This window comes from Nothobranchius furzeri, chromosome 7 (assembly GCF_043380555.1).
Source record: "Nothobranchius furzeri strain GRZ-AD chromosome 7, NfurGRZ-RIMD1, whole genome shotgun sequence".
Classification (NCBI taxonomy): Eukaryota; Metazoa; Chordata; class Actinopteri; order Cyprinodontiformes; family Nothobranchiidae; genus Nothobranchius; species Nothobranchius furzeri.
The window spans coordinates 38,654,474-38,798,652 of NC_091747.1; the positions used below are offsets into that span (position 1 = coordinate 38,654,474).

Sequence of the window (144,179 nt, forward strand, 5' to 3'; positions counted from 1 at the left end):
TAAACCTATAGATGTGAGGTGTCACAATTATGGGAACATGTAACAGGAAACCGAGTTCTAATTTTCTGCATCAACGTGAATGGGAATTGCACTACCTAGGCTGTACGCTAGGTGGATTTGTGAAAGGTGCACAGTAGAGGGGTAGCAGCTGTCAAGCTAACTTTGAGCAGGTCCAGTGGTACCAAGTACGGGGAAATACGACTTTCAACCAAGCTGTCCAGCGTGGAACTTACTTCCCTGAGCAGGTCCTACATCAAATCTCTCACCACTCGTGTGTACACAATATCCTGAGGTATGGTTTCAGACAAAGTCTTGATTGCACGTAGAGATTCATTAATCAGAGCCTAGTGTAGGTACCAGAGTACTCTGTAAGGTTTTAGTAGGTACATCCTGTTAGCGGTCTAGGAAGGAGTTTCTCTTGGTTAATGAAAGTGATGGCCGGGGGGGGGGGGGGGGGGGGGGGGGGGCTGGTTCTTTGTCGGTTAGTACATGTTAGTGGGTTAAACGTGCACTTTCCCCCCTTTCCATTTCCATGCATAGAACTATGTAGCGACTACGTCTACCTCCTGCGGGGAGTCTGGTCTCTGTACCCGCGGGGATGGTTTGACGTAGGGTTTGATTTGGTTTGCATGCACCCATTTGTAGACAGGCTCCTGTCTCGCTTTGGTGATGCGTAACCTGTATGCAACTGGAGAGAGTTTTGCCACGATCTCAAATGGTCCTGACCAGCAGGGCAGGAACTTCTTAGCTTTGCGTGCCGGTTGGGCGAACCGAAAGTAGAATACTTTGTCACCCACCTCGTATTCGCGGCTGGTTGTCTTTTGGTCGTAGTAGGCCTTAGTGCCTTCTACGTTGGTCTCCAGTTTTTTCTGAGCGTGCGCGAACGTAGCTCTGAGGTGTGTTTTCAAGTCTGCCACATACTGATGAGCGGTATAGGCAGTGGCAACACTGACATCCTCTGGGTGATACAGGAGGTGCAGTGGTAGAGTCATCAGTCTGCCGGTCATCATCTCAAAGGGCGTAACCCCCGTGGATCGCTGTGGAGTGGACCGTATGGCCATCAGGACCAGAGGGAGCTTGACGTCCCAGTCCTTCCCAGTGGAGCAGACGTACTTTGTGAGCATAGAGACGACCGTGCGGTTCATCCGTTCGACCTGTCCGGATGACTGTGGGTGATAGGGGAGGTGGAATCTCACTTCCACTCCCAAAAGTTCAAACAGGGACGTCATTACACTGGATGTGAAATGAGTTCCTCGGTCAGAGTCAATGCAGAGTGGAAGTCCCCATCGACTGAAAACGTGGTTAATCAGCAGTACAGCGGTTGTGACGGCTGTATCGTTTGGCGCTGGAAGGCACTCAACCCACTTTGTGAAACTGCAAGTTACAGTTAGCATATATTTGTTTCCTCTTGCCGATTTGGGAACCGGTCCAACCCAGTCGATCTGCAGGTGGGACCAAGGGAAGGTTATTCCCCTGCGTTGCAGTGGTGCTCTAGCAAGCGGCTGGGAGGGTTGAAACTGGGCACAGATGAGGCAGCCTTGGACATAGCTGTGTACGTCCTTGGACATCGACGGCCAATATGCTACTTCTGTCAGTGACGCGAGGGTAGCTTTTGCTCCGCGGTGACCTCCAACCGGAGTGTCGTGGGCGTAGGCAAGCATCACTCCTCTGTGGTCGAGTGGAACAACCCAGCGCGGCGGGCTGTGATCGTCACGCATGTAAACTAACAAATCGTTTTGTAGTTTCAGGTGCGTGAGTTGACGATGCAGGTTTACCAAATCTTGGCTTGCACCAATAGGTGGTGATGGTTGTTTAGACATCGGGCCCTTTTGGAGAAGCTCGCGGATGAGCTTCAGGTCAGGATCTTGTTCCTGCATGGTGACTAGGTCCACGTCCTGTGGTTGTCTGCCTAGAAACACTGGTACCTCAACGGTCCGAGGTTCATCTGCCTGTTTAGCATGGCGACGAGTAATCGCGCAGACCTTGTGAACGGCCTTGGGTGGAAGCCACTCGTCTTTGAATTCCCAGCAGGTTCCCTGGTCAGCACCGAGCTTAGCAAGGCGGTCAGCTTCGTCATTACCATCTTTCTCTGGACCTAGGGTCCTGGAGTGACCTTTGACCTTTTTCCAGTAGACCATTATGCCTTTCTCAGTGGTGAGCAGATCACACGCTAGGAATAACTCCGAGTGTTTCACGTCTCTGTTCCTGGCATTTTTCATGTTGTTCTCCTTCCACATGGGGAAGTGAGATATGAAGCTGTGTCTAGCGTAGTTTGAATCTGAGCAAAGGACGATTTGAGTGATGTCCAAGGCTGCTGCCTGCTGGAGGGTTATCAACACTGCAGCGATTTCGGCGTACTGACTAGACTTTTGGCCCAACCGGTAGTGAATTGGTTGCTTGGTGTCACAGTCCACCCAAACGACTCCAACCCCAGCACGGAGCTGGCCTTCGTGAAGGTAGGCGCATCCGTCAGTGTAAACTTTCGGAAGCCCTTGGCAAACATTCTCATCAACGTAGCGATGATTGGATGCGGTTGGGTAGACTGCGGCAGGTGTGTCCAGGGGGCCCCTGACGGAGTCAGAGTCACAGTGCTGGCAGCCTGCTAGCCCTTGTCCTAGTGCTAGCTTGGTGTTCTGACCATACTTGACCTCAATGTTGTATCCTTGGAGCACCATCATCCACGTCGCAATGCGGCTGTTTGACACTCTTCCTTCGCGCAGACGCTGGCTGTTTAGGAAGGTGACGGGCTGATGACACGTTTCAATGATCACTTTCTGTCCACCGATGTAACTACGAAAGTGTTCGACAGCCCAGACTGTAGAGAGGAGGGCTCTCTCACAGTCTGAGAACTGGAGTTCCACCTTGCTCAGAGGCTTGCTGGCGTATGCCACAACTCTCATGTCCTGGTCGTGTTTCTGCTTCAAAGCAGCGCTCAGGCAGTGAGAGGAGAAAGTCGCCTCTATGTAGAACTCTTTATCCTTGTCTGGGTAAGCCAGACAGGGTGCGGACGCCAACTTCTGTTTTAGGAACTGGAAGGAGAGTTCTTGGGGTCTGTCCCACACGAAAGGTGTGTCGTTCCGAAGCAGCTCAGTGAGGGGCCTCGCTGTTTCAGCGTACTCCTCAATGAACTGTCTGGAGTAGTTGCAGACTCCGAGGAAGCTCCTGAGTTCAGTCAGATTAGCTGGGGCTTTGATGTCCTGAATGGCTCTAATGCGTCCCGCTTGGGGCTCGACTCCATTAGGGCCAACCAGCAGTCCAACATACTCCACTTTGGTTCGACACCACTGTCCCTTGAGAATCGCCAATTTAGCTCCGGCGTCAGCGAGCTGTTGCAGCACGTGACGGAGTTCGGCCAGGTGCTCCTCGAAGGTTCGACTCCTCATCAAGATGTCATCGACATATATGAGGTTCCCTCTGGAAGCAGCATCTGACATGGCTTTGTGGAGGAAGATGTTGAACTCGGCAGGTGAGTTAGAGTAGCCAAAGGGGCAGCGGTTCCAAGTATATTGGCGATTTCCAAAGGAGAAAGCCAGTTTATACTGGTCCGCCGGCTCAACCTTCATGGTCCAGAAGCCGTTGGCTATGTCAACCGTAGAGAAGAAACGAGCATCTCTGACTCTGGCTAGCTCCTGATCTAAATGGATCATAGGCCACCTGGAGAGAGGTACTTGTTTGTTCAGTGCACGATAGTCTATGGTGAGACGCCATTTCCCAGTCGGTTTCAGAACCGGCCAGATGGGAGAGTTGTAAGTGGAGTTACACTCTCTGATGATGTTTTTCTCCTTCAGCTGATCGAGGATCTCCTGGATCGACTCATAAGCAGCGAGGGGAATCTTGTACTGACGTACAAAAGTAGGAGGGGCATTCGGGTTCGTTGGAATGCGAACCGTATGCAGGTTTGTGAGTCCACAGTCCAGGGAGTCCCTGGATAAGATGGACTGAAACTCATAGAACAGGCTTCTAAGCGCTGCTCTCTGCTCCTCTGACTCCAGCGCATCCGCTTTGTCAAGCTGCTGGCTGACTTCGGCCTCGAAGCCGTCATAAGGTTCAGAGGAGGAGGGTCTCTGGTGTTCCGGGCTTTCAACCGGTGACTCAGAGGGTTGAGTATTTATTGCAAAAACCGTTAGACACTGACCGCTGTCAGTATCTAAGGTTGCACTGCAAATGGGTTCCTCAGGAAGGGCTTCATGCCGCTTGATGGTAATCATTTGTGAAGGGAAAGTACTGAATGTGTCTGCACCAACCTGTCTGTCGTTCAAGAACAACGGAAGTTGTCCGATCACGGGGACTGAAAGTTCGAAGTCATGGAATGAGCTATCTATCAGCATGCCCAAGGGCTTTCCTGCCGGCATGTGGATAGGACTCTGGGTCGGATTTTCGACCAACAAGTACGCAGAACGATTGTTCAGCTCCAAGAGTGGCGTGCCACAGACGGCTAAGTTGAGCTCCAAGAAGTGTGGTGATGGCTGGAAGAAGGCCTGGGTGCCTGGCAGCTTCTGATGCTTCATCAGGGTCAGACGAACAGGCACTCCTTTGACCTGTGGGGGCAGAACCGTGCTGGCCTCAACCACTGCACGGCAGGCCTGTGGAATGGTCTGACCGGACAGCAAGTGTTCAGGGCCTTCTGAGCGAGGCTCAGAGGAAGGTGTGGCCCGGGCCCAAAGGACTTGATTGCAAGTGTCCAGCTGGGCACCTAGTCGAACCAGCAGATCTGCTCCAATGAGTGCAGGTGGATCAAGCTGTGGTATGATGCTGAATGTATGTGTGAGCTGTCTTGCTCCAAGTTGGATAGTCAGAGAGCAGACCTCTGGCGCTTTCAGGAGCCTCTGCGGCCAAGTAGGTGACAAGAGCCGATGGCTACGTGTCACACTGACCAGAAGGGGGTCCTTCTGACGCAGGTGTTCAAACGTCTGCTGGCTGATGGCTGACTTTTCAGACCAAAGAGCAAGGCGAGCATCTGAGATGTGGGTGCAGTTGATGGTAAGACCACCAACTATGTGTGGTGCATATGGCTGCAGGCTGACGTTCTTCAGCGAGCAGAGAAAAGATGAATGTGTGCGGAACGGAGTTCCAGGAGCGGTTTCATGCCTTTGCAGGCGGACATCGTCTGTGGGAGCTGTAGGGAGGGGCATGACCTTGGAACAAGGGTTTTGCTGCTCACTTATGCTGACTTCAAGAATGGAGGATGGTCGGCTGCTATCCGGGTTCCAGGGCTTAGGTGTGTCCACCTGGGCCCACAGTTGACCCTTCTGGCAGTCGATGAGGGGAGCTAGACGTTCAAGCAGGTCCTGACCAACGAGAAATGGTTCAGTGTCTAGCTGGCAGACATAAAACGGGTGAACCAGAGTCATGTCTTGGAAGGTGATATCCAGCCACGCCCGGTGAGTGATACACTCCCGGGTCTGGGTGTAGCTGGTGATTTTCAGGTCACAGGGTTCTACCTGGACTGGTTTCCCGAGCGACCGCATGGTGTCAGACACGCGATGGAACAGTGTGGAGCACATCAGGGTGATTTCTGAGCCGGTATCCAGCAGAGCATCAACCTGTATGCATCCACCTACGTTGGTGCTACAGTACAAACGGCGAGCATGATCATGGTTTGTTAAGTCACCAAGGAACTTCAGAAATTTAGTATCAAGTTTCTCTGGGGGGTAGATTTCAGGAGACTCCTGTGATCTACCAGTAGTGTTCCCCCAGCTGATCAGGTAGGTCCTGGCCACGCTGGGGTTTTGAGCCACGCCTAGTCATGCGGACGTTGGCTCTGGGTCTGGCTTCTTAGAAGAAGACTTTGGTGCAGGGGTCTCTTCTGCAGATCTCAGCTGTTCCTCCTGTTTAGCTAGGAACTGCTGAAACATCTCCTGGAGGCCGGCTTTGGTCAAGTACTCACCTGCGGACTTGTGTTCGGGACCTACCTGTGGGCGGCGCTCCTTAAACCTTCCACTGTTCCGACCTGCTTGCCGTTGGTTTTGGTTGGGCCACTTCCTGTCTGATTGTCCAGACCTAGGCAGCCAATCAGCACCCCCCTTCCCCTGTTGAGGAGATTGGGACTGCTCTCGCGGTTTAACAGGTCTAGGTTTAGCAGATTTTGGCTTAGTGGGTGGAGCTTCTGTGCCTTCGAGCTCCAAACGCGGCTCGGCGTCAGGAGCTAGGTGCATGACGCGGTGATGTGCGTCAGGCTTTTGGGGCTTTCCGCCGGCTTCCCAAGCCTGTTGAGTGTATCTCCTAATCTCCTGAGTTGTCAGTTTCTTCATCCGACAATACATTGAGACTTCGGAGCGAACACACTCGTGCAGGTTGTGAATGAACAGGGATCTGAAGGCAGGGTCTTCCTCGAGCCCAGGGCCGTTTCGACCTTGGAAATAAGCACTTTTGAGTCTGCGATAATACTCTCTGGGGGGTTCGTTTCTCCAGTGTTTGATGGAGAAGGCCCCCATTGTAGCTGACGCAGAGTCTGCATACGTGGCGTATTCATCCCTCAACGCTCGGCAGAGCGAGGAGTACCGATCTCGAATGTCAGGTGGTAGAGTTTCCATGAAACCGTGCACCGTTCTAGATGTGGTTTTCCAAATTAGCTTGAGCTTTTCCCTTGAAGAGGGTGCTGGAAGATCAAGCAGACAACGTTCTATCTCCCTGAGATAATCGTCGACATTGGATTCATTGGTGTTAGGATCAAAACGTTCTACGTCTTTAGCTAGCGATTCAATTTGACGTACACGGAGCCCTGACTCACGGTACGGCGCGTCATCCTCTGACTCTGACCCACGGTCTGTCTCAGAGAGCGCTGGATATCGCTGGTGTGCTCTGGGCTCCCAATGTTGACTCCTGGGGCCCAAATCAGGGTCCGGCATGCTGTGGCGGGCTGCTGGCACGTCACGTGGGTGTCCTGGGAGGTCCACCTCCCGGGGCACGTCTGCGAAGTGCAGCCTGCGTCTTTCAACTGGGGCTTCTGCGTAATACGCTCTGTCCGGGTACAGACTGGCGTATGATGCTTGGTCATGCAGCTGGTTACTGGCATGCCGAATACCGGAGTAGCTAGGATGGGTAGATGGTTGAGGTGCAGCTTGGGGTGCATAACCCCAATCGGCACCTTGCACCCTTCGTGGACTGGGGGAGCGGTCTAAATAGAGGTGCCGCTCAGCTGGTCGACTTCTCACTGATTGAGAAGGCCGTGAAGATGAGGGTCCAACCTGGGATTCGAGGGTGAACTGCTCTCGGCCCCTAGGTGGTCCTGAATGCCCTATAGTGTGTGTAGGGAACGGGGCCGAAGGTTGGAACAGATGAGCTTCATCTCTCCCCTGCGGCGTGCGTCCGTCCAGAGAGTCCTGGTGTTTCCCCCCTTCCCACTGTCTGTTGTCATCAGCAGAGGGGGGCGGGGTCTCCTCCCCATCTTCCCCAGAATCGGTGCGGGTGTCGTCTTCCTCGATCAGCCTTCCATTTCGCTGTTTTTCAGCTAGCATACTCTGGAGGTTCATGATCTTCTGACCACGTTGGAGTCCTCTCTGATAGAGGATCAGGGCTAACTTAGCTAAGTGAACCTGGATTGGTTTTGTACCATCTGGGTTTTCTATTTGATCGATTACAGCGTCTAGCTCGTCGCTACGCTGTTCTTCAGTGAAATCCCTAGAAGGGTAGTCGGGTTCTCGAGCAACCGCGACCAGTTTGGACAATATTTGTCCAGAAAGTAGGCCAGGTTCATAGTCGTGGGCCGCAGCGCCACCTGGTTGCTGGGAGTTGGTTAGTTCACTACTCTGTCCCTCCATTTTTAACAACCGAACCAAAATAGCCTAGTAGAGCTTCTGCAGATAGCTCAAGCTGCACCTTTTGGGCAGCAACTGCTAGCTTTGTAGCAGAAAAACACTAAATTAACCTTTGTGCGCACAGGTTTTAGCGTTTTAAGATTGCACGGAATGCCGTGACTAACGCCTAAAATACTATTCCTTTCAGTATTTTAGCAAAAGCTGGTGCGTTGCCGTAGCAACGTCTTACAACACTTGCAGTGTTAAATATGCTAGTTATTCCTTCAGAATATTAGCAAACAAGGTGTTATCAGTCTTTGAGTGAAGGTTTCAGTTAGTTATAATAGCCACTGTGAGTTAAAGTCGCTAAATTAGCAGTTAATTTTAGCCTAAAAGGGTTAGTCAGAATTACTTACACGCTGCACCTTTAATGAGGAACTGAATTTTAACCTAAAAGGTTAGCCAGAATTAATTACACGTTGCACCTTTAAGGAAAAACTGAATTTTAACCTAAAAGGTTAGCCAGAATTAATTACACGATGCACCTTTAAGGAAAAACTGAATTTTAACCTAAAAGGTCAACCAGAATTAATTTACACGTTGCACCTTTAAAGAAGCACTGAGTTACTGGTGAGAGTTCGATGCAGCTTCCTGCTCAGCGAAATCAGCACCACTCTGTTGCTGGTTCAAGGCTGAACAACGGATTATTTTTAATTCAAGCTCTTTGGATTTATTTGTTTGTTTGTGCCGGATAGAAAGTCTCTGTGTATCCAAGCCTCACACGGGGCACCAATAAAATGTTGGGGTTATTAGGAGCGAACAATTCGTAAGCTTTAACTTACTTTTGGATTCTTCAATAAATTCTGTAAATATGGAACTATTTACTGATTTATTAATTAATTAAGATATTCTTAGATATCTTCGGGGCACCACCCTTTAATTAGAAAGGGAAATGAATCCAAAACTCTTATCAGTCTTTCTTGAAGTTCGTAGAATCCTCGGAGCAGAGACTTCTCTTCGACACAACAAAGCTACTGGACACAAAAATCTGAATTTTATAACATTTAATTAACAATTTGTCAAATGAATAAACAGTGGAATAGATGAATAATAACCGTGTGATATGATTGAAGATGGATGTGTTTGCATGTGATGGAGGATGTATGAATGGGGTCCTTTGATCTCACAAAGGAGTAGTGTGTGTGTGTGTGTGTGTGTGTGTGTGTGTGTGCGTGTGTATGGATTCAAAATGGAGTCTTGAATACAAGATGGCTGACCCCTTTGTCTGGCTAAAGTGTGGGTGGCAACTTGCACTTTAACTTCCAAAGCACTTAGAATCAGTAGTAACTTAACCTTAAATCACTCAAAACATTTCAAAAGATCATGAAACAACACAAAAGATTAATCACAAATTAATATCTTTTAGTTTCAGCCTGGCCATGACAGAAACCATTTTAAGATACCAAACAATGATCAATAAGCAGTTTATTCTTTCAAAATGACCCGACGGACGTGTTTGGGACGAAAGAGGAAAACACGAAGCTACTTTTTAAGCAATAGCGCGGTTTTATTGCTTATTCTGGACTATAGAGTTAACGGAAGAAGGAGAGAGAGAAAGAGATGAGTTGCTGATCACCAGAAGAGCGAGGCGTCCCTCCCTCTTTGATTTGACGGTTCTCCGTGTTTCTCCGCAGCTTTCGGCGTCGTCCGTCGGTTTGATGCTTTCTCCGTTGTTTGGCGTTCACGAGTGTTTCTCCACGGGCTGGACAGAGACAGCAAAGTTTCTTTCTGTGCTGAGTTATAACTTACAGCGTGCTTGATGGAGTTGTTGCTTTCCTCCGCAGTTCTGTGTCCTCAAACATCAGCTGGAGGGGAGCAGAAACGAGCAGATCTGATGGGCTTGCAGTTTAGTTTCCAGCAGTTCCGTGGGCTCAACTTGGGCAATTAGAGCTTCCGCGTGCTCAAGGGAGTCGGAGCGTTGACAAGCGTGTCCTTACCGCCAGGTATCCTGGGCAAAAGAACGAGGATTCTTTGTCTCTGCTGAAGATTTATGGTCTTAGTTCGCGGGAAAAGCTCCACGGCTTCCCGCACATGCGCAGAACGTGTTTCTGGTACTAGGCGGTGACGTCATCACAATGCTTCCGTGTGCAAAGCATCATGGGAAATGAAGTTTCTTGGCGCTGATGTGATTATTTGCTTTTCAGAGCAATTTAAGCACAGTCATTTTGGAGAAAATCACTGCATAGTAATTTCCTCATGAGGTCAGACCCTCAACAGCAAAATTGCTCAAGGTTAAAGAGGCTTCGCTCCGGACGGCCGTTCCGGATCTCTTTCTCTAGAACTGAATGCTGAGTGATGGAAGCTGGAAAGCGACTGCTGAATCACCGTCTGTGATTGTGTTTAAATAATCTCACATTATGGTTTACTTGGCCAGTCGGAGCGTGCCATGTTAAGGGATATTACCAAGACAACCTCAGAACACATGCCTTCTTGAGATATCGGGTGCTCTGATCTGGGGTAAAGAAATATCTATGTGTCATAAGTTTAACATAACTTTAATTTGTCCTTGTGTCTGGTGCTGGTGACGATTGCCTTGTCATATCAAACATTACTGATTACCATACATATAAATCATTCAGTGTAATACTTCATTTCATTTAAATGATTCAAGCACAGATCAATTAACCTTATTGATTTAAGCACAGAATAATCCAAACATTATTATTATCATCATCATCATTATTATACGAATGATTAACTCATAAGCTGAAAACAGCCACTCTTATAACAGTCCAGTCCAGCCTGGATAACGAGGCAGGCTTGGCACAGAAGGGCCTTGAGAAGGGAACATTATTGTTGACACTTTGTTATCATGTCTTCCGAGCTGTGGAGAGCCTGGGCTGATGGAATAGCAGGATCCAGCAGATTAAAAGCAACACACGCAGACTCCTGTCTCCATGTCGACCACATATTGAAGGGGTCAAACTACACGAAAACTGACCATGGGCATTACACCAACACAGTATTGTAGACCAGTGGTTCCCAACCTTTTTCCCAAGGGACCCCGTTTTTTACCAGTAAAATTTTTGACGACCCCCTCCCATTCTCTCTTCCAGTACAAACATTATTAAGAAATGATAAAATTGTTCAAGCACATTTTAATATGCTTTGATTCAATAGATAACAGTAATAGTAGGCTCCAGTACAGAACAGTCATTAACAATACCAAACAGAGCATAATGTGCTTGACAGTTTGTATTACTTTTCTGAACACATTGTTTCTTGTAAACACTGATAAATCAATCATTCCTTTCAATAAACGTTTGACACATAAAAAATACACTGAGCAAAATGTACTTAAATGTGTATATTACTGTTTATACTAGATTATTTACTGTAAAGGCTGTGATTAATCAACCAGTCCTATCTTTAATGAACTTTTGACACTTGAAAATAAAACAGTGAGCTGAGCAAAATGATCTTAAAAGTGTGTTACTTTTTCTGTACTAATTATTTCCTGTCTTAATATCAGTTTACTTTTCACTCATGAAAAAAATGTGAGCAAAATGTAGGCTATAAACAAGTAATAAATGAAGTTTTAGCCCCTTAAAGTGGAGAGGTCCTGGCGACCCACTGAGAGGCTTTGGTGCCCCCTTGTGGGGGTCGGGACCCCCAGGTTAGGAACCACTGTTGTAGACGACCCAACAGGATTCTGTGGCCGACTGTATCAAAAGCTGCTGAGAGATTTAATAGCAGCAGCTGTTCTCTTTCTAAATATTCTCTTACTTGTGGTGTTAAATGTCGAGAGACATAACTCGAGACCAATTGGTTATTGGTTGTAATAGAACAGCTCTTTATTTGAGACACGAGCAAGCAAAACCAGCAGCATGTTCAGTTCAAGAAGCTAACGGACAACAACACTTCCGGGTGTGTCAACCAAAAGAGTCCCCCACAAATGGTTCCACATGACATCTCCCCCTTCAACTTTTCAAAGCACTACAGAGGTGGGAGAACATAACTCATAACACACAATCATCTATCACTATTTCAAACAAGATTGCAAAATGTTGAATGGCTAACAGCACACTCCAGAAAATTACTTTATCTGTGTGTGCATAGCTGAGGGTGTGGTAAACTGCCACAACTCCTCGAGATGGGACGGGGATTGTTCTGCCCCGGATTTCCATCATCTCATCTAACTAGCATACCTGGGATTGGGCTTCACTATCCTCCCAAACTTAATGATGAGACAACGATGAGGTAAGGGAGAGCTTGGGGAGACAGTACTACTGTAGGTAGCCCCAGAGTCCGGCCCAAGTGACCCAGTCTGTTCCTGTTGATCCCCACAATGAGGGGAGTCCAGTTCAGGGTGTGGAGACAGTTCCTGGTTTGCCAGTCGGATATGTCGACGGTTCCTTCTAGGTGTCACTCCATGTTCTGTCTCGAGCGTGTAGGAGCGAGGAGTGGCTTCCTGGTGTAGCACCGTTGCGGTGGAATTGTAGGTCTTTGATTTTCACTCTGACTTTGTCACTAGCAGAAAGGGGTGCAAGGGGTCTAGCAGAGTATCTGCGGTCATAGTACTTTTCATAACTATGCTTTGCCTTAGCATCATGCAACTTAACAGCTTCCAAATTGGGCCACATTGGCTGTAAGCACTCTGTCAGCACCGGTAGTGTTGTCTCTGATCGGCTCGATTGGTGACGAGCGGTAGCTCAAAAGTGCCAGGTGAGAGCCATCTTGTTCCAAGATCAATTTTGCTGTCTTTACAGCTCATTCTGCCATGCCATTAGATTGAGGGAAATGAGGACTTGAGGTAATGTGCCGAAAATTGTACTCTGCAGCAAAGCATCGAAAATGATCCGTGGTGAACTGAGGACCATTATCCGTCATTAGCTCTTCAGGTACTCCGAAACGGGAAAATATACTTTTCAACTTCTGTAAAACTGTCTCACTCTCCGATTTAATCCTGGGCAAATTCAGAATCTCAAGCCATCTGGAAAAGTAGTCCGTCACAACTAGGTATTGATGACCTTTGTGTTCACACAGGTCTGCAGCAAGTTTCTGCAGGGCAATGGTGTAGTGAGAAGAGGTGGCTTGGTCTATAAAGATTGCAGTGTTTGCATGTTAGCACTAGCTTCTTCACATGACTTGCAATCCCATGCCACCAAACTGCACCGTTGTATCACTCCCTGCATTTGGGAAGGCCTCTATGTCCCTGGTGAATCCTCTGGAGCATGTTCTCTCTCATACATCTGGGAATCACTATCTGTTTCAGTGGCGGCTGGTGAAAAATATTTTTGGTGGGGCTGTGCTATTTTTTTTAAACAAACTTGTGCTTTCTGAGCTTTGTGCACAACTTCACTATTTCCTGAATTAAGCACAGCTCTTTTATTTCCTGTCTTACATCAATGGACAAACTGATTAATCCAGGTGTGTCTGACTATTGGCACGCTGCCTTGCGGACCAAGGTTGAAAAATACTGCATTAAATTGCACATAAAATAACATGACCATAAATGGTAAATAGGCAATGCAAGAGGCAAGTAACAAAAACATTTTGTTTAATTTCAACATTTGAGTGAACACGAAAAATTACGAGGAGGTCACTGTTACAGTAATGGTAGTAAACACTACTTAGACAAAATGCCAGAAATTTACACTGTTAGGACTTATGGAAAGTGGAAACAAATTCATAGGAAATTATGTCATCAGTATCCTCTTACAAATGTCATATTTCCCACTTTTTGGGACAATAAAACATATCTGGTTCTCAATGAGATGTTTTTACTTCAAATGTAAAAACATCTCATTGAGAATCAGAAATGTTTTATTGTCCCAAAAGTTCGGAAATTTGTTTGCTGCAGCAGAAGTGTAACAAAATAACGCATTAGCGTGATTGCATCCAGCTAGCCACTGCTTCCTGGTGTACCAATTTTGGGAGAAGCGTCATGTGTACAGTTTACCCTTCTCCTTGTCCTGCTGGCTTATCTTTACGCCGGGCTGATCTGGTCCAAGCTCTTTGACATAACGTTTTTCCACCATAGTTCTCTTCTCGAACGGATACTGGAGAAGAGACCGAACTGAATTCAGTGGCTGCTGAGATCCGGTATCCATGTTGTAGGCGCACTGGCGTCCAAGTCTACGTCTGCGTCATGACCGTTACGAGTCACGACCAAAAACGTGCTGGAGTCGAGACTCTCCGAGTTCTACCGAATACCAACGAAAGCCTTGGCGGTAGCTCTATCGCCCATCATGCTTCTGAAACGTTCTGAAACAACGTCGACGCTGATTGGATACATTCCCATTCCTACCCTTTGATTTTCTTGTCAGCAATTGGACAACTGGTCCCGTCTTGTTTGGGCGACTGAAAAACAGCACACAGCCTCCACCGCTCGGCAGAGATCGGCAGAGACAGGCAGAGGCCGATATATGTATATATATATATATATATATGATTTATTTTTGTTACAAAACACACAATTAACTTAGAATATGTGATTATTGTTCGTTTTATTTATTTATTTTTTTAAATAAAAATTAAAAACACTGGGGAAACTGGGAGGGCGGCGCCCTATCGCCCTCTACTGGCCAGCCGCCACTGATCTGTTTGCCTCTTCACAGCAGGCCATCGGACTCGCTAAGCAAGCCACGCTCTCTGTAGAATGCACATGCTGGTACTGCTACACTCTTTGCATGATCTGGCCAACCATTGTGGATATACCGAAGGACGTGTTTTAGCTCCTTGTCTGTACTTGTTTTGTCCTTTATTTGCTCAGTGGTCAACTTTCTCAACTGTACGTCTTCCTCCACACAATCCACATAGGCTGTGACCTCTAGTTCCAGATCATCAGTAGGAAGTTCCGTCATAGGCTCTCTGGATAGAGCATCCACGTCTACCAGATGTTTACCTGGGACATATTCGGCAACCGGATTGAATTTCATTAGCCGAATAAGTAAGTAAGTAAGTAAGTAAGTAAGTAAGTAAAAGTTTATTTATATAGCGCCTTTCACAGATATAAATCGCAAAGCGCTGTACAACATGATAAAGATCAGGGCAAATACCTCTAACCAATAAAAACATCCGAAAAACAATAGCAGTGATAAAGTAGAAAATCAAATCATGAGTATAAACAAAGTGAAGGTGTGAACCCAAACAAAGCCATCTGTTTGAAACATTTAGGGAGGGAACGCCTGGATGAAAATGTGAGTTTTTAGATGATTTTTAAAGACCTCTACAGTGTTAGAGAGACGGAGAGTTGAAGGTAGATTGTTCCAAAGTCTGGGTGCAATAGTCTGAAAGGCCCTGTCCCCTTTGGTTTTCAGTCTGGTTCAAGGAACAGCCAGGAGGTTTTCAGATGTGGATCTAAGGTTCCGAGAGGTGATGTGTGGGGATAAAAGCTCAGATAGGTAGCTTGGAGCCTGGTTGTTAAGAGCTCTATAGGTCAGGACGCTGACGCTAAAACTAAACTGATAAGCAATCGTTGTCAACAAAGGGCTGTAGTCTTGAGGTCTTTTGAGTTAATAAGTGTCACCAGTGGCTTGTGGTCAGTGAGCAGCTTGTACTTCTCCAAACCACACAGGTACTGGTTTAAACGCTCTGAGGTCCACACTCCTGTGAGGCACTCCTTTTCGACCTGAGCATATCTCTTCTCAGCCTCAGTCAACGTGCGAGAACAATAGGCAACTGGCCGAAGTTTCCCGTCATGAACCTGCATGAGTGTTCCCCCCAACCCATAACTGCTGGCATCTGCGCTGACGACCGTAGGCTTTGTAGGATCGAAGATCTCCAGGGTGGGTGTTGATGTAATCAACCGTTTTACTCCAGCAAAGGCTTGTTCTTGTTGAGGTCCCCAACACCAGTCATGCTCTGACTTAAGAAGGTTCTTGAGGGGTTGTATAACTGTGGAGAGGTTTGGTAAGTAACGTCCAACGTAGTTAACCATCCCTAGCTGCCGTCTCAGACTACTGACGTCTTAGGGAGGTTCTATATTTATAATGGCTTTGACCCTCTCAGAACTTGGGGAGATGCTGTCTTTAGTTACCCTCTGTCCCAAGAAGTTAAGTTCAGACTGGTTGAATCAGCACTTGTCTTTATTGAGCCTTAATCCCGAAGCACTTATAGTGTCCATAACTTTTTTGAGTCTTTGGTCATGTTCTTCTTGCATTTGTCCAAAAACCAAGATATCATCCATGTACACAACAGTTCCCTCGTGCCCCTGAAGCAATTCTGGCATCTTTCTTGGGAAGATTTTAGGTGCCGATGTGATGCCAAAGAGCAGCCTTTTAAAACAATATCTGCCCAACGGTGTGATGAATGTAGTCAGGCGGGCACTATTCTCCTCTAGGGAATTTGCCAAAACCCGCTCTCGGCATCCAAGCTGGAGAACACTGTGCTCTTAGCCAGTTTGGGAAGTATGTCATCTAAGGTGGGTAAAATGAACTTTTATCGTTTCACATTTTCATTGAGTCATTTCAAGTCCACACAAATCCTTATTTTTCCATCCTTTTTCATCACAAGTACCATGTGAATAGTACAGTCCCCACTGACCACCCCTCCCCCTCCATTGCCATCTCAGTGAAAGAAAAGGATGTGCTTAGGGTTTTCCATATGCAAAACCCTCGGAAATCCCCGGGCCCGGACGGTGTCTCCCCCGCAACCCTGAGACACTGCGCAGAGGGACTGTCTCCAATCTTCACGGACATCTTTACCATCTCCTTGGAGACCTGCCATGTTCCAGCCTGCTTTAAGCTGTCCACCATTGTTCCTGTGCCTAAGAAACCCCATGTCACTGAACGGAATGATTATAGGCCTGTGGCGCTGACGGCTGTAGTCATGAAGTCTTTTGAGCGCCTGGTCCTCCCTCATCTCAAGTCTTTCACCTCCCCCCTCCTGGACCCTCTGCAGTTCGCATACAGAGCTAATAGGTCTGTAGACGACACCTTCAACCTGGCCCTCCACTTCATCCTGCAGCAACTGGACTCCCCGGGAACCTACGCTAGGATCCTGTTTGTGGACTTCAGCTCTGCGTTCAATACCATCCTCCCTGCTCCAGGACAAGCTCTCCATGCTCAACGTACCCAATTCAACCTGCAGGTGGATCTCTGACTTCCTGACGGACCGAAGGCAGTGCGTGCGGCTGGGGAAGAATGTTTCCACCATTCAGACAATTAGCACAGGATCCCCACAGGGCTGTGTACTGTCTCCTCTGCTCTTCTCCCTGTACACAAACTGCTGCACCTCGAGCCATGACTTCGTTAAACTGATCAAGTTTGCGGACGACACCACCCTCATCGGGCTCATCTCTGACGGTGATGAGTCCGCCTACAGGAGGGAGGTGGAACGGTTGGTGTACTGGTGCAGTTGCAACAATCTGGAGCTCAATGCTCAGAAGACAGTGGAGATGATTGTGGACTTCAGGAAAGTCACAGCCCCATCTCTCCCCCTCGTCCTGACGGACACCCCCGTCACCACTGTGGACTCCTTCCGCTTCCTCGGAACCACCATCACACAGGACCTTAGGTGGGAGCCATCCATCAGCTCCCTGCTCAAAAAGGCCCAGCAGAGCATGTACTTTCTGCGGCAGTTGAAAAAGGCCAAGCTGCCGGCCCAGATGATGGTGCAGTTTTACACGGCCATCATTGAGTCCATCCTCACCTCCTCCATCACTGTGTGGTACGCTGGAGCCACAGTGAGGGACAAAAATAGACTGCAGCGCATTGTGCGCTCTGCTGAGAAGGTGATTGGCTGCAGCCTTCCATCTCTCCAGGACCTGTACGTCTCCAGAACTCGGGGGCATGCAGGCCGGATAGCAGCTGACCCTTCTCACCCGGGACACAGACTTTTCGAGCCACTTCCCTCAGGCAGGAGGTTACAGTCCATCCAGACCAGAACCTCCCGCCATAAGAACAGCTTCTTTCCATCTGCCGTTAGACTTGTGACCAGCTTATAAATACACAACCATGTTCGTCTGCTGTACTTGACATAACGTCACGTTATCGGCCATATTACCATTACCTGCCTTTTTTATAGCTGAATGTTTTATGCTAGTTTTATTATATTTTATTCTACTTATTCTATTTTTGACATTTATTATTCATGTTATATGTAGCACATTAGTACCGAAACAAGTTCCTAGTTTGTGAACTGCTTGTTCACTGACAATGGCAATAAACCTTTTCTGATTCTGATGGGCGAACACCATTCTGTCGGATCAGTCACTTTCTCTATAATGCCCATGAGCTCCATCCTTTGGAATTACTCCTCAACTTTTTGGAGTAAAGGAATGGGAACCCGCCTTGGGGTGGCGATGCTATATGGTTGAGCACTATCTTTCAGAGTGATTTTCACCAGCTCTCCATTCAGTGTGCCTACACTTTTAGTCGTGTTTATTTCTCCAATGTGTTTAATAAATCCAAGTTTTGTTGCTACTGTACGGCTCAGGAGATTCTGACCAATGGTTTCACCACTGCCACACAAAAACAACAATCTTGTAGTCATCCACTGACGTGGGCTTTTATTTTGGCTAAAAACTGCCCCCTTGTGGCCACAACACCTCCTGGGCTCCTGAGAGTAGGGATGGGTACCTTTGGCATTTGAATCGATTCGGTACTAAATCCCGGTACCTAGGAATCGATACCAGTACTTAACGGTACCAGTTTTTGATACTTTTGAGTGTTTATTATTTTAATTATCTTTTATAATTAAATATATATTTCTTTCAATTTTTTAACAATATTTGATAAATATCACGAATAATAACATTCAACTGTTTGTATTTTAACATTGTCCTTGTAGTTTTATAAGCTGATAAACTGAAGCAAACATCTTTACTGTGAACTAAATTTACTGTGTATCTTCATTCCTTTTGCCGTCTTTTTTCATTTGATTTTTCCTACTGGGAAGTTAGAATTTCCGAGGAGAAAGCAAACGCACCAGCTGATAATGGTGACAACTGAAGCTAACATATCAAGCTAACGTTATCTTAAACAGTTTATTTAACTGCTGGAGCAGATTAAAATGATGATGCCTCACACTTAGATCGTTGTCGCTGGTTTCATCTTCACCCAATCACCCGTCGCATTTAGTAAAGTGAAGCCAAACTTTAGAGCGTGTTCATGTTCTTCTAGTGGGACATTCGGAGTTCCGAGGAGAAAGCGAATGCACCATTAGCGAAACGGAAGCTAACATATCAAGCTAACGTTATCTTAAACATTTTATTTACCTACCAGAGCAGATGAGGATGTCTCACTTAGATCATTGTCGCTGGTTTCATCATCACCCAGTTACCCATCACATTTAGTGAAGTGGACCCAAGCGTTAGCGTGCGTTCTTTCTACCCATGCTGCTCTGTTTACAACTGGCTCGCAGCGAGCGACGACATATCGCTCTTGCGCATGCGCAGCTGTCTTGGCAAGTTCTCGTTATGAAGGACGGGTACAGAAACGAGGCACCGTTTGAAATGACGTGAATCGGTGCTCGGTCGGTACTATGGAATTCGGTCGGTACCTTAAAAAGTACCGAATTCGGTATCCATCCCTACATGAGAGTATTAGTCACTTCACTGAGTGTAGGCTTGTCCCGTGGGGTTTCAAACACCGCAAAGGAGGTTCTTCGTATGCCCTGACCGTGTAACTAAGAAACCCAACTTGAGACAAGCAGGGAGATCCACCACAACGAAAGTAATAAGCAGCGGAGTGGACCCACGTGCATTAAACCCCAGATGCCGAACAGCCACCACTATCACTATCACCTCTGACTCAGAAACCTCATTTGAAATGCTGCACATCACACCCTCAACCAAACAACCAGACCTCGACTGAGAAACCACCATATCCACCCCCAGAAATTTCTCAAGTCGCAACGTTTTCACATCTGTTACATGAACCCAGAGCGAACTTGCTTTCATCTCAGAATTGGTAAATAAAATGTGTTTATCGCACAGTTAAACTCAAACTTTAGCTTGGGACAAAAGTATCATCAACACCTCTGTCATGGATGTAACTTTCACTTTAGAAGTGGGGGAGACACGGGGGGGGGGGGGGGGGGGGCTTTACAGTATGCTCTAATGGGAAACAGGCTTCAACACAAACGGTTGTTTTCCGCTTGGTCCTAGAGCTCAACCAGTGTCAATTTAATATAGCGTAATATTGTTTATGGATGATAAAAAGTGCAGGGGTCAAAGCTAGACTTTGGAAAATGTGTGTGTGTGTGTGGGGGGGGGGGGGGGGGGACATGTCCCCCCTGTCCCCCCCAAAAATTACGTCCATGACCTCTGTTACCACATCCATCTGGCCACACTCAAACCCTCTTTTATGACACCAGAAACTCTGACTTCAGAGTCCATACGACAGCCTCTGGACTGAGGAGAGGCGGGACAGCCGGAGGAGAAACCAGATCTAGGTGGGAGAAGAACTGGTGTGGGAGTGAACTGATGAATGATGAACTGATGAAAAAAGCTGAAAAGGAAACATTATTAGAGGTCATGAGGAAGTTGGTTTGTCCATGATGTAATATCCTCTGACAAAAAAAAATACACTTCTCTTGACGTTTCCTTATATTTCTGGGTTGTGGCTGTGGGTTTAGTGTAAATTAGCCATCATTGTTGTTTTAATGTTTTCTGTGTCGTGCTCAGTTTATAAACTGGGATTCACTTTCTTATTTTCACCTTTTCTATTGTTGTTCATGTCAGAATTTTGAATTCTGGGGGTGAAACAGACATCCACACCCCGTTGAGCTGAAAGTATTTGTGAAGAAGACTTCCTCTTTCAAGAAAGAGGAAGAGTTGAAATGTTCTTAAAATACAAAGTCTGCATAATTTTACTTTAAACTGAGAAGTTCTTGCCTGGAGCTACTGCTGTTTGACTCAAACCTGAAAGAAGGTTGTTGTGGATTCATTTGGTAAGAGCAAATTTTACTTCACTGTTTTCCTTTGATTTTTATGGGAACTGTGGTCTTTTTTTTCAAAACCCTAAAATTCTGCAGTTTTCCATCAGCTTGTTTATCAGAGACGATGGGGTGCAGCAGGAGTCTGTTCGCAGCTCCGTCTGTGAACCTGCTGACAGTCATCATGCTGCTGAGTGTCGTATTGCTTCCAGGTCAGATGTTTGTTCCTTTCTGATCTGAAATAATTGATACTGATGCAGCAACAGGCAGCAGCTCAGATGTTTGTGTTTCATCGAGTTTCTTCAGGAGGATTTTGCTCCACATTGAGTTCTCTACATCTCTACTCTGGTCTTACAGATGTTCAGAGTCAGACTAAATGTGATAAGGCTCCACATCTCACCATTGAAGCCCCACAGAAGATTGAAGCTCTGGAAGGATCCTGTTTGCAAATCCCCTGTAGCTTTAAAAAGAAACCAGATAAAGAGGTGGACAACAGCAAAGAAATATTTGGAGTTTGGATTAAAAGTGACCCAGTGTTTGACAAAAATCCCAATAATGTGATTTTTAACAGCAGTGAAATACAAAACAGCTATAAAATGACACTTACTGGAGATCTGAGACAGAAGAACTGCACTACGGTCTTTTCTGATTTAATCAAACCTCAGTCAGACAAATACTTCTTCAGAATCGAGAACGAGTCGTTCAAGGCGACAGCTTCTTGTCATCCGGTTCAAATAACAGTTTCAGGTGAGAACTTTAGACTAAACCTGCCTTATTACTCTGGATGATGAGCTTTTTTCTTTTTCAGCTGTTTCGTGCTCCTGTCTGAAATCTTCTCCTGCTTCCACTTCTGGCTTAAAACACTAAATCTTTTGCCTGTTATGTGATGAAATCCCAGATTCTGCCCGGAAACCTAGGATACAAATCTCAGGAGATGGGCAGCAGCAGAACTCTGTGACTGTAACCTGCTCAGCTTTCACTCCCTGTCCACGCTCACCTCCTGAACTCACCTGGCATCTCCAACAAGTCTCTCACAGACTAGCAGAGAACCCAGATGGAACCTTTACAACTGAAATCCAGACGACCTTCCCTCTGTCAGACACACATGATGGACTCAACATCAGCTGTTGTGCCAGATATCCTGTTTATGACCCAGAACTCGGTAAGAGAGCAGAGACAGAAGAGGAGAGATCCTGTCAGAACATCCTAGTTCAGTTGTCACTTTGTGTGTGTCACATGTTTCTCAGATGCTTCTGAAGACACCTCAGCACCCACCAGCCCATCACGTTGGGTGTCAGCAGGTAGCTGGGTGAAGCTGAACTCAGAGGGAGTCATGACGGTAGCAGAAGGAAACATTTACAGATTCAACATCACAGAGGGCGGAGCTTATTACTGTGAGGCTGCTGAAAACAAAGGTACTCTGTTATTAGATTTTTCAGTTTCTCCCTTTAGTTTTGCAGCAGATTATCCATTCATTTGTCTCCATCCTCAAAACTTGTGATTCTTTTAAATTATTTTCGTTATCTGATAATCCGCCATCATCATTGAGTCATTTACTTTAAAATGTTACTACCTAACTTTAATCCAGTTTTTCAAATTATATTGAATATGAACAAATATCAGACATTCTGCCTTTTTTCCACATTTCTATTCATTTTTCATTTCCTTTCCCAGAAATCTCCACCCCAACCTATCAGAATGCACTAATCTCAGCGGCTGCTGTGCTCGTCTGCAGCTTCCTGGTCGTCTGTGTTTGGTGAGAGTCTGACATTAAACTCGTGTCTGAGATTAACGTTTTTGCAAGAATAAACTTGTCCTGTAAGTGCAGATAGAAGTTCCTGTTCTCTGCGTTACTTTCGTCAGGAGAAGCTGGATTTTAATCCGAAGTGATAATCCGTATCGTGTCATATGAATCATTTAGAATACTCTCAAATGTCTTGTAGGTTCCTCTGGAGCAGACGTCAGACTCGGGTGGGTAAACCTTTGAGTTTAGTTCTGCTCTCTGTTCCCATCATCACATTTAGTTCCTGGTTTTTGTGTTTCCTTCCCAAACAGGTGAGCCAAGCAGGTGAAGACCTTGTTCTTCAATCGTTGCCAGCCAGTCAAACAGAGGGAGATGTCCATTACGAGGAAGTGAATGTCCTCATGAAGAGACATGTAGCTTCCACTGTCTCCGAGGACAACAGCAGACAGCAGCAGGAGACGGTGTACTCACAAGTCAATGTGTCCAAGTCAGAAAGCAGCTCAACACAAAGTGCTGCTGGTCTAGAGGAGCTTTATGCTCAAGTGAAGAAAAACTAATCCCAACAGTGTAGAAGAGCAGAAGGACATGGAGGTGATTTATCTTCTCCTGCTGCAGACCAGTCCAACAGTGATGGTACATACTTCTGTCTTATCTCACTTTTGCTGAAAAGGAATGATTTAAACGTTATTTCATTTATGTTTAGCCAGGAAACAAAATGCCTATAAGTTTGTTTGTACTTAGTTACTGCAGCTTATTTATTACGTTGGTTCCTAAATCGTTACGATCCACTGGTCTTCGGTTCTGTTGATGGAGCTTTTCCCTCGGCCCTTCTGTTGTTCACTCTGCACATCTGCTTCCTACTCCTTCATCTGCACCTCTGGTCAACACCCAACATCAATGTTCCTAACAGGTTTGCACAAAGTCAAATGTTCAAAGAGGAGAATAGGATAGTTTTGATTAGATTTGCTCTAAATGTTAGATACATCTAGAATGTTTACCAGTGTTACAATGCACCTTAGTGCATTGCCTATTTACTCTGTATGGCAGACACTGGCAGACTATCACATACTAAGAAAGCTGTTTGAGGATGTTTATTGGTGATGGTTCACCTTCCAACACACTCATCCCTCATGCTGTGTAACAAGCTGCTTCCTCTGGGCCTCCCCGTGTCCTCCTGCTTTTGTAGTCTTGACTTCTTCACAAACAACTTGGTCCTGATCTCTACTAACATCACTCACGCCTTTTATCAAGCTTCCGCTGAAAGCATCTTGTCTCATGGCACCACAGGGTGACACGCAAACCTTTGCAGCGAGTTGTCAAGGCTGCACAAAAATGTCTTTTCCATCCCTCCATGGATGATGTCACCAGCTCATGTTGCCACAGCAGAGCTGCAAAACATCATCTAGACCTCCACACAAACTTCCTGTTAGAGCTGCCACAGTCAGGCAGATATTAGCTCCATGAAATCACACATATACAGAATCAGGATCCGTTTCTTCTCCACAGCCACTTTCATGAATTCAGTAGGTCAAATGTATTGCTGTTGTGCTTATTGCTGTATTATCACTTCCGGTTCCGGTTGAGTGAACGCTGGCGCATCTCGCTGCCGCTGCTCGCTGGCAAACAAACTTTTTGTATTTTTTTTTTCTTCTTTTCACCCTAGTCACATCCCTGTGTCGGTGAAAACTCATTTTCACCTACCTGCTCAGCTTGCGTTCTGGTTGCACATCACCACCTCCCTGCTCCACTCCATAATGTGGTCCAGCAGGATTTCTCTGTGCCTCTCACTGGCCTGGATCATCCTGTCGCTCATTCTTCTGTCCGTGGATGGCCTTCTCCAGTACTCGGCGGCGGAGCTCTTCAACCTCCGCTTTCACTACTCCGGATCTCCACCACCAGCTCTGTGCCTCTTCCCCGACATCACCTTCCAGCCTCGCCGTCGGTATATCCATCGGGGGTCCCGGCGGAACCTCCATCTCGACGGCTCCAAAGGAATACCCTCCTTCTGGTCCACGACTAGCCGGCGGCTACCCAGGAATGTCTGCCGAGCTGCCGACTCCAGCGTGTTAGCCCGGCTGGCTAGTCGGGCTAATGCTCCTGTCGCCAGGGACTTCCGCACTGCTAATTTTGGTCTTCTCAACATTCGCTCCCTCTCTGGTAAAGGACATCTCCTCCAAGATACCATCAGTGACCATAAGCTAGACTTTCTTTGTCTGAACGAAACATGGCAACAACCCAGCGATTTCTCACAACTCAATGACTGTACTCCTCCCGGATTTGTTTACCTCTCCAAACCCCATGGGTCGGGCCGCGGCGGTGGTCTCGCGAGACTTGGAAGGTCCTTCCCGTAAGCCTTCCTCCTCTCACCACTCTGGAATGCCTCGCCTGTCAACTCTCCGGCCCGACCCCCACAATAATTGTCACTGTTTATCGTCCCCCCAAGTTCAGCCCTGAGTTTTTAAATGAACTCTCTGCTCTTTTATCCCATCTGTCCGCCCTTTCCCCAAATGTAATTTTACTTGGTGATTTTAATATTCATATGGACAATATGGCCCTCCCCCTCAGCAAAGACTTCTCCTCATCTTTGGACAGCCTCAGTTTTCATCAATATGCCAATTTTCCCACTCACATAAAGGTCACACCCTGGATTTAATCTGCTGCTCTGGCCTGACCCCCTCCAACTGTACAGCTGACCCGCTCCCTTTCACAGACCACTTCCTCATCTCCTTTTCTGTTCCCCTCCGTCTCTCCATCATCAAGTCACCACGTATCATTTCTTTTCGTAATATTAAGGACATTGATCTAGCCTCCCTGTCCTCCAGTTTTGCCACCTTGACCCCTAATTTGTCCTCTACTCCCGATGATCTTGTCATTCAGTACAATAACGGTCTGGTTTCTATCCTTAATTCATTTGCTCCCATCAAATCCCGCTCTGTATATTTTACTCGGTCTGCTCCATGGTTCACCCCTGCCCTACGCTCCTTGAAAGCTACCAACCAGAGGCTTGAAAGACTCTACAAGAAAACCGGTCTCACCATCCATAAAGACTTATATTCTGCTCAGATTTCTCTCTACAAGGACTCCATCTCCCATGCCAAATCTCAGTATTACTCCGGTCTCATCTCGTCCAACTCCAGCAACACTAAGACATTATTTTCCATCATGAACAGCATTTTTCAGGCTCCCGACTCCCTACCCATCCATCTTTACTCTTCAGAAACCTGTAACTCTCTCCTTCAGTTTTTTAATGATAAGGTCAATAGAATCCATCTCTCTTTACCTCATTCCTCCCCTCCCTCTCCTGATTTATTTGAACCCACCATTCAGTTCTCCTCCTTTGAACATCCCCATCCCTCAGAACTAGTAGATTACATCACCAAATCCAAACCTTCCACCTGTCAACTGGACCCTATTCCAACAGTTTTAGTTAAATCGTGCCTCTCTTCTCTGCTCCCTTTTATAACAGCCATTATTCATTCCTCACTATCCTCTGGTACGGTCCCATCCCTATTCAAATCCGCTTCAGTCAGCCCTATTCTAAAAAAACCTGGTTTAGATCCCAATGATTTCAATAACCTCCGTCCCATTTCCCATCTTCCCTTCATTTCCAAAGTCCTTGAGAAAACTGTTTCATCTCAGCTCCATTCCTATCTCACCCGCAATAACCTTTATGAACAGTTTCAGTCTGGCTTCCGTCCCCACCACAGCACAGAAACAGCTCTCATCAAGATCACTAACGACCTACTCATTGCTGCTGATTCTGGTTTAATCTCTATTCTTATTCTCCTCGATCTGAGTGCGGCCTTTGACACCATTTCTCATCCCATCCTCCTTAATAGACTCTCTTCCTTAGGCATCACTCACACCCCCCTCCGCTGGTTTCAATCTTACCTTACTGGCCGCACTCAGTTCATCCAGTTAAAATCCTTTACCTCAGAACCGTCCCCAGTCAGGTCAGGTGTGCAGCAGGGCTCTGTCCTGGGGCCCCTCCTCTTCATAGTATATCTCCTCCCTATCGGCAAAATCTTCCGCAAATTCAATATCCAGTTTCACTGCTTTGAAGATGACACCCAGCTCTACATTTCCAGTAAGCCCAACACAACTCTCCCACCATCCTCCCTTACACTCTGCCTCTCTGAAATCAAATCATGGTTCACCTCTAATTTCCTCAAACTCAACGGCAATAAAACTGAACTTCTTCTAGTTGGCACTAACTCCACCCTCTCAACATCTGACAGCTTTTCTTTAACTATTGACAGCGCCATAGTCTCCCCCTCACCTCACGTCAAGAGTCTGGGTGTCATTCTCGACAGCTCACTTTCTTTTCAGGCTCACATTAATAACTTAATTCGGTCAGCATACTTCCATCTACGTTCCATAAACCGTCTCCGTCCCTCACTGACCCCTCACACTGCCGCCATTCTCGTCCACAGCCTCGTCACCTCCCGTATCGACTGTTGCAATTCACTTCTTTATGGTCTCCCCAACAAACTCATTCATAAACTGCAACTGGTCCAGAATTCAGCAGCCCGTATTATCACCAGAACCCCTTCCTTTCACCACATCACGCCGGTTCTCCAGCAGCTTCACTGGCTCCCAGTTAAATTCAGGTCCATCTTCAAAATTTTCCTTCATACCTTCAAAGCAATCCAGAACCTCTCTCCTCCATATATCTCAGACCTTATAAGTATTCACACCCCGTCCCGTTCACTCAGATCTTCTTCTTCCATCCATCTTGCAGTTCCTTCTGCCCGTCTCGCTACCATGGGGAGCAGAGCTTTCAGCCGCTCTGCTCCTCGACTCTGGAACTTACTTCCCCCAGACATCAGGAACGTCGACAGTTTTACCCTTTTCAAAACAAAACTCAAAACACATATGTTTAAATCTGCCTACAACCTCTGATTTTATTGAACTGTTTCTCTCTTTGTTTTTTCTTCTTTGGGTTTTATTATTGTTTTATTGTATTTCATTACGTGTTTTGTGTAAAGTGACCTTGGGTGTCCTGAAAGGCGCTTTTAAATAAAATGTATTATTATTATTATTATTATTATAAGTTGCACTTTTATTTCATTTGCATACAATGTCAATAAAGTTGAGTGTAGTACATTTATCTTTGTAAAACTATCACATGGTGTGAAAAAATATATATCATCAACAAGCTGATTTATTGATGTATTTTTTTAATCTATCATCCCGTCAAAATTGAAAACTTTGACTTCCTGTTGCCTCCAGCTGTTCTGAGATGCTAACGTGAGCATGACTGTAAATAGGAACCACAACTTACATAGTAAGTCGTCGTCTTCCTCCGCTTATCCGGGTCCGGGTCGTGGGGGCAGCATCCCAACTAGGGAGCTCCTGACCGTCCTCTCCCTGGCCTTCTCCACCAGCTCCTCCGGCAGGACCCCAAGGCGTTCCCGGACCAGATTGGAGATGTAACCTCTCCAACGTGTCCTGGGTCGACCCGGGGGCCTCCTGCCGGCAGGACAGGCCCAAAACACCTCCCCGGGGAGGCGTCCAGGAGGCATCCTGGCCAGATGCCCAAACCACCTCAACTGGCTCCTTTTGATCCAGAGGAGCAGCGGTTCTACTCCGAGTCCCTCCCGAATGTCCGAGCTCCTCACCCTATCTCTAAGGCTGAGCCCGGTCACCCTATGGAGGAGACTCATTTCGGCCGCTTGTATCCACAATCTTGTTCTTTCGGTCATTACCCAAAGCTCATGACCATAGGTGAGGATTGGGACGTAGATCGACCAGTAAATCGAGAGCCTGGCTTTCTGGCTCAGCTCCCTCTTCACCACGACAGATCGGCTCAGCGTCCGCATCACTGCAGATGCCGAACCAATCCACCTGTCGATCTCCCGATCCCTCCTACCCTCACTCGTGAACAAGACCCCGAGATACTTGAACTCCTCCACTTGAGGTAGGACCCCTCCCCCGAAAAGGAGTTGGCAAGCCACCCTTTTCCGGTCGAGAACCATGGTCTCAGATTTGGAGGTGCTGATCCTCATCCTAGCCGCTTCAAACTTGGCCGTGAACCTACCCAGCAAGAGCTGAAGGTCAGAGCTGGATGAAGCTAGGAGGACCACATCATCCACAAAAAGCAGAGACGAGATTCTCCTGCCTCCAAACTCGACAGACTCCACACCACGGCTGTGCCTAGAAATTCTATCCATAAAGGTAATGAACAGAACCAGTGACAAAGGGCAGCCCTGGCAGAGTCCAACCCTCACCGGGAACAGGTCCGACTTACTACCGGCTATGCGGACAAAACTCACACTCCTCTGGTAAAGGGACTGAATGGCCCTAAACAGAAAGCCACTCACCCCATACTCCTGGAGCGTCTCCCACAGGGTGCCCCTGGGGACACGGTCATAAGCCTTCTCCAAATCCACAAAATACATGTGAATTGGTTGGGCAAACTCCCATGCCCCCTCCATCACCCTTGCAAGGGTATAGAGCTGGTCCACTGTTCCATGGCCAGGACGAAAACCACATTGCTCCTCCTCGATCTGAGATTCAACTATCTATCGGACCCTCCTCTCCAGTACCTTGGAGTAGACCTTTCCAGGGAGGAGTGTGATCCCCCTATAGTTGGAACACACCCTCAGGTCACCCTTCTTAAAGATGGGGACCACCACCCCGGTCTGCCACTCCACAGGAACTGCCCCCGATGACCACGCAATGTTGCAGAGACGTGTCAACCATGACAGCCCTACAACATCCATAGCCTTGAGATACCCAGGACGAACCTCATCCGCCCCCCGGGCTCCGCCACTGTGTAGTTGTTTGACTACCTCAGCAACGTCTGCCCCTGAGATTGGACAGTCCATCCCCAGGTCTCCCGGCTCTGGTTCTTCCTCAGAATGCACGTAGGTGGGATTGAGGAGCTCCTCAAAGTATTCCTTCCACCGTCCGACTATAGCCCCAGTTGACGTGAGCAGCTCCCCATCCCCACTGTAAACAGTGTGAGCCCCAGCCAGGCTTCTCTTCCGACACTCGCGGAGTACAGACGCTTCTCCTTTTGCTCCCTTATCTTTTTTTCCCAAGGCTCTTTGTCCTGTCTGCCTTCAGAGCGCTTCTCTGCATTTCTTCGAAAATCCCTATTTTTTGGAAATGGACTTAATTAACTGGTCATTCAATGCGATTGATAAGATTTTTTTCTACGATGAGAACGGAGGAGGGGGCTCCCACTTGCCCTCAAGGGACACACGCAGTGGGATATGCACTCGATTCCTGGAAATAATGAAGGATTGTATGCCTCTCTCAGTTGTCCATTCAGGATGTCGAAGATATGTGGATATTTGGCCTGATAATCACTGGATTTCTTCTGATTGGAGCGGGAGGATATCTGGTTTTCCGGAAATTTGGGAAGACGGGAGCGATTGGAGGGCGACTCACACCCACGGAAAGCACCGCCCGGGCGGATGCCTCACAGACTGGGACGTTACTCGAGGTGAACCGTAAGCTGGACAATGTCCTAGCTGTGTTACCGGTATTAGTGCGCAAAATGGATGTCATCTCAGAGAGGGTCACTGGACGGTGTGGAGATGTTTAAAACCTAAATTGGCTTCACTGGAGGACTTGAATGATCGGTTACAGACTGAAGACAGAGAGGAAAATTATCTCTGCCTGACCCAAACAAAGTCTTGTTATCCAAATCTGACGCCAAGGCAGCCTTCAAGCTGCTAACAACAACCCCCACGAAGGAAGGAATGCAGACAGATGCTGTGAGAAACCCTCTGGTGTCCACCAGCGGGTACGGGGGTTGCCACCACGACTGGCACCGGCCACCTTGCGACCACAGCTAGCAACAGCCGCGTCAACAATCGCAGAGTGGAAGAAGGCCCACTCGGAGTCAATGTCCCCCACTGCTCTCGGGATGCGGTCAAAGCTCTGCCGGAGTTGAGATTTGAAGACTGTCTTGACAGGTTCTTCTGCCAGGCGTTCCCAGCAGACCCTCACTATGCGTTTGGGTCTGCCAGGTCTACGCGGCATCTTCCCCTGCCATCTGATCCAACTCACCACCAGGTGGTGATCAGTTGACAGCTCCGCTCCTCTCTTCACTCGGGTGTCCAAAACATACGGCCGCAGGTCAGATGATACGACTACAAAGTCTATCATCGACCTGCGACCTAGGCTGCCCTGGTACCAAGTGTCCCGATGGGCATCCTTATGTTCTAACATGGTGTTCGTTAGGGCCACACTGCGGCTTGCACAGAAGTCCAATAACGAAACACCACTCGAGTTCAGATCAGGCGGGCCATTCCTCCCAATCACACCCCTCCAGGTCATGCTGTCATTGCCCACAAGAGCATTAAAGTTCCCCAGCAGGACAATGGAGTCCCCTGATGGAGCACTATCTAGCACTCATCCCAGGGACTCCAAAAAGGGTGGGTACTCTGAACAGATTTTTGGCCCATAAGCACAAACAACAGTCAGGACCCGTTCCCCGATCCGAAGGCGCAGGGAAGCCTCCCTCTCGTCCCCCGGGGTAAACCCCAACACACAGGCAGAGAGTCTTGGGGCTAACAAAAAGCCAACCCCAGCCCTCCGTCTCTCACCCGGAGCAACTCCAGCAAAGGAGAGTGTCCAACCCCTCTCAAGGACTTGGGTTCCAGAGCCAATGCTATGTGTCGAGGTGAGTCCGACTATATCTAGCAGGTACCACTCAACCTCTGCCACAAGCTCCTGCTCCTTCCCCGCCAGCGAGGTGACGTTCCATGTCCCAAAAACCAGTTTTCTTGTCCGGGGATAGGACCGCCAAGGCTCCCGCCATGGTCTGCCACCCAATCCACATTGCACCGGACCCTTCATGTTCCTCCTGCGGTTGGTGGGTCCACAGTTGGATGAGCCCATGTATCCGGGTCGGGCTGGGCCCGGCCAGGCCCCATGGGCGAAAGCCCGGCCACCAGGCGCTCGCTCACGGGCCCCAACCCCAGGCCTGGCTCCAGGGTGGGACCCCGGTAACCCTCTGGGCCGGGTACTCCGACTCTTTCAATTTACATCCATGAAAGATCCTGTGAACCATTCTTTGTCTCACCCTTCACCTAAGATCAATTTGTCATGGGAGACCCTACCAGGGGCACAAAGTGCCCCAGACAACATAGCTCCTAGGATCATTAGGGCACTCAAACTCCTCCACCACGATAAGGTGACGGTTCAAGGAGTAAGTCTGTAAAATAAAAAGATATCATATAAGAGACACACACAGTGAGATCTGAGAAGTGCAACAAAGTTTATAGGATTCACAGAAAGTAAATTGGCTGAAAAAATGCAAAGTCACCCAAACATCCAGCTAATGTCATCCAGAACTTTCTTCACCATAAAAAAGAGCAAGACGTCCTGGAGGTGATGGTCTGGCCCACACAGAGACTCAATCTCAGTATCATGTAGCATGTCTGAGATTACATGAAGACACAGACGGATGGGGAGAAGCCTACATCCACAGGAGATCTGTGGTTAGTTCACCAACATGTTTGTAAGAAACATGGTTAAGTGTTGCCAGAAGAACTGATACTGTTTTCATATATATATATATATATATATATATATATATATATATATATATATATATATATATATATATATATATATACAGTGGGGCAAAAAAGTATTTAGTCAGCCACCGATTGTGCAAGTTCTCCCACTTAAAATGATGACAGAGGTCAGTAATTTACATCATAGGTACACTTCAACTGTGAGAGACTGAATGTGAAAAAAATCCATGAATTCACATGGCAGGATTTTTAAAGAATTTATTTGTAAATCAGAGTGGAAAATAAATATTTGGTCAATAACAAAAATTCAACTCAATACTTTGTAACATAACCTTTGTTGGCAATAACAGAGGTCAAACGATTACTATAGGTCTTTACCAGGTTTGCACACACAGTAGCTGGTATTTTGGCCCATTCCTCCATGCAGATCTTCTCGAGGGCAGTGATGTTTTGGGGCTTTCGCCGAGCAACACGGACTTTCAACTCCCTCCACAGATTTTCAATGGGGTTGAGGTCTGGAGACTGGCTAGGCCACTCCAGGACTTTCAAATGCTTCTTACTGAGCCACTCCTTTGTTGCCCGGGCGGTGTGTTTGGGATCATTGTCGTGTTGGAAGACCCAGCCACATTTCATCTTCAAAGCTCTCACTGACGGAAGGAGGTTTTGGCTCAGAATCTCACGATACATGGCCCCATTCATTCTGTCCTTAACACGGATCAGTCGTCCTTCCCCTTAGCAGAAAAACAGCCCCAAAGCATGATGTTCCCACCCCCATGCTTCACAGTAGGTATGGTGTTATTGGGATGCAACTCAATATTCTTCTTCCTCCAAACATGACGAGTTGAGTTTATACCAAAAAGTTCTACTTTGGTTTCATTTGACCACATGACATTCTCCCAGTCCTCTGCTGTATCATCCATGTGCTCTCTGGCAAACTTCAGACGGGCCTGGACATGCACTGGCTTCAGCAGCGGAACACGTCTGGCACTGCAGGATTTGATTCCCTGCTGTTGTAGTGTGTTACTGATGGTGACCTTTGTTACTGTGGTCCCAGCTCTCTGCAGGTCATTCACCAGGTCCCCCCATGTTGTTCTGGAATTCTTGCTCACCGTTCTCATGATCATTTTGACCCCACGGATCTTGCGTGAAGCCCCAGATTGAGGGAGATTATCAGTGGTCTTGTATGTCTTCCATTTTCTGATAATTGCTCCCACACTTGATTTTTTCACACCAAGCTGCTCGCCTATTGTAGATTCACTCTTCCCAGTCTGGTGCAGGTCTACAATTCTTTTCCTGGTGTCTTTCGAAAGCTCTTTGGTCTTGGCCATAGTGGAGTTTTGAGTCTGACTGTTTGAGGCTGTGGACAGGTGTCTTTTGTACAGATAATGTGTTCAAACAGGTGCCATTAATACAGGTAACGAGTGGAGGACAGAAAAGCTTCTTAAAGAAGACTCTACAGGTCTGTGAGAGCCAGAGATTTTCCTTGTTTGAAGTGACCAAATACTTATTTTCCACCCTGATTTACAAATAAATTCTTTAAAAATCCTGCCATGTGAATTCATGGATTTTTTTCACATTCTGTCTCTCACAGTTGAAGTGTACCCATGATGTCAATTACTGACCTCTGTCATCATTTTAAGTGGGAGAACTTGCACAATCGGTGGCTGACTAAATACTTTTTTGCCCCACTGTGTGTGTGTATATATACATATATATATATATATATATATATATATATATATATATATATATATATATATATATATATATATATATATATATATACATACATACATATACATATATTTCCCATCTCACCCTCTGTGGGTGGTCTCATTCTTCTACACACCCTCTGGTCCCCCTTTGTTAATATTGGGACCACCACCCCAGTCTGCCACTCCACAGGAACTGCCCCGATGACCAAGCAATGTAGCAGAGACGTGTCAACCAAGTCTGTCCTACAACATCCAAAGCCTTGAGATACCCAGGTCGGATCTCATCCACCCCAGGGACTCCGCCGCTGCATAGTGGTAGAGGAGCTCCTCAAAGTATTCCTTCCACCGCCCGACTACAGCCCCAGTTGACGTCAATAGCTCACCATCCTCACTGTAAACAGTGTGAGCAAGAAGACATTTATTATGGCTTCCCTTCTTGGTAACAAGGTCATAGAGCAGAGGGTAACATACCAAAGACCAACAATTTGTTATTTAGTTATTATATAATAATAAAAATAAAGAGGCCATTTGGTCAGTGCATAACAGTAAGAGCCCTGGAGGCTCAGGAGTGTAGACTGTGGCCCAGGTGTAATGTAGATAATGTATATGAAGCATAATATCCACCAGGCAGCAGCTTTAGGCTGTGCTAACTTTCAAAACACTTTCAAAACCTATGTTACTGCTAAATTTTTTTACTTTATCCATGTTGTGTTGGCATCAAACGACAGGAGGGATTTGTTTCAGCTTAAAATAGATAGAAACGTGAAAGGCTGCAATGTGCCATAATGTCCCCCAGGCGGCAGCAGTGAGCTGAGCTAACTCTAAATAAAAACGTATTTTATTGCTTTGTTTTGAAATGTATATGAGTTGTGTTAACACCAAATGACACGACAGGTTTAAAATTGGTTTCGTGTAGAAAGAAGTTACTAGAAACAAGGTTGAATGTCCAAAATTCTGCTTTGTTTTATGATTTAGTTCAATGTGGAAATTTGCAATACGCCACAATGTCCACTGTCTGGCATCACTGAGCTGTGTTAGACTAAAAACGTATTTGATTGCTTTACTTTTTAATCTGTCCATGATGTGTTAACACCAAATCACATGAATTTATTTATGCTTAAAACATTTTTAATGTGAAAATAAGTTATTAAAAACCAGGTTGTAATGTGGAAAACTGCAATTCATCATGTCCACCAGAAAGCAGCAGAGAGCCCTGCCAACTTATATTGCAAACTTGTTTATGTTTATGATAATGTATTTAGCAGTTGCTTTTGTCCAAAGCGACATACATGTTATTTCATCGCTTTCTTTTGAAATTCAACTATGTTGTGTTAACACCAAATCACAGCAGGAATTAATTCAAGATCTAGATAATTTTTATGGAAAGCAAAGCAGTTAAAAGAAACCAGGTTTTATTCCTTATATTATTTTTCCTAAGCTGTAATATGAGAAGCTGCAATGCACTTGTAAGTCCACAAGGTGACCGCACTGAGCTATGTTAGGATTTAAAACATGATTGATTACTTTTTTCTTGAAATCTATCCGTGCTGTGTCAACACCACAGAACACGAGGAATTCAGGTAAACGTTCAAAAACTTTTAAACATGGTAAACAGATGCTAGAAAGTAGGTTGTACGCAAGGCCGGATTAACCATATGGATAACTGGGCAAATGGCCAGGGCCCACGAACTCTAAAGGGCCCAGGCCAGGGCACGAGCAAAATACTGTATCTGTAATTTCCCGCTTTATGAGGACTATGGTGACCGTACGTCCTGTTTTCCCTGGACATGTCCATTTTTCACTCTCTGTCCGGGGCGTCCGGACCGGGGGTTCTTGTATTGATTGATGAAAATGTCCGGCTTTTGCAGGAGCAGGGATCGAATTATGGGGGAGCTGTATATCCTACACATCCAGGGGAGCCGGAAAAAAGTTTTCTACCTATATTACTATATTATCATTCATGGACTCTTTTGAGCAGAGAGCACAGAGAGCGGCACAACGCATTTTTGCGCAGCGCTCCAAGCTGCTGCTTCCAGCGCACGGTCCATTCTCAAAGTGGCGCAACCAAAAAACTATAATTAGCACACGGTGGTTCATGTCCGCACATGTTCTCTATTTTCTGTCTTATTTGCGACTGAAGCGCTCTGCCACTGCGGAGCTCATTACCTGCTGCGGTGATTTCACCTCACTGACGCAGCATCGAAACGCGCTCCCCGCTTTGTGGTCAGGAGATCCCTTTGATCTGGTCAAAAGTAAATGATGAGGTGAAAAAGTAAGAACCCAGGCAGCAGTTTTTCTGGAGAGTTTAGAGAAGATGCAGGAAGATGAGAGACACAGGACAAGAAAATAGTTAAATAAAAACAAGAAAACAAAATGAAGTGTTGAAAAGTAAAATGTAGGTGGATTTATGTCCACTACACGTTTTTACCTAAAGCAATAAGTTGTATACATGTAATAATTATACATCTGATACAGTTCAGCACACCTTCAAAATTCAGTCACACAGCCAGGGCTGTTTCAAGACATTTTGGGGGCCAAGGCAAAATGCCCCCCCCCCCCCCCACCCCCCCCCCCATAACTGGGCTCCCCAGAAGCCTCTGTGTAATTCATACCCTCTCCAGGAGTATTAGTTATACAGTGTTTATAAAAGCCCCTCAGACATCACTGACATGTTCTAATATTATCAGATGAAAAACTAAATTATCAGACATGCTGTCTCATCTGCTTCTTTTCTAAACTTGCAAAAAGTAACAAAACCATTTGAAAGCCACTATTTGTGGATTTGTTGATTTTTCATTGATCCTATCATCTAACCTCACAGCTGAGACACGCACCCTTAATAATCTGTGCACAGGAAGCGTACCGATGGTGTAGTAAATCAAAAGGTATAATCATTTCTTATTAATAAAACCTTGTTGCAGCATTAAAGCAGAAAAATGAGATTTTGCAGTAAATATGCTAAATATTTACATATGAATTGTTTTAGAGCCATTTTATTGGCAGAATCTGATATTAATTTTAGTTCTTTCAAAACAATGGGTCCCAACGTGGTTTGTGTGGCGTTGCCATAGTGTGACGTCATAGGCACAGATCCCCTGTCCTCTTGTTTGGAAATGGAAATATGGTCACCCTATATTAAACAAACTGTCCACCCGGGCTTTTGCACTGCACAGAGACGCTTCGCTGCCTCTGACTTTGAACGTCAGTTGAGAGCAGTTGAGCCAGTCTCATGCAGAATGAAGAGAGGGCCTCAAGTTAAGACCCTCTCCTCATTGGTCAGTCTACACAAGGTGGGTCAAAGGTTACCCTGAGCGGGTTACGTGATGTCAGGCATTCAAGTATTGTGTATATTTACTGCATATTACAGTAATATATTCTGTATGTGACCATATTATGGTGACCCTTGGGTCGTGATGATGGAGCCCTTTAATATTGTTGCCCAGGGTACAACGAAGTGTTAATCTGGCCCTGGTTGTACGTACTGCGTTCCGTTTTATCTAATTTCTTAGATAGAAATGAGCGTTGGTCTCACGAGGAACGTGCTATAAAGCACAATATCCACTAGATGGCAGCATTAGGCAGTGTCAGCTTTCCAAACAGATTTAATTGAGGTGATAATTTTTTTGCTTTATCCGCGTTGCGTTAACACCAAACAACAGAAGGAACTTATTTGAGCTTAAATATTTTTTATTGTGAAAAGAAGTTACATTAAACCAGAGTGTAATGTAGTTAACGACAAATGTCCACCAGGCGGCAGCACTGAGCTAGTCAAACGTTTAAAACAAACCTTTTTGATTATTTTTTAAAAATCCATGTTGTGTTAACAGATGATCACGCGAGGAATTTATTTAATCTTAAACAACTTTCAAACATGATAAGCAGTTACTATAAATCAAGGTTTCTTTGCTGTATCCAGTTTTATCTAAATTATCATATACTGAAGGTTAGTTCAGATGTAAAGTGGAACATTTATATGCACTGGTATCCACCAGGCATCAGCAATAGGCTCTGTACTCTTTTAAAACATACTTATTTATTTAAAATATGTTTTAATGCGATATAATGTTACTAAAAATCAGATTGTAATGTGGAAAACTGCACTGTCAGATAGGTGGCTGTCATGGTCTGCGTCAGCCCCCTTCCTTTATGTTCCTCCTGGTGTCCTCCATCCCTCTCTAGATTCCCTCTTGTGTCCCTTTGTTCCCCCAGCTCCCCTTGTGCTCTCTTAGCGCCCTCATGTGTCCTTGTCTGCATCCCTGTTATGTGTCTTATGTTGTAGCCCTTTGGCGCCCTCTTGTGTCCTTTTTCTGTGTCAGTTTCTGTGTGTCAGTTTGTGTGTCAGTCTAGTGTCTGATGTTATCTTTTACTGTTTCCTCCCAGGTCAGCTCCAGCCTCGTTGTCCCCAGCTCAGTGTGTGTGTATGTACCATGTCCTCCTCCAGCTAGTTTGTGTTAGTCCTTCCCTCTGTCTTTAGGAAATTGTTGTTTAGTTTTGTGTTAAGGTATTTGCCATCCTCTGTTTCTGTTTTCCCCATTGAGTTGATTAGTGTCACCTGCCTTCCCTCCAGCAGCTCACCCCACACACCTGCTTCCTGTTTCCCTGATTGCTTCTCCCAGTGTATTTAAGCCCTGTCAGTCTCTGTGTTCTTGTCGGTCGATTAATGTTTGCTTGTTGTTCTTGTCAGCCTCGTCTCGTTCCTGTTCCTAGCTTCTAGTGATTCCAGTGTTTTCCAGTGTTTCTAGTTCTCTGAAGTTTTTGATTACTCAGTTTAGATTTTTGGATTTTTTTGGTTTGGGCTCCCTGCTTCTTGGACTACTCCTAATAAAGGATTTTATTTTCATCATCCACCTCTTGCCTCGTTCATCTGGTTTTCTGCATTTTTGGGTCCTAAAACATCCTACCACATCAAATCCTGACAGTGGCAGGAATAAGAAATTGTAACTTTTTATATAAACGTATTTCATTGATAAATTTAGAACTTTTTATGTTGTGTTAACACCAAATCAAAGCAGAAATGTATGTATGCTTCAAATAATGTTTAGTGTGGAAACCAGTTAAAAAAAACAACCTTTATTCTTTGCATTCAAGTTAATGCATGATGGAAATCTCCATGTGAGAACCTGCAATATACTTTCATGTCCACCAGGCGGCAGCACCGAGCAATACAAGTTTTAACACAACTTGTTTTACTGCTTTATTTTGAAATTGATCCGAGAAATAATTAAAAAGCTTTTAAACATGGAGCCAATGAGAGGTGTTAAGGAGTTGATACAAGCCAGACTGTTCTTTATTCTATTTTAATTTTTAAATAGAGCTATGTTGGAATTATCTAATTTTGTAAGGTGAGATGTAGTACTGTGCCATAATGACCACAAAACGGGAGCACTGAGGTGCACTAGCTTTGAAAGCAACCTTATTTGATTGCTCTATTTTGAAATATATTCGTAGTGTTAACACCATAGACAGATCTGGACGTAGATTTATTTGGTTAACACCAAAACCCATTTTACTAGAAACATCCTGCTGTTTAAATAAATTCCTCGTGTGATGTGGTGTCAATACAAAACGGATGGATTTAAAAATAAAGTGGGACAAACAGGTTTATTTTAGAACAACGGTTACCTAGCAGAAATACTCGCAGGGAATGAAAACGAACCGCGGATTGGAGGTCACGTGACACTTTAACGAACACAGACATTAAAATCTGAAACTTGTCAACAGAAGCAAAGCTTTTGTGGTGAGTCTTGCTCATTTTTACAAGAAAAAATTACTCCAATTTAACTGAGAATAAAGTCGATGATTTTGAGTGTTGTAGAAAAAGTTATCTAGTTTAATGCTACCTAGCTTGTTTGTTTAATGAAACATAACGGTTGGGAGGGACTGTAATGTGATGAAAACAAAAGACAAAACTAGCTAATTCCCCAATTATTATGTTTTTGTCTGTTATTCATACTGAATTTTCGTCTTTTAAAATTGTAACTTACTGAAGTATTTTTTTCGTTTCAGTGAAACTTTAGTTATATTTGGCGTAACCCGCAGGGGGACACCGTGAGTGAGGCTCACTTCTTTATAAGCAGAAGTTTTTAAATAAACGTTAAAAATAATCGTTGAGCATCTCTGTTCAATTCTGGGTTTTTTTTTTTAGTTAGCAGTCCCACAATTTGTTAAATGATTCTCGTTTTTTTAATGTAAAAAATTACAACAAAACAAACAAAAAGAAAGAAAGAAAGTGTTTTACAAACCTAGTGATAGTAGCTACCCACTTCACCCACTGGGTGTACCACTGATCTTATATTATTTGTTGAAAGAGGGTTGCCTTGTTATAAAGGATTTCTGATCAACAAACTCCCCAATATTGTTCTTTTTATCTTTGCAGTGAGAATTAATCAAATGAAGAAAGAAGAGAGCACTCAGCCTTGTGATTCAGAGCCCTGGACTCCCACGGGTGATTTCCAGCAAGCTAATCACAGTCAGTATATGAAACTTTTTTTAAAGCAAATTTGGAAAACAAAGTAGCTTAAAAATTGTATTGCCTCTTAACAAGACACAGTATAGCTAAAATATTGTGGAGAAAAAAGTGGTTTTCTTGCATTTGTCTTAAAACCTTCCACTAATATCACGTTTTGGACTGAAAACAACTACTAGACCATCCGGTTGTCGGTATCGCAGAACCTCTGCACTTGTCTGGGGTCCTCCACTCCTTACTACTGTAGGCTAATCAACACCGCTGGTAAGAGGTTCTCCACTCAGTAATATCAGAGAAGGAGAAACAGCCGGCTGCTACCACTTCAACTTTATGACAAATTACCAGACTTCCAAAAAGAAAAACACCAATTTGGAGTCACGGACAACAAAAGACATTTGGACCTACAAAACAGCGACTGCTGTTTAGCACTATCCTGTTTCCTCTGGCAACGTGAATTTCCGGTTCTGACAGAAAAGGAAGACACCTGAGGGGAGGGTTGAGTGCTGCTTTGTGTTCTTGTTCTCGTTGAAATACGATCGATCACGTTCAGTTTACATTCACGCAGAACGTACTGTAAAACACCATAAAAACCTCCATCATGATCGCAGCGCATAGTAATGCCGCATCGTGGCGAAACACATCCAGGCTTGTGTTAGCTGCGGAGATTAAACATGAACATTTGCGTTTTTCACCCGAGAACAAAGAGCAAACAGATGCAGTGAAAGAGTTACGTTGCTGTTAGCCAATCAGAGGCAGGTTGTTCAGTTCTGATGAATATAAATGAGACAGATTCCAAATCATGACACCCCCCCATCACACACACACACACACACTCACAGGCACACACACCTCCTGCTAACTTCTACTTCCTGAAAAAGGAGCACCAAAACATTGTTTCAACAGAGAACAACGCCATTCATGCTGGAGACCATAGAAGATGAAGTGAACGAGTCCTTTAATTATTTCTGAAACATCCACATAGAGTTAATGTTAGCGTAGCAACAAAAAAAAAAAAGACAGAGTTGTGTATTCATTTGTTGAAGGGCTTAGGTTTAGGGGTCTAATATTTATCTCCTTTAGATGCTGATCCATCGGGGACGGATTAACCTATAAATTACCTTTAGGTTTTTGTTTTCTCAGGTGGTTATTTTGAGGGATCTCAACCAGGCCTTCCACCCACTGCCTCCATGACCACACTCCAAACATCTCAGCTGATACCGACCTTCTATTTGCTCTCCTATAATCTGCCCCTAATGTCAGGTGAGGTCTCTTTTACAGATCTGTGTTTGTTTTCAAAGCGGAACAACAAATACTGTCATCATTGTGATGTGTGCATTTCATTATTATTATTAGACAAGTCTTGTGTGTGGAAAGATGTTCCTGTAGTTTGGGGGGTTGTTGAACTCTAGAGTGTCCTGTAGAAATACAAGCCATTTACCTTTTAGTGTTGTTTTTGTCCAGGTGTTCTTATCCAGAACCAGCCACCAGTGGCGGTGAACACAGCCCAGCCCCTACAGCCTGCCTCTGTGGTGGAGCAGGGGAACAGGGATGTTGCAGCTGGCCCACAGGCTGGTGGTATGTCCACACATGATCAGCTTCACTCAGCCAAACACAAATCTGGGTCAAAAACACACATTGATCACATGGGACAGCACATCAGCTCTTAACCAACCAAGTCTCTGGAAGATAATAAAAAGAAACCTGCGGAGGAACCTCCTGTATTTTACTACCAGAGTCGCACGAGACTATCTGAACTGGATTTTGTGTTTGTTCCTCATTTAATGGCTTTTAGAAGAAGGAGAAATTATCTTTTTGTTTTCTGCGTGTCCTGTCTGGCTATAAAGCAACCAGAATGGATGTCTGAGTGCCGAAGACAAGCCTTACAGTTTTACTTCCACAGGTGGAGCGTCATAGCTTCTGCTATAATGCCACGCCAGATATCAAAACTTTATTAGAAATGTTTTCGGTTGTTTTAAATCCCAGCGGACACGGACATAGAAATGAAAGAGGAAGAGGGTAGAGGATCAGAAAGGGTGGGAGGAAAACAGTTAACAAAGATAAACGATAAAAGGTGTACAAGAAGAAATGATCTTTTATATAGCACCTCTCAAGATAAAAATCACGAGGCACTGCACAAGAACAACAACAAAAAACAAAAAAAAAAGATTTACAAATTAATACAAAATATATCATAACATTGGGAAAAGTAAAACTGTCTTTTAAACAGTGTGTTTGAAAGTATTCAGTAAAAAGCAGCAGCTCCAGCAAATTAATGTCATAAAATAGCAGGAACTGATGATCAGATCTACTTGTGCTTTAATGATGTGGGAGTGATGTTGAGCATTTAGATTTAGCTGTTTTCCAGAACTCACACAGATCCAGAGTTAGGAATGATGCTTTTAAATGATGATAATCATAAATTCATGCTATGCTTAGTTCTGATTATGTGACTTGTTATGCAGGAAGAGTGAAGCTGAAACCATTAAAATACTTAAAGAGCAAGTTACCCCCACATCAGCTTTTTTTTTCCTGATAAACTATATAAATGCGTGTTTATCATGCTGCAGACAGGTGTAGTCAGTAGTTTAGCACTTTAGTGCATTTTAGTTAAAATTTTAATTTTCTGCTTAAAACTGTCAGTGCGTCCCCCTCGTGTGTTCTCCAGCCCCCACCAGGTTCCCCTTTTGTGCCTCCTTGTGTTCCCCAGCCCCACTCTAGGTTCTCCCCTTAGGTTTCTGTGCCCCTTTTTGTCCCCAGCTCCCTCCCGGTCTCCCTCAGGTCTCCCCTAGTCACCCCTCTGTAGCTTTTCATGTTATTAGTCTCCTTTAGTGTGTGTTTCCTTCCCCACTTGTTAATTAGTCTCCCTTACTCCTCAGGTCATTAGATATTTATTCTTTGGTTCTCCTGTGCCCTTAGTCTTTTAGGTTTATTATTTATTTAGAGATTTTTAGGTTAGGGTTTATCCCCTCTGCTTGGTTTTCCCTTCTCATTTATTTAATTGATTTCACCAGTCTCCCCTCAGTTCTCTCTCACCGCGCACCTGCTCCTCGTCTCCCAATCACTGTGTATATAACCCTGTCTGCGTCTCAATGTTTTGTTGGTTCATTGTCCTTGTCAGCGTTGTTTTGTGTGTCGTCGCCCCCCCCCCCCCCCCCCCCCCCCCCCCCACACACACACACACACACACTTCCCCTCTTAGGTCTCAGTTTCTGGCTTTAGGCCCTACTAGGTTTTCTTTGCACTCGTCATTCTTAATAAAGAATGTTTACGTTTACATTCTCTCCTTCCTCGTGTCGTTCTGGGTATCTGCGTATTGGGTCCCACTCCTCCAACCCACAACGTGACAGTTAGCAGGTAAAAACTCTGCACTGCATCTGAATTTAAATCTGCTATCGCTATTGGCAAAGAGGTACCTTAGAACGCTAGCTGGTAAAATATGATGTCATAATGTGTGTGTGTGTGTGTGTGTGTGTGTGTGTGTGTGTGTGTGTGTGTGTGTGTGTGTGTGTGTGTGTGTGTGTGTGTGTGTGTGTGTGTGTTAGTGGCTCCGCCCTCTCTGTCTGCTAGGCAACAGCTTTTGTTGCATTTTTCAAACAGGAAGTGGGAGTTGAGTAAGACTCTGTTAGGGGGTGACTTGCTCTTTAAAAATAAATCATGTGGACTATTGGAACACTGCCGAGAGAGCCTGCAACACATTCCATCGAGCTCGTAGGAAATAGTTGCTGTAATTCAAGCTTCATCTTCTTTACACAATTACTTTATCAGTAATTATTGGACTCTATTCAGAATAGAGTCCTAGCACAATGCTAATGAGTTATTCCATGACAAGCACATGTTTGTTTTGCCCTGAATAAATGTTTTTAAGGTGTTCTATTTAAACCTTTATGTATTTTTAACAACACAAACACATGTTTTTATTAACTGTAACCACTGGGATGACATTTTATTTTAATTGGCATAATCCAAACCTGCACTGTGGTTTCATGTTGTCTACAAGTGAGAACAAGCACCTTCATAGTAATACTAAGTAGACTTAAAACTACTGAGAAACGTCCTCGGCCCACATCTCCTTCGTCCTCTGCGAAACTTTCTAGCTCCGCCCACTCACTCACACCGCAGCAGTGGCTGATGTCACTGAGCTCCCTGGAACAGGCGCCCAGCAGCGATGTGTGAACATGAAGCAACATGATATCTTCAGTGATGTCAGTCGCAGGCCCAGCCGTGATGACACCCATCTCTTTTCACATGACTGGATTATTCAGCAGACACCACAGGCAGTGTTGGATAGGAAACTAAACTAGCTCCATATCGTACTCATTTATATCTCTGTGACTTTGGGTATTTTAACAAATTGTTGAAAATACTTCTTTTTTTAATGCATCTAGTTTTAAAGCAAAAACACCTCAAATGATTAAACTAGTCATAACACTCTGCAGATTGTTTGTTTCTTCATAATTATCATGGCTGAGACGATTAACAGATCACTTTAACAGCGAATGAATCTGCTTCAGTTTGGCTTTACTCTGTTGTTTCAGACAGATCTATAACTTCTGATTTATTCTGCTAATTTGTTCAAATCTAAAGCCTTGCCGACGTTTACAGCATTTAGTAATTACTCATACCTAGATATTTGCCTATGAATTTATTGGTTCAGTCCTGTCATGTGACTGGTTTGTTTTGGTTTTCCAGACTTTTGTGGTAACGTGACCAACTACCAGCAGGAGATCCCGATGCTCGCCGTTCCAATGGCTGGTGAAGGCCCCAGGTACCAGCGTCACAGGGTGTCTCCAGAGATGTTTCTGCAGAGGAGGGAGCTGAGGTTAAGGCTCAACAGGTAGACCAAACTGATTACATCACAGGTTTGATGGTAGAACTCAACAGTGGGTTTAATACAAACTCATATTAGATGTTTGTCAGGTAACATCAGAAAGCTCCCTGTAGCAATAGTTATCCTCCATCATGGTTTAGTTGCTTATTTGCTTCACTGTGAAAAACGAGGCAGCTCACGACCTGCTTTTGTGTGCGTCAGTGCTCTTGATTGTTTTTCTTCTGGTGTTAAACTCTGTTTCAAGTAGATTTAATCAAACTTTTCTTCAACATTGTTTCACTCAGCTGTGCAAATAAACATATTACTGCATCTGATAAAGATTTTTGGTTATTTTTAAAACACAGGAAAGGGTTCTCTTTACCTTGCTGACAGTTTCGTTTGCTGACTGCAAAACATCCTCAGAGCTGACGCTGATGGTGGCGTCACTCCCTACTCCGTTTATGTTTGCATGGGATTTCATAAATGACTCCACATTTAAGTCTTTTGACATTTTGTGTATGGTGGGGTGTTGAAAATGAAAATAACCAGGCAGACCGACGGGACCCTAAGCATAAACACACATAGGAAACCAACACACACAGACCAATATCTATTATGGACATCAGAACACCGTACCATACACAAAATGTCAGTAATCAGAACACTATATCACCGAGCAAACATGATAACAGAAGAAATAGACCGTAAACAAGAGGACAAACACATACAACATGCTTTAAAGACCTGGGGATACCCGACATGGGCGATAAACAAAGGAAAACAACAAACAACAACAGAAAGAAAAGAACAACCAAAGCAAAGAACCAGAAACCCAGAAAGACAAGAACCAAAACCAGTGATAACTCTACCGTACATCAAAGGCATAACAGAAAAAATAAGAGCAACAATGAAAAAACACAACATAAACACACCAACAAAACCATACACAACAGTTAGAAACAGACTAGTGCACCCAAAAGATAAGATACCAGCTGGACTTAAATGTGGAGTCATTTACGAAATCCCATGCAAACTCTGCAATAAAACTTACATAGAAGAAACCGGACGCCAACTCAACACACGAACAATAGAACATAGAAAGGAGTGTGAGAAAGAAACAAGTCGAAGACACACAAGAGCAGCAAAACAAGAAGCAGAACGCACTATAAAGAAGTCAGCCGTAACAGATCACTGCACAAGAGAAAACCATATAATGGACTGGGACAACACAAGGATCATAAACACCGAACAACAGAAATACAAAAGATGGATAAAAGAAGCTATAGAGATAAGGAGACATGGATGTGGGACCATGAACAGAGATGATGGGATCTACACATTGGATCATGCATGGGACTGCATCACCAGAGAGGGGAGAGCAGGCAGCAGAGGGCAACAACGTCCTCTGCTGCCTGCGGATAAAACAGAGCAGGAAGTGACGCCACCATCAGCATCAGCTCTGAGGAAGTTTGCAGCCGCAAACGAAATGCCAGCAAGGCAAGGAAAACCTTATCTGTGTTTACAAAAGAACCCAAAATGGAATTAGAAACCAGACTCAGTAAGAACACACCAAAGATGATAAAGGATCTTCTGATGATGTTACTTCTTCCAGGGAAGCAGCAAAAAGGAGTCGGCAACGGAAGGCACAGTATTTAACATTCCTGAGAAATCGCGTGGAGGAGTTGGAAAATAAAAACAAGATGCTGAAAGAGGAACTTCGAGCCTTAAGAAGCATGTACGGAGCCCCCGCTGAACTTAAACCACTTTTATGTGCCGTAAAAACTCAGCATTAAATCTCAGTAACAAAAAATGTTCAGTGTGTTTGCTCGATGGTGTCTCAGGATTAGCCACTGCAAGGAGCAATGCAGGAACAGAAGAGTGCTTGCTACAGCATACATCTGAGAAGGCAGGTCTGCCAAGTGGTGAGAGGAAGATGGATGACTTGTTTATCTCCTGTAAATCAAAAACAAGGTGTTGGACCTTCAGCTGCTGGGGCTGAGCAAACATGGCCCTCTGCTTGGCTTCACACCACTAATAACAACACATTACAGATTAGTGTTTTAAAAACTTTAGCTATAATCTAAAGCGGCTGATGTGGAAGGAAGTCATATGTTTAATGACGTTTAATCACGTTCTCTTTCTGAAATAGAATGTGCTTAAAATCCTCTTAAAGGAACCAATAAAGTAGATTTAAAAGAGATGACCCGACCCTCGAGTTTTCTAATGCATTTGTTTGGTTATGCGTCACTTCCGCTGAAACAGTATAACAGTGGGAAACAGAATCTGATACCTGGTGGGGTTCGCCTCACACCTGAGGCTTTTGTGAAAACCCTTTCCTGACCATTAAGTAACAAAAGACAGCTAATCTTCACCCCCTCACAGAGAAAATTGGGTTACGAAACAGGAATGACACAAACTGAACATCAGCTTATTTAGTGCCGCCTCGTCAATAAGCCCGGCTGTGATGATATAATAATAACTATTTCAGTTTGAGTGTATTGTTTTTAAATAAGTCACCAATCTAACAAAGACTGGCTCAGTTTTGCTTTTTTGTTTAGCACTCAGATCCAATTGGATTCAATCATTGGTGCAAATGCGTCTATTGAACAGCAGGGGGCGCCCCAGCAGCACGCTTGATTAAACAAACCAACGCGATCACTCCAAAAGCGATCACTAGACCAAATTATTGCTTTGCAAAGTTTTTTAAATAATATATTTATTTAGTCTAGCTTGCCAGGTTTTATTCTCTCAAATATCAGCTGCCGAAATTTGCCTCCCCCTGTTGTGGGAAGGCGCATTTGAGTAACAAGGCAGCCTATTAATGTTTGTTATCTGCATGCTTCCAGGAATGATAGCTATGGACAGATGCATGAAATAAATGACTGCTTGTAACATGTTTTATTTGTATTAATACGTCTTTCAAAGATTTGTAATTTAGTCATATTGCTGTTTTTAAAACAACAGCAAAAGAGTTTAAGCAAACACAAAATTTAAAAAAAAATCTGTAAAACATTAGTCTCAAACGTGTTCAAAAACTTTATTTAACCCTTTTTTCATCGTGTTTCTAGTCAAAACCCAAACATTTTCAGGAGAAACACGGATTAGCAATGTGTTCACATTATGCATGTATTAGCAATAGCCTCGTTGCTCACAAAGATGCACATTTCGGCAGGCGTGCTTTTCTAGGCACAACACCTGGCTTACAGTAGCATTTCAAATACAAATTTTCAAGCAGCATATGTGTGGAGTTATCTGGTTTTCACATAGAACTGCTTAAAATACATTCAGAACACAAGAACACATCACTGTTTTATTACATAGTTGTAACCACCGCCCTTTTGAACCGGAAACGTTTCCGTTACTGCCCAACAATATGTTCAAGTTCCTCAATAAAAAGTGTTTTCTCTTGGTTTTCAACATCTCGAACAGCAAATGGAATAAATAACCTTCCAGTTAAACCTCAGTTGTAAGTAAAACACAAATAATTGTTTGTTTTTATTTACAAAATGTTGCTGAGGACACCGAAGTCCTTCAAATTACCACAGGCGTGTTAATATGTGAATTATGTGATCGTATTGACATCGTAAGTAACGTGGAGTCAGTCTCCCAAAGCACAATAATTATTAATGAAAATGCACAGAAATGAAGAAAAAATACGCTACACGTGTCTACAGCACTATTATACACTCGTTTATAAATTTTATCAGCAATTAAAATTTTATTTTGGTGTGACTTGCTCTTTAACATAATTTAACTCATAGTACTTTCCTTTTGGTCAGTTTAAAACAGCATTTGACATTGTTGTTGAAATTCCGACCATGTGAGAAGCTCGTGAATGCCTCACGGTAGCGGATGTAGCAGCAGCAGCCCGTCAGGACGGAGGCAATCATGTAGCGCTTAACGCTGCTACAATTTGTTCCGACTTGCTGAATAACAGCGTTTTCTTCTTCATTCGTGCGGGCTCACGGTACCAGAACATGAGAACGTGTTTGTGAAGAAAACTGCGCGCTTGGTCATGAGCTACAAGGCCGGCGAGGGAGTCTACGGTGACGCCGAAGCCGTTAGCGTCACTGCCTAAACCTCGCAGTGCTTGGAGGGGATATTAAAATCTTCTAATATCAGATTCTGACAATTTTATCCGATTTAATGGCTCCACTGTGGCTGAGCGTCTCTGGAATGCCAGGGACGGGGGTGTAACGCCAAAGGATACTGGGGGCCAGCTTGTAGTTTGCACTAGTATCCGCGTTACCGCCCCGTTTTTATTTTGCTGTAACGCAAACAGTGCGGCTAACACAGGGCAGAGTACCAAGCGTCGGTCGAATACCGGCAGTAAATCCCTGTGTGCACAATGGGGAATACTACGTCCTGTTGTGTGTCGTCGAGCCCCAAACACCGGAGGAGCAACCACTCCAGGCTGGAGCCCTACCGGCCGGAGCCGGAGCTGAGTCGTGAGGACACGGGCTGCAACCTGCAGCACATCAGCGACAGAGAGAACATAGACGGTAAGATGCGCACCGAGCAGTCTGGAGCAGTTCAGCTTCATGTAGGGAGGAAAAATCCCTAACTGTGTACAAACACTTTGCTGTTTTTCCATGTGTAGGTATTGCACACCGTGCTGGAATGACGCAGCTTTAGGGTGGAGTGATAACATATTTAGTTTCCAGTATATACCAGCAGTATTCACAGTTCTGCAGACATTTTTAGATTTAGTATTTCAGTGTATCTATTACCAGGGGCGGCTCTAGAAAGTCCCCAAAAGGGTGGCACGATGGGGGCCTGTTAATCCCGGAGTGACACCAAATCTAAAATTCATAATACAATTTAAGAATTTGGATAATTGTGTATTATGGAATTGCATTCAGATATTTTAATTTACATAAGTATTTTGGGCCAAATGGCAACTGTTTGCAACAAATTGCAAACTGTCTTTTTGAGCGGGTTTCCAAAATGCCCCACAGTCTTCGTGAAGGTTCTCCGTTTTTTCCTGAGAGTTGCAAGGCTTTGCTTTTTTTTTTTCTAAATAATTTAACTTGTTCAGAAATTAGTAGACCTACTTCCTCTCATAGTTGTTGAGATCATCTTGAACCTTCTCCACAAACCGTTTTCATGAGTCTGAAAGTACTAGAAATGTGAGAAAACTTTGGGAGTGGTTGGTGACTTGTGAAATTTACACAATGGTCAGCTATGGCCCAGGTAGAGTCATTGTATTGGTATTTACGTTGTCCATGTGTTGTTGCTGTGGAGCGGAGCGGCCCTGAATCCCTGTGGTTGGTTTCGTGATGATCCAGTCATACACATGGCCAGCTGACGTTATCTCACTCACACCTACCTACGAAAGGGAGCCTCTGATTGGTAGAATCAGCCAGTGGCAGCCTCCTGCATGCGCAGTGTGGTAAACATCTTCTCTGACTGCAGCTAGGACCGGAGCTGAAAACTGCAAATAAAATCAGGATTAACTGCAAACAAGCTGAGACACTGTATTACAATAAGAAACTATGAGGTTTGCATAAATGTTGTAACTAATGCACCATTTCGACAGATGCAAATGTGTAATTTCAGTCGTGCCTAGGTGGTAACAGGTCCCATGGGAGGGTCAGCAAATTTTAGTGGCACCATTGCTGTTATATTCAGTTTGTAGCGAAGACCCCTTCTAGAAGTTTGTAATAGGTCATTAGTATTTTGAGTCTTGTCTAGACTTTTCTGACTCTTACCCTTTGTCAGTTAGTGTGTGAACTGATCCATAAGTCTGGAGCTGCTGACTGATGGGTTAGTGTGAGTGAGTGTTCCCTTGGGAGTGGGGTGTGATAATGATGGACTGCATTGGGAACAGCTTTCTTTATCACTTCACTTTTCACTGTCATTAATACTATCACACTATCACTCTGCTGGGGTTTTAAGGGAGCTGTAGAGAAGCTGGTTGTTGACCCAACAAATCAGATTATAAAACTGATTTTGGTCCTGGACATCTAGAAAATGATTAAAACAAAAATAATTTAAAATGGTTGGCAAATTTAAAGAGTTTTTACCAGAAATTAGTTCAGTTTTTGTCAGAATAATGTCTGAAAAACCTTTGTTTTCATTTTACATATTAAAAATAAATCCAAGGTACTTGAGGGCGAGACGGCAAAAACAAAAGGAAGCATGCTGCCATAGTAAAGACTTGTCATATGTGAAACAGCAGGAGAAATCAAGCTGGGTCACTGCGCATAACCCTGTGTCATATTGTTTCTGTTGTTAAAAAAAGTCATGACAATGGTGTTTTTATTTTTTCTGGAAAACTGACAGAACACTGGCATTGTGTACATCTCCTCACACAGAGGCTTTATTTCAGCAAAAATGGGTCAAAAAAGCTGGCTGATTGTCTTTTAGTGCTAGGTATCAGGCAGGGTTCAGGCTTTAAAGGGGTCTTTTTATCACTTTGGAAAATACTGGATCAGATGTAGACCGAGTCAGATGAGCTTTGATCTATATACAGTCAGGTCCATAAATATTGGGACATCGACACAATGCTAACATTTTTGGCTTTATACACCTCCACAATGGATATCAAATCAAACGAACAAGATGTGCTTTAACTGCAGACTGTCAGCTTTTATTTGAGGGTATTTAAATCCAAATCAGGTGAACGGTGACACTTATATTTCATCACACTTTGGTAGTAGCATATCTGGGAAATGTCCTAGAAATCTTCTTTTCTTAATTTCCTTCATAGCAGCTTATCTGGGAATTGTTCCTGTGCCTAAAATGCAGGCATCAATTACTTATTTGTAAAAATCTACAAGCAAAGACAATTTGGCAAATTCACTTCAGTGTTTCCCCTAGGAATTTTTCCAACTATGGTGGTGGTGGTGGTGGGGTGGGGTGGGTGGGTGGGGGGATTATGACAAGTCTCTAAATAAAGTAAAATTTTCCAGTGTAGATTGGAGACAACCCATAGAAGCACTGATTTGATCTCTTTTCAGAGAAAAATAGAACAGGTCAGATGCACCTAATAAATAAAATTACTAACAAACTCAAGAATCTTTCTTTGCTTCACTGTTCTGGTGCTGAGAATATCACTAATGCGGATCAAAGGAGATACACAGATGAATGCACCTCCTATTTATTATTTGGAGACTACATTTACTGCAGCTGGCAGACAGATTTTTTCTATTGATACACGGTAGAGCCCTGCACTGAAGCCCCAGGCCCTCGGGTCGGCCTGGCCCGAGGGCCGGGCTTCGGGCCAACCACTGTGCAATTACCTCAGGGCCGGGCCGGGCGCCTTTATTTTTAATCGAATTCATTAAAAAAATTGAAACACTTAAACGCAGCAGTAGAGCCCTGCGCGGGACTGTTTTCTTCATCCCGCTCCTGCCCGCTCCCAACGAATTTCTGACCATTACCGCCTGCGGTGTGTGTTACACTCCCGCCCGCACCTGCAGCGTACATGTCTACTCCCGCTCGCAACCGCAAAACTCGGAGAAATTATTACCTCACAATAAAAGAGATGTATTGAGTTTGCGTCCTCAACATGTCATTTTATAGGTTATCCGCTTTCACCGCAGCGCTGCGCTCCGTTTCAATCAGGCTGTACAGCAGGATTTCCCCTCGTAGCGATATTTTCTCTAACTCTGATTGCTTCATGCTATAGATCGTTGGAAAGCTGCTTTTATGTACTTTTAGGAACCGTTAGAATTATTTGAATCTGATCAGCCATTCAAAAGTTATAAAACGGAGCATTTTGGATGACAAACTTAGCACGTCTCTGAATCTGTGTTGTGATTCGTTGCGCTCAAGACAGGGAATCCCGGTGGATACCGTAATGTATTGTATATGCACGAAAAGCCCCATTTTTAATTTTTTCATCACTTTTGGAATTTTAATATCTTGAACTAGAGCAGGGATCGGCAACCCGCGGCTCTTCCATCCATCTGATGCGGCTCTGTGCTTGTAAAATAATGAATGGATATTCAAATAAAATGCTTTATATATTACTGAATTAATTTTATATCTGTAAGTCAATTCTATGTGAAGATTGTCTGCGTAAACCTGAACAGTTCCAACCCAGTCTTATTGTGAGACCGGATTGACGGGTCACGCTTGTGCGTAATCATAGCTGAAAAGGATGTGAGATTCTGGGCTTCTCCTCAGACAGGCTCCTGGATGCGTTGCACATTGGAGACAGGAACAAGCACTATTCAGCCAAAGTTTCATAATCAGGGAACATTTTCTAAGTGACAATTCTCTCTGAGTGACAGGGTTTGGAAAACACTCGCTTCAGTGGGAGGAAGCTTCCCGCATGCGCTCTGGTTCTGCGACACGCTCAGCTGCGCTGAGCAATGTCCAGCTCAGATGTTCAGATGGGAATCTTTTCTTGGGTGATTTAGCTACATCTGCAATGTGCATAACGAATAAGATGTCAGATCGTCTGCATACGTTGGGGTAATTTTTTCTATTCTTTCTCCGTCAAAATTAACAGTCAAATACGGGAACTGTCCAGTCAACACAACACAAGCCCTGCTCTTGACTGTTTTGTTTTCTTGTGAAAATTGTTGGAAAGATATAAAATTTAACTTGATTACCACCAGAGCCTGCGCCGTTATCTCCGTGACAGTAAATGAGGGAAAAACAAATTGATCGGATCCTGCACGTCTTTTAACACATTGGTCAGGATCGACGCACTTTGTTTTCATTTAGTTGGTTAAAAAAAAGTCAGGCTCGAGCTCGGGTCGGGCCAGAGAATCCTGAAAACCTTTTCAGACCGGGTCGGGCTGGGGCTCCACCCCCTCGGGCCGGGCCGGACACTGGCTCAGATTTTAGGCCCGTGCAGGGCTCTAATACACGGAATTTACAGAATCATTTTAAATTTTAATAGGGGAAGACTGCAGGAGGGAGCTGTAAAATATAGGGGGTCCCCAGCAAAAACAAGAAATTTACGAGTCTGATGAAACCCGCTGGTTTTCCATCAGGCAGTCACGGGGCAGCTCCAACGACCCAGTGGCTGTGCTGGGTCAATGTTATCGAGCTCAGTCCGGCTCGGCCGTGAACGAGCCGAGGCGACGTTGTGCTCTGCTTAAGAAGAAGTGTTTTTTTCCCGCTTCAGACGAAGCATCCATCGTGTTTTTATGCTTTCTCTGAGACATGTCACGTCGCTAAGTTGTTAGCGCCGCGCGCTAACACGTCAATAGTGCAACATAGCCTGCTGGAGGTTTTAAGGGTTCAGATGAAAACACCCGACCTCTCAGGCTGCTCACACATCGATCTTAAGTTGTCGCTGTTGCGCTCACGCCGTAATACAGTATTAGATGCGGTTAAAGTCAGACATGAAAAAATAAATAAATTTTACATGAATAAGTGATGCTTAGCCTCGTGGGGGGAGGAAAACCTGGCCTAATAAGCACGGGAGGAAACCTTGTCAAGATCGTCAACACTCGTTTATCTTAATGCTGCTGAAACATGTAAACCAAAAAGCATTATATCCACTGCTACCTTTCTAATTTTAAACTCAGTAACTTATGCTGTAACTTCACCTTGCCCTGCCTGCTCCTTGCTGCCTGCCGGCTGTGATCACAAGTGACAACATAGTAGTTCCCGCTGCTTCCTCGGGAAACAGCGCAAAAAAAAAAAAACTTGGGATCTTGTAGGCATGGCGGTGGGATTTCAGCCGTGGGATTAATAAAGTATCTTTGAATTAAATTTGAATTTGAATAAACGTGAGGGATAGCAGGAATAATTTTCTTGGGAGATTTGTTTTGAATTTTGATCAAGTTTGATGATTTAATGGTTTATTCAAATATTTAACTGTAAAAATGACAGTAAGTTACATATACTCACCTAAAGAATTATTAGGAACACCATACTAATACGTTGTTTGACCCCCTTCCACCTTCAGAACTGCCTTAATTCTACAGGACATTGATTCAACAATGTGCTGATGGCGTTCTTTAGAAATGTTAGCCCATATTTATAGTATAGCATCTTGCAGTTAATGGAGATTTGTGGGATGCACATCCAGGGCACAAAGCTCCCATTCCACCACACCACCTGGTGACTGTGGGGGCCATTGTAGTACAGTGAACTCCTTGTCATGTTCAAGAAACCAATTTGAAATTATTCAAGCTTTATGGCATGGTGCATTATCCTGCTGAAAGTAGCCATCAGAGGATGGGTACATGGTGGTCATGAAGGGATGGGCATGGTCAGAAATAATGTTCAGGTAGCCCATGGCATTTAAACAATGCCCAATTGGCACTAAGGGACATCGTTTAGGTGCAAAGTCTCTGATGTTCTACAGATTCCTGAAAAATTAGCAAACTTATAAACTGCAATAATGTGTAATTCCACAAAACCAGTAATGAATGTGTTAAGATGAGCCTTTAACACGCCTCTCTGCAGCAATAGACCATTGTCCTGAGGCTAAGACAATGGCTAGCTTAGTAGCTAGCTAGTGAGCTAACGTCTGGTTAAAACCCATTTAAAAAGTGGCTTAACTTACAGATTAACTAAGAGTGCCTAAGAAAAGATAAATAAATAAATAAATAAATAAATAAATAAATATATATATATATATATATATATGTGTGTGTGTGTATATATATATATATATATATGTATATATAATACTCACTTTAGATCTTCAGTAGACGCTACAGACAGCAGAAATAACGTGTTTGGGGCTCAAAATTCATCTTGTTGACCGAGGTGGGGAAAAAAAAAGTCTTGGAAGACTGAACTGTCAGTCAAGAGAAACCACTGTCCTATGGAAGAGGACTTCTCAGAAGTCCCACCCACCCGAGAGGGTTGTGTCAGAATTGCAACCAAAAACTCAGTGATTGCAAAGGAGAAAGCCAGGAAGTGTAAGTGCAAACCTGGTAGTGAGAGCGAAGCTCTGAGCAGCAAGAGTGAAACAAAGGAAATTGATAACAAAACACATTGAGGCAAACAGAATAAGGAAACATACTTTATAACTCTTTTTAAGATGTTGATTTAGAAAGTAAGTTTTACCTTTGAAACAATTTTTTTTCTTTAGTCAATATTTTTGTTCTGTCAATTTCTTAATTTTTGTTTGATTGTCAAAGTGTTTTTCTTGATCATTTTAAGAAGCTGATTCAGATATAGTAAGTTTTTCTTTTGAAATTATTTTTTTTCTCTCAACGTCTTAATATTTGTTTGATCTTTAAAGTGTTTTTCTTGACCCTATTGACACAAATCTAATTCCATAATTCTCCTCTGACCTCTATCATTAACAAGGCACTTTCCCCCACAGGACTGCCGCATACTGGATGTTTTTCCCTTTTCACACCATTCTTTGTAAACCCTAGAAATGTATGTGCGTGAAAATCCCAGTAACTGAGCAGATTGTGAAATACTCAGACCGACCTGTCTGGCACCAACAACCATGCCACACTCAAAATTGCTTAAATCACCTTTCTTTCCCATTCTGACATTCAGTTTGGAGTTCAGGAGATTGTCTTGACCAGGACTACACCCCTAAATGCATTGAAGCAACTGCAACGTGATTGGTTGGTTAGATAATTGCATTAGGGCTGAAACAATTCCTCGAGTACCTCGAATAATTCAAGTACAAAAAATCCTCGAGTCAAATTCTCTGCCTCGAGGCTTCGTTTAATTCATGTTTAATTAATTCATGGCTTTGCAATCACCCGGGGTCATGTTTCACCCAGACCGAAATAAGTGACGCACATACATACTGCACTGAATGCACACGCGAGTGGCGAATGTAACTTAATGTTCTCCAAAAAAAAAAAACTTAACTTAAAGCCATGGCGGACAACGTGAACCCCGGTGGAGTGCGAAAAAGACAGAAAATGTCAAAGGTGTGGGACCATTTTTCACGTCGTAAGGCGGAAAACGTACTCCAGTGTAAATACTGTAAAATGGATTTAGCCTACAACACCACATCCTCTAAGCTGCAGCACATGACCAGGAAACATCCACGTGTAAATGTCTCTTCTGTAAGCGGACTCGGAGTCTCTACAAGATAATGCATTTTAGCCTGTATTTCTATATATTCTGCAGACACTGTGCGACTTTTTCGTTTGTAGCACTCAGTTTCAGCTCACACTGTGCGTCTGGTAGCAACACGTCAGTCTTAAAATGTGCTAAAAAATAGCAGTTTTTACAACACGTCGGACTTTTTACTGTGTTGTTATTGATGTCCGTTGTCCCTCGGGATTGCTGCAGAAGGACACAGGTATTTATGAGAGTGACGGAGGAAAATGAAAGAAAGTAAATAAATGTGTGATCAGTATAACTTGACATAACCACGGCAAACATGCTTTCTCGACAATCCTTGTTAGTGTGAGGAAAAACAAGTGTAGAAATTAAAACGGACGTGTGTTAATAGGGAAATGCTGTCGAGCCATGATTGTGCATGCGCCATGAGCGGTTCTGGTGCTGTTTGGGCCGCAGTCGCTCGCATTTGTTTACTGTAAAGTAAAGTTGAAGTGCTGAAGTTTTGAAAACTAATTGCATTAAGGAAAAGTTGTTCCTAGGGATGTCCCAATCAGGTTTTTTTGCCCTCGAGTCCGAGTCATTTGATTTTCAGAATCTGCCGATACGAGTCCCGATCCGATACTTTTGATACATAAAAAAAATAAGAAAAGGAAGAAAAAGTTCCAGAATGTTCCTTAATTTTTATGTAATTACCTTTTTATTTTAATTTTTAACAACAGATCACTTCTGTGAGGTAGCTTGAACAAACAAGTGTTAAATAACATAAATTCTTCTCTTTTGGACTTTATTGCAAATTTAAAAAGTCTAATATAAAAACAGATAGCACTTCAACTTAAAACACCTGGCAGGGTCTATTTTGCCTCGGCCCCCAAAATGCTTAGATACGTCCCTGGGCATGGATGGAGTTTTGAAGATGATCTGAATTGTATCAACTATATAAATACTACATGTTGATAAATTATTGCTTTATACCGGTACAAACGTGTAGTGGGACCTACATTTTATTTTTTTAAGAACTTTGTTTTGTTTTCTTGGTTTTTATTTTCCTATCTTCCTGTCCTGTCTGCCTCTGATCTTCCTGCATCTCCCAGTCCTCCAGAAAAACTCCTGCCTGCTTCCATCTTTTTCACCTCACAAGTAACTTTTTAACTAGCAGATCAAATTGATCTATTGACCACAAAAAAAGCGGAGTGTGCGCTGCGCTGCCCGGCTGCACCAGTGACTAGTGCTGCAGCGCGAGCGCGTCCACACGTCATGCTCAAATACAGACTGAACTTACCAAAGAGAAAATGACCGGACACGAATGACTGTGTGTTAATTGTATATTTTTGGTGACGCCACTTAGAAACTTAGAAAATGTTACTGGGGCTGTGTGCAGAATGCAGCTGGAGTTCATGAATAATCAGCGGTCTGCCTGCTGCTCTGCCCAAAAGAATCCCCGCTACACTGAGTCCATGTAAATAATATAATACAGGTAGGAACTGGATCTTTTTTATGCTCCTTCTGGGTAAGTTAAGGGCATCAGGGGAGCCTGACAACCTTAGGAGAACCAAGTTGCTCTCCTGTAATTTGAACCCAGTATCCAAGTCCGCATTGGGAAGTAAAGCCCGAGTCTCGATCAGTCTGAAAACACATGATCGAGGCCGATTTCCGATCATGTGATCGGATCGGGACATCCCTAGTTGTTCCTAATCCTTTAGGTGAGTGTTTTGTAAGCTTGTTAAAATACTTTAAAAGCTACCCAGTGGAGGGCTAGTAAATGAATTGAGAAAATAATGATTATATGAAGTGGTTACATATTAAACCTGACAAAATCTTACCTTCATGTCACCAAATAAGTCCTGCAGTGTTTGAACAGTCGCAGGAAAGCGTTCACCCTAAAGCATTGTTTTTGCTTCTGTACTGAAAAAATTCAGCGTTACAGATTAAAGAATAAAGCTGAACATGGATAACATAATAGTTAAAGCACATTAATATCAGATGGCTCCAGCTGCATTCAGCCAACCACGAGAACTACTGATATACATGCACTTTCACACAGAGCCTCAGTAAACAACCTCATTGTAATCCTTACTGGAGAGTGGAGAGTTTAGGTGAAGCCTTGTATTTGTTTTGCCAAAGTTTTTCAGCAATGCCGACACCCTAGCTTAAAATTTCAACCAGTTACACACCAGAGTAGGGATGTCCCGATCCGATTGCATGATCGGAAATCGGCCCTGATCACGTGGTTTCAGACTCGATCGGGACTCGGGCTTTACTTCCCGATCCAAGCCGGACATGGATACTGGGTTCAAATTACAGGAGAGCAACTTGGTTCTCCTTAAAGGTTGTCAGGCTCCCCTGATGCCCTTAACTTACCCACCCAGAAGGAACCCAAAAAAGATCCATTTTATTATATTATTTATATGGACTCAATGTAGCGGGGATTCTTTTGAGCAGAGATGCAGAGAGCGGCAGGCAGACCGCTGATTATTCATGAACTCCAGCTGCGTTCTGCACACAGCCACAGTAACATTTTCTATAAGTGGCGTCACCAAAAATATATAAACACACAGTTATTCGTATTCGTTCATTTTCTCTCAGGTAAGTTCTGTCTGTATTTGAGCATGACGTGTGGACGCGCTCGCGCTGCAGCGCTAGTCACTGGCGCAGCTGGGCAGCGCGGCGCACACTCCACTTTTTTTGCGGTCAATAGATCAATTTGATGTGCTAGTTAAAAAGTTACTTGTGAGGTGAAAAAGAAGGAAGCAGGCAGGAGTTTTTCTGGAGGACTGGGAGATGCAGGAAGATCAGAGACAGACAGGACAGGAAGATGGGAAATTAAAAATCAAGAAAACAAAACGTTTGTACCTGTATAAGGCAATAATTTATCAGCATGTAGTATTTATATAGTTGATACAATTAGGGTTGTCACGGTGTGAAAATCTTGCTATCTTGAAGCATTTGTTCAGAAAAAAATTAGATGCCTAACCTTTTCAAATACAAGAAGGCTAGCCTGAGACTTTAAATTGGAATTAAGACATCATCTACGTCCTGCATATAATTTACTCCCTTGTTTTTACAAGTTTTGCATCATTATAAAAACACAGTATCTTTTGCCACGCTTATCATTTCTAGTAGGGCTGGGCGATATGGCCTAAAATCAATATCACGATATATTTAGGATTTCACCTCTAACGGTAAATAGACGATAACTACAGGTATGCGCAGAAACAAAAGTTGTCCACTAGATGGGGCTGTCACATGTATTACGTTGAGTCACGTATTTACGTGACTCAAGGCGGTACAGCATCTTAAAGGGACATGAATATTGCCAACCTACACACATCTTTTCATTTTTTATTATCAAATTTATTGACATGGAAAAAATGATCACGATAAGAATCAAGAATTTCGATTATGAAATAAATTCAAATACATTTTCGATTTATTGCCCAGCCCTAATTTCTAGATAAAGATGATTTGATTAGTCTACAAGATCTGAAGACATTGAATATTATTTAAGGTATTGAAGTCCTACAAATTAGAGTTAATAAAACAAAATAGTCTCTGTGAGTTTTATACATCTGTAAACTAGCACTGGATCCAAACCCATCATGGTGTTAGTTGTTTTTGGTGTGAACTCGTCCCCCGCACACACACACACACACACACACACACACACACACACACACACACACACACACACACACACACACACACACACACACACACACACACACACACACACATTTTGAGTCTCGCTTGTTAGATAATTGAAATCTGGATGTGGATTATTCATGGGTGGTTGATGAGTCTGGGGAGTCCCCAAACTGAATTCCAGACGAGTGAACCCAGATTTGCTGTGAACAATACGTTTTGATTACATTTGATTGAACTTCAGTTTTTTCACAATTATTTTAAGCCAAGTCTTTTATGCTCACGGGTCTTTTAGCCAGGTGACTTATACAGTCTTATGCATTTGTCACAATTGCAGATGAGGCATTTCAGTGCATTTGCTGTGAAGCATTTTCAAATCCAGGTTGATGATTAGATCAGAAGAGGTGGAATTTGGGTCAAGGAATGCCTGCCTAGCTGACAGAATGACTACTGTGTTAGAAATAGGTGTGGGATTAAGAGCATGCTCTTAACCGTCTACCCATTAAAGGCACAGTCTGCAACATTTAAATGTAGAATAACTTTAAAAATGTTTTATTTTGACCATCTGACCAAATTTTATTAAAAAAAGTAAATAATCTTTAATATTTCAATTTTCTCCTAAGTCCCTCCCCTGCCCTGTAGAGCTCAGCCAATATTTCTGCAAGCCTAACGCGTTGACCAATAGCGCTGCGTTTCCACCAGGGGGCAGCTGTCAATCATCAAGCACGAGCAGGTCTCAGCGTGCACAACAGTGTCACGCGCCTCACTCGGCTTACTGCAGAAACATGGAGCAACAAAACCCCAAATTACCGATTCCTCGACTGCCGTCCACATCTCAAAAAACATTTAAAAAGTTTAAAAGCCCTTCTTCAAAAGTGGCTGTAAGACGTTTAAGACAGTCGAGTAGAATTTACATTGGAGATTGTTTTACACACGATGGAGAGATTTTCGTGATCTACACAGCCTGAAAACGGATGAAGAGTTGGCAAAGTATCTTTTAGACAGGTAAGTTATTTATTGTTTTTCGGATAAATTTACTTATAATCTTTCTTTCACTGAAAGGAGTAATAGAGCAAACAAGCTTTGTATGCTTGATGTCCTATTGGCTAATGTAGCATTAGCTTGAATGCTAAGTCGACATGAATCGATGTTAGTCAAACTATGTATGCTATATTTGGAAGAAGTTTGAGTAACGAAAGGGGAGTTTAGTTTTTTGTTTATATGGGAGCTAATGATTAGTGTGGCGTTTAACTATAGGCCACATCAGTATATATCAGTGGTGGGCAGTCAGGGCCAGCAAAGCCTTCTCTGCTGGCCTAAACATACTCAAAAGCGTAAATGTATTTTCTTTCCTTTGGTAATTATTTGTAACTAAAAAAAATGTTTACTGGTCTATTTTCTTTATATCCTATTATACCCACTTGGCTGTGCTGCTTCCAGTGTTAAAATACCAAGGCTGGGTGTTATCCAATCAGATTTAAGATAGCTTGTGTTTTCAGGCAGATTTAGTCTGCTCTAGGCCTTCAGAATCAATCGAGAAGCCCGCTGTCCGCTGTAAGTGAACGGAGACGATCCAGTTGCGATAGCCAATCAGCTCACGAGTCAGCGTGGCCCAGGCCAGCTAGCTGGCCTCACGCAAAAGTTGACATGAACGCATCCTGTGATTGGATAAGCAGTAGTTAGAACTTTTCTAGCGGCATGAAGCAAAATATCGAAACTAAACACGGAGATTTGTATCTATAGGCAGCTATCGGTGTATTTTTGAACACATGATGGCTGAAAGAGGAGAAGAGACAGACTTGGTTGCAGATTTACTTGCCACACCATTTTCAAGACGGACCTTTCAAGAAAAAATGGATCTTGTGAGAACAGGTCGTCCGACTCCAATGCTAGCTGGCTTGTCCCAGCAGGGGAAAGGATTTGTTCGTCATTTTCAGGCAAGCAACTATGAACGGTACCCATGGCTAACAGCTTCAGAGAACCGCTGCAGGTTATTCTGCTGGGAACGCCTGTTGCTCGCATCAGATGGATTTGGTAGCATTAAAGCGCGTTAAAATGTACGCCAGAAACACGACCGGGCAGACACGTCTTTCAGCATTAGCCTCCATGTCCATAGAAAAGGATCCACTCATGGACCTGAAGTGCACAGATAAACTGTACAGAGCCACTGAGGTTTTCCTGAGGAAAGAAAGGATGGATTTTATTTTCTAATGAGAGGAGAGGAGGAGATCCATGCTGGACATTTATGTTGGTGAGTAGAAACATTTTATTAGTATTTTTTTAATGTTTTGTCATTTTATTTGATTAATAATCAATAAATGGTAACGAAATAAAATGGCAAAATGAAATTATTCTGTGTTCTGTTTCTATGCAATTTATATTGTGTATAACGTGGTGTGTGCAGCTGCGCCAACATGTTCAATTGTTTCGTGGTACAATTTTCTCCAAAACAAATGCAAATAATGTGTTTGCTTTACTTATTTATTTTATTTTCTCATCTCTTAAACCTGTCTTTCATTTCTGAGATTTGACGGTATCCGTGGTCAGCTTCCTACTCTCAACTGGGAATGCAAGTTTGATTTTAAAGACTCTGGAAATTATGTGTCTTGACCAGCCACTGGTGTGTGTGTGTGTGTGTGTGTGTGTGTGTGTGTGTGTGTGAGGTTTCTCCAGCTGTGATGTCCTATTGATGGTATTTTAAGGTGTATTAAATTAGATTGGACTGAATAGGAAATCACTGAAGGCCCAGGGGTGGAACGCACCGCCCGCCACTGGTATATATTGTTTTAAGCTCTTGTTTATAACTTCCCCGTTAGCGGGGTTCAGTTAGCATCTTGAAAGCTGAATTAGGTGTTTACACTTGCCTGAGCTGCGTGTTTGATTAAAATGAGTAATCAGCAGCTCATGTAGCACTTGTAGAAGTCTGAGGAGATGATTCAGCAGTTAGAATTAGGTGTGATTGATCAGGAACCTATCCGAAACCTTACGTTTCCATTAGCACTGAAAGACATATTGTGCTAACCTGGGTGGGCCACGTGTACAGATTACCGTCTGAGTTTGTGGTCTTACCTACGTGAAAACTCCATATTAAAATAAAAGGAATGATAATCAGCTCGTGCAAAAATCTGTGAAGGCTGGGGAGACTTGTTTAGCTTGTGATCACTAATTTCTGGGCTTTGTTTTTTACAGTCATCAGTCCAAATATGAAGCATCAACATCTACACCATTGAAGCGCCAACTGTGTATTTCTCCAACACCAGTGCCAGCTCTGTCTAGCATTCATGGAGAATCATCTGAAAGGTAAATAGCTGCTTAAAAACCTACCAGGAATATTATAATTTTGCCTCTGTTTGTTTTAAGATAGTGGTGGATTATTTTGAAAAAATTCTAGAAATGGGATAATGAATGACTATAAAAAATGTATAGAAATAAATAGTAAAACTACATTTTATATAGCGCCTCTCAAGATAAAACTCTTGAGACACTTCACAACAACAAAATTAAACATATTTAAAAAAATTATATTTTTATTTCAAAGTTTATGAGAAAAAATAACACAATTGTGTTTTTAAAATGTAAAGAGAGAGACAGGAAATTATTTGTAAAGAAGGAATTCAGTGGATACAGAGAAATGCGTAATAAGTAGAGTGAGAAAAATAAGGAGAGGGTGATGATGACGGCCAATAGACGAGGTCTATTACCTTCAAAATGACAAAATATGTATTGATTCTAATCATATTCTTGTGCTTGTATTTTATTTTCATAGGGATGATAATTTGGAGGAGGTGATGGAACAAGGTGAAACTAAAAAAGAAGGATCTTCACAAATGTAAGTACAAGGTTGTATCTGTATTTGGCTGTCACATTTGTCAGGAAAAGTAAACAATAATTACTTTTTTAGGTTATCTTGTGTGGGAATTGAAGCAAACATTGACGAGGAAGAGTTCAACAATATTCAAAACTCTGTGTAAGTATTCAGATGTTAATAAAATGTGTCTAATTTTCCATACTAAAAACTTTATATTGTGTATATTCAGGATAGAGTCATCAGATGACACATGGTCACCAAACAGAGCAACAGAAGTTGATTCGTCTTCAGAGGAGGACGAAACCATCGAGATGGACAGCGGTACTGATGACAGCGGTGATGAGGACTACACACCTTATATACACATAAGGTAATTCTTTTCGTTTAACATTCTATAAAACTGCAATAGCGCATAGTTAATAAAAAGCTTTTGTTCACAGGACTGGAGCAGCACTACAAAAAACATTACAACTTGAGACTCTGCAAGAAATTAACATAGAGGATACAGTTCATGACTGTAATATCGCAGAAGCTACTGACCGACGTTTGACAAGCAAGAAAGGTCTTCCTCGACGCTACAAGCTAAGGCCTGAGGATCCAAAGCGTTACGGTTTGCTGTCCAGAGTTCCTGCACCATCAACAGAGGAACTTCTACAACACCTACGGACTTGCGGTGATGGTAAAATAAAACATTATCTGCCTTACATCTTCCGCACAATAGTCCATTGCTAATTGAGTTTATTTTTTATTTACAGGTAAAACTTTGCCACAGACATAGGTGTTGGGGGGAGGCAAGAGAAAACCCAAAACCTTCTTTATTTTTGTTTCCTGTTTTTTTTTTGTTGTTGTTGTTTTTTGAAAATAAAGATATATTTTGGGGAAATAAGGACTAATAATTTAAAAATGTATGTAAAATGTTGGAGGTAGACATAATTTTTTGTTGTTGTGCAGGAGTCTTAAAATTTATGGTATTTTTACAAATGCAACACAGAGTTGTGCTTTAGAACACTTTATTAGAGCATCAAACAAAAATATATAAAAACAAACGTATGTAAAATATCAAATATATACATTTATTTACAATCGTCTTGGAATAAAACCATTGTAGTTACCATTGGGGTCAGGGAATTTTGCAGAATAAACTCCTCCATGTGTGGTACAGTTGAAATACATGTCTGGGGAGGCTGTTGGCAGCATTTCTTTTCCAAATCAGTTGGCATATCTCTGCAGTGGGAGCATACACACCATGAAGGTTGATTGGGTGTTGGAGGTGTTGTGGCAGGTGGATCAGAGATGGCAAGTACATCAAAGAGAACACCAATGTCTGTCCAGCACCGTGGTAAGGATGTCAATAGCCTGCTGAGGGTTCAGGTTCTGTATGTGTTGCTACAGAAGTGGAAAGAGATGCTACAGCAACAGTTTTTAGGATAATTTAGTGTAATTTTGTTATGCTTACACATTCAAAGTCTATTTGCTCGGAACAAAGATTCCGAACTCGAGAGAGATCTTCATCTCCAAGGTCCACAGCTGAGTGTCTCACACTTCTTCGGCCTCTGGATGCACCGCGGCCTCTAGACACACCACGGCCTCTGGATGCACCGCGGCCTCTGGGTGCACCACGGCTTTGAGATGATGGTGGGCATCTCCTTTTTGCACCACGTCTTGAGGATGCAATAGGAGGTTCAAACTCTTCCTCAGAGGATTCCTCAATCACTGAACTCTAAATTGTATTAGAATAAAAAAATTATACTAATATAAAAAGTACTCTTGCATATTAATCAATTTTGACACAGATCAGGTTTGCATCTAGTCAAAATTTGGGCTAAACCAACAATAAACAGAAACCCTATGAAAACAACCATGATTATAGGAGGACTACACAGAATGCAGTGTTTATTCATGATTTCCGCATAAATTATTTATATGCTTTGATATATTCATCCCATCTTGAATGGCAAAGCAATTAAAAATAAGCTAGTTACTTGCAATAAAATGCTAACAATTTGATAGGATTAATTTTATTTACAATATAGATTGCCAACTGTTACTGGTATTTTAAAATATAAATATATTTATAGATATTCTTTATAAAATGCCTTTTGTAAACAGTAAGTGTTTAATGTGCTGGTTAAATACAACTTTCTTACCTCAGATAACTCCATTGCTAACACTAGCTCAGCTCTATTACAAGAAGCAATGCTCCGATGTTGACTCTGCTTTTCCTGTGCTTGCACATTGGGAGGTGTGGCTTTCGGCTCTTTCAGGAAGGGCGGGGGAGTGAGCAACAGCTGTTCGAATTCAAAAATCTCCTCCTCCTCACCCTGACGGCGTCATCCTGCGGACTGTGCCTTTAATGAGGTTTGTACGGGTGCTTAAAAGGGTTATAGAATTCAAAACCATGTTTATCTTGTTATGTTGAATATTGACAACTTGGGGTGGTAAATGTAGCATACCAAAAAGTGTGTGCAGTTTCTGACCTGCCTTTCTATGTAAAGTAGTAATATGACATAGAAACGGTTCAGTCTGAGCAAAGCTGGAGTAACGCATCATAGGTGCTGTTGCCCTGATGGACACAGCCCTATAAGTTTTCATGTCCATATCCAGGTTTCCCCCCAGAAAATGAGCGGGGGGGGGGGGGGGGGGGGGGTGTTGCACATGTACCACTGAGTACGTTTACATGCAGCCAATATCCGGGTTATGATCGGGTTAAAGTCGGGATTCGGGTTTCTGAGTTGATCAGAATAACCCGTTTACAAGCATAAATAGAAAGAGTTACCTCTAACTTGCATAACCCGATTTAAATGCGGACGTTGGGGTAGCGTCAGGACGTATGGACTACTTCCAGACGCAATATGCGTCATCTCCGGTTCTTCTTGTTCCGGTATCCGTGAAAACAACAACATGTTTCCCAGTTCGGAAGAGATAGTGACCGCGCTTGTTTGCGCTTTAGTTTCCTCGTCACTCAAAGTGTGGTGCTGTGCCGCGACTCGCCATTTTGCTCCCAACTTGTTGTTTACTTCCGGTGTTCTGGCGCATACAAGACGTCTCGCTACTCAAAAGACCAAGATTCTTTGTGAACAGAGCATGCGCAGAACACACGCTTTGATGGGGATATCCCAATATGCGTTTACACGACCAAACATTCAGGTTAGAAAAGGGTTACCCCAGGTGTAGTAACCGGGTTTGTAAAAACCCGGTTATGAGCATATCCGGGTTTTTGGCGGTGTTTACAAGGACCTGCGGAACCGGGTTATTGTGAATATTCGGGTTTTAAAAGGGTTACTGGCTGCATGTAAACGCACTGACTGCTGTTTCTCATCAGAATCAGCTGATGGAGGGCTCTAGTTTCGTTGTGCCGTTCGTGTCAGCGGACACAGTAGGGTCGGGGAGGGGGGCGGAGCATGACGCTTAGCTTGGCGGGTGGCCAAGCAAAGCCTTGCTTATAAAGTGCTGGGGGGAAACCCTGCATATCAACATCAGTAATATATAAATCTTAGTAACGATAATGCTAACTGTAGAATAATGCTACCCCGGGCTACCACTAACGCTCAACATGCGTGGTTGTCAGTTTGATCCATAGCGTGCCTGTTGAGTTGTAAAACCTTTCACAGAGTTTCCTTCCTCAGGCAGCGGCATAAAGCCATCAGGGTAAACAGGCCAATTAGCATGCAGGGTGTTTAATATTCATGTCCTGTCGAGGCTGCAATGCAAACCAGCCTTTACATTTGTAGCGTCATGAATGCCCTGTTTTTGACCTAAAGGTCATGATCTGCTGCGTCTGCTCGAGCAGAGACATAAAGTCTCTGACAGGCTAATCTACATGAGATAGCGGCCAAGGTCTTTCATGCACTCTGCTCATCTGAACTGCTTCACCTCTGTTAAGACGAAGACAAAGAACTATTTACTGAATTCACAGATAAAAAAGGTGTGGGTTCAACTTTCATTTTGGAACAATTTTTCAAGCAAGGGAAGGGCATGATCTGAGCAATGTATGTTTTATTTTGTGGTTTTGTGTTCTTTATTTGAGAAGTCCTTGTGGTTTGTATCTTGAGACGTGCCATATAAATAAAATAGTACATATTAATTCCTGTATGTGACACATGCATGAATAATAATCACTTTTTGATTCTGACCCACTTGAGCGATTCCTTATTTTACTGTGAACTTGCTTTAATTTGTCCAATTCCTTAATTAAATTATATTTTCTTGATTACTTTAACTCATTAACTGCTGGCCATTTCCTGATCAGAAAACCCCTTTGCTGCCAGAGTTTTTTTTATAGATAAAAATATATTTATATAGATTGGCTAAACATTTTCTGTGTAGTTATGGTGAGTGCTACTGTCTACATGGTCTGGGAAAAAAGGAATAATAATGTGATTTTTTTTTTTACTTACTTACCCACCTACCTACCCGTAGCCGCCCCCAGTGGGCCTTGTCCTTGTCCACCCCAGAGAAAGGCTGCTCATCTTGCGCAATGACTTAAAAAGTATTTTTTTCAGGTAATGTTCTCAGCCTGCTGACTGTCACGCTCATAAAGATCGTCATAATCATCAGCTTTATTGTACAAAATTCAAAATGATGCACCAAGGTGCTCAACTCAGGAAAAAAAACATGCAGTACAATCAAAACAGCTAATGAATGTTGGTGAGTTGAGATGTGAAAAGTCACCTCAGTCCATCCAGAGTTTGCTTATAAAAAGTCGTATTAAATCTGTTGTGTTGCAGCGTTTTAACGAACTTCCCCTCGCAGTATTTATTTATTTTTGTTGCAGAATGCAACGTTTACATCATTCTCCCAGACGGTGTAAAAGGGTTTATGTTTTTGCCACGGTACGTCTGTGCAGTGCGAAGCAAGGAGAGGGGGGTTGCAACATGGCACACAGGGTGAGTGACCGGTTATTGGCAGATCATTGGCACATCCGGGTTTTTTCATCCGAATTGAATCTGCCGCTGATTGATCGAAATTGAAACAATAAACATTAATATTGTTTTTTTGTGGAAATAAGATGCTTTACTTTGTGAAATCATCTTTTGCTAACTGAAAGGAAAAATGGTGTAAGATGTATGTAGGTAAGGACAGCATATGTAAAACGGAGAGCTGTAGCAAAAGGCCAGCCTTGTGCGCTTAGGGGTATTAATCGAGTGTGTTTTAAGTCAGTAGTGTTGTTCCCTGGGGGTTACAAGAACCATAAAAATGTGTTCCCTCCATGTCTGAATGCATTTGAATAATTTAATCAGGGAAAGCTGGTATTGCTTGAGAGACAAGAAACAGACTTCCAGAATTTTTACAGTAAAATTACAAATTCTACTTCTGTCTGAGTCTGCATCTCAGACTTCTGAATGCAGCTTGGAAGTGAGCTGTTTGTGATCCAAATGTCTGCTTTCATCATTTGAAGTGCATGTCGTAAATCCATCAAGTATGTGCTACTTGTAAATGGAACACAAAGCTGCCAACATCTGAGGTCATGTGTCTGTAAAGTGACTTTTAACAGTGCAATCAGCAATCAGCTGGAATCATATGGTTGTTATTGAAATTATGCTTTCAGCTTGGAAATAACTCTCAGTGGAAATTTATGTAGTGTGGGCATCCCTGACAGTGGGAGGCCTGCATTTCTGCAGATTTACTCAGATAAAATTAAATAGCTGCTTGTATTTTCACTAAGCACAATAGAAACACAAATTCTGTGCACCATGCTTATAGATATCTGAATGCATTGGGTTAGTTCTGTATATACTACTTCTTTTATTTCACATACATATTATTCATGTAAAAACACAGCTCTAGCCTAGAATCAACTAAAACATTACTGCAGTGAGGGCTGTCTACGTGTCACTAAATCAGATTTTCTTTTTAGCACAGTGACACCATTTTTAAGCATCATAAATGCAGCCTTTCATAGGCCCTTACTGTAAGGCTAATGACTATCCTAAGACACTCATATGATGCTATAGACAATACGTCACACCATTCTGGGGTGAAGCAGTGAATAAGGCCTTGTTCTTAGGGATGAGTCATGTAGACTCAGGCCTGATTTAGCCAGCTAGCTATGGGTACACCATCATCAGACAGAGCCCAGCTGGAGTTATCTGTGAGGATTTAGAGAGCAGGTGCTGAGGTAATGACATAGTTCATGTTGCATCAACATTAGGACCTGATGGGTAATTCTATCAACAAAAAAAAAAAAAAATACAGTTTAGTGCTGAGCAATAAATCTAAAATTTGTCATAGAAATTTCTGACTAACTGATGTAATTTTTTCATGACAATAAATTCTCAAAAAATGAAAGTATGTGTTGTGGTTGGCGACATTCATGTTCCTTTAAGAAGCCGTACCACCTTGAGTCATAGTGGATTCCTTTTGTTTTTGGGCAGACATGTAGTTATGGTCCAGTTATTGTTATCGAGGCTAACTTCTCAATATACCGTGATACTGTATTGAGGCCATATTGCCCTGCCCTAATACAGTCAGTGTCGTTTTATAGTCCTAATTAAGCAGTTGGACATGATTTTAGCAGCAATCCTTCCAACTATTTTCCAATTAATTCCTCCACAAGATTTTAAAAAGCAGCGTCCAGCCAATACAGGCTGTCCGTTTCTGCCAACAAAGCAAATTAATGCATGTGTGGACATGCATCTTGGGAAAGTTATTGTTGTCCTTGTTTGTTGTGATTGATGCATGCGTGCTGATGTGGGTGTTTGTGTTGATGCCAGGATTTCAATGTGTTGTGTGGAATTGTTAGCACAGACGTTGGATAGTATGGCAGAACTCGGCACAGATGGCCTTCCTGTCGTCCCTGGCTCCTTCAGCAGCTTGACGCAGAATCAAGCTCAAGCAGAACATCGCAGTGTTTTGGATTAAACAAGAAGCTGTGAGAATGGCAGCAGGCTGATGTATCACGCTTGAGTGACTTTCACAGGTTCAGCAAACACTTTTCATGTTCCACCTTGGTTGGCTGCCTTTGCTGCATTAAGAAAAAAATCATACAGTTTAGTAAGAAAAGTTGCTATTCATCCTTTCTTTAAAATACACAGTGAGTTTTTTTTTTTTTTTTTTGATTACCAAAACTCAAAGATTGGATGTTCATCTATTTCTGTTTATCCTTTGGAGTAAGCCCCATTCAAAATGACTACCATAGCTAATCAACATTAGGCTAAAAAAAGGGCTGTAGCTCAGTCAAATGCGTTCATATTCATTTAAAAGTTTTCTTTTGGTATTTGCTGATACTGGCATGATTTTGTTTGCAGGCACTAGAGTTGTCACGGTAACCGGTGTAGTGGTAAACCCCGGTAAAAAAGTTGACAATAACAATAACCGTCTTGTTTAAAAAAAAAAAACTATATTATCTTGGTGGGTTACCATGGCTGTGGTATAGGCGCGGTGACCCTTACCAGCCACTGTATCATCTGCTGAAGTTGCCGGCGACACATGCGCGCTTTGTTGTTTACAACCAAAACTTTCTTGAAGCTAAAGCTGAAATAATGGCCAAAGGAGGAGATGGCAGCGCTCAGGACATGTTTTATCCCTCAAAGAAGACAAAGTCGGAAGTTTGGGCATCTTTTGGATATTTGAAGAATGCAGAGGGACAGTTGATAGAAGATGGCTATTCAGTTTGCAGCACATGCAGATAAAGTGTCTGTGAAAGGCAGCAACGCTTCAAACCTCAAGACACATCTGCGTGACCATCACCCACAACTCTACAGTCAACGCAAGGCAAGCTAACGTTAGCGTTTTAGCTAAAATGTGTGGTCCGAGGACTTGGGTTGAGGGAGAATGCAACGAGTCAGTATATAAAGCAGCCGCAGCGCCGCTACCTGCATATAAACCGTGTCACGGAAACCCCCATGTTGAAATGACGCTATGCATTACGGGGCTCCCAGCGGCAGATTATAGTTGGTCTCTCTCCGAGAATAATTATAAATTTATGACATTTTCCCAAATCTGCAAAGCTCACTGGAAGGACACAAACCGAGGAGCAGTAGATGCAGAAACTACCGTTGTTAAGAGATGTTTAACTTTGAAAATGTGGGCCCAATTTTAATTGTGAAAAACGCCAGCAAACCGACCCCCCCCCCCCCCCCCCCCCGGTCGCTTCAGGTCTATGACGTCATCAACAACTAGTCAAATTCAACTAGATTTTCATTACTTGACTGTAGACTTTAAAAAAAAATCAGTCATGCAGCCCCTAGTATAAGATCTATTTGGCACTTTTGTTGGTAACATTGATATCTTGAGATTCTGCACCCATGTACTGCCTTAAGGAAAATGGCAAGACACAGAAGCAGTTATATAGACAGTAGTGTACAGGCAGTTGTTGGAGACACAACGATATTAAGCAATAGAAAGGAAACTAAGACAGTGAGCCCGGCTGTCTGTCTCTGCCTTTGATGGGCCTGCCTCTACCATCTGAATCATTTCAAGCCAGTGTTGCCTAGCTACTGTGAGCAGAAAACATAAGGGATAGAATGGAAAAGAAGAAAGAGATAAAAAAAAGAAAGGAGGGTGGGTTTACAGCTCTTAGCAGGGTGCAAAATAAATCAGTAAATGTATGTGGACCCTTCAACACCCCTGCTTGCTTTTGCTCTTTTACTAGTCTGATCATACACACATATCTCGTAAAACCAAGTGAAACAGGGATAGCTGGATCTGTTTTTGTAGAGTAATGTTTCATTCTGTTCGCAAATTGCAAAAGAAAGCGTCTTGAGTAATTAGAATAATGAAAAATGCACAAGTCAAGGTTGGACAATTGGACAAATGTATTGACCGTGGCCAATAGGCTGAACCTTTCACCAATCGTTTTTATGAGCAACAGTGTTGAAGTAGTCTCGTGGATAAGACGTTACAGACATTGCAAATCAGTGTTTTTTTTGCAACACTTTTTTTATGTACTAGGGATGTCCCGATACAACTTTTTCACTTCTGATATTATACCGATTTTGCAGCCTTCAGTATTGACAGATACCAATATCAATCTGATATGATATCAGCACAAATCATACATACTTTTAACTATTTCGTAATGTGGAATGTATGAAAGGCTTGATATTACTCAATCAGAGAACAAGAGCCAGCAACATTCAGAATGAAAAAATTACACTTTTTTTAACTATTGATTGCAAAAATGTGAGCCTTAACGTAGTGCTTATATCGGAGATTTTTGATGCAGTCCAACATAATCTGATGCAGTGTTGTTGGGCCGATATCAAATTACTTCAGATATCGGAATGGGACATCCCTATTATGTACATAGACATATTGTAAATCAGTTATGACTCTTGGAATTTCAAAGATATGTCATTCAAGGATTGAATTATAACTGTAAAGTCAACAAACCACTCAGAAATTCTAAATGTCTCAACTCAAGCCTCATATCAAGTAGGGTTGTCACGGTGTGAAAATTTAACCTCACGGTTATTGTGACCAAAATTACCACGGTTTTTGGTATTATTGCTGTATTTTTTTAAACACACTACATTTTCACACATTTAAATAAACCCTGCATGTCAGGAAATATTGTCCTCAGTTTGTGTCTAAATTTAGCCTAAAATGTGTTATTTTGTAATTACGTTGTTTATTTGTTTAAATTTTTTCCCTTTAGTCTTTAAAATACCAATATTTGCCCATAACTTCTTATTTTTTGTCTGTTTGATGTCATCATTTAAAAATATTAGATCAGATGATACTCAGTATTCAAGTAGCCTTCTAATCAGCTACTTTTTTACCCTTGCTTGAGTAATAAACCCTATATCAGGAAAATATTGTCCTCGGTTTGTGTCCTTCCAGTGAGCTTTGCAGATTTGGGAAAATGTCATAAATTTATAATTATTCTCGGAGAGAGACCAACTCTTATCTGCCCCTGGGAGCCCCGTAATGCATAGCGTCATTTCAACATGGGGGTTTCCGCCACACGGTTTATATGCAGGTAGCGGCGCTGCGGCTGCTTTATATAGCGACTCGTTGCATTCTCCCTCAACCCAAATCCTCGGACCACGCATTTTAGCTAAAACGCTAACGTTAGCTTGCCTTGCGTTGACCGTAGAGTTGTGGGTGATGGTCACGCAGATGTGTCATGACATTTGAAGCGTTGCTGCCTTTCACAGACACTTTTTCTGCACGTGCTGCAAACAGGATAGCCGTCTTCTATCAACTGTCCCTCGGCATTCTTCAAATATCAAAAAAATGCCCGTACTTCCCACTTTTGTCTTCTTTGTGGGATAAAAAAAATGTCTTGAGCGCTGCCGTCTCCTCCTTTGGCCATTATTTCAGCTTTAGCTTCAAGAAAGTTTTGGTTGTAAACAACAAAGCGCGCATGTGCCGCCAGCAACTTTAAGCAGATGATACGGTGGCTGGTAAGGGTCATCGCGCCCACACCGCAGCCACGGTAACCCACCGAGATAATATAGTTTTTTTTAAAAACAAGACTGTTATTATTATTGTCAACTTTTTTACCGGGGTGTACCGCTACACCGGTTACCGTGACAACCCTAATATCAAGTCATCTTGCACAAAAATGTTCTTTTTACATCCACAAGAATCCAACATAATACTTAGTCCACAACAAGTCTTGCTTCCATTATTCTACATATAAAACCACTAAAATATAAAGAAAAATGCCGTCTTTAATCATAACCTCAATTTAGCATTCACATATTGGTGTCACATTTTGATTGATATCTAACCTGATCCAAAAGGTGAAGGGTCACCCCCCTCTGCTGATGCAAAAGCTTCAACTATTGGCCGATAGGTCTGGAGTCCTATGCAGCATCAAACGTGCAAACAAACATGTCTGTCGAACTTTTACTCTGCCTGTGAAAGTGATTTAAACTTCGCAACAAAAAATACAGCACATGCTTGCTTGTTAAAATGTGTCAACACTACGGCTGCACAGTATATGGAAGTATTTCCACTTCCGGTTCCGGTTGAGTGAACGCTGGCGCGTCTCGCTGCCGCTGCTCGCTGGCAAACAAACTTTTTGTATTTTTTTTCTTCTTTTTCCCCCTAGTCACATCCCTGTGTCGGTGAAAACTCATTTTCACCTACCTGCTCAGCTTGCGTTCTGGTTGCACATCACCACCTCCCTGCTCCACTCCATAATGTGGTCCAGCAGGATTTCTGTGTGCCTCGCACTGGCCTGGATCATCCTGTCGCTCATTCTTCTGTCCGTGGATGGCCTTCTCCAGTACTCGGCGGCGGAGCTCTTCAACCTCCGCTTTCACTACTCCGGATCTCCACCACCAGCTCTGTGCCTCTTCCCCGACATCACCTTCCAGCCTCGCCGTCGGTATATCCATCGGGGGTCCCGGCGGAACCTCCATCTCGACTGCTCCAAAGGAATACCCTCCTTCTGGTCCACGACTAGCCGGCGGCTACCCAGGAATACCTGCCGAGCTGCCGACTCCAGCGTGTTAGCCCGGCTGGCTAGTCGGGCTAATGCTCCTGTCGCCAGGGACTTCCGCACTGCTAATTTTGGTCTTCTCAACATTCGCTCCCTCTCTGGTAAAGGACATCTCCTCCAAGATACCATCAGTGACCATAAGCTAGACTTTCTTTGTCTGAACGAAACATGGCAACAACCCAGCGATTTCTCACAACTCAATGACTGTACTCCTCCCGGATTTGTTTACCTCTCCAAACCCCGTGGGTCGGGCCGCGGCGGTGGTCTCTATCGCGAGACTTGGAAGGTCCTTCCCGTAAGCCTTCCTCCTCTAACCACTCTGGAATGCCTCGCCTGTCAACTCTCCGGCCCGACCCCCACAATAATTGTCACTGTTTATCGTCCCCCCAAGTTCAGCCCTGAGTTTTTAAATGAACTCTCTGCTCTTTTATCCCATCTGTCCTCCCTTTCCCCAAATGTAATTTTACTTGGTGATTTTAATATTCATATGGACAATATGGCCCTCCCCCTCAGCAAAGACTTCTCCTCATCTTTGGACAGCCTCAGTTTTCATCAATATGCCAATTTTCCCACTCACATTAAAGGTCACACCCTGGATTTAATCTGCTGCTCCCGCCTGACCCCCTCCAACTGTACAGCTGACCCGCTCCCTTTCACGGACCACTTCCTCATCTCCTTTTCTGTTCCCCTCTGTCTCTCCATCATCAAGTCACCACGTATCATTTCTTTTCGTAATATTAAGGACATTGATCTAGCCTCCCTGTCCTCCAGTTTTGCCACCTTGACCCCTAATTTGTCCTCTACTCCCGATGATCTTGTCATTCAGTACAATAACGGTCTGGTTTCTATCCTTAATTCATTTGCTCCCATCAAATCCCGCTCTGTACATTTTACTCGGTCTGCTCCATGGTTCACCCCTGCCCTTCGCTCCTTGAAAGCTACCAACCGGAGGCTTGAAAGACTCTACAAGAAAAACGGTCTCACCATCCATAAAGACTTATATTCTGCTCAGATTTCTCTCTACAAGGACTCCATCTCCCATGCCAAATCTCAGTATTACTCCGGTCTCATCTCGTCCAACTCCAGCAACACTAAAACATTATTTTCCATCATGAACAGCATTTTTCAGCCTCCCGACTCCCTACCCATCCATCTTTACTCTTCAGAAACCTGTAACTCTCTCCTTCAGTTTTTTAATGAGAAGGTCAATAGAATCCATCTCTCTTTACCTCATTCCTCCCCTCCCTCTCCTGATTTATTTGAACCCACCATTCCGTTCTCCTCCTTTGAACTTCCCCATCCCTCAGAAATATTAGATTACATCACCAAATCCAAACCTTCCACCTGTCAACTGGACCCTATTCCAACTGTTTTAGTTAAATCGTGCCTTTCTTCTCTGCTCCCTTTTATAACAGCCATTATTCATTCCTCACTATCCTCTGGTACGGTCCCATCCCTATTCAAATCCGCTTCAGTCAGCCCTATTCTAAAAAAAACCTGGTTTAGATCCCAATGATTTCAATAACCTCCGTCCCATTTCCCATCTTCCCTTCATTTCCAAAGTCCTTGAGAAAACTGTTGCATCTCAGCTCCATTCCCATCTCACCCGCAATAACCTTTATGAACAGTTTCAGTCTGGCTTCCGTCCCCACCACAGCACAGAAACAGCTCTCATCAAGATCACTAACGACCTACTCATTGCTGCTGATTCTGGTTTAATCTCTATTCTCATTCTCCTCGATCTGAGTGCGGCCTTTGACACCATTTCTCATCCCATCCTCCTCAATAGACTCTCTTCCTTAGGCATCACTCACACCCCCCTCAGCTGGTTTCAATCTTACCTTACTGGCCGCACTCAGTTCATCCAGTTAAAATCCTTTACCTCAGAACCCTCCCCAGTCAAGTCAGGTGTGCCCCAGGGCTCTGTCCTGGGGCCCCTCCTCTTCATAGTATATCTCCTCCCTATCGGCAAAATCTTCCGCAAATTCAATATCCAGTTTCACTGCTTTGAAGATGACACCCAGCTCTACATTTCCAGTAAGCCCAACTCAACTCTCCCACCATCCTCCCTTACACTCTGCCTCTCTGAAATCAAATCATGGTTCACCTTTAATTTCCTCAAACTCAACGGCAATAAAACTGAACTTCTTCTTGTTGGCACTAACTCCACCCTCTCAACATCTGACAGCTTTTCTTTAACTATTGACAGCGCCACAGTCTCCCCCTCGCCTCATGTCAAGAGTCTGGGTGTCATTCTCGACAGCTCACTTTCTTTTCAAGCTCACATTAATAACTTAATTCGGTCAGCATACTTCCATCTACGTTCCATAAACCGTCTTCGTCCCTCACTGACCCCTCACACTGCCGCCATTCTCGTCCACAGCCTCGTCACCTCCCGTATCGACTATTGCAATTCACTTCTTTATGGTCTTCCCAACAAACTCCTTCATAAACTGCAACTGGTCCAGAATTCGGCAGCCCGTATTATCACCAGAACCCCTTCCTTTCACCACATCACGCCGGTTCTCCAGCAGCTTCACTGGCTCCCAGTTAAATTCAGGTCCATCTTCAAAATTCTCCTCCATACCTTCAAAGCAATCCACAACCTCTCTCCTCCATATATCTCAGACCTTATAAGTATTCACACCCCGTCCCGTTCACTCAGATCTTCTTCTTCCATCCATCTTGCGGTTCCTTCTGCCCGTCTCGCTACCATGGGGAGCAGAGCTTTCAGCCGCTCTGCTCCTCGACTCTGGAACTCACTTCCCCCAGACATCAGGAACGTCGACAGTTTTACCCTTTTCAAAACAAAACTCAAAACACACATGTTTAAATCTGCCTACAACCTCTGATTTTATTGAAATGTTTCTCTCTGTTTTTTCTTCTTTGGGTTTTATTATTGTTTTATTGTATTTTATTACGTGTTTTGTGTAAAGTGACCTTGGGTGTCCTGAAAGGCGCTTTGAAATAAAATGTATTATTATTATTATTATTATTATTATTATTATTATATCGCAAATGAATCATTATCGCGATATCAGCATGTGCAGTATGCATATCGCAAAGAACAAATAAATATCGCAAATGTTTGCTACACATAATGCATTCTGTCAAACGGTAGCATGATGTTTTGTTTAACAAATCAAATAGAGCTCTACACACATTTGGCCAATTGGGTGGGTTCTCATAGGTTAGATGCCTGCACCCGAGGCAGACGGCACTTAATTTTGATGGTTAGCAAACACCTGTGTTAGCTTTGTTCTGCTCTTTCTGCTGATTCTGCTTTTCCCGGGATCCGCTGATTGCCTTTTCTTGTTCATTTTATTTTTCCCTTTCCTCACATCTTTTGATTTTCTCATTTTTATGATTTTTTTGTTTTTGATTATTTTGTTCAGTTTTTAATTTATCGCAAGTAATATCGTCATCACAATGTTAATCACTGTTATCGCATGTTTTTCATTAATATCGTGCAACCCTAGTCAGCACAGTGGATTTAATGACTTTTAAAGGCCAAGTTCACTAAGAAACCATATTTTTACTTGTTATTTTTGAAAATAGATAGGTCACTCTGCAGGCATGCATGCTGAAAATAGTCTTCTACCCCTGTTTCCTGCATTAGCTGCCAACAGAAAACAGAGAGGGAAACACTCGGGTTAGAAGAGGTAGTGACATTATCACGTTGTGTCAAATTAACATTCATGGACTCACTCATACTGGCTTGTGATGGGTAAGGTTGTTTATTGAGTGTCCAGGAGACGGCAGAACACGTCGCTGATAGTGGAAGCTAACCTTTAGCATTAGCAACATCACAACATGGCAGAACTCCTTAACACTCACCAACACTCGTCTTTATGAGCGTGATACTTGGAAGGCTGGGCAAATAACCAGAAAAATAATTCAAGTGGTGCCCAGAACAGGAAGTGGACCCGCAGGAGAGAAGCATTGATTGGTAGAATTGTTTTGTAATTAATTAAAAATAAAACTAACTAATTAGTAGATTAACAAAAATAATCTGTAGTTGTGGCCCTGGTGGTTGTTGCTGAGACATTCACAATTGCTAGCAGATCATGTGTGATTGTGCAATATTGAGGAATAAATCAACCTTTTTAAATTCATGGTTAGTTTATGCTCAGGATGATTAGAAATGCTGTTTCAGTTTCTACATCTTTGGTTTTAATCTACACATTGACCCATTCCTTCTGTTCAGCCTGACCCTCCAACAATATGTAACCACCACCCCTTGCTCCATTTCCTGTCCATTTCCTGCAACAGAGGAAGTTGGGTGCTTTGGTCTTCCCTAGATGGGAGAAATGGGGAAGGACTCTTGGAGATGGAGGAACTTCATCAGAAGTCACTAGCATTAGTAAGCTCACCTTCTGTCTGTGGATTTGATCACATCCTGCATGAGTGTTAGGTCATCTGGATGAAATAAACTGTTTTTCTTTCCTGACTAGTTTGGATGCAGAGTTTTCTCACTTCTTCTTGCACAGTTTCAGCTCTGAGAGATATTAGTGTGCACTTGCTGAGTGGTTAAACGTCACTGATATTGAAAGGATTGTGCTGCATCATCAACCCACCTTCAGTGCTCTTCACGTCTTCATGCAAACCCATTTTTATGTAACGTGGAGTGTTGATTCTTCCCACTTCACAGCAGTGTGGGTCCCTGTTTGTGTGCCAGGGCCCTTTGAGGCTCTTTAAGTGGCTCTCCAACACAAAAAGACCCAAGTTCAAACGAGTCTGAAGACAATAGCTGCAGCTTTTATTCAACTTACTGGAACAGGCTGTGATCTCAGGCATTTTCTGTTGTTGTAACCACATATTTTACTTCAGTTCAGGACATCTGTAATGTTTTACAGAGAGTAGTTGGACTGAAGTCAGAGGCATGCCAGCATTGATACTAGAAGTGATTTTGATGACTGAAATAGCTTTATTACAACACGTCATTTATACGATAAAGGTGTCTTAGAATTCAAAGCTGCTTGTACATTGTTGAACACTGGCAGGGTGTGTGGTGTCTAATGTACCAACAGGTCTGCGTCATTCCTGAACTTCCTACAGCTGATTGATGACGAGACTGAGATCTGTGCCCCAGACAAGCTGGTTCCCAAAGTCAGCTTGCTCCTCACACCAAACCCTCTGTCAGGTATCTTGGTGTGACATTTGACCCAGCTCTCATGCTGGATTATGTCAGCTGTGATATTAGCTTCGAACAGTCATTGTCACTCATGTGATATATTTGCTTCCCGTGACAGCAGAGAGAACATGAGCATAATTTCATCAAAGCCCTGCGCTTCACCTCTTCTCTCTCGTGATCATTTCATATTTCTCTTCCTCTCCCAGCCTTGTGTGCATCACTTTCATAAGAGGTTATTGCTGACCTCCACCTGCTGTCAGTTTTACCTCAGGTCTGTCACTCTCATGGTTTCATTTTCTGCTTTCTTGTGTCTTTGCCCTGTTTCTTTTTCATCATCAGCCCTTCCGTAGCTGTGTGTCTCATGGCTTACTGAATGTGAAAAACCTATACTCACTGTGTTTCAAGGCTTCGACCCTGTCTGACCCTTCCTGTTTTACGATTTCATCTAAGACGCCCACAAATCCACTGACTGGAGCTGCATTGAGTTTGCATCCTCCTAGCTTTAGAGTTTAATGAGTGACACGTTTTGTGGCCAGAGTGTCTACAACTTAGGAGTGAACCCAAAAAGTTGATGTTTGACTTGGATTGGAACAAAATACTATTGTGCACAAGTCTTAAGTTGTGTTGTTGGGATATTAAAGGACTGCTTTCATCACCTACACCCATGATTTCTATGTGGTCTGTGCAGGTTCACGTTATAATTTATTCCCAAATGTCTTTTTGGGAATTTAACAGTGTAAAGTCATCCTCTAGCATGTTTTGTCCTGTGGATTTAATTCAAAGAAAGTAAGTGGGACACTGAATTAAATATGTCCAGTGGTAAACACAGCAGCTGTCTGTGAGGCAACCGGGGCTGTAGTTGTTTTAGGCAATTGAGAATGGAAAATGGCATGCTTAAAAGAAAAAAGATCAATTGAAAATAAAAAAAAGTTCTATATGCCCAAGGTCTGTTTTTGCAGAGCAGACTAATTACAGAGTAATCTGTGGAATGAAATGTCTAATTTAAACAATGTATTTAAAGAGACTGTGTGTAGTTTTCTGGCACTAGAGGGCAGTACATGCATACATTTCAGGGTTGTTTTTACATCATCTGGCTGTGACTATCGTTAGTTTTTAAAAACTTTACTGTAAATGTTACCTGTCGAGCAGAAATCATGCTACCTCGGCGTGACTCCACAGACTTTGGTGATCGTTTAGTTAATTCTATGTAAAGAATGCAATGCTGATGTTAGTTTTCTGGCGGGGTAGGTTCAATATCTGCTCGGGGTCCTGCACCTGCCCTACCTACCTGCCGTCACCCTATGGCAAATACCACTCAGCCAAAATATAGCGCATCACTTTTTTGATTCTGTTCTTTCACATTGGTTTTGGAAAGAGTTTAGCAGTTCTGTTATTACATTCATGTTTCTTACCATCTAAATGTTTTCTAACGTGGTTAAGTAACTTCCGTAAGTCGTACGTCCAGCCAGTCATCTAGTGTGACGTCATCTGCAGGTGCAGGACCCCGAGCCGGCTCACATAAGGGAACATGGCGTCTAATACTGTGTCCTCCAGAGACTTAGACCTGTGCCCTATTTATTTTAGACTAGATTTTTTTATGTTACAAAGCCACCAATATTTTTTATTGACTGGGTGTCATTTTATTCAACAACATTTTAATGGATATCTGCTGAGGTTAAAGGTAAAACTGCACAATCTCACTTTAAAGAGGTGATGATCTTAAACAGATCGATCTATCTTATTATCGTTCTGCTGTGTTTGCATTACTTTACCAGTGACTTTAATGGCTTTTTTTCACGTTTTAACCCAAAATCAGAGGTTTCGTTTCAAAAGGTCTAGCCATGATGTCTGAAGAACGAAGCAGTTGCACTTTTTAGGTGAATCACTTGAGCAAACTTCCCCCAGCTGTTGGGATGTTAGCTCATTGGAGGGATGATTCCCAGGTAGCAGAGGACCTTGCTGGACTCTGCTATTTTTAGAGTAGCCTGCATCCACATCCTCCCAGGCACTGCTGTGCTGTACGGACCAGCGAGGGGTGTTGATGCTCCTCTTCAGTTGAGTTTCTGACATGTCCTCGCCACTTGGTTGTGCTCAGAGGTGAGCTGCACATGGAGGATACTCAGGTTATGCAGTGAAACTTTTTTGTTCCTGCACGAAACAATGTCAGCTCATTCAGATGGAAAACAGGGACAAAGACGGAAAACAGGGACAGAGACGTTTACAGGCCAAAGTTTTAATAAAAAAAAACATTTATTCAACAAACATTGTAAAGTAAGGCCATGCATGGTAAAGTCTGTTTATGAGTTAGATTTCATCTGTGCACAGATGCAGACTGCTTTCCTGTCCAGATCAGCTGACTGCCCCTGTAGCAGTTTGCTTCTCAACAACAGGATGTTCACATTCTTTTACAGACCACACAAGGTTGGTCCCAACCTTTAGGAACAACCCTTAGACATATCTAACTCAGGCACACTGCTGGCTGTGTCTTTGTGTGCTCCTGCCTCAAACCTTCAGGAACTACCTGATCAAATGTTATCAGAAATAATTTTAAAGCCAAATGGGCCTCTTGAGACTCAGAATGAAACGATTAGTTGCGTACTTTCAAACCAAATCTAATAATTAACTACTGTCTGTTGGACTTATTTCTGTTTCCAGATTTGCCCATGGAGTATAATCCTTCAGACCATCCTCGGGCCAGCACCATCTTTCTCAGCAAGTCACAAACTGATGGTGAGTTCTCCTTTATTAGCATGTCACACTTCTCTGAGTTTTCTCTAACATTTCTTCACTCATTGACTAACAAACCCAACAACAGACGGTTCAAATGTTCCACATCTCTTTGTAAGAACCAAGGAATCTGGAGTCATGGCAGGTGCACACTGCTGCCAAAATAGTATTTGTCCCCTTAGAGTTCTTCTGTTTTGGGTTTGTGTCACACTCAAATGCTTTCAAGAGGAAAAGAGTGAAAAAGTAATTGACTCCTAAAGTTAATAACAAGTTGTAACACACTTGGTGGCAACTAGAGCTGCCACAAATGATTATCTTAATGGTCGACTAATCACCAGTTATTTTTGGCGATTAGTTGACTAATCGTGTTGTGCATAACGTATAGCTCATTGCACCAGGATGCAGCTGCATTAATATACCCATCATTAGCTTCTAATTTGAAGTGTGATCAGTTATGTGCCATCTAAACAAACTTGTTCATTGAAGAGGAGCACTTTTTTAGCACTAACGTAGCAGGAGACAGTAAATCATTAGTGTTTAACGTTGGAGCAAATTCGTGACATACATGTGCTAAAGGTAATGAAATCGACATCACTACTGTTGTTACTACAGCTATAAATACAAGCAACTCCCTGTTGATGTTAGCAACTAACGAGAGGTAATTTGCTTACTTCTGAGCTATGTTGCCTGTCGCCATGATGGTGAGGCAATGGCTGACTCCAATGGCCACTACTGCCCATGTGCCTCAAGCAAAAGGGAAGAAAGCAGCAGTGGTGCAGCAGCAGGCAAGATCAATAAAAAACGGTGCTTCCTAGAATAAACGACGTTGACTATTAAATTTAGTGTCGACTTGTTTGTCAATGTCATTGTGACAAATCGACTAATCGTGGCAACAACTGCAGGCTTTTACATCACTGCTGTTGGAGGATTTTCAGCCTGAACAATCAGTTTAAGGTAATAAAACAGCTTCTCAGTTGGATTTAAGTCAAGACTTTAACATGTCCTCTTTCTTGAGCTACTCAGGGGTGGGCTTTCTGCTCTGCTGCAACACCTGAGTGCTCAAGCTTACGGTCACATGTTCTGCTTCAATAGTCTCTAGTAGAGAGCAGAAGTTATGGTTCCAACAATTACATATAATGCTCCCAAGGATGCCATTTCTGCTCCATCTCCTTTAACCTTACATGAGTTAGGCTTTAGATTTTGTTCTGGGTTGCTTTTTGAGATCATTTAGACCACTCTAGTAATAGTTAGGTCTGTCTGTGGCTGGTGGAACTGAGATCAACTTTTAAATAGTGTGTATGATTTAACAAAGGGGTCGCTTACTTTTTCATGAAAAATGTTTTCTTTTTCTAATGGGGGTCCAAAGTGTCTTTGATGAAATGTTGTAATTTTATTCCACGTTACATTTCTACACAAACCTAGTGACTGATGATCTATACCAGCTGCTTTCACAGTAGATGTTTGATCATCCCTAAGCAGTCCAGATCCACTGTGTGTGTGGGTGGTGTGTGTGTGTGTGTGTGTGTGTGTGTGGGGGGGGGGGGGGCTTAATCAACTGGATTAGCATCAGCCTGAGTAGCCTGAAGGATGATGTATTGATCTGGTGCTGAGACACTTTTATCTGCTGTACTTAAAGCCCTTTTAGTCATTGTTATAATTTTAGTAATTGTAGAAAAAAGCATATAAAACACATGGCTTCCTGTAGGGCTGGGCAATAATCAAAAATGTATCGTTATCGAAATTCTTGATTCTTATCGAGATAATTTTTCCCATGTCAATAAATTTGACAATAAAAAATGAAAAGATGTGTGTAGGTTAGCAACGTTCCTCTTTAAGAAGTTGTACCACCTTGAGCCATGTGACTCAATGTAATACACATGACAGCCCCATCTAGTGGACAACTGTTGCTTCTGCGCATGCCTGTAGTCATCGTTCTTTTATCGTTATTGAGGTGAAATCCTGATTATATTGTGATAATGATTTTAGGTCATATCACCCAGCCCTAGCTTCCTGTAAAGTAACTCAAAAATCTCCCTTTAGGACATAGAAGTCATTTTTCTTGATAAAATTTTTATGCTTTGATCGTTTTCTACACTACGACTTCAGGGCAGACTTGATGGTGATGCTTGTGTTGAATATTCCTGTCACAAACATGGAGAACAACTTGGACTTTTGTTTTTCAGTCTTGGTGTCCAACAAGAGAGGTAAGCCTGTAGGTGTGTGCGGTTTCCGACGGCTGGTTTCGTCCTGCTTTACTGTGTGCTTGGGCTCGACTCTGGAGAACTCCCTCTTGGTGTCGTCTAAACCTGCTGCGTTCATGTTCTTGTTGGCTTCTGTTCTGTAGGCGGTTATGTGCTCCATGCTGAGCTTTCTCTACATGTTCCTTCTACTGCACATGTTGGAGTCCACCTGGAAACGGGCTGCATGGCATTGACAACATTTACATAAACTTTCTTTGTTTTTTATCAGTTGAAAAACGGCCTCTCATTGACAATCCTAGTAAAATAAAGTTTTAATGACACGATGGCTGTGAAGTGAAAAATAGGACATGATTCCTAATCAGCATTGTCTTTTGAACTAAAAGTTTTCACCAGCAGGACTTCTGTTTATTTCTGTTCAAAAGCAATGTGCAGTCATGACTTCTCAGTGGAAAACATGTGCATTAGTGGCTATTATTATTGTCTGTTTCAGTGGTAAGACCCAAGGTGATGCACTCATTTACACGTGTGATGGTTCTGCTTCCTTCTGCTCCACTCTGCTTAGCAAACAGCTATCTGTTATTTTGAGTTCTGGTCATTCAGATCAAATATTAGAAGAACTAAATATGCCATTAGAGAAATGACTAAGTCTTAAGTAAGTTTTTAAAAATTAAATTATGCAAATAATCTAATGTAGGTGTTCAAAGCAAGACTGTTGCTGTTGTTTGTCTTATGAATGCCCAACCTGCAATCAGAAGGATCTAGAGAACTGGCTTGCTGCTTTCATTCACCATAATGTGGCACACGGATCTCAACATTTGTTAATTAGAGCTAATTGACATCTCAGATGAGCAGATATACATGTTCAAAATTAAACATCTAAATTAAATAACGACTGGAACCTGGATGAACCAGTCAGTGTGTTTGATTTATTTTGGAAGCATGAGCACCAAACTGATTAAAGGAATAATAAACCCACCTAATTTAATAGAAATGTAGTATTTTTACAAGCTTTCAAACATTCTGTTTTCAGCTGAAAATGCTGTAATGTTTTGTGAAATGTTGAGAATAATTACCAGGGAAGGAAAGCTGTTCAGTGTGTGAACTTGAGTCCTAGAGATGTGTTGCCCCCTGTCTGTGAGGGCCATGTACTGCATGTGTGCTGAGATTCATGTTACAGCTGTTTTCCCATCTTCCTTTACAGTGAGAGAAAAGAGGAAGAGCCTTTATATCAACCATGTAAGTAAAACAAATGATTTATGCCACTGGATCAGATTTCTCTATCAAGTTTGATTCACGTGCAAATAGTCATTTAAACGTGTTGTGTGTTTTGCAAGTTCACACACATTTCGGAGAACAAGGTAAAGATATTGTAACTTCAACAAACTTTTGTCTTTGCCTCAGTCCTGAGTTTGTTTGTTTGTTTGTTTTGAGTTTTATTAATGTGGTGCAGTTCATCTTTTTTATGACTCATGGTCAGGAGAAAAATGTTGCAATAATCCAGATTTCTGCAAAGCAAATATTATAAACACCTTTGCATGAGAAGTCAAAGATTTTTTTTGCTAAATGTGCCAAATTGGACATAACTCGTACAAGAACCCAAAGCACTGAAGTTTAAATCATCTCTAAAGATTTAGAGAATGAATGTCACCCTGCATGTTCCCACGTCATGAGTGACTCAGGCCTCGGGCTTGTCCAGATAGGAGTGACAGACCCGTATTTGTGTGTTTGTTTTTGGTATGAACGCGTGCATATGGACCACAGCATCAGCCAGGCCCAGTCAGACGGAAGTACAGCTCATGTTCCACCATATTTCTTGACGACAGCACCGTCAGTCAGCCCAACCTCAAATATACCATCAAATGGTAACTCGTTTATTTAACTGACACAATCTGTAATTATAATAGGCAGCAGGCATTTGGCCTTTTGTCCTCTTTTGTTGCTTTCAATACTTTTTTGTCTTTACAGTGTAGCCCTGGCGATATACTACCATATAAAGAACAGGTATGAGAAGTATTTGGCATCTTTTCTTAGTGTAAAATGAAAAAAGAGATGCAATAATTGTCTGTGTTTTTATTCTGTTATGCTCCAGATAGATTTTTCTAGAATTCTCCTATAGTGACCTGTTTCAGATGAATTAAAGGAGTAATTTACACGTTTAATCAGTAGAAATGAACCAGATCAGAGGAGAGCTGCAGACGACTGGATTTAGTCTGATTTGCGATTCTACCTCTGACCCTGTTTGCTTTGCAATGTTGATGTTTTATCTCCACAAATGACTCAAGTTTAAAGGAGTTCTGTTGTGTGGTGGAGTTGCTAATGCTAATGGTTAGCTTCTGCTAGCAGTTTCCTAGATGCTAAACCAACAACAGCTTTTCCCGTCAAGATGGGTGAGTCCATGAATGTTAAATGACAGTGTGATGTAGATTTAGGGCCGTGCAATCTGACTATATAAGATCGTTATTACGGTCTACCAAAACTCTGAAATCCTAGAAACGTTTATTTGTATTCCAACACCCATCTACGCCGTTATTTCTAGATGCGTCTATGGGCACAACATTTGTTTTGTTTCTCTCAGCCGAGTCGCGCTATCTGCTAGTCTGCTTCTGTCAGCATGAACCAATCAGAGCAAGTTTTAGGCAGCGGATTGGCTTGTTTAGCTAGGGTGCTCAGTAAAGCCGAGGAAAATAGGCTAATAATTGATGCATTAAGATGCGGACATAAATGATTACGAATCTTTGAAGAAGCGCATCATACTCGATCACAGCGGCCATCTTGCACCATTTCTGAGCGATCATTACACTTATTCTCACGCGTCTGCTCGATCAGGAAAACCCAGGATCAGTGGTCTGCTCTAAATTAGCATTTGGCTTCGTGGCTTTTATTGGGGACTTTGGTTCGTGTTGTTGTGACCCTTTTAACCGTGGCCGACGACCGGAGTTCTGTTCATCCCATCTATGTTTAGCCTAACAAGAGAATTTTTTTCTCTGTACAAGAAATAAACGCCTGAATTGTCAAAATAGAAAACAATTATGATTAAATCATCTGAGATTTTGCAAGAAAAAAAATCGTGATATGATTTTTTTTCCATATTGACCACCCTTACATTGATCTGTCAGATTTTTTTAAATCCTAGAGTTTCACCATCTATTTCTATCTGAAGCTAATGCAGTTAATAGGTGTAGGAGACTATTTTCATGTTCAGCGTGCACGCTGAAAAGCACAGAGTGATTGATTATAATCAGAAATAATCATTAAAAATATATTTTTTGTCAGTGATCCACACCTTTAAATGGTGCAGTAAAATTAGCTAAAACGTGAAAACCCTTCATTTACTCAGATTTGATTGTAAGGATTTAAGTAGACCTGATTGGATACTATAGCTTATAATCAGTAGGGTGGGTGTCTTTAGGCATGTCACAATTAAACTTGATTATTAAAGGATTATTTGCTGTCATTTCAAGCATATTTCTTCTAATCTCCCCTGTTTGACTGTTTAATACTTTAAAAGTGATATTTTTGTGTGAAAGTGGATTTAAAGGAAATGCACAGAATCAATACTGTACAACTAAACTAAAGATGAATTAGATGAGTTTATTCTGATTTGTTGGTTGTGGACTGCAGGAGAAAGCCTCGTGTGGCTTTTATGAGATTTGCTTCCCAGTTTGACCTCTCCTCTTTCTCATTCCAGAGACGTTGATGGTCGCATGTTGTTAGACATTTTTGATGAGAAGCTGCATCCTCTCTCGGTATGACTTTAGCTGCAAACACACTTTCATTCTGTTTACAGCCGTCACAAATCATCAGCGAAACAAAACAAATCGGCACACACACAGGGAGGAATCCCAGCTAAATTTGTCAGTTCTGTTTACTTTAGCTTATGTTTCAAGCTAACACCGCATTTCTGTTCAGCATTTACACTTTATTATTTTACACAGAAGTCTGAAGTTCCTGCTGATTATGACAAATACGACCCAGAGCAGAAGCAGATCTACCGCTTCGTCAGGACGCTGTTCAGCGCTGCTCAGCTCACTGCTGAGTGTGCTATTGTCACTTTGGTGAGTTTATTCCAGAGTGTGGTGAATAGTGGGCTCACACTGGGTGTGTTCCCCCTTATCTCCTTTCAGTTATGTTGTTGTTCCGATGTCTTCATTTATGGAGCTAATACTCACATTACAGCTGTTGGTTTATCTAAAGAACATCTAACAGGTGAGACCAGGAAGTTAACGTATACAAGAAATGTCATTTTTTCAAATTTTTTGTAGTTTATCGTCTGTTCCGTGACAAAAATTTAAATTCCCACATCCAAGTTTCAACGAATGATTTGAAGGTGAAGTTTGTAGGAGATGAAGGTTTTTTCCTCCTCTTCAGCTCCTCTTCCTCTCATGTCTGCCTGGTAACATCACCCACTGAAACTATGTGTGTGGCCAATGCAGCTGGCCTGGTGGCCTGATACTGGCCTGGGGCCTGGGGCGACGGTGGCACAGGAGTTAAGTGCTCGCCCCGAAATCGGAAGGTTGCAGGTTCGAGCCCAGCTCAGTCTGTCGCTGTCGTTGTGTCCTTGGGCAAGACACTTAACCCGCTTTGCCTGCTGGTGGTGGTCGGAGGGAACGGTGGCGCCTGTGCTCGGCAGCCTCGCCTCTGTCAGTGTGCCCCAGGGCAGCTGTGGCTACATTGTAGCTCATCCCCACCAGTGTGTGAATGTGTGTGTGTGAATGGGTGAATTACTGGTTGTGTTGTAAAGCGCCTTGGGGGGTTCTATGACTCTAGAAGGTGCTGTATCAAACACCTGTCAGATGCTTAAATGTGTTTAAGTAAAGGTATCTTTGTGATCACGGTGACTGGAAGCCTGTAACACCTGTTTCTCTGTTAGTCTCACTGTGTGTTTCTGCTCATGTGGTATTTCACAGCAGTGATGCAGAACTGCCTGATAAACGCACAGAACCGCTTGGCATACGCTCAGCCTCCTCCGTGTCTCCACAGCAAAGCCTGGGATGTCATTATTTATACAAAATAACAAATTTGTAAGGAAAATGTAATTTAGGCTCATTTTCCTTCACCATAGCTGCTGTTGTGCTCGTTAGTAGATTGAGCGGGTCAGCACGTGGTCCGGCTCTCATTTCATGGGGTCTTTTCAGTGTTTGCTGCCTGGTGCCACATCAGAGCAACAGCAGTGTTGTCTGCAGACCCTTGGCCCAGCTCAGCAAGATGGGTCTAATTAGCCACCTGAGCTTTTTCTGGTCAGGAAGTGAAAACTGGCCCCAAGAAGGAACATTTTAATTCATTTTCCACACCTTTAGTTGTTATTGTAGCACAAATTTAAAGCTACTTTTAATCTGAATTTTAAAACCCCTGTAGCAGATGACTAAAGCAGCTCGCTAATGAAAGTGTCTGTATTGCTCCTTGTAAGATTTATCACATTCAGATAGACAGAATAAAGTGTTTTCCAGTCAGAAATGAAGAATAAATCCTTAACTTTTCATTTCATCAGAGGTTTTTCTAGTAGCTATGGAAAATTTCAGTAACACATCCCGAGGGTTCAGGAGATCTTCTGAGTCGTCCACGGTCTGAGGTTGAGGTGTCGGCCTGGTGGTGTGGAGAAACAGATGTGCAGGGCGTCGAGTAGCATGCTCAGCTACAGGGAAACTGGATTTCATCATTTTGGGAGAGGAGGAGGAGGGAGACATTACTGAGAATACTTCTCTGTGTGTTAGGTATACCTGGAGAGGCTCCTTACCTACGCTGAGATTGACATTTGTCCTGCCAACTGGAAGCGTGTCGTGTTGGGAGCTATCCTGCTGGCCTCCAAGGTCTGGGATGACCAGGCGGTTTGGAACGTCGACTACTGCCAAATTCTCAAAGACATTACCGTCGAGGACATGTGAGTCTCTAGAAATACACCGCACTCAGTCAAAATCGGAAAATGACTGCTCTATGTCTCATCTTTGAAAAAGGAATGTTCTCCTGTTCTTTATGCTTACAACACACAAACCATCTCACCTAAATAATGTTTATTTTTATAGATTTTTGAATGTGTTCCCAGTAAACACTTTGATATGTGAAACTCCTCCTGTGGGCAAACACTTCAGATGAGGTGATGGAAAAGCACATGACTGCATCAGTGAGATGAAAGTGTGCGACTCCATCACACTGCAGCTCTGATCTTATTCCTGATACAAGTCTGGATTATATCACAGCAGCAGCAGGTTAACCCTAACCCGTTTTCATTTAGAAGTCATCCGTAAAAGAGATTATACATGTTTTTATTGCTACAATACTCTGTTGAAATAATGGAGTTGAGATGAGGTTTAGACAGTAACTGCTCAGAAAAATAAACCAACAGAATCAGAAAATTATTAAAGATCATCATATAATTATTGGGAATTATTACAAAACACTGTAAATTTCTGAAAATGTTTGTAAATATTCTGATTATCCATAAGGAATTATTGTGAGAGCCGTTGTAGCTTAAAGTTACTGTTCCTGTAAGAGAAACATGAATGCTGGAGATGCAGGGAGGTGGGCTTCTCTGAACCACGGTTAACGGCAAAAAGTTCTTCTGTCTGGAGATTGTCCAGCTGCGGCTGTGCGGTGCACGCCACCTAGCTTCCGCTAAAAGAGATTGATGATGCGTCCAATGCGCCTCATAAACGAAGAGATATTAGGTCAACTATGAAGTAATTGATGGTTTTTACCGCTGAGAGACACTCTAGTAAAGAGTCGCTAACGTCATAAATGAGCCGCCGGTTCAGATCAGTGAATCTCCATCTGTAGTAGCGACATGTTTATCTGCATTTAGTGAGTAACTGAAACCAGACAGATTTTAGTCCCAGGTGTGAACAGTCGCACTTAAAGTTGTCGTCTTGTGACCAAATTAGCAAGAACATATAATACAACCAGTTCCTAAAAAGGCCTGTGCGTTTCACCTTGAATACACCTTTATTCCTCAGTTTAAATGTAGATCAAAAAAATGACCAAAAAATTTAAGACGCTTAAATCCTCTGGAATGTCATTGGGATTATTCTGAAAAGGGAAGTGATGCTGTAGGCGTGTTCCTGCAGCTGTCACCTTTGACCTCTACTCTGTTGGTGAAGGTCTATTCTGGTCTTTGGGGCCCACTGACAGGAACCCACCTGTCTGGAAGTCCCCCCAGTCAGCAGAGCCAATCCTAGCCTCTGGTGTGCGCCGACATAACAGCATAGAGGGTGAATCTCCACATTCCGACACCCAGCTTCCACCAGCTTGTGCTAAAACAACTGCAGGCATTATAAATGCATTAAAACAAACAAACTAAAACAATAAGTGCCAATTTATTCTCTGGCAAAATAAAAAGAAGCAACAATTTTAGACGGTTTTGCTGCAGTGCAATCTAAATTTAGCTCCTCTGTAGCTGCATGCTGAAAATGTGTGTGGGTGAGGAACAAAAGCTTGGAAGGAGAGATGGATATTGGCTCCAATGTGAACTGAATCGGTCACGGCTGAGCAGAAACAGATGAAAGCTGCTGTCATCACACAGCAGAAAGGATCACAGCGATGCCGGGCGCGAGGCTTTGTCAGGATGTGGGATTAATGTTCTTTCTTAAACGTGATAATTGAAGCATTTTTCCTGAGGTAGTGTTTTATTTTATTAAAGAAAAGGCCCGTGTTTGTTGGTGAACAGGGATTAACTGGCTCTGTGTGTGTGTGTGTGTGTGTGTGTGTGTGTGTGTGTGTGTGCATGCGTGCGTGCGTGCGTGTGCGTGCGCGTGCGTGCGCGTGCGTGCACAGTCCTTTTAGCTTGGCCTCGATCACAACCAGCTCTGATTTCTGACTGAACGGGTTTTGTTTCTGCTGAAGGAACGAGCTGGAGCGGCAGTTCCTGGAGCTGCTGCAGTTTAACATCAACGTGCCGTCCAGCGTGTATGCCAAGTATTACTTTGACCTGCGCTCGCTGGCTGAGGCCAACAACCTCAGTTTCCCCCTGGAGCCGCTCACCAGGGACCGGGCTCAGAAGCTAGAGGTGAGGGTCTGCACCAACACTGAAGGCGGGTTTTAAGCTGCATTCTGCCTACGGCATCTAGTGTGCCGTCTGCTCACTTTGTACCTGAAAGAAACGCAAATCTGTCTGTGTAGTCCTTGTTAGAGCTGTTGTAACTCATTTGATGTTCTGACTTCCAGGCCATCTCACGCTTGTGTGATGATAAATACAAGGACGTGAAGAAACTAGCCAAGAAGCGCTCAGCGAGTGCGGACAACCTGGCGGTGGTGCGGTGGTGTCCAGCTATCGTTTCCTAATACCCGTCACCTTCGGGGAGAGTCCACAGACCTGGAACGCCCTTTTCGCCCAATTATCAGGCCGACCCGCCGAGCAGCGCTTCTGTAGATCGGTGGGTCTGCCTGGACACACACTTTGTCTCAGACAGGCACTTTTACAAGTGTGTTTGCACTCGCTCTGGTTCTTGTACATAAGAAACGTCCCGCTGGCTGCCTGAACCCAACCAAATGAAGCTGAGCTAAACGAAGTCAGGGAAGAAAGGTCCCAAAGCAAATCCCGCAGAAGGAAGTCAGCCAAATGGAAATGGCGATACTGAGACGCTCAGAAGTTGGAAAAGCTTGAAGAGCAAAACATAAAAAACACAACCGCCAAGGTGTTTCATCATTTCCCTGATTGTTGTGAACATTCCTTTATTCTTTACTCAACTATGATCTTTCAAGCAGCTTTCAGGCTCATTATAGCTTTCTAATAGTTCCTTGAATGGTTTGTGACATTTAGACATTTATTCTTTTACATTCCAGTTAAATACTAAACAATCCGAAAAGTGGAGTTTTACTTGACTGCATATCATCAGACCCAGAGAACTGATCATGGAGACGTGTTTGCTTCCACCTGGAAAAATTGTATTCATCACTCAAATGAAGCAATATCCATTCGTTTATTATTTCTGCTGTAAAACACGTTTGAACTTGGATGACTGACTTGATGGGAGACGTACTGTAGAGCTCGAGTTTCACTGCCACCTCACCGACCTGTGGTGCCTGTAATCATCTCGTTTCAAAAGCTCCCCCCACTAAACACGAGGAGCAGAACAAATGATTAGTTTTTGTTTTAACATTTTTGCACGGTTCTTCCAGCTAACAAACAAAATGGCACAACGTAAAAACACCGTATGGAGACCACTTCAGGGGTTGTCGGTGTTGGTCAGGATCAGAGAGAATGATCCAAACCCTCTTTAGAGAGAGGGATTGTATAAAGCTGTCTTATATTGTCTTTGTACAGTGTACATACAGAACCAGTGAGATGAAACCAGGATGAATATTTATCAGTTTTTACCAGAGGGGTGGGAAATGTTTTGCTTCTGAATGGGAGAAACCACTTAAGTTCATCATCCTGTCAGTAGAAATAAAACTATAATTATCATTTCACACATATTTACATTTTTCTCACTGCCAAATGCATTCATTTTATTTTGAAATGATTCTTGTCCTGAAATGGACAAAAATGGAGTAAAAATTACCACAAAAATCAAAACTATGAAATGTTAAATAATGGGAATCATGTTTTTTTTAATCATTGAGTTATTGAATTCTAATTTACTAGTTTATGCGTACAGGTGATCTCTTTCCCTCAGGATAAGTTTGCATTAAAGAGCATTAATGCTTGCTTTATAATAAAAACTCACTAAAACCATAAAGTCACAGCCAGCTTGTCATTACTTCAGTTATCCAAACCTGCTTTGGTTATTAAATAAAAACGTGGCTTTAACAGGGAAATTACTTTATCTCATTTACATAACCAATCATTTAGTTTACTGTGTTTTTATTTCAAAATAAATACAGTATCTGTCTTCTGAACAAGTCACTTCCATCAGAGCAACACAGAGTAAACACGATCTAACAGAGGTTCAACTACAAACTTCAGGAGAACGTTTTTATTATGGTTTCTACTTGACAGTGTGTGCCTCGTGACCACCTGGACCCTCTTCTTAACAGTGATGTGTCGGCTGGTTATAAGCAGATGTGTTTTTCATTCCTTTACTGAAATAAAACGGATCAGAAAAGCTTCCGTTTCAGCTGCGATGCTGTTGTTTTGGTCTTGTTTGTGTGTTTTAGTGACAACCCCTTCATCTGTCAAACTAATAAGTGGGTTGTTCAGTTGGCTGACCCCTGACCTGAGGAGGGATAGGGTTGTACCAAAGTCTCAGAGACGATTGTACGATTGTTTCAGCGATCTCGGACTCGGCCCACGTGCACACGACTTTTATGAAGAGGCGTCTGCTCCTAAAAAGAGGTGTAGCTAGTTTAGATAGTTTTTTTTTGGGGGGGGGGGGGGACTTAATATGAGGGGGAAAATAAAAGTGCAAATGTGTCTTTAGGAAATAGAAACCAGAATTGCTCTTGTGAGTTCAAACTGCTCTCAAAGATTGTATATCTTATTTATTGTGTGTGTGCGTTCAGAGCTGAGCGCTGGTGCCGTGTGGTCCGGCCCGTGGCGCCATGGCAACGGTTGCTAGATGTGTGTCACAGCCTTTGTGCACTGAACTCTACCTCTGTTTAGAGTGTTACTTTAGTTTTCTCCTTCCCCTCTAACTGTTCTTGTGTGTGACCAGTTCAGTGTTGATCATGATGATTTCACCTGCTGTGAAGACTTTTTTTACATTTCCAACCTATTGTATTATTGTCTTGTTTGTGTTTCTATGTTTCCATTCTCAGTTTGCCAAACTGTTTTGTTCTGTATGTTCTCCCCGTTTGAGTTCTGCATTCCCATTATACTTTCGAAGCAATGTTTAGAAATACACAAGAAATAAAATTTCAAATCTTGCAATAAATTAATTGTCTTTATTGCCACATTCGTTGGGGGGGGGGGGGGCTTTCTCCAGAAGAGAAGCTGTTACCATAAATGGCTCAGAGCAAGAGCTAATATAGAGATTACATCCTGTCAGTGTGTCACAGTGGGACACGTTTAATCCTAAACTCATTAGCATTTCAACTACTACTTTTGGTAATTTGCCATCTAAGACGTTTCTCTGCACATGCAAGCTCCATGTTCTTATAAAAGTCTTCTTCAAATACCCGATTCTGTTTCAGAAATCAAACTTTATTCATGGTCCAAAGTCCTGTTTGATGTGAAACGGCAGCAGCACAGACTCATTTCCTGTTTTTATCTATTTGTTGTAACGAATGGTCATCAGTAGAAAAGATTGGTGTCAGGTGATTGAGATTACCAGCATGGAGGAAAATGTAGTTAGTTAAGAGGATCTTGCTGTTTTTGATCTCATTTTCATCCCCAGTGGGTAGACTCATGCTGCGTTCAAAAGCCTTCCTGTGTTCATCTGAGAACACAAGCTAACACCTGGATGGAGGGGAAATATTATGGTTTGTTTTATAGGAGTAGCAAAATGTATTTCAGCCCAAAACTGAAATGGTCCTCTCCGATTCCTCGTTGAAACTGAAATGAAATTTCTCAGATGGGCATTGCCAAGTTAATGTGTTAACATGCACCTGTATGCTCCAGAAAGGAAAGCTTTATAAGAAGACATCCAACTTTTAAATTTACAATCAGGACTGATAAATGAACCTAAAGGACACTTTGCTGGTAAACTGCACCTGTTACCATTCAGACTAAATATTTCTGACAAATTCGGGTTGGCTTTAACGGTTTCTGACTCAGAAAACTGTTCTGAGATCAGATCACTGGCTCTGCTCTGGATTTGTTCTCTTCCCATTATTGTGAACTGACTCAACCTGTGGAGTTCCCCAGGGCTCAGTCTTGGGTCCTGTTCTGCTTCAGTTCTTCCCATACGATGGCACTATCCAATGCCCCTCCCCCCCCCCCTTTTATGCTGCTGATATTCAGCTTTACTTGTCTTTTAATCCTAATGAGTTCAATAAGACGTACGTTATTTAACCCACATCTTAAACATCAGGAGGGCCATAACCATGATTTTAGCTTCACTTGAATCTCACACAACAATCAAACAAGCCCTCCACTTCTTCTGTTTCACAGAAAAGCTGTGCATAAGTAACCTGTGAGTCTTCTCTGATTCCTCGTTGAACTTTAATGCACACATTAAATCTGTTTCATGCTCCTGTCGTTGGTCTATAGAGGAGCATTTCTAATTGTCACGTGGTTTCGTGTTCTTCGTTAGACAATTCATGCTTTTGCGTCATCACATTTAACAAAACACCTTGTTCACTGGACTAGATTATTCATCTCCCTGGAGCCATACAGGATGTTCCATCGAGACTCCTAACACCATCCAGGAAGTCTTCCTACTAGGGATGCACCGATCAGGTTTTTTGCTGCCGATCACCGATACCGATATCAAAGAATGCTGATCACTGATACAGATCACGTGGATTGGCCAGAAATTTTCTACAACATTATAATGAGTGCTACGAACTACATAATCTGGGAATAAAGGAAATGTAACCTAATCTAAAATGGTCTGATCGGTCTGCTTTGATCTATTTTGAAAACTCAGATCAAAACCGATAGGGGCGCTATTGGCCGATTGGGATCAAATGCCGATCCATCGGTGCATCCCTACTTCCTACCCTGGCTTCCACATGAGTTCAGGATTTATTTAAAATTTACTTTTGTTTATTTTTTGTTAGATTTTGTCTTTTGTCAGTTTTAATCTTTAATATTTCACCCTGTTATTTTACTGTGCAGTATTTTGTGACCATGTCTGTAAAAGGTGCTTGATAAATAAAGGTTTACTACAACCTACATTTTTCGTAAAGCTGCAGCAGCTTCTTGTGTGATGATGAAGTGGTCAGTCGGAACATGTTCACCATTTGTGCTCAAGAACCTAATACCTTCAGAATGAGTAAGCCTGAAGGCTTGCTCCTCTGTAGCGACGACAACCAGCAGCACGAAAATATCTCTGCAATGCCAGGACGGCTGCGTGCTTTTGGAAATGTGTTAAGAATAGACCTACAATAGGGCAAGCTCCTGTCTTCTGTTGTCTGAGGACAAACTGTTGTCTGCAGGGAACAGAGGAAGAGGTGGGATGCAACATTTGCTTGTTTTCCTTCAAACAAACTGAAGTGACTTTTGGTTGATTGGATTTGTACAAACTGGATTTTAAACTCATGTTCCAGATCGGAGTTCACCTACAGGTTGTTGACTGAAGACATTGTGACCCTTGACAGAAAGGGTGGAGAGAGGAGAAGTGGGTAGATATGGAGTAAGGCGTTACCTGAGGTGTCACCCTTTGGTAAACGACAGCAGGATTTTGAAAGAAAGGCCTTGAACAAACCAATATGAAGGAACCAAGCATCTCAGAGGTTCTCTTCATCTCCGTCAGCCACTGCATCACTTTGATGGGTGAGTTCATTTAAATGAAATGGAACTTTTTCTGATTTCAAGATTTGAAGTACTCAAAGTTTAATTCTTTCTCTGAAACAGGAAAGGTGTGGCTCATTGTGATGATCTTGCTCCGTCTCCTGGTCCTCCTCTTTGCCGGGTTTCCCCTCTACCAGGACGAGCAGGAGAGATTTGTCTGCAACACCATCCAGCCCGGCTGCTCCAACGTCTGCTACGACCTCTTCTCCCCCGTCTCGCTCTTTCGTTTCTGGCTGGTCCAGCTCATCTCTTTATGTCTCCCTTTCATCATCTTTGTTTTCTACGTGGTCCATAAGGTGTCAAATACCTTCTCAGTGGTTCTGAACTCTGCTGGACACACCAAAGCTTTCCCACTGCTCAAAGTCCAACAGGAGCCCTTCAACGAAATGTGTGTGAGTAAAGTCCCTGTGGTTGTTGAGCAGCGATGCTTCACGGGAGCCTACATCCTTCACCTGCTGTTCAGAACGCTGCTGGAAGCTGGGTTTGGGGCGGCTCACTACTATCTGTTTGGGTTCTACATCCCCAGGAGGTTTCTCTGCCAGCATCCTCCGTGCACCACCCAGGTGGACTGCTACATCTCCAGACCCACCGAGAAGACTGTGATGCTCAACTTCATGTTCATTATGGCGGCTCTGTCACTTTCCCTCGATGCTGCGGATTTTGCTTGTGCCATCAAGCGCTCAGTGAGACAGAAAGCCAGGAGGAAGATGATGATGGAGACGTTATTTGAGGAAGAGCAGTGTTTTCTTTCATCCTCCACGGGCACAGCCCTACTTCAGCGAGATCTCAAGGCACAGTCTGGAAAAACTGGGAATTTCAGGAAAAGGCGTGGAAGCTCTTGTGGAAGGGGGCAACTTCATTCAGGCGAGCATGCAGCTACACAGGAGTGCTGCTCTCCATGCTCTTCAGGGCCTCCGTGCTGCAACGATGGGAATAATGATTACTTCATGTCCCAAGAGGAAGTTCTGGAGAGGAATGGGAGTGAAGTGGCTCTGTGTCCCCAGGATCCCATTGGGACTCAAAGATCCATTCGAGTTAACAAGCGGAGCAGAGTTAAACCTCCTCCTCCTCCCAGACGGGACCTTGGTGCTCCCTCTGGGGAGCCCGCAGCACCGTGTGGAGACGTTCCTACAGCAGCAACAGCAGTTTGTACCCGGAGGTTAGGTCAGTACACGCTGGTCGAGCTGGGCGGTGCTGCCGAGTTGGGCAATGAAAGTGGGCAGGAGAAACGATCAGAGTGGGTGTAGGGAGACGGGCTGCATCACTTCATCGACAGGTTATTTTTGGCTCATAATGAGGTGAATAGATGTAGACACTTGAGCCGTCTACCTCGTTTTATTCAGCAGAATGCTGTGTCTCTTGGTGGGGATCCAAAATAGAAACTCACTCACCAAACACTGTGGACTCCTGAATCGTGATCCTGTTGGCTGTCATTTAGGAAGTGTTTGCTAGCTGAAGTCTGCCACCAACTCTTCCTCCTTAAAGTTAGGAATGGCGTGGCATTCATAAACTGTGTTCTTGAGCAAGCCTCATCAGAGACAAGAACGAAGATGATCAGCTCGCCTGGCTTTCCCCGTGTTGATTTCCCCCCACAAACCAAGCACACAACCCCCACTAAAGTCCCTTAATACAATGCTACCACAGCCCTGGTGAGCAAAGATCGGTGGGGTCAAAGTGGACCGGCTCTGGGTCGGGGCCAAAGGCTCAGGCCAACATCTAAAGCAGTTCTGTTACACAGCTAGAAGGGAAAAGGTCCCTTCCTCTGAAGTGAAGGACACTATGAAGGCCCTTGAAGTCGAGACAGGATCACAACATAATAATGACCCCCCTGCGGGGGGCTCTGGATTTATGGAGACAGCTTGTCACTCCATTTCAAGGCCTCCCAGAGCTTAGGAGGAACCATAACATAGAGACTAGAAATAGTGAAGGGAGGCTGTTGCCCATCGGATAGCAGCAGTCGGCTTTACCTTGATCAAAGCTGGCAGTCCCACTTACATCCCACCTAGTGGGTCCCTGCAGACACATCCAGTGTTGGTCCGTAGCTTCTTAAACCACTTTACTCTGAAGGTGTGTGTTTGATCAGCACCATCATACCTGAATGTGCTGCTGTAGCTAAAGAAGCGGCAAACCTGCATCCTGTTCTAACAGTTCAGCAAATTAACCTTCCAAGTTTAGCAGAAACCGAACCACCAGCGTTGCATTTATCTCAGTAAAACCAGCAAAGGTTGGGACACGACCTGAGCTACTCCCTACAGGTGAGTGTTTAACGCCAAAGATGTCTCTAGTTGTGTTCTGTGTGGGTGTAAATTAATAATTTTGTATCCCATAATTACTATGTAGCCGTGATTTCTTTCCAGGTGCGGACATAGACTCATGTAGATTTCCCCACTGTTGTTCTCCGGTTTTTAAAATAAAATTATTATTTTTTTTATCTGAGGACGGCATCTTCGTAGATAACTTCCCACAAGTTAAGGTCCGTGGACAGACATGCTCTTTCAGTCAAACAAAGAAAAACTGACGGATGAGGAATACATAAATGCACACACACACATATGTATCTATGCTTGCTCAACGATCCATGTCTAGTCAGCTGCTACTGCTCCAACTAGGGTGGAACAATGCTGCCCTCTACTGACAGTCATGCATGCTTCCTGGACGTTTTAAATCATCTATTTGGTTTTCTGATGATAAGGTGATGAAATGCAAAAAACTATGTAAAAAAAACGTTCAAACACTGAATAAATAAATGAAGTTCTATCTGTATATTTCCATTTTGTGTGAAATGCTACACGTTTTTGGATAATTGTTTACCTATTTCTAGTTGAGTACAATCTGCAAAAGAAATAAATAAGACTCTTAAATCCCAACTAGAAAGGGTAATTTGGGTTTTTTCTGTCTTTCTTTTATTTTTTGTTGTTGTTTTTGGACTGGCAAGAGATTTTCAGTGTCCTCGTCCAGAAAGGTGAAACAAAAAGGAACACACGCTATGAGAGGGTGCTCTATGGTGAGTTCATCTCTGCTGCTCAGCAAAAGTTTGAGTTAAAAGTTTCCCCCCAAACTGCGGCAAAGCCTACCCCGTAGTGGGAGATGCTCTGGGGGACAACAGCGCCAGCCGGATGGAGCGTCCTCACTTTGATGACTTTTAAGAGTTACAGTCTGGAGAAGAAGTTCACAAAGCAAAGGATTCTGGGAGAAATGCATCCTGGACTGGGAAACACAGTTGGTATGGCATCTGTGGGTGAATTCCCTGCAGCTCCTGATGCCAAAACAAGTCAACAGGTTGTGTAAAAAGTTATGCCCCAGTGGCATAAATGAAGGATTCTGTTTTGACATCTGGCAGAGGATCAGCTTTAAGTCTGGGAGTTTTGTTTCAGAAACTCCTGGACTACAGGAAAGCTGCTGGAAACCCTACTTTTACACACACACACACACACACACACACACACACACACACACACACACACACACACACACACACAAAGGAAATAATCAGTAAAGCTGCAGTGATATTTAATACTTTTCACATTTCTACACAATGCAACACGAGTTATTTATCCAGATGTCAGAGCAAATTGAGAAAAAAATCAAGTGCAGGTTTTCTATTCGTCTGCAGCAAATTCTTCATTGTTTAATTTCTTCTGCAGTTTGACCTGACAACATTCAAATGTTCTCACTCTGAATTAAATCCTTCATGAACACAGACGTTCCTTTTTCTGCAGCTTAAAGTGTTCTCAGTAAATGGTTTTCCAACATGATGAATTTACAGAATTCACCTTTTGTTTTGTGATGCTGAAGCTCCCAGTGTAATAATCACAAAATGAAAGCAATCAGATTGCTGATTCTGCAATTTGATGCTTTGACAAACATTTTTCTCACAGCTTTCTCTTCTTCAGGGCATGCACACACACACACACACCTACATGCACGCACACAGACATGCATGCAGAAGCACACTTACACGTGCATGCACACACCCACATACTTACACGTGCATGCGTACATACACACGAATGAACACGCATTCACACAAACATGCACGCACAAACACACGCATGCGAACACAAACATACACATGCATCCATGCACACACACTTACATGTGCACACACAGAAACACATGCAGGCACACGCATGCACACACACACACATGAGGGCACATGCACGCACACACATGCACATATGCGCACGCACACACACATTTTCTCTTATTGCAACATTTTTACTCTGATATTTTATTCTGTTTGTGACTAAATGTGACTCATTTCTCTTTATTGAAGATCTATTGATGATCAGAATTTATCATACAATCTTCGACTAATACAAATGACGTGTTGTTATTTAATGAAAATAAGTACTACAATAATACGTTTTTTTAATTAAAACTAATAATAAATTGTTCTCAGACTCAGAGAATACTTTGGGCTTGCTAAAGTGTCACTTTTAGACATTGCTGCTGAATTTAATGTTTTTACACAATTTTAACTAAAAGAGTCCACATTATATTTTATTTTATTATTTTGTTTTATTTGTTAGAGTTTGAATGTGTAATAAAACAATAAGGACTGAGTCTAATAATGAAAGCTGGTTAAAGGAGAACTCCTCTGATTTTACACACGAATGTTCTGTGGATCTGAACCCGGTCAGCTGCACAACTACAGGTCTGAAAAATGAATGGCTTCTGAACATTCATCACGGTGGATTGTTCTGCTGAATATTCATCCAGTACTGGAGCGGTGACATCATATCCATCGTGGCTGCTGAGGGTGGCGCTGTTTTGTTGGGATGGAGTCTCCCAGCATGACCATTCCAGGACAAATCTGGGAAAACAGCCGGTGCTTCAAATGAAAGAAGTTTCCCTTTTGTGTACGCGTCAATCTGTCGGTGAAGGAGTGGGGAACGCTGTGTTCCACTCCTGCTGGGTTTGTGTGTATGTGGGGGGGGCAGCAGGGGTGCACTGTAAAGACGACTAAACCACAGCTGCTCATTTAGGTTGGTCTCTTGTTAAAGAACCTGGCTGTAAGTGCTTACTCACTGAAAACACGAGTATTAACCCAAACAGCTACAGCTCCTCTCCTCTTTAAACCATAACAGTGCATCCGTACACAACTCAGGAAATCTCAGAGTGGGTCAAAAGGAGTCAGAGGTCAGAATGTTAGTCCAAGGTCATAGAAACCTCAGGCCACTGTTCTGTAGGAGGAATCAACACAAAAGGTTCAAGATTCTTAAGTTTATTATCCATATTAATGCCTGGTAAAAGACATGTTTTTACTGAGCAAAGTATCAACACACACCGTGTGTGTGTGTGTGTGTGGGGGGGGGGGGGGGCAGATAGAGGCTGCCTCCCCAGAGCTAACAGCACTGCAACTCCCCCTTCCATCTGCTGGTCTCTAGCATGGACATGAATGATGTCATGTCTTTGGTCTCCAGGACATTTGGACCAGAACCACCAGGTTCTGCAGCAGCTTTTTCCTCCTCACCATCAAACTGATTAGCTGATGTTTATATTCTTTCTGTTAGGTCATATTGTCTTATATACACACATATATATATATATATATATATATATATATATATATATATATATATATATATATATATATATATATATATATATATATATAATTTTATATATAGGACATTTTTTTATGATATATTATTTTATCTTGACTGACCCGAGCTTGTGTGTGTGTGATAGAGATTTCCCCTGTCTATTTAGCAGGTGTGAACTCGAGTCACATGACTTGGATTCGAGTCATTATTTTAATGATGTCTGACTTGACTTGATATAATCTAAAGACTTACGATTTGCTTCGGAGTTGAACGCCAATGACTTGCGACTTGAATCGACTTGCATCTGTTGACTTGATGATGACTTGAGCATATTTGATATTTTAGCATAAAAATGGCAAAACATGGACAAAAATCATAAATCATTATTCGTTCTGGGTTTGATCTTGTACTGCTAACTGCAGCACCTCTTTGTTTTTAATCAGAGTTGCACTTTCTGCTTGTTTGAGCAAATAAATGAAGCTTTAAGAAGCTTTATTTCTGGAATTTATTCATTCCTTAAATTGAATTTGGACAGACGACTTGATTATGACTTGAAAATTCAAAGTTATGAACTTGACTTCCACATCATTGACTTTGGACTTGGTTGTCTTTGGCTTGGACTTGACTCGAGACTTGACTGGAAAGACTTGTGACTTAATAGTGACTTGCAAAACAGTGACTGGTCACACCTCTGCTATTTAGGATGTCAGACCGGAGAGACATTGAGCAGATCTGTGTACTATGGTCTCAATGACCAATGAAAAATGTTCTTATTGCTAAAATTAAAATATTTCTTCTCAGACCTTAGACCAGCTGACTGTGCAGTGCTTTCCTCACCACTAGAGGGAGATAAACACCTGCTAGATATTTCTTGCAGAGAATTTTTTTTTAGTCAACATCAGAAAAAAAAAATCTCAAGACAACATTAAACAGCAGAAATGTCCAAATCTGAACCACGGGTCTTTGTGAAAAGTTTCCACTAACTTTAAACTATATAAATCCTTGAAAATTATTAAAATAACATCTTCAAAGCAGCATCAGAGCTGAGATGTGTAAGGAGGAGCTCAGGCTGCAGCCAGCAGATGCATGTCTGCAGCAGAGTAGAGTTTAAGTTTCACCTAGCCTGAGCACAAAGCCTACTGTCACCAGACTGAGCAGCAAATCAAAGGCATTTCTACTCTGGGTTACTGTATCTTCTCATGCCAGAACATCGGGTTAATTGGGACCAAACCAGATACATTTGTGGCAAAAAAAAAAAAAAGAAAGAAGACAGATCTTGTGAACAGACCACCTGTGGGGCTTTCAGAGCTGCTTCAGTATCATTCATGTCAAGGCCTCTACACTCGCTGACACCGCCTGAGTCCAGGGTGATGTTTCAATTCAGACCCCAGAAGACAAAAACAAGCAGAAGCAGGACCCCCTCCTCCTAAAGAGGCTTCAAAACGCTCTCTTCATTGTGGGACATCCATCAAAGCGTCCAAATGGGGACGTTTAGAGAGAGCCTTGGTCACATCACACAGACACTTCTATGCACACTACCTTTATTCTAGGTTGTTAAAAAAAGAAAGATCAAAGTTTTAGCAGATGAAAAGAGTCCTCCCTGCATTTAACACCCCCCCCCCCCCCACACACACACACACACACTCACACACACCCCCTTTTACTAAATTAAGAAAGCAGGCTTCAGCAAGCATGTGAAGAGGACTTTAACAATTATGGAGATGCTCCGACTCAACCCCTGCCTCTAATTATCGGTCTCTGGTTAAAGGGGCCGGGACCCTCCACAGCAGCAGGGCAACGGAGAACCAGGAGAGAAGTTACACAAGCAGGACTTATCTAATGTTTTATTGTCAAAATAAAGCTCAGATTTGTTTTCTCACAAAAGAGGAGTCATCTACACTTTGTACAAATTTACAATCTCTTATAAAGTTTTCTTTTATACACAAATTTACACATTTGTACATTTTTTTTATAAATACATTTGCAATTACAAAAGAAGAACCCGTAAGAAAGATACCAGGGCACTTTTAAGGCTTAATCCGGCTCACCTTTGCTGTGATTGGATTACACACTGTCATTAACGCCAGATTATAGGAGAAAATGCAACAATAATCCCAAATGATCATCAGAATGAGGCTGGAGACAAAACTAACTGGATTTATTGCCCAGTTTTTACCTCTAATAGAAACAAGCAAGAGGGATTCAGGTGTGTGTGTGTGTGTGTGTGTGTGTGTGTGTGTGTGTGTGTGTGTGTGTGTGTGTGTGTGTGTGTGTGTGTGTGTGTGTGAGACACTGTTTATCTCCCAGTCCCTCTCAGACCTGGGACAAGGGCATCTGCTTGGGACAGGACACGGAGCTGGCCGTACCGGACCTCCACGTCAACCCGGTGCTGACGTCACTGTACATGGACCCGCCGGTGCCCTTGCTCCCCCAGCAGCACCTGGTGCAGAAAGTCCTCCAGGAGTCCACGGTCTTCCCGGACCAGATCCACACCCCGGACGTGATGCCCACTAGAAGGCACATGAAGTACTTGAGCATAAACACCGCGTAGTCCGGACTCCTGCGGTCCCGCTCCAGTAAACAGTTGGAGCAGTTGTGCGTGATCTCCCAGCTCTGTCTGTTGTGCTGCTCGTAAAAGTAGCAAGCCACGATGATGGTGGCCGGTACCGTGTACAGCACGGTGAAAATCCCGATCCGGATCATCAGCTTCTCCAGCTTGTCCGTTTTGGTGCCGCCTTGTTTAATCACGCTGCGGATCCGGAACAGAGACACGAACCCGGCCAGGAGGAACATGGTACCGATGAACAGATAGATCACCAGGGGGGCCAGAACGAAGCCGCGCAGGTTGTCCAGGTTCTGGTTCCCAACGTAGCAGATCCCGGCCACCGAGTCTCCGTCCACTGAGCTGAGCGCCAGCACCGCGATGGACTTCATGCTGGGGATGAGCCAGGCGGCCAGGTGGAAGTACTGGGAGTAGCTGGCGATCGCCTCGTTGCCCCACTTCATCCCGGCGGCCAGGAACCAGGTGAGGGACAGAATGACCCACCAGATGGAGCTGGCCATGCCGAAGAAGTAGATGAGGAGGAAAACCACGGTGCAGAGAGCGGGACCGGTGGTCTCGTAGTGGATGTGCTCCATGTCAAACTCCCGGTTGCACGCGACCTTTTCGTGTCCTGCGATCAGTCTGACGATGTAGCCCACCGACACGAACATGTAGCAGGCTGACAGGAAGATGATGGGTCTTTCCGGATACTTGAAGCGCTCCATGTCGATCAGGAAGGTGGCCACGGTGGCGAAAGTTGACACGAAGCAGAGCACGGACCAAAGTCCGATCCAGAACGCCGTGAACGCGCTCTCGTCGTGCGTAAAATAGGGATTGTGGCACGGCATGGCGCAGTTGGTGATCTGTCCCGTTTTGACCCGGTTGTAAAGCGGGTGCCTGTCCTTGCTCACTGGCACCATAGGCTCCAGACACTTGCAGCCCGGCTCACATGGCGCGGAGGGCGGCTTGTATTTCCCAGGCGCACCGGGTCGGCCTGGTTTATTTTTAACAGGGTTGTAACCCTTCCCCGGGTGGTTGGTGGGTTTGGACAGCACGGGGGACGCAGTGGTGGAGTCTGTTCTGTTGTAGTCCATGCACAAAGTGTCCGGGTTCCCCTGCAGCGGCAGCAGGTCGCACCTCATCCGGTCCGGCCAGGGGAACCCGTACTGCCTCATGAGGGGCGCACAGCCAGCCCGGGCTCGCTCACACACGCTCCGGCACGGAGGCAGAGGTTTCTTATAGTCCTCCAAACAGATCGGGGTGTACATGCTGCAGAGGAAGAACTTCAGGTCCGGTGAACACTGGATCTCCACCAGAGGCCAGAACTGATGCACCTCCAGCCCAGCCTCGTCCTGCGTGTCGTGGTTGAACTGGTTGGGCATGTAGGTGTAGTTGTAGCCGATTCCCTTGCACAGGGGCACGGCTATTTCCTGGCAGGTGATCTCCTTGGCCGTGGTGCCGCTGGATCGAGGGAGGAGGGCGAGGGAGAGAAGCAGGTAAATCCCGAACAGGTCCATCTCTGCGGCGTGTAGAGTCCCCCCCTCTCTGCCGCTCTGGTGCGAACACGCAGAAAACCTCCTGTCCGGTTAGAGGCTGCGCACCGAACCCATCGCGCCGCCTCGGGGTCTTGCACGCCGGAGTTGCAAGCAACGCGCAAGCCGTCTTTCCTCTGAGCTGAGGAGGAGCAGGAGGAGGAGAGGGAGCAGCCTTCTAGGCGGTTCAAGATGGCTGAGAGGAGAATTCAGCTCCCCACAGAACCGAGCAGGCGCAGCTGTCCGACTGATCCAAAACACAGACGAGACGGCCTCCTTTATTCCTGCAACACGGCGGCTACATCCAGATCCTCCTCAGTTCTGGTTCCCATACAAATCATCGGCTGAGCTACAACGCGGTTAACATTTATATCAGGGGTGGATGGACACGCCCACTGCGCAGCTCCTCCAATCACAGAGCAGTAGGGGCGGTGCTTCCTCCTCAATCGTTCACTGTTTACTTAAAGGGTCACACACGCGCGCGCGCGCACTCACACACAATGTAAAAGGGACTTTATTTTAAAAAGCAAACACTGAAACTAAAATATGACTTCCCGCAGCATCCAGAGCAGAATTCACATCAGGATCCAGATGTTTCTGTCAGCGAGGGAGAGAGAGAGAGAGAGAGAGAGAGAGAGAGAGAGAGAGAGAGAGAGGGAGAAATTGGTAAATTGCTTCATTTGCGCCTGATAAGACAACCCAGGGAGTTGTCTGTCTGCCTGAAATGCCGCTTTTATGTTTTAAATGAGGCGCTAATGTTTCGTTTAGCGCCTCGAACTGCCCTCCGCGGGAGGCGTAATTACGCGAGGCACAGAGACCGAGCAGTGTTGTTAACACGTTGCCACAGTCTGACTGGGATCCAGCTAAATAATCCCGCTGTAGTAAATACCATACCTCTTCCTCCGTGCCACCATAATAGCTTCTGCTCTGAAAAAGTTTACAGTAACTCCAAAAGTTAGGAAAGCTGCGCACACTTCTCTTTAGCACCCAGAGTAACTGCACCATCACAGCTGGCAGGCAGGGTCTGTTGGGTCTTTACGTTTTGCTCACTTTTGGGTAATTCTGCAGAGGCTGAACACCTCTAACGTCAGTTTGCTCAAAATTATTTCATCTCAGTAGCTTCAAATTAGTGATACACCGATGGGGAACTTTGGGCCGACACCGATGCCATCCATCCATCCATCCATCCATTTTCTGAACCCACTTGTCCACGTAGGGTCGCGGGGCCGATACCGATATCCGATAATAAGATCACTGTTATGGCCGATAACCAATATTTGCCGATACTTATACTGACATTAATGCTTCTAAAATCAACAGATTTTGTATAGAATAAAAATGATGAATGCTGAATTTATGTTATTATGTACACACATCACACACATTTACGCTTCTGAGATGATTACAATCACTGTGACATGACTAAACAAATACACATCACCCCCCTTGCCCTCTGAAACAGGCAAACAAATGGAGACAAGATGGAAAAAAATATCGGTTGATAATATAGGCCCATTTTTTAAAATCAGACCGATACCGATATATTAAAAAAGGACTAACATCAGCCAATACTGATATTGATGCCGATATATTGTCCATCCCTACTTCAATTGTAACAGTTTGATCAATTTTTAAAGATATTATCAGGGTTCAAATGTCATGCTGTTCAGATTTTAATTTTATGGTGTGTTTCGTTTAGAGGCATGGTAATTTAAAACAGATCTTATAAAATTCCTTTAGGAAACACAAAAATGAATATAAAATATAACATTTACCTTAAAGCACAATTCCTGCAGGGAAGGCCAAAGAGTTTTACTTTCCGTCGGCTGAATTTTGTTCAATTCAGTTTATTTATATAGCGCCAAATCAGACAGGAGTTGTCTCAGAGAACTTCACAATGTAAAACATTCCATTACGGTCTGTTCACTCTGGTAGATAGTACAAATTTTCTTATATAAGAAACCCATGCTAAGCAAGCATGTAGCGACTGGAAAGGAAAACTCCTTTTTAACAGGGGCTCATCAAGTTTTCTCACAAGCTGCTCCTAAAGGTGCCTATCCTCCACAGTCCCCGTGAATGGTCAGGTGATCTGAGCTGCCACTCCTACTGGAGCTTGGCAGTAACTCCCCACATGATCATGACATGATCATAATACTAGGGCTGCAACAATGAATCGATAAAATTCGATGAAGAAATTCATTCACAATGCTTTTTGTCATCGATTCGTTGTGCAACTTTTTTCATGTTGTGCAACCTTTATGTAACAGTCAATGCACACAGCTCATCTGATGCGGCCGCAGAGCAGACCGAGGCAGATCAGAACGTGTGACACATATATGTCGCACGTGCAATTATTGTGTAAGGAAGATGCCTTTCACTGACACACAATGTGCTAATCTAGGTGCTGTGGAGGAAAACAGATAGACTAGCAAAGGCTCAGAGGCAGGAACAGTCCAGAGTTCAGTATCAAAAGTGTAACTACAAGCAGATTATTTAAAGCTGGCAGGTAGCAGGCTCACGATGAAGTGGGTTCCAAACAAACAAGATGGTTGTGAAACTAAGAATATCTAAACTCTACAAGCTTAAGAAACGTCCCCTTCATCATCCTGTTAAGTAGCTGTCAGCAGCGCTATGGAACAGAACCGGTGCCGCTGCAGTCAGGTTGCAGCTATGAGTCTGTTCTGCCCAACTCCGCTGAAGGAATACGGCAAGTTTTCTATCTGTGAACATAATTTAAATTAGATTATTTTTAACCTGTGCATACAATAGATATACCACCATTACATTTAAAGCAGTAGAAATTAAATGCTATTAGCATTTCCAGTAGCTTGCTACTGAACATGCTAATGAAATACTTTTAATTTAGGTGATAGCATGTTGCTTTGCACACTATTGAACAGTTTTCTAATCATGTTCTGTTGTTAAAATAAAGGAAGGAGAGAAAAATGTTTCCCTAGCAATGTTTATATTGGAAAAATTAAAAATGTATATTTTTTTCCTGATCTTGTTGCACTGGAGTCCAAATCATTTGATTTTGAGAATCTGCTGATACAGAGTATCGATCTGATACTTCAATAAAAAAGCAAAGAAACAGACCCAGGATGTTTCTAATTTTTTATTTAAATAAATTTATTTAACATTCAACAACTCTGCTAACAGAGCACAGTCATGTTCTGTTGCTGTTGTAAAGTAAAGGAAGAAGAAAGAAATGTTTTCCTAGAAATGTTTTTATTTTTCCCATTTAATCCGATTAACCGATTAATCAAGTCAAGACCCCATCTGATTAATCGATGATCAAAATAATTGTTTGTTGCCGCCCTTCATGACACCTCCCTCTGTTGCACCATGGCATAAGCTGCAGTCACAAGTATGGCATTGTGGCAGTAATACTACCAAGTGTGCGGGCACAAATGCTGCAAAATTCCCCCATCGCCATGCCTCCACAGCGCGTTCATAAGACACTGTGGCGGCAGTATTATGCTGATTTGCCAGCATGGTGCATCTTCTAAAAATGGCCAGTGATATGGTTGTTATGGTTACCTATAGTGCCAGTCCAAGGACCGTGGAGAGAAGGAGATGTTTACTTTAATAAATATGCATTGGTTAAATAAATATGCAATATTCATAATACGAAGTGTTACGTCCCCTCTGGCGTCTAGGAGTGGTGATGGGAGAACACAGAGAAAAATAAAATAATGTAAAAGAAAAAGGGAATGAATTACCGATGGATGGTGTCGGTTTGTAATGTATTCAAGTGAATGGAAGGAGGTTAACAGAATGGTTGTTTAAAAAGGTTTATTTATAAAAAGTTGGGTTAAGTGTAAGTAATAAGTAAACTAAAATAAACTCCCTCTGCTAAAACAGAGTAGCAAACTGACAACAAACTTAAAGCGCTCTCTCTCTGGGGTTGACCAGAGAGAGGAGACCAAAAAGGGGAAACTCGACAATATTAACTAAACCAACCACTTAAGAAACAAAAGGATAATGCTAAACCATTACCACAACCAAAACGACCCACAATTTCCAAAACAGGAAACTAGTAATCTCCTTAACTGAAAATCCTCCAAAACCAAAACAAAGAGCCAAGCTAAACTGAGGATTAGGAGATTAACAATAACTGGAGGCAAAAAGACACAATTTATCTATAGCTTTTATCTATATCAAAACTCTGGGGCACTAACAACAAACCAAAAACCCAAGAATGGAGATCACAGTAACTAGTAACAAAGTCTATGAGAGATCACAGTTTTAACACCGGGTCTCCTCTGTAGCTGTGTTTCGCAGAATGGTGAAGTTGGGAGGCATAGCTTGGTTTATGCTTGACGCGTCCGCGAGGTTCGCACGGCTCAGCGTGGCAAAATTGCGTCAATTTAACAACCACGCCCCTCCACCGCGCCTCCGCACGGCCCAAACTTTCCGCACCGCGCACCTAGGAAATTTTCTAAAGCTTGGTTTATGCTTGACGCATTCACTTTCCACTTGGTGATGCAGCTCGCGGCTGGAACGCGCTTCACAACTCGCAGCTTTTATGGTTCATGCGGCTTGTCTTTGCGGTGAGCCAATATTCTCCCAAACTTAACGGTGCAGCATGGAGCTCTACAGCATGCATCCAACACTACACCATAGTAGAAGTAGAAATTACTGTTTACAACATGGCATTCCAGCATTTTTAACAGCGTCCTCGTCTTTTCCGACAGTGCGAGCTATTTCTCTCCAAGAATTATTAACAACATGTTGATCACGGTGATCTTTGAGAGCTGAATCATACAAATGTCTGTATTTACGAACCTCTGCCATACTAGATCTTGCCGGTCCGCCATGTTTTTCCGCGTCCGACTGTCCGCGTGGTTAGAAATTTTCCTAGGTGTGCGTTGCGGAAATTTTGGGCCGTGCGGAGGCGCGGTGGAGGGGCGTGGTTGTTAAAATGACGCAATTTCGCTGCGCAGAGCCGTGCGGACCTCGCGGACGCGTCAAGCATAAACCAACCTTAACCACGTGGAGGGTCGGATGCGGAAAAACATGGCGGATTGGCAAGAACTAGTATGGCAGAGGTTTGTAAATACAGACATTTGTATGATTCAGCTCTCAAAGACCACCGTGATCAACATGTTGTTAATAATTCTTGGAGAAAAATAGCTCGCATTGTCGGAAAAGACGAGGACGCTGTTAAAAAAATGCTGGAATGCCATGTTGTAAACAACAGTAATTTCTACTTCTACTATGGTGTAGTGTTGGATGCATGCCGTAGCGCTCCATGCAGCCCCGTTAAGGTTGGTTTATGCTTGACGCGTCCGCGAGGTCCGCACAGCTCCGCGCGGAAAAGTTGCGTCATTTTGCTTCATTTTAATAACCACGCCCCTCCACCGCGCCTCCGCACGGCCCAAAATTTCCGCAACGCGCACCTCGGAAATGTTCTAACCACGCGGACGGTCGGACGCGGAAAAACATGGGGGACCGGCAAGAACTAGTATGGCAGAGGTTCATAAATACAGACATTTGTATGATTCAGCTCTCAAAGATCGCCGTGATCAACATGTTGTTAATAATTCTTGGAGAAATAGCTCGCACTGTCGGAAAAGACGAGGACGCTGTTAAAAAATGCTGGAATGCCATGTTGTAAACAGTAATTTCTTCTTCTACTATGGTGTAGTGTTGGATGCATGCTGTAGAGCTCCATGCTGCCCCGTTCAGTTTGGGAGAATATTGGCTCACCGCAGAGACGAGCCGCATGAACCATAAACGCTGAAAGTTGTGAAGCGCGTTCCGTCCGCGAGCCGCATCACCAAGCGGAAAGTAAATGCGTCAAGCATAAACCAAGAAGGCTTCAGGAACGGCTGATGGTTGATTGGGTGCAGCTGCTCCACAACACTCTCTGCTGGCCTCTGGTGGTGTGCGGCTGGGTTGCAGGACTTGGGGCCTGCAGCAGGAGATTACCAGGAGAGCAGAGAGCAGAACCTCTGGGTTCATCACACCATTACATTTTGCTCCATGGAAATTTTGTTATACACAACTGAAGCAAAATTTGAACTTTTATTCATTTTTTCTCACATTCAAACACAAAAACTTCTACATACAAGAGCAGCATTTCATGCAAGGATGTTTTTATGAAGTAAATTACTATTCAAGCATAAAGATCAACATTAAAAATAATTGTTTGCACTTGTCTCTCAGAACTTTGGCCCAGACTGCTGTTTGGACTTTGTTCCAGTGCTGCAAATGGAACAGAAATTCATTTTTATGCTCCAATAAACTCAACTGTTGCGTCATTGATATTTGATTATTGTACAATTATTCATATTAAAGCAGGAGAGATGCAGGATCATGCATTCCCAGGTGAGATGCAAAATAAACATCTCAACATGCGATCTGCACATCTGTTCGAAACCTGATCCTTGTGTCAACAAGAGAAACGTAGCGTGCACACGGCTGCATGCTCAAATAATCCCTGCAGAGTTTGGACCAATGAGATTAAAAAACAATCTTCTTCCTTTATTATTAGTCGAAAACATAATGCAACCCTGTGTTTATGGTCTGGGCAGTGATGTTTGAGTTGAAATATGGAAAGTGATTTGTCAAACAACATTTAAACGATAAGAAGACAGATTTCCTCGTGTGTAGGTGCACATGGATGATGGGACACTGTCCCTGACAATAAACCCTGGATCTGGAGGTGCGTGTCAAAAACAAAGGGAGACATAATGAAAGGTGAGAGCTGGTCACAGTGGAGGAAGGAGGATTCAGGTGAGTGAGAGTTGGGTCGGTTCTGATCACAGATGAAGATTCTGCTGCTCGCTGTGAGAAAACACATCTCCAAGCGCTCCCTGTCCGGTGAATAAAACCCACTATCATGTCAAGATCCCAAGTTAATGTGTTCAGTTTAAAGGCCCTCACAGAATCAAGTGCTACTACAGAAAAGGAGCTCACAAGTGTGATTGCTTGCCAGATCCTGGACTTACCTCAAAGATGGAGGGACAGAGATATGCTAATGGAACTTTATCTTGTAAAAGAAAGCCTCAAGGAGATTTAGCCAATCTGCTGGACACAATTCCAAGAGCTTCGATGGCATTTAGCTGGCTCACGCTAACCCGGGGCTGCTTGTTAAGACTTCATTAGCTGTGTTTGCTCAGGCCTCTTCTCTCCAAAGTGGTGGAGGAATGATCCCCTGGCTCCAGCCTCAGCCCCACTATAGCTCATCCATATGGGGCTTGTTTGCTCACGGCTGGCTTCGTAATCACTTTCAGGTGGAGCTGGAGGAGTCAGAGCAGAGCTGAGGGGATTTTAGAGGAATGGATAACCCCCATCAGCCACCCACCCTCTGAAGACCCTCACCCCCCACCATCACCTCCTGAGGTGACAGAGCGTACTTCATGTAGGCTGTGAATGGACTCACCTAGGCCCCATTACCTTAACAAACAAAGCCGGCCCTTCTAATCAGCCTACTGCTGGGAGGACAGGAGGCTCCAGTAAATCCTTCCTCAGAGCCAGGATCCATCTTTGTGCAGAAAACAGAAAACATAAGCACAATAAAGAAGATGCTCAAGTTTTTATCTTAAGTGGTCAAAAAAAAAACAAAAAAAACCAACAACTTGAGAATGATGAATTTTATTTCATAGAAAATATGGGACATTAAATGATCATACTGAGGAAATATCAAAAACTAAAAAGTGAATGAAAAGTGAAATGAAAGCATTTTAAAATGTAATTTTTTTATTTCATGTGATAATTTGGTTGCACTTACTGATGCTACATTATTTTACACATTTATAGCCAACATTAGCATATTAATTACCTCACTGAAAAAAGATTGTTACGCTATGCAACAGTTTTTTGCACAATTAAGTCCCTGAGGTCTTTGATTATGCATCTGATTACATCTTTACCATTTGCCTTTTTATGTCACCGACAACCATCTCACAGCTACTCTGTGATTATTTTGGGAGGAACATTTGATTTGCTATTTTTTTAGACTTATTCTAAACTCCAATGACACAAGAGTTACACAATATGCCTTTTATGTTTATGTTTATTTATTTGGCAGACGCTTTTATCCAAAGCGACTTACAATTTATAACCTATAGGGCATGTTGTGATCTGTGGGGGAAACCGGAGTACCCGGAGGAAACCCACGCATGCATGGGGGGAACACGCAACTCCACGCAGAAAGGCCGCAGCCGAGTTTCGAACCTGCAACCTTCATGCTGCAAGGCAACAGTGCTAACAACTGCGTCACCATGCAGCCTTTTGCCCTAACCCCGACCCTAACCCTAACCAAGAACCCTTGATAATTTTTAGAGACATTTAGAGAACTCTTTTGTGAATTCTATTTGCAATTTGTCAACAACCCAGTGGGATATTTGCTTAAATAAGTTGGTTATGATGACATATTGATATTTAATATGAGTGTCTAACCTCTAATAGACATTTTTTATTCCAATCTTTAGATTGGCTGCAAACACTGGACTCCTGTTTCAACCGCTTCACCAATATTTTGTCAATTTTTTAGACTTTCGTTGTTCTTTTGTTTAGTTTTCCATGAATACAGCTGTGGTATTGAAATATTAATATTTTCTGTGGCTCCAGGGTTTTAGGTGCACTACAATAGTTCTCCAGGCTGCCCTTGCTAGAAGGAATATTGTTCAATGGGTAAAATGATTAATGTTTACACATATGACTTCGTGAAGTTCTAACAGACAAGTATGTGTAAAAACTCAGGAGTGTAAAAGGGGCTATTAATGAGACTCGTTACCGTGGCAACCGTGAAAACAGAGTACAGGCATTTTTGCAAATGGGAGATGGTTTTAGCAAGTCGGTTAAGGTTTTATTTCAAGTAAAACCATCATCCTGACAAAGCAGCAGAGATAAAGTGAATTTAGAGCTCTATTCTAACTCCACTCACTGGTTTAGCGGCTCCAGTGTTTAAACTTCCCCAAAAAATACAACTAAATGAAGCAAGTAGGTTTAAGTAAAAAGGCACGTCTACATTTAGAACATGAACCCTACTCTCCTATAGGTGGACGTCACGCTGGTGACATGCCCACCTTCATGTTTCCATTCACTAATTATCCCAATTTACCTTCGTGGAATGCACTTCATCCACCACCTTTCATCTTACGCTGTTGAAGCTCTTTTGGTCAAATCCTCGAGATAACGCCATGTTTTGCCCTCCGGTGCACTCAAAATGATCCAGCCGTGCAGGGGCGGCGTTAGGCCCAGCTACTTGGGCTGAAGCCCCGGATCTTTCATGATAAGCCCCGGATCTAAATCGCGGAAGTAACATGCAGTACCAAAGTCCAACAGAGAGGGCGCAGCTGGCAGTAGTTTGTATACAGCCTGCCTGAGCCTCCACCACTGAAGAAGAAGCCCTTCAGCTGCCGGCTTCTTCTACAATGGCTGTGTCTCAATTCAGGGTCTGCATCCTACCTCGGCCGGATTCGTCGGCCGGTTACGTCACAGCGCCGCGACTCGGCCTGTCCCAATTCGAAGACTCCTTCAAATGCGGTCGACGAATGCGGCCTTCTTTTCGCCTGAATGAAGGATGGGTCGAGTGTATCCTTCAATAGGTAGCATTTCCCAAGATGCCTTGCGGGCCGGCCGGCAGAAAAACTTAAAAACAATGGCGGACAGTGAAGCGGGAGCTGTCGGAGAGGATTGCGCATATAAATGTAAGTATAAACTTGAAAACTGTCAGTTTAAGGACTTTTTGTGATACATGAACGTTATTTTAGTTAGAAATGTTACAGTAAAAGTGCTTGTATTGCGGTCTCGGCTCGTATGTTCGGCCGCGCTCGGTGTCGTACTTCTCCCACTACGTTTCCCCCTGATTTTAATAGAAGTTTGTATTTTAGGACCAAAAGAGAAAACCAGGGAATTTATTAAGCTTAGGGCGGAGATGGACCACATGATCACCGGAGCAAAGTATTCGGCGGCTGTGGCATGGAGGTACAATAACATCTCATATTTTAAAAACTCGTTTGAGTATTTTTTTTCTGCGAAAACATGAAAGGAATAACCCGTTGTCCTCTTTTCTCTTCCTGTTTCTTTTCTTACATGTTTGTTAAGACTATTCTGGAGAAAATGGGCATCCAGGGGAAGGTGCCAGCGATGAGCTTCTGGAGCTGATCAGGGAGGACATGAGGCTGCAGAGCAGCAGAGAGCACAGGAGAGAAGGAAGAACTTTGACAGCTTTTTACTTTGCTAGAAAAAAATGGTTAATGAAGATTAAACATGTACATGTAAAAGAAATATCTAAATAAAATCAGTTCTGCATTAAACTCTTGAATTTTATTTTTGTTTACAAATGAGAATTGTTTACTAGAGGGTATCCGCTGGATCTTGAAAAGTCTTAAAAGGTGATAAATCGGTTTTGGTCAAAGTAAGACCCTTAGAAAGTATTAAAAACTATTATCACATCTTTGCTCAGGCTCAGCTAGTCTAAAGTATTTTCTCTGAATTAGCTCTCCAACAGTCAAGGAAATGATTAACCCCCAGAGACCCACGGTTGTAGTATTACAACATCAGATTTAAGTCTACAAAAATAAACCTTCCCCATTTTTTTTCTTTTTAAAACCACATTTACATTGCTAATAGGTCCTATTCAGTTCTGCAACACTATTGGCTGTTAAAATGTGTAAATAGGCCCGTTTATCTGGCCTCCTAGAACAACATGTGAAAGGTTAAAAATATTTTGCAGTTGTTTTCTAAATTTGGGTTTCTGGGGGTTAAAAAGCTAAATAAAACGTCGAGCGCCATCGTTTAAGGTTCCTTCTGCCCAGCGGTTCCACGGTTGCTAGGCGACGGAACGTTCGCCGAGGGAGTTCATGAAGGCTAGGCCTGTCCAAATTCACAGCCGTTAACATCCGGTCTACCCGGCCAACGGAGGACGCAGCCCACGTCGGCCGGGTGGGCTGGGTCCTTCGAAGGATGCAGACCCTGAATTGAGACACAGCCATTCTCTGTCTGAAACGCATGAGTGAAGATGGACATAAGGACGGTTTTTTAGACAAAAAGTACAACAACAGAACCCCAGCTTTGATGAGACTGGTGTTGACTCAGGTTTGTGAGTCTTATTTGAAAATATTTGTTGTGCTGCTGGTTTGCCTAAAGTTAGCTTAGTATCAGGTAAAGTTGTTGGAGAAAGAAAGGGAATATTTACTATCATCTCACACTAAACACTAACAGGAATAATACTCTGCCCTGAATATGTAGCTTCAGATTAAAAATTATGTGGTACAAGATATATATATATATATATATATATATATATATATATATATATATATATATATATATATATATGATGTTGACTAGTGTGTGTCACGTGTGTGCGCGCGTGTGCGTGTGTGTGTGCGTGCGCGTGTGTTAAGCCCCGGATCTTCTTCAGTCCTAAATCCGCCCCTGCAGCCGTGTCTGTTGTTCTAGCCACTTTATTGGGCAATCCATTCAGTTTAATACAACAGCGAGGCACGCAGGACAACAACAACATAGTCACACTCCAGCCCCAGCTGGTGTGTAAGGCTGTTGTTTTGACAGCAGTTCGCTGACTGAGTCCCCTCACCCACTTCCTGTGGCTCGGCTTCAAAAAACTATTCAGTCCAATGTTACATGTACCACCCTGATAAATGAAAGTGGCAATACCAATAGATTGTGCAAGTGAAAATAGATGGGCTACACATGCGTAGCACTAGTAGCTGTAAGAGACAATCTAAACCCAATATCTGTCAAAGGGACTGAGCTATAGTCATTTTTAGGCTCATGTTGATTAGTTGTGGCAGCCTTCTTGATTGGGGTTGACCACAGTGTAGTAAAAAAAGTCTTTGTCCCAAAAAGGCATCACACTCAAGTATTTTCTTTGCATCATTTATGCTTATTAACTCATTCACTGCCAGCCGTTTCCTGATCAGAAAAGCCGTTCGCTGCCAGCGTTTTTCAGCATTTTCACAGGTTTTTGAAGAGTCACAGAACGTTGCGCCCTATGATGATATCAATGCCAAAACTACCAAAACAAAGAGTAGCCTCTTACATCAGGAAGAATCTGCACGTTTCGAGCGTTATCCGTTCTTTCATAATCTGTTGTCAAATTGTGATCGGCAGAAGCTTTTCCGGTTTGCACCTCACTTTTGTTGCAGCAGCAGCTGAAAATGATCTTCTAACACATGGATTTTCTGCTTCCTGGTCACGTGACGTACCCTGGATGAAGATCGGCTTTAGAGCTGGGATATTTGTTCTCACGGTGTGAGGACTCGTTCCGACGCTCACACTGTAAAATAATGCAAGTGACGACTTTAGTCGTCAATGGCATTTAATGAGTTAACGGTGTTGATGCTGATCTAGTTACTGCTGGTTGTCTCGGCTGCTGTGCTTTTGTCTCATGGGTCATAAATCTATTTTGTTCTCAGCAAATTTTAATTTCATTAATAAGGGGCAGCATCATGGAACAGTTGGGATTTCTGTTGTGTCACAGCTAGAAGGTTGCTGCTTCAAATCCCATCCCACAGCCTTCCTATGTGGAGTTTGCATGTTCTCCTCCTGCTTGTGTGGGTTTCTCCAGGTATTCCAGTTTTCTCCCAAGAATCAAAACATGCAGGTTAACTGATGAATCTAAATCATCTAGGTGTGAGTGAGTGTGTGACTGTTGTTAATGTCTCTGACTCTGAGTGTCCCTCTGATGGACTGGTGACCTGTCAATGGGGTCCCTTAACTCTCTCCTGCTGACTGCTGTAGATAGACACCATTTCCCTGTGAATACTGAGGATGAAGCAATTAAAGGTGTGGTTGATTGAAAAATACATTTAAAATTATTATTTATGCATTTTTCATGCAGGCTGAACACGGAAATAGTCTTCTACTCCGATCTCCTGTGTTAGCTTCTGATAGAAAACAAATGGTAAAATGCTAGGGTTTTAAAATCCTCACACTGTGATGCCACATTGTGAATTTGCATTCACAGCCTCACCCATGTTGGCTCACGCCCACCCACAGGAAGACCTTTTAAAAATATTTTGGCAGTGAGGAGAGAGAGCTGAGAGTGTGCTGAAGATAGTGAATTTGCAACATGGCTGAACGTGCTCTGTTAGTCAATCAGAAGAAGCAAGGCGTGTGCATATCATTAATAATGAGCCCAGGTGTTGCTCCAGCAGCCAGACCAGGCTCTGTTCCAGCAACGGGTTCTGCTCCAGCTACCAGGCCCAGGTTCTGCTTCAGCAACCAGACCAGGCTCTACTGGGGTGAGTCAGAAAGAATGCCTCCAAAAAGAAACAATGTGGCTGAGGAGGAACTGGAAGAGATACATAAATCACTGAGCTTTATGTCAGAAGAAATTACAACAGTCTCTAAACAACAGAAAGCGATAATGGAATTAATGGAGGAGGTTAAAGTCTTAAGAAGAAAAAAACGAGGAAAAGGACAGGAAAATCACCTTACTGGAAGAAAGAGTGTCAGAACTGGAACAACATTCAAGAATAAATGACGTAATAGTGACAGGACTTGAAACAACACACCAAACTTATGCAAGAGCAACAGCTACAGAGAGTGGAGAACCACCTGAACAAGAATTAAACAACTTGGAAAGGCAAGTAATGGACTCCCTTGGTGGCAAAGGGATACATCTAGAGGCCAAGGACATAGAGGGATGTTGTCCTCTTCCACGTAAAAATAAAAATCAAAAACCTGCAATCCTTATCAGATTTATGAACAGAAAACACAAGAAAGAACTGCTTAAACAAGGAAGGAAGCTGAAGGGAACCAATGTATATATAAATGAACACCTTATCAAGAAAAATGCAGACATTGCAAGGCAAGCGAGACTTCTGAGAAAGCAAAAGAAAATACAGTCAACATGGACTTCAAACTGTAAGGTATTCATTAAACTGAATGGGTCTCCGGAGCAGGCAACGATTCTGATCATTAAGGAACTAACAGAACTAGAAAAACACAAGTGATAAATGAGAATATAAAACAAGTTTACAAACTATGGTTAAGATCATCAGAATTTATGCTTCCAAACTTATTTTGGATACTGTAAAAACAACATGGATAACTCGGTTTGATATTGGTCTTGATTCAAACTGGCAAAAAACACTCAACTGAAATGGATACAGATGATAAAATATATGATATTGACAATAAAATAGATGGAAATTTACATGAATTAAACACAAGTTGTGATTATATTGGAGAAGAACAATTGAACTGTGGGAGGATGACTAAGGACACAATGTCACTTATCCACATTAATAGTAGAAGCTTATTTCCTAAGTTATTAATTATTAAAGGTTATTTAAATAAATTCAAAAACAAATTTAGTGTGATTGCTATAACAGAGACTTGGCTCAAAGGTGATATGATGGATGAAGTACGAATGGAAGGGTATGAACTTTATTTTGTAAATAGAAAAAATAAAAGAGGTGGTGGGGTTGCCCTGTACATTAAATCAGATCTAAAATGTAAACTAGTTAAGGAAATGACAATGACGGAAGATAATGTTATGGAAATTGTAACTGTAGAAATCAGCAATGAAGCTGCTAAAAAAACTTTAATTAGTTGTGTTTATAGAGCACCAGGATCATGTATTGGGACATTTAATGAAAAAAATTATTGAATTGGTTGATCACATTAAATACAAAACATTATTTCTATGTGGGGACTTTAATATTAATTTAGAACATGAGTCTGGTCAGATTAAGGATTTTGCAGATTCACTGTATAGTGTAGGTTTTTTCCCCTTGATAAACAAGCCAACTAGAATTACATCTCGGACTGCAACAATCATTGATAATATATTCACTAACAATAAGGATGATGTCAGGAAAACAGGGATATTAATGACGGATATTAGTGACCACCTACCTGTTTTCGCAGTCTTCAAATACAAACATTCCATAAAACAAAACATCACCATGAACTACAGAAGAGATCAATCAGTTAAAGCCATAAACAAAGATCTTAATAAACAAAATTGGAAGAAGGTATATGTCAGTGATGTCAACGCTGCATACACATCCTTCATAAAAAAAACTGTTGAAGTCATATAATGCTAACTGCAAATTAATCAAGTCTGCAGGTAAAAGGGAAAATCATCCTTGGATGACAAAGGGATTAAAGAATGTGTGTGCTAAAAAGAACAATTTATATAGGAGTTTTTTTAAACTTGTAAACAAGGGAAGCAGAAGATAGATATAAAAATATAAAAATAAATTGTTAACAATAATTAGGAAGCAAAAAATAAAGATTATTATGGTAATCTATTGAATCAGAATAAAAATAACACAAAAGCTACTTGGGGGATACTAAACAGTGACTAACAGAGAGAACTGTAACAACCAGGGCTGGAGGACCCGTGAAAGCACCAGACACAGTAAGACGCTTTAAAGTTTTTATTTGAGAACACACAGGGGAGTGTTACCAGTCTGTAGGAAGGGCAGTAGCAGAAGGCTTGGTCAGGAGGGGAAATCCAGAGGCAGAGTCCATGTAACAAATCCAAGGTCAGGAGTCCAGAAGATCAGAAACTGTGAGATAATCCAGTCAGGGAGCAGGCAGGTGGCAAGGTCGAGGTTCAGAAACAAGGTCAGGAACTTGAGGTTTAGGCAGGGTTTTAGAATGCTGGATAATCTACTAACAAATGCTTTCAAAAATCTGGCACTGGCTTGGTGTTTCTCCTGATGTTATATAGAGGTGGTTGCAGGTGGAGCTGATGAGTTAATGTGAGACAGGTGGTTTGAATCAGGTAGATGATGAGCTGGTTGTGGTTGCTGGGGAAACCGGGCCTGGCTGGAGTGGTGGCATGACAGAATCCCCCCCACAAGGGCCGGCACCGGACGGCCCACCCGGCCGGCCAGGACGGGAGCGGCGGGAGTCCCGGAGGAGAGAGAGGTCGACGAAGCGGCGAGCGGGAACCCAGGACCGCTCCTCAGGACCAAAACCAGCCCAGTCCACCAGGTATTGAAGCCCACGGCCCTGGCGCCGGGAACGGAGGACCCGCCGCACAGCCCAGACCGGACCACCAGGAAGGAGCCGGGCGGGCGGAGGGGGCCCGGAGGAGGGCACGAGAGACGAGGACACCACAGGTTTCACCTTTGACACATGGAAAGAGGGGTGGACCCTAAGGGCCCTGGGAAGGCGGAGGCGAACAGCAGCAGGGTTGATGACCTTGGAAATGGGGAAGGGACCAATGAAACGGGGAGCCAACTTCCTGCAGTCCACCCTGAGCGGGATATCGGCCGTCGACAGCCAGACCTTCTGACCCACCCTATATGCGGGAGCCGGAATGCGCCGCCTGTTGGCCGAGCGGGCATATACTGCAGAGGCTTGGAGGAGACGGCGCCTAGCGGACCACCAGGCACGGCGACATCTGAGGGCGGCGGCATAGGCAGAGGGGACGTGGGCCAGGGTCTCTTGAATGGAAAACACAGGGGGTTGATAACCAAAAACAGTGAAAAAGGGAGACACACCTGTCGCAGTAGTGGGTAGAGAGTTCATAGCGTGTTCCACCCAAGGCAGGTTCTGGGACCAGGTTGTGGCGTCGTCCTGGCACAAGAGGCGTAGCTTGGTTTCCATTTCTTGGTTGTGTCTCTCCGTCTGTCCGTCGGTCTGTGGATGAAACCCAGAGGAGAGGCTCACCTGAATCCCCAACCGGGCACAAAAAGCTTTCCAGAACCTGGACACGAACTGGGGTCCTCTGTCCGAGACGATGTCTTGTGGAAGACCATGGAGGCGGAAGACCTCACGTGCCAAGATATCAGCCATGTCAGATGCGGTGGGGAGTTTCTTGAGGGGGACCAGATGGACCATCTTGGAAAAACGGTCCACGACTGTGAGGATAACTCTAAAGGAGTTAGATGGAGGTAAGCCTGTGACGAAATCCATGCTCAGATGAGACCAGGGCCGGTGTGGGACGGGCAAAGGTCGTAGAAGACCGGCAGGGGGTCTACGAGAGGCCTTTGCTTTGGCACAGTCGGGGCAGGCCCTGACAAACTCCCGGGAGTCCTTGGCCAACGCCGGCCACCAGAATCTGCTTCTGACCACGTTTATAGTCCTGGTAATGCCTGGGTGACAAAAAAGGCGAGAACTGTGACAGAATAACAATACCTCTGTCCGTAGGTGGTCAGGAACGTAGATCCGACCAGGCGGGCACTGAGGAGGTGCTGGGTAGAGATGTTCTGTCTCCTTGAGTTTGTTCTCCAGAGCTAGGCGGGAGACGCCCAGCAGGACCCCCTTGGGGAGGACTGTAGAGTCCGTGGAGGCGTTGGGTTCAGGTACCTGGTGTTCCATGATCCGAGATAGAGCATCTGGCTTGGTATTCTTGGTGCCAGGTCTGTAAGACAAGTGGAAGTTGAAACGGCTAAAAAACAAGGCCCACCTGGCTTGACGGGGGTTGAGACGCTTGGCTGTCTGTAGATACTCCAGGTTTTTATGGTCAGTCCAGACCAGAAAAGGTGTGATAGCCCCCTCAAGCCAATGCCTCCACTCCTCCAGGGCGAGCTTAACCGCCAACAGTTCCCGGTCACCCACGTCGTAGTTTCGTTCAGCTGGAGATAGGGTCTTAGAAAAGAAAGCACATGGGTGAACCTTGTTATCAGAGCTGCGCTGGCTCAAAACGGCGCCTACACCAACAGCTGAGGCATCCACCTCTACAATGAACTGGCGTGCAGGATCCGGGGAGTGGAGAACTGGAGCGGTTGTAAAAAGTTCTTTGAGTTTGAGAAATGCCCGGTTAGCATAATCAGTCCACACATAACTGACCTTGTTAGAGGTGAGGGCATGGAGAGGTGCAGCGATCCTGCTGTAACCTTTGATGAACCGCCGGTAGAAATTAGCAAACCCCAGGAAGCGTTGGAGCTGCTTTCTGTCTGTCGGAGGGGGCCAGTCAACCACAGCGGTCGCCTTGGTGGGGTCCATGGAGATCTGATTGGGGGAGAGTATGAATCCCAGGAAGGACATGGAGGCCTTGTGAAACTCACATTTTTCTGCTTTTATAAAGAGGTTGTTTTGCAGCAACCTGAGAATGACTGCTCTGACGTGTCTTCTGTGGGTGTCCAGATCGGGAGAGAACACAAGGACATCATCTAGGTAAACAAACACAAACCTCCCCACCATATCACGTAAAACATCATTGACGAGGGCCTGGAAAACAGCAGGGGCGTTGGTGAGGCCAAAGGGCATGACCAGGTATTCATAATGTCCATTTGGGGTGTTAAAAGCAGTCTTCCACTCATCCCCTTCTCGAATGCGCACCAGATGGTAAGCGTTGCGCAAATCAAGCTTGGTAAAAACCTGGGAACCTCGAAGGGAGTCGAAAGCAGAGTTGATAAGAGGGAGAGGATAGCGGTTCTTTACCGTAATGTTGTTAAGTCCTCTGTAGTCGATACAGGGTCGTAAAGAACCATCCTTCTTCCCCACGAAGAAAAATCCAGCACCAGCCGGAGAAGAGGAGGGGCGGATGATTCCTGATTGTAGGGACTCGTGGATGTATTTCCTCATGGCTTCTTGCTCTGTAAGAGAAAGGGAAAACAGACGCCCTCTAGGGGGTGAAGTTCCAGGCAATAAATCAATGGCACAATCATAGAGGCGATGAGGAGGTAACCTGGTAGCACGATGCTTGTTAAAAGCCTCCTTGAGGTTATGGTACTCAATAGGGACTTTTGAGAGGTCCGGGTAGGTTTCCGATGAGTCAGGTCTACGTAGGAGACTAGGAGAGGCATTAGTCAAACATTGGGACATACACTGGTCAGACCATCCCAAAATCTCCCCCTTACGCCAATCCAGCTGTGGATTGTGAGTGCGCAACCAGGTGATTCCCAAGATGACAGAGATGTTAGGAGAGGGGATGGCCAGGAAATTTAGGGTTTCGACATGGTTCCCCCCAAGCCTCATGGTGATTGGGTCAGTTTCATGGGTGGCTTGGTAAATGATGTGTCCATCAATAGCCTGCACTTCTTGAGTCCGGGCGATGGGGTGCAGGGGCAGGCCAATAGACTCAGCAAAAGAAATGTCCATAAAGTTTGTGTCAGCTCCAGAGTCAATAAACACAGGACAGCTGTGCTCCTGTTTGGCATAAAAAAACGTAGCAGAGGCAAAAGGTCGTACGGGGGGTTTTGGAACCAAACGACCCAATAGAGCCCTCCCCTTCTCTATTGAGCATGCCCTTTTAACGTGCAGTTACGTACGCTGTGATCTGAGCCCCCACAATAAAAACACAGGTTGAGTAACCGACGTCTAGATCTCTCTTTTTCTGTGAGCTTGGTCTTCCCGATTTGCATGGGTTCATCATGGGAGGACTGTGGTGTGTTGTAGTTACTCACAGTTGCGTTTCCAGGTGAAGTTGCCGGACCTATGGGCGCAGAGCGGGGACTGACAGGTGGCATGGGTCTCCTGGACCTGTCTCTCCGCCTCTCCAACAGTCGGAGGTCGATGCGGGTGGCGAGATTCTCGAGGTCCTCCAGGCTTCTAGGAAACTCTCGAGTTGCCAATTCATCCTTGATCCGGTCCGAGAGACCCTGATAGAACATGTCCATGAGGGCTGCCTCATTCCAGTCGCTCCCTGCAGCCACAGCATGGAAGTCGATGATATAGTCGTTAACCCTCCGGGTTCCTTGTTCCAAAATCAATAATCCTCGGGTGGCCTCCCTACTTGGTAAAACAGGGTTAAAAATCCGAATGAGTTCATTCGAGAAAGCACGGTAATTAAAACAGATAGGAGAGTCCTTAGCCCATTCAGCGGTGCCCCAAACCTTGGCTTGGTCCGACAATAACGAGATCACATAAGCCACGCGAGAGCGTTCGGTTGGAAATGATGAAGGCTGTAGTTCAAAGTGAATCTCGCATTGGGTGAGGAAGGGGCGGCATTGTTTGGGCTCACCTTTAAAAACTTCCGGTGGAACAAGACGAGGTTCGTGGACAGGGGAGACCCGGAACTGGACCGGGGATGCGGAAGCCATCGGGACGTCGGTCACATGACGAGATGAGTCACCGGTTCGGAGCAGATCCAGGAGTTCGTTTACTTTGTCTTCCAGACCAGAAATGGAGCGTTCCACACCGAGCTGCCATTCCTGTGTCGGTGCTGGGTCCATGGTGGCCAGATTTTTCTGTAACAACCAGGGCTGGAGGACCCGTGAAAGCACCAGACACAGTAAGACGCATTAAAGTTTTTATTTGAGAACACACAGGGGAGTGTTACCAGTCTGTAGGAAGGGCAGTTGCAGAAGGCTTGGTCAGGAGGAGAAATCTAGAGGCAGAGTCCATGTAACAAATCCAAGGTCAGGAGTCCAGAAGATCAGAAACTGTGAGATAATCCAGTCAGGGAGCAGGCAGGTGGCAAGGTCGAGGTTCAGAAACAAGGTCAGGAACTTGAGGTTTAGGCAGGGTTTTAGAATGCTGGATAATCTACTAACAAATGCTTTCAAAAATCTGGCACTGGCTTGGTGTTTCTCCTGATGTTATATAGAGGTGGTTGCAGGTGGAGCTGATGAGTTAATGTGAGACAGGTGGTTTGAATCAGGTAGATGATGAGCTGGTTGTGGTTGCTGGGGAAACCGGGCCTGGCTGGAGTGGTGGCATGACAAGAACGTAAACACCCAGTATTCCAAATCACTTTGTCAAGTACAAAAAATATATTTATGACGATGAAGAAATCACTGATGAGTTTAATGATTTTTTTTGTAAATGTAGGTAGGAGTTTGATGGAAAACAAAGCAATAATAGAAGATAAATTAACCACAATGATTAGTACTGTCAACAGTATTGTCCTTGACAAAGTAGATCAAGAAGAAATACGAAACATTGTAAAAGAAAAAACTGTGGAAACAAACAATCAACCGATTGTCAGGACCTGGACATGATAACTGTTAAAATAATCATAAAATCTGTCATTGAACCATTCACTTACATTTGTAATCTGTCACTTTCTACTGGAAATTTTCCTGACGCAATGAAAACAGTGAAAGTCATTCCTTTGTACAAGAGCGGTGATAAACATAGTTTCAATGATTACAGGCCGGTGTCACTGCTTCCACAGTTTTCTAAAATATTGGAAAAAGTATGTATCAAGGTTGGATAAATTCATCGAAAAAAATAATATTTTAAACAATGTTTATGTTTATGTTTATGTTTATGTGCTTAGCAGACGCTTTTTCCCAAAGCGACGTACAATTTTTTTTAACCTATAGGGCATGTTGTGATCAATAAACAATATGGGTTTTGAACTGAACATTCCACAGCAATGGCAATAATGGAATTAATGGATAAAATGTCAACAGCAATTGACAATAAAAATGACTTTGTTAGTGTTTTAATTGATTTAAAAAAACATTTTACATCATTAATCACTCAAGGTTACTTCGAAAATTAAGTCAGTATGGAATAAGAGGTGTGGCTCATCAATGGGTTAAAACTTATTTAAAAAAAGGAAACAGTTTGTTCAGATAAAGGACCATAAATCAAAACTATGTGAAATTAATTGTGGAGTGCCACAAGGGTCGTTCCTCGGACCAGAACTGTTCATTTTGCTTATTAACGACTTGGTAAATGTATCTAAGACACTCGGTACCATTCTGTTTGCAGATGATACAGCACTGTTTTACTCAGGATCAAATATTGAGGAGGTGGCTAAACTGATAAATGATGAACTGATTAAAATTAAAAACTGGTTTGATATAAACAGATTGACACAGAATCTTAATAAAACAAATGTTATACTGTTTAATGATAAAAAGAACAGTGATGTGTCATTGGAAATAGATGGGATTGAAATTCAAAGAGCAAAAGAAACTAAATTTCTTAGAGTTCTTATTGATGAAGACTTGACATGGATATCCCATATTAGTTACATAAAAGGTAAAATTGCCAAATCCTTAGGAGTATTACATAGAGTCAAGTTTTTACTGACTAATTCTGGTTTGCTGGCATTGTGCAATTCACTGATTGTTCCATACCTGAATTATTGTGTAGAAATCTGGGGAGCAACATACAAAAACTATACACAACCCTAAAAGAGCTCTGAGAATCATCAGTTATAGTGGCTGTAGAGATCCATCGAACCCATTGTTTATGAAATATGAATTACTGAAATTTCATGATTTAAAAGATCGGAAAATCTTACAAACCATGTATAAAGCCAATTTAGGTACTCTGCCAACAAACATTCAGGCAATATTTGAAAAGAAAACTAGTAATTACATGCTGAAAGAAACTGATGTGTTTAAAAAACCTAGATTTAGAACTAAAAGTAAGGAATGGAATATATCTGTAAATGGTGTTAAATTATGGAATAACCTTAAAAGGGGGAAAAACCCTGTCATTTAATATTTTCAAAAATGTACCAAATTGAGTGTATTAAATAATTATGAAAATGTAAATTAAATCAATGACCATGATTGCACTGGAATTTAGAACAGGAAAAAGTTTAAAATGAATCTGTATGCGTGCCTGACAAATGGAAATTGTATAAATTGATTATTTCTTCTGGAAAAGGGGGCAGAAATTATAAGATGTTTTTCTTCATTTTGCTCCTTTTCGTTCAAATTTGATTTTTTGTTATGTGTTTCCTATTGTTTATATGTTTTATTTGTTTTTACTTTGAATGAAATAAAAAAGAGAAAATACTACTACTACTACTACTACTACTACTACTAATAATAATAATAATAATAATAATAATGAGTAATCCTGCTGTTTTCAGCCCTTCTCTGCACCAGCAAACTTCATCTCAGAACAGGAGCATCAAAACTTTTCTTTTCTTAATGACTCTGATTTACGCTAGACAACACTGCAAATGTATTAAATAAGTAAACCACATCTGCAAGTCTTACCACTATATCAGGTTATGTCACTGGCTGTTTTTATTCTCACCATGTTTTTAGGTCTGAGTCTGCAGGTGGGCGTGTCTGGAGAGCAGGAGCAACAGCCAGCTGCAGCTCATCTCCAATCATCCTCCAGGGTGTATTTAAGGAGCTGACTTCCTCAACACTCTTGCCGGATGATTGCTCAACCTGGGTAGTTTGAGCCAGATTAAAGATTTATTGTGAAGCTAAGATTAAGACTTAGACTATGAAATGTTTTCGTGAAGCAGATTTCTAACAGACCAGGATCAAGATTAATCCTTCCTTTTATCCCTTCAAGGAACCATCTCCTCCAGCCATCTCCAAGAACTTCTCATCAGCTCCACTTCATTCAGCTCCAACCCCTGGCTGTACGCTCTCCACTACGCCCTTTCCGCCTACCCTTTCAAGCTCACCACACGGGAACTCTGGACCTCGTCTTCATCAAGACCCCTTTGTAACCCATCTTCATAGACCAACCAGTGCTCCTTCGCATGCCCTCTAGCCACCTCCTGACAGTAAGCCAAAATCTTCAGTTATCCATCCCATCATCTCTCACGGATATTAACCTTTGTCTCTCCTTTAGAACATCCTGGCACATCCTGCATCAGTTTGAGCAGTTCTTTGAGTTCTCCATTCTACAAATAAATTATTTTCTTACCTCTCCGTTCCCGTCTCTGATTCTGCATGTCGTGGGTCAAAAGAATACCACAGAACATGACGGGTTACACCTTTCTTTTAGAGACTATATACCCATGAGTATTTTGTCCACACTTAGCTGGCTGGGTGGTTCAGATTTTGGAGACAGAAACATTTAACTTTTATTTTGATTTTCTTCAAGTAACAGAAACAATCTTTAATCAAGACAGAAGTGGGAATCTGTTGCTCCATAAAACCCTCAAAGAACTTTGATAAATCTTGAAGTAGATCAATTTCTACTTAATATTTAAAAACAGCATTGTCTTCACAAAGTGGGTCAGAGTAGTTCACATGTTAGCTGGCGTCCCAGAGCCAGTTCCTCTAGTCTGTGTGTGTTTTCAGTTTTAAACAATCCAATGACACTAATCTGGCCAGATCTGAGTTTGGCTGCTGTGACTCTTGATATATTTACATGCCAGCCAGTTGTCTCTAACTTTCCTGTTACAGCAACTTATTTTCTTTATAAGGTGCACAAGCTTGTAGAAAGCCATCCTGCTCAGGAAACAAACCAATGTTAAAATGAGATGCTGATTTATTTCAACCTCTAAGACAGGAGCATCTTGAGGCCATTTATGAACATAACATAACATGACTTGATATGACATAAATAACATAACCAACTAAACAAAACACAACACAATACAACAAAACATAACAAAGCAAAATGAAACAAGACATGACATAAATAACATAACAAACCAAACGAAACACAACATAACAAACATAACAAAACAAAACGAAACATAACATGACATAACATAACAACACAACATAACATGACATGACATAAATAACATAACAAACCAAACCAAACGACACACAACACAACATAACAAACCAAAACGAAACATAACATGACATAACATAACACAACATAACATGACATGACATAAATAACATAACAAACCAAAACAAAACATAACACAACATAACAAAACATAACAAACCAAAACATAACATAATTTGACATGATATGTGTAGTGAAATAGAGTGATGTAACGATCTAGAGTTGTATTTTAATATACTGTAAGTAGATCTAGTTTTTATAATCAGAAGAATAGGTTGTTTTTATCATCAGGGAGTTCATTTAACATTCTGTATTGACCTTGAGACAAGAAAAGAGAGAGTTGGGATCGTTTAAGAATTTTATTATAAATTCTACAATCTATCAGGACTAACTCTGTGTTGTTTGGAAATGAATGTGATGTTCGATGTGTGTGTGTGTGGTTGGTTCAGACTCCTTAGGCTGACGTCATTGAATCTGGTAGTCTTTGATTGTTATGACTAGATATCACGAGGCTTGTAAAGTGATGACATGAGCTGCTATTTTGCCGTGTACGTACCCAGTGGGGGCCTCCCAGGTAGATCAGGAAATGCCAGTTCTGAAGACCTCGGATGTGCGCTGGAGCTGGTCGAAACAGCGGTCGCAGCGTTTCAAAGCCCGTCTGAAGGGTCGACCCAGGTAACAATCGGCAGCGTCAGCAGGTGCTCTTATTTTGAAAGGATGTTGTCTGGTTGTTAAACGACGAAAATCTCCAACTTCACAGTTCTTAGTTTAAAGAAGAAAACACATCTGGCCAGGCTGTGCTTCTCTTTGGGATGACGGTGAATAGAACTGAAGTCAAAATGGAACTGAGCTGAAAATGGCGTTGCCTTGTTTTATATCTCTGAATTGTTGATAAGTTTTAGTAAAGCGGATTGGACACTTTAAGTCAACAAGCCAGATTCTCTTGAGGCAGCCGAAGGCTCTGATGGGTTGGAGCAATGTGTCATGCGTTGCCATGGGGATGAGTGTCAGTCTGTCTGTGCATGTCGTCCTGTTTACTCATTAAACACATAAATCATGACATCTTTATTTCACAGATCATTCACTTGATTATTATTGATCAACATATGTTTTGCTTAATTTTTAATCACAAATAAAGTACTTTGATTAAGTAAAAGCTTTCTTCTTCCTTCTTCTGGAATGTAAACAGTCTGAGGATCAGACGACCTTGGCGTTTTCTACACGGGTGTAAATGTGTACAGGGGCAGAGTTTAGGAGCTGAAAATCATAACTTCATAACGTTACATATCCCCCCTTTTCAAGGTCAATGTGGTCCTTCAAGAGACCACTTGGTCGTTGAACAAACCCAAGTTATGAAGAATCTTGACAACAGAACAAGATGCGATCCCAAGGGAACAGCCATCAATGGTGAGGTACGAACCCCACTCCGAAGAATAGTCTCGCATACTCCTCAGGAAGAACACAAGTCAGCAGATATTAATTATTCCCCATGGAAGCCATAAACGAAGCAACAGCAACTTTATATCCTCACGGGCAATAAAGCATATTAGTATGACATTAATAAGATGACAAACCAAAATGAAACATAACATGACATGACAAAACTAGGGCTGTCAGTTGATTAAAACTAATGAACTAATTAATCGCACAATTTTCCTCCTGCCTTGTGTCATCCTGGTTCTGCATCTTGGATCCTAACCTCCTCCTGGCTTACATCGTGACAAAAACATAACCTAACATAACAAAACTAGGGCTGTCAGTCGATCAAAAAATTAGCTAATTAATCACACAATTTTCTGTAATTAATTATGATTAATCTCAATTTATCTGATCATTAGCCTGGCTGCTCTTACACTTTTTTCCAACTTTATATTTCTCAATGAAAAAATAAGTTGTCACACACTCCATGGAAACTTTCAGAGAATCCACAAATAGTGGCTTTCAAACGGTTTTGTTACTTTTTGCAAGTTTAGAAAAGAAGCAGATGAGACAACATGTCTGATCATTTAGTTTTTCATCTGATAATATTAGAACATTCAGTAATGTCTGAGGGGCTTTTACAAACACTGTATAACTAATACTCCTGGACAGGGTTTGGATTACACAGAGGCTTCTGGGGAGCCCAGTTACAGGGGTGGGGGGTGTTCTTGGCTCCCAGAATGCCTTGAAACGGTCCTGGGTGTGTGACAGAGTTTTGAGGGTTATCTGAATTGTATCAAATGTATAAATATTACATGTGTATAACTTATTGTTTTATACAAGTAAAATGCGTAGTGGAGATAAATCTACCTACATTTTACTTTTCAGCACTTTGTTTTGTTTTCTTATTTTCATTTAACTATTTTCCTGTCCTGTCTGTCTCTCATCTTCCTGCATCTCCTCTAAAGTCTCCAGAAAATCTGCTGCCTGGATTCTTACTGTGGCCCCTAGACTGCTGTGCCCCCTAGAATCTGGAACTCTCTCCCACTGAGCCTGAGATCAGTGGACTCAGTGGTCTCCTTTAAATAGCAGCTGAAAACTCACTTGTTCAAGCTGGCTTTTGTATGACCTTTTTCACCACCCTCTCTTTATTCAGCTCTCCCCACCTATTCCACCTTCCTCAGGATCCACTGATTTCCCTCTTTCCTATTCACTCCCTCTCTTTCTTTACATTTTTATCACAATTGTCTATATTTTTGCTCATTATATATATATATATATATATATATATATATATATATATATAACCATTTTCTAAATTATTTTTTGTATTTTTACATTTTTTGTTTTTGTGAAGCGCCTCGTGATTTTTATCTTGAGAGGCGCTATAAGAAAACATCTTTTCTTTTCTTCTTCTTCTTACATTGTCACCTCATCAGTTAAATTTTTAGCAGATCAAAGGGATCTCCTGACCGCAATGCGGAGTGCACGTTTCGATGCTGTGTCAGTGAGGTGAAATCACCGCAGCACAGGTGATGAGCTCCGCAGTAGCAGAGCGCTTCAGGCACAAATAAGACAGAAAGTAGAGAATCTGAGCGGACATGAACATAACATCGTGTGTTCATTATAGTTTTTTGGTTGCGCCACTTTGAGAATGGACCGTGCGCAGGACGCAGCTGCCTGGAGCGCACCATCAGCTCTCTGCCGATCTCTGTGCCGCTCTCTGTGTAGAAACCTTTTTCCCGGCTCTCCCTGGATGTGTAGGATATCCAGCTCTCCCATAATTCGATCCCCGCTCCTGCAAAACCGGACATTTTCATCGCTCAAAAGGCACTGTGGTTGCAGGGGTTGACAGGTGCTTGCATGCAACAGGTGCCAGTCTGGAATGTGCTTCTTCTCTTTTCAACCACCACTGTAATGGAAAGTCTCCAATACCCAGTTTGGGCTCTGCTTTGTACCGATCTAGACAGCACTCCACGGACAGCATTGTCCATGCTAGCAAGATAGCATGCTAGCAAGCTTTTTGTCTCCTTCTCTTTTTTTGCTGCTGCTGCTTCTAATCATTTCCAGCAGGTCAGACACCAGCAAGGGGGCTGCCAGAGATTTTGGGCCCCATGAAAAAATATCAAGTTGGGCCCCCTGGGGGCTCGTCCATAGCTGGAGCTGGGGTTCCACCCTCCCAGATTCGAAGGGAGAAAAAAAATATAATATATATACTTAGTGTTTCAGTTTTGCTTAATTATGTAGGTCTACATGCATTCTTACTTATTTACATATCATTTCACCAACTGTCTCTCATTAAATGGTGAATTTCCTTCAACGGAATTAGCAATATCACTGCTGGAAAAAGCAGGAAATGCACATGCTGAAAGGTGTTAATCTCCTTTTCCCTTTTACTCCCTTAAAATGTGTGTATTTATTCTAAGATTAAATTAATTAGTCAAAATAAAGGGACCTCTGAATAAATATACATTTCATAAAGACTAAAAGACTGTTTTAATGTCTTAAATGAGAAAAAATACTGCAAAGTAAAGTACTTGTGATTTTTAAACATTTTTTTTCGACTTTGAAACTTTTTTGGGCCCCTGACAGCTGTAGGCCCTTAGAATCTTCCTAATCTTTCACCGCTTTACGGCGCCCCGGACACCAGCATAGCACAATGCTGCCCCCTCCTTCAGAGCAACTCACGAGTTTGAGGTGTCGGATTACGTAAAATTTTAAAAACTGCATTAATTACGTTAGATTTTTTTAATGCAGTAAACATTTCACATTAATTAACTAAATTAACGCGTTATTTTCACAGCACTAAACAAAACTGTCATGTTCTGTGTCCTGCGTACCCCATATATGTCTCCTTGTGTTCCCCAGCCCACTCCAGGTTTTTTCTTCAGGTTTTCCCATTAGGTTTCTGTGCCCCTTTAGGTTTCCAGCTCCCTCCAGGTTTCCCTCAGGTTCCCCCTTAGTGATTTCAGATTTAGTTATCCCATCCCTGTTAGTGTTTTTCTACTGGTGTCTAGTTTTCAGGTTTAGGAGTTCACTTATCTTTAGCTCTCTATAGATTAATTTTACCTAGTCAGTTTTACCCACTTAGTTAATTAGTCTCACCTAATCCCTTCTGATCTCACTCCCCACACACCTGTCACCTGCTTCCCTGATTGTTTCCGTCTGTGTATATAACCCTGTCTGCGTCTCAATGTGTTGTCGGTCCAGTGTTTGTGTCAGCATTGTCTCGTTTCCCTCTCCTGGTCTCTTGGTCTCTAGGTATTTGGATGTCTCTAGGTTTTGCTCTTTAAAGGAGCTCTTCGTCTCTTGGTCTATAGGTTTGCGCATTAGCATTTTTGGATTTTGGTTTTATGGCTACCTGCCCTTTTGGATTTTACCTTTGGACAATTATTCCTAAACAAAGGATTTTACGTTTTCTGCTACTCCTGCCTTGTGTCATCCTGATTCTGCATCTTGGATCCTAACCTCCTCCTGGCTTACATCGTGACAAAAACATAACAAACCAAAACATAACATAACATAACATAACATAACATAACATAACATAACATAACATAACATAACATAACATAACATAACTAGGGCTGTCAGTCGATCAAAAACATTAACTAATTAATCACACAATTTTCTGTAATTAATTATGATTAATCACAATTTATCTGATCATTAGCCTGGCTGCTCTTACACTTTTTTCCAACTTTATATTTCTCAATGAAAAAATAAGTTGTCACACACTCCATGGAAACTTTCAGAGAATCCACAAATAGTGGCTTTCAAACGGTTTTGTTACTTTTTGCAAGTTTAGAAAAGAAGCAGATGAGACAGCATGTGTGATAATTTAGTTTTTCATCTGATAATATTAGAACATGTCAGTAATGTCTGAGGGGCTTTTACAAACACTGTATAACTAATACTCCTGGACAGGGTTTGGATTACACAGAGGCTTCTGGGGAGCCCAGTTACAGGGGTGGGGGGTGTTCTTGGCTCCCAGAATGCCTTGAAACGGTCCTGGGTGTGTGACAGAGTTTTGAAGGTGATCTGAATTGTATCAAATGTATAAATATTACATGTGTATAACTTATTGTTTTATACAAGTAAAATGCGTAGTGGAGATAAATCTACCTACATTTTACTTTTCAACACCTTGTTTTGTTTTCTTATTTTCATTTAACTATTTTCCTGTCCTGTCTGTCTCTCATCTTCCTCCATCTCCTCTAAAGTCTCCAGAAAATCTGCTGCCTGGATTCTTACTTTTTCAAATCATCAGTTACTTTTGAGCAGATCAAAGGGATCTCTTGACACAACGTAACGTAACGTAACGCAATGTAACAAACCAAACCGAAACACAACACAACACAACATAACATAACAAAAATAACAAACCAAAACAAAACATTACATAACAAAACATAACATAACATAACTTTTATTTCTGAAATTACGGTGGAGGAACTCTGTTTTAAGATAACTCAGGACTCTTTGAAGTAAAGTGGCTCTTCATTTTTACTACATCAAGAGAAGAACACCAAAGATGAAAGCAGCTTCTTTGAAACAACTTTGGCATCAACTTTGGATTATTTAGACTTGGGCTTTTTGAGTCAAGACCAGATAGAGGTACTTTAGTCCTTTATTTAGAATAAAAGTATTTGTTTGTGTCTTCTTCAACAGTGTATGGTGGACTATCCTGTTGACTGACCTCTGCAATGAGTATGTCAGGATGCTTTTTATCCAATGGCATGCAAAACATTTTGAAAGACATCTATATAGATCCCGCCCCAGGACTGAGGTCTGCCTCTGGTTCGTGGCCAGACCACATTCTCACATGTATAGGATGACTTGCCAGGCAAAGTATTTATCTGATTTCATGTTGTCTCTCGTGAAATAAACAATGCTCGAAAATATCTTACCTGGGATTTAAAAAAATTCTTATTAACAACATTAAAAACCAAAATTCTCAGAGATTAATAAAACCCATTAGACTCATACAAGATTTAACTGACATTTTTAATATAAAGACCAAATTCAATCATTTGTTTTCAACACATTGCAGTGGTCTTTAGTATAAGTGAATGTCTTGTGAGTCAAAGTCTGTGGGAAAGAAGCTCTGGTGCTCCTGTTTCAGGAACTAGCAATAAACCAGAGCTGAGGGGAGCCGGAAACAGCAGGATTTGGAGTCTTACTTATTTTTGATGTGTTATCGACCCAACTAACACAAGCCTGATGGAGTTCTGCCACGTTGTGGAGTTGCTACTGCTAACAGTTAGCTTCTACTAACCAAAATGCACTGCTCTTTCTCCTGAACGCTAAAGCAAAAACAGCCTTCCCCATAGCAAGCCAAGATGGGTGAGTCCATGAATGCTACATGGCATGTTTATTTTCTATCAAAGACTAATGCACGAAATAGGGGAAGAAGACTGTTTTCACGTTCAGCCTGCATGCGAAACTCACCAGTCATATTTAATTACAGTTAAAAAGTGATTTCTTGTAGAACTTGGTATTCATTATCATGGGTGGCGCCAGGCGCTAGCTTCGGGTTGATACAACAATGACAAAAATTGGCCAAGCAATGGCTTAGCAATCCAAATTTTAGGCCCTCCCCGCTTTTCAGTCCGCAGTAACGAGCACCAGAGGGTTGTCCTCCCACCCACCCAGAGCTATAGAGAGAGTTACGACACTCCAAAGACTTCTATGGAAAGAATGGAATGCGGAAGTCATATGGTTCATGTAATTTCGAATAGTTCCAAACAGCCCCCGCTGCTGCATTGACCGCAGTTCATTTTTGGTGTTTCGGAAGGATTTTCTCCGATAAGTTGATGAAATGTCATCACTTTTTTGCATTGCTAAGCGTTAGCTAACCGCTTCGTACCATAATAAGCCAACAATGATATTTTATACTGCCAGTTTTAGCTAGATAAACTTTAATGAGCTAATTGTGTGCAGCTTGTTGATTGTGAGCAGGAGGGGTTTAGACAAGCTTGACGAGCTGTAGACGGGTTTATTTCAGTTTGTTTGATTCTACGGTTTAACAATTCCCCGCAGTTTGAAATAAAAATTTACATTATTAGTTTTATTTGGGATTTTTTTGTACAATATGTTGCTGATTGCTGTATCAACACGAACATGCATCAGAAATGGAAGCACAAATGGAGAGACCAATACAGCAATAAAGAAAATGTGATTGTGAAGACAAGTAGTTATTTAATATTGTTCAGTTAATAACACTGATTGCAACAAACTGCTGAAGCATGAGACAAACAGGATTACGAACGTGAGAAGATATGTTGTTCTATTTTGTGTACTCAAGTAATAAGAATAGAATCACGATATTTCAAGAACAGTAGTCGAACACAATAACTTAATATTAATTAGCATTTGCGATTTTGTTATTAAGTAAGGAATGACAAGAAATAAGAATTAAGAATTGTGTTTGACCATACAGTTTTATTGAAATTTTCTTTTTAATTAGTTGCTATTAGTCAGGCTATAGAAGCCAGATAAACTGGGTAATAGATGCATGTACTGTCTTCACATAAACATATAAAGTAATGATTGTAAAGTGTATTCTATAATATAATATAATAGATCATCATTCAAAGCATAAACAGCTACATATTTTCTTCAAGGTAAGCTGGAGCAGAATTCTAGCTTTCAATAAACCACTTGTGGATATTACAACTCAAGTTTAGGGCTTCTTGTAAGACTTAAAGTTATTAAATATGCTCATATTAGAGCAGTGTGTTGCATTACTACATCAAATTTATTGCTATAATATAGTAATGTATGTGGTCTAAATGTGTTCTACAGTGTGTTAGGACTGTCGTATTCCTGTCATGTAGAACAGCCACGGGTGTTTGTCTTCCTACAAACGCTCGGAAAATAAATAAATAGGCTACTTTGTGAATGAATTGGGACATAATACATAATATAATATATAATATTATTCAATAATGACCAAAAATCACCAGGGGAAATGTGACGATATTCAATTTTTGTGATTTGTCCTACCATACGCCGTTCAAACTGACTTACGGCGCTGGGATGTTTGGAACTATTGAGAGCTCCATGAACCACGTGACCGCAAGTCGGCGAGTTCAAAGCATGTTGCAACTCTCTTTTTCTATAGCTCTGCTGCACCCACCGCTCTTCAGTCCGCCAGAGAACAGCAACTCCAGCACTCACTGTGCAACTGTAAAGCAACTGCACGGGAAAAATCACAATGCTGCTCCTGTTTAACATCAAGTTGATTAAATTGTAAGGACTTGGTGTGTGTGATTTTACTAAAGGGTTTGATTGTGAGGAGGGCTGATGGGGAAGGGTTCCTGTGGTTTCAGAGTCACTAGACCTCATGAAAGCATGGGCTACAAAAAGTGACTGACATCATGCAACAAACTATATATTAAATAAGGTGTTGTTAATGTTTAGCAACCTTGAGGTCTGCTCTCTGCGTTTTGCAGGTAATGTGGTTTTTGAGGTAATGTGATGCTTTTTATGCATCAAGCCATAAATAGAATGCATGCGCTGGAGCCACTGAAAGTGAGGAGGGAGGTATGGAATGAGAGTAATCTCCTCTGAATCTGAGGCCATGGTTCTTGACCAGAATAACTGGAATGCTCCCTTTGGGCTGGGAGTGTCTCTGCCTCAGGAGGAGGACATACAAATCTTGGTGTCTTTTTCATGAGTGATGGCAGAAGCAGAACAGAGAAAAAGATTCCATTTTCAGTAATAAGGTCTGAGAAGAAGCTGAGCTGAAAGGCACGGCTCTAGCATTTTTCATGACCAAAAGAATGAAATATAAAAGCATAGGGATCCTTATGGATCATACTCTAACCTCAGAGGAGAGCTGCTGCTCCTCTTCATCAAAAGAAGTCAACTGAGGCGGTCACTGGTCAGGATGCCCTATGGTCACCTCCTTCTGGGGCTTTTGAATTCACAAACAGATCTTTTTTGCTAGAATTACCTTGAGATGGTCATTTTGGTGACATTAAAATGAAGAGATTGTTCTCTACAGCTAGCCACAGCATAAGAACCCTGCGAGGATCAGCTGTAGAAGTGAAATCCAGTCACCGAACCAATTTTAAAAGTTTTGAATTATCTAATGTTGCCAATAATCACCTCAGTGCTTAAAATAAAACTTGCGGGCCATGGAAAGACCATGTTAGAAATGCTAACAAAAGCACTTTCTGCATATTTCCTCCCCCACTTATCTTTTCTGTTGCACTCTTCCTTTTCCCAGTTTCTGTCTCTCCCGGGCTCTGTGTGTGGCGTACAGCGAAACAGATGGCTAGGGCAAGGATGACCGCCTGACAGAAGGAAGCAAAGAGCGAGAGGCAGAAGACGACTAGAGAAGTGGGAAACCACATCCAGAAGGTGAAAGACGCAGAAGCAGAGAGGCAACAGATGTGTAAAACACGAACGACCTTGTGTAGACGGCTACTCATTCTTGGCGGGCACCGACGAAACTCAACAGTCGCTCTCCGTGTGCACATCAGAGGCCGAGCGATGCCCCTTGTGAGCTACCCAGAGGATTCCATGCTGCTCATTAGCAGGCTGATTAAGACACGTTTATTTTTGTAATTACAGTCTGCGTTTACAGTATGAGTCCAGCCTTCACTTTGGCGTTACATTGGATACCGTCAGGCAGGTTTGATTAGAGAAAAGTTCCTGGCATAAAGCAAATATTTAAAGTTCTCTGGCAAAGATATATTAGTTGGATCATCACTAGACTAATGGGTGGGTTTGTGTAAGAGTGTGTCAGGAAGAGAAAACTCAGGCTCCCCAAAGGCAGCCAGACGGTGGGTCAATGATGACCTTATGGTACGAGCTTCCTGGTCCTCGGAGTTGATCACGTCCTTCACAAGCTTCAACCTTCTAGTTCATATGAACTCTCCGAGAACCAATCGCTAATTGGAACAGATAGTAAACAATGTACAGAAATCACCCACAGTCCCGTGACTTCAAAGGTGTTTTTCAACCCAGAGAAGAAATGCAACAATCATGAAAAATATCACAAACATGTATTTAGAAGACTATAATGACACATTTCTTGTGTCCTTGGGCAGCACTAACTTACACTTTACATTTCTCAACCGTCTCTCAAAAACAAATGAGCCCAGATGTTGGATTTTAAATTTAGTTTTAGCTTTAGCCTAAATGCAGCATGATTTTGCTCAACACCCGTTTTTATATTTTTCCTCCATCTTTTTTTTAGGAAAGCAACAGATTTGAGCTCAAAACCAATAACTCACCATTTTATGTTTTTAGGAATGTGAGTCATCTCACAGCATCCCCTATAAAAGCACCAGTTTCCTTTACATTTTTCCACAAATAGAGAGTTGAAGTGTTTCAGCTCTGCTTGGTTCTCAAAATAATTTAAAAGGGATTTTTAACCATTGTGTTTCACTCCAGTCGACAAAATGCACATCGCATAACTTACGGGTTTAAATGTTATCCAGAAGCTTTGCAAAGACATAGATCAGGTGCCTTTGACACTATCTGTTGTTGAAAAGTGAAGTCAGGTAGTCCCATCTGCACTTGCTGCCATCTTGTGTCTCAAAAGCTAGAGGCGTGAGGATGCGTGTGCACCCCTATAGACATGTTGGACATAGCCTGCCATAATTCTCTAAATTCCACAAAATGGAAGGTTCCCACCACCGCCATCTTGGCCGTGTCACACGTCTCATCCCGCCCAGACAATCCAAAAATGAGAAAAGAGGTGGAGCTGAGGGTGGGAGCAAATTAACCAATGTAGCTACTAACTAACTGAGCTAACCCCCGATGCTACGTGGGAGCTTCGGGGCAGCCAACCTG

General features: G+C 43.0%; 5 protein-coding genes and 1 long non-coding RNA gene across 18 annotated transcripts; 5 read left to right on the forward strand and 1 right to left on the reverse strand.

Annotated features, from left to right (window-relative positions):
* Window positions 1-20,170: 20,170 nt before the first annotated feature.
* Window positions 20,171-23,795, forward strand: LOC107396972 (myelin-associated glycoprotein). 3 transcript variants are annotated; one of them, XM_070553057.1, is made up of 9 exons: window positions 20,575-20,633; window positions 20,729-20,830; window positions 20,976-21,103; window positions 21,190-21,365; window positions 21,517-21,780; window positions 21,866-22,033; window positions 22,293-22,374; window positions 22,562-22,589; window positions 22,674-23,795. In XM_070553057.1, the coding sequence occupies exons 3-9, from the start codon at window positions 20,976-20,978 to the stop codon at window positions 22,917-22,919; spliced, it is 1,092 nt and encodes a 363-aa protein (XP_070409158.1). In that variant the 5' UTR covers window positions 20,575-20,633; window positions 20,729-20,830; the 3' UTR covers window positions 22,920-23,795. The 3 variants fall into 3 exon arrangements, with proteins under 3 accessions (XP_070409156.1, XP_070409157.1, XP_070409158.1); XM_070553055.1 differs by having other exon boundaries at window positions 20,171-20,633; window positions 20,976-21,365; XM_070553056.1 differs by having other exon boundaries at window positions 20,564-20,633; window positions 20,718-20,830; window positions 20,976-21,365.
* Window positions 23,796-38,827: 15,032 nt separating this feature from the next.
* On the forward strand, window positions 38,828-46,649 carry LOC107396975 (cAMP-responsive element modulator). 3 transcript variants are annotated; one of them, XM_070553064.1, is made up of 7 exons: window positions 39,102-39,311; window positions 39,581-39,622; window positions 39,951-40,043; window positions 41,181-41,300; window positions 41,502-41,615; window positions 44,730-44,874; window positions 46,460-46,649. In XM_070553064.1, the coding sequence occupies exons 3-7, from the start codon at window positions 39,965-39,967 to the stop codon at window positions 46,638-46,640; spliced, it is 639 nt and encodes a 212-aa protein (XP_070409165.1). In that variant the 5' UTR covers window positions 39,102-39,311; window positions 39,581-39,622; window positions 39,951-39,964; the 3' UTR covers window positions 46,641-46,649. The 3 variants fall into 3 exon arrangements, with proteins under 3 accessions (XP_070409166.1, XP_070409165.1, XP_015832311.1); XM_070553065.1 differs by lacking the exons at window positions 39,102-39,311; window positions 39,581-39,622 and adding an exon at window positions 38,828-38,916; XM_015976825.3 differs by lacking the exon at window positions 39,581-39,622 and having other exon boundaries at window positions 39,105-39,311.
* Window positions 46,650-48,656: 2,007 nt separating this feature from the next.
* On the forward strand, window positions 48,657-96,511 carry ccny (cyclin Y). 9 transcript variants are annotated; one of them, XM_070553059.1, is made up of 16 exons: window positions 59,308-63,744; window positions 64,211-64,273; window positions 64,346-64,409; window positions 64,482-64,931; window positions 65,008-66,610; window positions 83,437-83,511; window positions 85,692-85,712; window positions 86,911-86,945; window positions 87,044-87,067; window positions 87,471-87,571; window positions 87,675-87,710; window positions 89,398-89,455; window positions 89,645-89,764; window positions 91,421-91,587; window positions 93,543-93,705; window positions 93,864-96,511. In XM_070553059.1, the coding sequence occupies exons 6-16, from the start codon at window positions 83,445-83,447 to the stop codon at window positions 93,978-93,980; spliced, it is 909 nt and encodes a 302-aa protein (XP_070409160.1). In that variant the 5' UTR covers window positions 59,308-63,744; window positions 64,211-64,273; window positions 64,346-64,409; window positions 64,482-64,931; window positions 65,008-66,610; window positions 83,437-83,444; the 3' UTR covers window positions 93,981-96,511. The 9 variants fall into 9 exon arrangements, with proteins under 9 accessions (XP_054607313.1, XP_054607315.1, XP_054607314.1 ...); XM_070553060.1 differs by having other exon boundaries at window positions 64,482-64,622; window positions 64,693-66,610; XM_070553061.1 differs by having other exon boundaries at window positions 64,211-64,411; window positions 64,482-66,610.
* Window positions 96,512-96,612: 101 nt separating this feature from the next.
* Window positions 96,613-101,788, forward strand: gjd4 (gap junction protein delta 4). The gene is made up of 2 exons (XM_015954974.3): window positions 96,613-99,015; window positions 99,097-101,788. The coding sequence occupies exons 1-2, from the start codon at window positions 98,952-98,954 to the stop codon at window positions 100,278-100,280; spliced, it is 1,248 nt and encodes a 415-aa protein (XP_015810460.3). The 5' UTR covers window positions 96,613-98,951; the 3' UTR covers window positions 100,281-101,788.
* A 4,624-nt stretch (window positions 101,789-106,412) lies between these two features.
* On the reverse strand, window positions 106,413-109,118 carry fzd8a (frizzled class receptor 8a). Its single transcript, XM_015954885.3, has one exon. It carries the CDS (start codon window positions 108,639-108,641, stop codon window positions 106,896-106,898), a length of 1,746 nt encoding a protein of 581 aa, XP_015810371.3. The 5' UTR covers window positions 108,642-109,118; the 3' UTR covers window positions 106,413-106,895.
* Window positions 109,119-118,391: 9,273 nt separating this feature from the next.
* On the forward strand, window positions 118,392-118,927 carry LOC139070666 (uncharacterized). Its single transcript, XR_011521155.1, has 2 exons — window positions 118,392-118,595; window positions 118,716-118,927. It is a non-coding gene; the product is annotated as an uncharacterized lncRNA (long non-coding RNA).
* The last annotated feature ends 25,252 nt before the right edge of the window (window positions 118,928-144,179 follow it).

Excerpts from the sequence above, each read along its gene's own strand:
- fzd8a (XM_015954885.3), bottom strand. The coding sequence starts at position 108,641 with ATGGACCTGTTCGGGATTTACCTGCTTCTCTCCCTCGCCCTCCTCCCT.
- LOC107396975 (XM_070553065.1), top strand. The coding sequence starts at position 39,965 with ATGAAGAAAGAAGAGAGCACTCAGCCTTGTGATTCAGAGCCCTGGACT. Across the intron at positions 40,044-41,180 it reads TTTCCAGCAAGCTAATCACA|GTGGTTATTTTGAGGGATCT; the intron begins GTCAGTATATGA and ends TTGTTTTCTCAG. Across the intron at positions 44,875-46,459 it reads CTGAGGTTAAGGCTCAACAG|GGAAGCAGCAAAAAGGAGTC; the intron begins GTAGACCAAACT and ends TACTTCTTCCAG.
- gjd4 (XM_015954974.3), top strand. The coding sequence starts at position 98,952 with ATGAAGGAACCAAGCATCTCAGAGGTTCTCTTCATCTCCGTCAGCCAC. Across the intron at positions 99,016-99,096 it reads CCACTGCATCACTTTGATGG|GAAAGGTGTGGCTCATTGTG; the intron begins GTGAGTTCATTT and ends TCTCTGAAACAG.
- ccny (XM_054751338.2), top strand. The coding sequence starts at position 49,196 with ATGGGGAATACTACGTCCTGTTGTGTGTCGTCGAGCCCCAAACACCGG. Across the intron at positions 86,946-87,043 it reads AGAGCCTTTATATCAACCAT|TTCACACACATTTCGGAGAA; the intron begins GTAAGTAAAACA and ends GTGTTTTGCAAG. Across the intron at positions 87,068-87,470 it reads CACACATTTCGGAGAACAAG|CATCAGCCAGGCCCAGTCAG; the intron begins GTAAAGATATTG and ends TATGGACCACAG.
- LOC107396972 (XM_070553055.1), top strand. The coding sequence starts at position 20,746 with ATGGGGTGCAGCAGGAGTCTGTTCGCAGCTCCGTCTGTGAACCTGCTG. Across the intron at positions 21,781-21,865 it reads TGTTTATGACCCAGAACTCG|ATGCTTCTGAAGACACCTCA; the intron begins GTAAGAGAGCAG and ends CATGTTTCTCAG. Across the intron at positions 22,590-22,673 it reads GGAGCAGACGTCAGACTCGG|GTGAGCCAAGCAGGTGAAGA; the intron begins GTGGGTAAACCT and ends CTTCCCAAACAG.